A 144,179-nucleotide genomic window follows, 5' to 3' on the forward strand; every position below is an offset into this window, starting at 1 on the left:
CATATCTGTTAGCAAGATTTGCATCCCCAAGACAGGTCAGCTTTGGACATTATTTGATGGAGCATGGAGCCACTAGGCTCAGTCTCAGGGTCTGAGGGTCAGACTCAGAACCTTGGTGAACACACCAGTATAAGGCCAACCTGTGGGGTCTCATCATTCATTCATTCCTTCCTCAGCCATTAATTATTGTGCTGTACACTGAGGACACGCTGAGGATTGTCTTGGAAGACAAGCTTTGTCTTGTGTATGTGGCAGCCCTCCTTGCCACATACATTCCCATTTGAATTTTATGAAGAGTCCACAAAAACCACGTTTGAGTTCTCAAGTTCAATTACGCATGAGAATTGCATATTGACTTTTTAAGAAGCAAAGATGATCCGCAGTTTGGGGATAGGGTCCAGGCATCTGTGTTTTTAAAAGCTCTGCAGGGCACGGTGGCGGGCGCCTGTATTCCCAGCTATTCGGGAGGCTGAGGCAGGAGAATGGCGTGAACCTGGGAGGCAGAGCTTGCAGTGAGCCGAGATCACGCCACTGCACTCCAGCCTGGGCGACAGAGCAAGACTCCGTCTCAAAAAAAAGAAAAAAAAACACTCTGCATGTGATCTAATGAACAGCCAGGGTTGTGAGCAATTCAAAGGATTGTTCATTTGGATCAATTAGACCAAAAGTTCACTTTGCCTGTACTGTCTACACAAATCCAGAGATGATTAGGAGTGGTTTCAATAAAGATCCTGAAGGGGTTGTTTCAACACAATAGAATGCTAAAAGGCGAGCATGGACATAAAAACTGTAACTGGTTACCAAGATGACAAGCCTCTTGTTGGCATAATGTGGCTTTATCTATTTGAAGCACAGCACTGACCATGTCACTTGCGTGCTAAAAAACTGTAATAGACAATCTCTTTTTCTGATAAATATTACAGAGAATCTGATGATACAAAAAAAATCTCAGAAAATAACCACTGTTAACTGTTTCAACTTTTCGACTTCCTTTATGCCCACATAAACATATGAATAAAGACAGAAGACACACTTCACAATTTCAAAACTCAACAGAAAGCTAAAACAATCAAGATGATGTAGCACTGACATGAAGATTGATTACGGGAATAAAATTGAAAGCCCGGAAATAAATCCACCCATCAATAGTCAATTGATTTTCAACAAGGGTGCCAGAACAATTCAATAGGATGAAATTAGAAATCAATAATGTTAAGAAGTTTGGGAAAATCACAAATCTGTGAAAATTTAAAAAGGTAGTCTTCAACAACCAAAGTGTCAAAGAAGAAATCACAGTGGAATTAGAAAACACTTTTAAGATTTTAAAAAAACCCTTGAAAATACAACATACCTCATACCATAAACAAAAATTAATTTAAAATGTATCAAAGACTAGATTGTAAGAGCTAAAACTAAAAAACTCTAAGAAAAACATAGCTGAAAACATTCATGTATGAAATTATTTGTTTATTAGGCAGTAGTTTCTTAGATATGATATTTAAAACGCAAACAACCAAAGAAAAAACAGATAAATTGGATTTCAACAAAACTAAAAACTTTTATGCAGCAAAGAACATTGTCAAGAAAGTGAATGATGACCCAGAAAATGGAACAAAATATTTGCAAATCATATACCTTATAAGAGTCTACTATCCGGAAAATATAAAGAGCTCTTATACCTAAATGATAGGAACACAAATAGCTCAATATTTTTTAATGAGCAAATAATTTGAATAGACATATCTCAAATGAGGTGGAAAAATATTTCACATTCTATTAAAGAAATGAAAATCAAAGTCACAATGAGATACTTCTTTATATCTACCATGATATTATAATTTAAAAGTCACACAATACCAAATGTTGACAAGCATGTGGAAAAATCAGAACCCTCATTTATTGCTGGAAGGAATGTGAAATGATGCAGCCACATTGGAAAGCAGTTTGGCAGTTTCTCAAAGTGTTAATCATATAGCTTACACATGACCAAGCAATTCCACTCCCCAGTAAACTTCCAACAAAATTGAAAACATATTTATATAAAAACATGACATTATTCATAATAAAGGTGAAAATAACTGAAATGTTCATCATCTAATGAATGAATGAACAAATTGTAGTATATGCATACAATGGAATATTTAATCTTTATATTTTCTTCCTTCTGCTTGCTTTGGGTTTGGTTTGCTATTCTTTTTCTAGATTCTTAAGTTGGAAGGTTAAGTTATTGATCTAAGATCTTTCCTTTTGTTTAACATAAGCTATAAGCTTATGTTAACATAACAATAGCTATAAGCTGCCCTCTGCATACTGCTTTCAATATATCCTGTAAGTTTTGGTATGTTGTGTTTCCAGATTTTTCATCTCAAAGTATTTTCTAATTCTATTGTTATTTCCTCTTTGACGCTTTAGTTGTTGAAGAGCGCATTTTTAAATTTTCATAGATGTGTGATTTTTCCCAATGTCTTGTTGTTACTGATTTCTAATTTCATTCCACTGGCTTTGGAGAACATACTTTGTATGATTTCACACTTTTTAAGTTTATTGAAGCTTATGAAATAAAGTTTTATGGCCTAATATGTTGTCTTTTTGAAAGAACATTCCATGTACAGTTGAAAAGAATGTGTGATTAGCTCAATAGCGAACAAGCAGTTCAAAATAAGGAAGATGAAGTGTTCAACAAACTTATGTTAGGTCTAACTGGTTTGGGGTATTCTATTGTCTTCTATTTTCTGAATAGATTTTCTAGCCATTATTGAAATTGTTTTATTAAAGTCTTTAATTGCTATTGTTGAATTACCTATTCATACTTTTGATTCTGTCAGTTTTTGTCTCATCTTTTCAGGCTCTTTTGTTAGTTGCGTATATGTATGTTTATAATTATTATAATTCTTTATTCCTACATTGTCACCTTTTTCATATTAAACAATTATTTTGTATGGTGTCATTTTAGTTCCCTTCTTATACTATATATTTTGTAGTTATTTTCTAAGTGGTTTTCCTGGGGATTACAATTGACATATTAATTTATACATACCTGGATTGTATTAATATCAGCTTAATATAAACATTGATAATATAATATATAATATTTACATAACAGAATTCATTTAACTGTCCTGAATTTAAGGTCAACATATTAAAATACATGATATATTACAACCAAATATAAAACATAACTGAAGAAGACAAGATACAATGCACAAAACTAAATTTTTTTTGAATAAATGTAAAAAGGGTTATTCTTAACTGGAGACTGTCTCTCCCTCTCTCCCTTGAACTTCTCAAAAGATTGTCAATCATTTTATCACACTCACATATTTTAGGATAGAGAAGTACTCAAGCCTTCTTTACTCTTCTCTGTTGTATCCAGTCACAGTTTCTCCACAAAATGTTTGATACCCAGTCCTTTGAGGATATATCTGACTATATCACACTCTACACCTCCTTATTGTAGTCATCTATCTACCAACCTCCTGGTCACTTCTCACCAAAAACAAATTCAGACATTTTCTCTAGCCAAATTCCTGTACTCACCCTGCATGGCATCAGCACCCATGCATGCATCAACTAGGATACTTGGCTGCAAATAACCAGCTCTGATTCAGGGTCAGGAAGTCACCACCAGCACTGCTGGCTGCAGAGCCATGCAATACCTTCCAAATGCACATTGATTCAAGAAAAATCAAAGACCAACACCTTTTCTCCCAACACCCACAGATATAGAGAGACACATGTGGGCCTCTGCTATGGCAGAAAATCCAGTGACACCATCGCTGCCCTTAACACAGAAGGGCAGAAAAAGCAAAAGGGTGACTTCTGCCTCACTTCCAACCTCCAATCCCACCTCTGACAATGAAGCTTAAATCACATTCAGAGCCCCATCTGCAGCAGAGCCTGGTAAATGTGGGGTTCACTTTACTGCCTCCAGGGTAGAGGAACTCTACTGAATACCTGCTCACCATATCTAGCACACCTCTTTTACCCTGCTAAAACCCCATGGATAAGCATATCAAACATTCCAATCAGGCTCCTAAATACCTCTGTTTCACTACCACCAGGTCTTACCTACTTAGCAAATCACGAACCTTGTATTGATCCAACCTCTGTACAACACTCACACTGCCTAACAGAATCACCAGTCTTCTGGATGACCTATCACAAATTCACAATACCTAACCACAACAAAATGTTAACATCATTCGACAATCAGTTAAGTGCATGACAGCTAAAGATAATATAAACTAATAATAGCTATCACATGTTGAGTGCTTCCTATGCGCCATGACTCTTCTAAGCATTCTGCATGTTTTAACTCATCTAATCCTCATAAGCACTCTGTGAGATAGATGTCACTATCCCCATTTACAGATTATGAAGGAAGAGACATAGAAAGACTAAGTCATTTCTCAAGTCCTCACAGCTAGGAAGTATCAGAACCAGGATTTAAATCCAGGTAGTTTGAATCCAGAGCCCACATTTTCATCTTTCTGCTGACTGCCTCTCACATTCTCTCAAATTTCCATCTGCTATGGACTGACTGAATTGCATTATCTTCCCCTCCCAAAATTCATATGTTGGATCCCTAAAGCCCAATGTGATGGTGTTTGGAGATCAGACCTTTGGGAAGTAACTAGGTTAGATGAGATCATGAGGGTGGAGTCTTTGTGATGGGATTAGTGGTCTCTAATAAGATGAATCTCTCTCTCTCTCTCTCTCTCTCTGTCTCCCCCCCCCCCCCACCCCCAGCTCACCCCCATCACTCTCTAGCCACCTTGTGAGCACACGGTAAGAAGGCAGCCATCTGCAAGCCAGAAAGAGAGCCCTCACCAGAATCCAACCATGCTGGCTCCCTGATCTTGGATGTCCAACCTCCAGTATTGTGAAAAAATAAATTTCTGCTGTTTAACCTATTCAGTCTATGGTGTTCTGTCATGGCAGCCAGAGCAGACTAAGACACCAACCTACCTTATCACTCATGGCAAATGACAGAACCTCCCATTTTTCAGAGAAAAATGAACAGTAGAAAGTAATGTCTTCAAGCTCCTACCACCACACTTCCCACTGACCTGCCTTTATATTCATCTGTCTTAACTCTCTCCTGTCCCCACACAAAGCAGTGTGCTCCTGTCATCTAAAGTGAGTGCCTTCTCCTGTGCCTCAAGTCCCTTTTCCTCCCACTGTTTCAGGAACACTGATCTCTGATGCAGTTCCCCTTTCTCTGGTGTGTTCCATGGACCCTGCTCACTCCTTTGCTGCAGACTTTAAACATTCTCAGGACTCTCCCATCTCAGCATCCCCTTAACCTCACCTTGCAATTATCTCCTGTTTCTTCCTCTTCCATGTCACAGCTAGACTTCTACACTTGCTCCAATATGCTGAATCCTCGGACTTCCTCCACCAGCAAGTACTCCTCAGAACTCCACCAGGTGACCAGGAACTGCCCAGCATTTGGCACTGTTGACCCCTTTCTCTTTCTCTTTCTCTTTGTGAGAACTCTCTTCCTTGGTTTCCCTGATATCACTCTCTCCTGGATCCTGTTCTCCACCATTCTCAGGCTCCTTTGCTGCCTCCTCTTTCTGCACCTCCACCCTCCCCTCAAGCGCTGGGTCTTGTCATAAGCCAATTTTCATCTCATATTTTGTGTTCTCACTAGGACATCTACTTCCCTACTTTCAATGTTCATTCCCATGCTGCTAATGCCCACGTCTGTATCTCCACTCCCTACCCTCTGCTTAGCATCAGATGGGGCAAATGGCCCCATCCAGGAACCTGGGTATTATCCTTGGCTCCTTCCTCTCCTGACCCCCTGGGGCAATTGATCAAGGACCTAGAATGTGTCAGATCCATTGCTAAGCACCTCACATGCAATGGTTTCATTTTATTGTCACAATCTTAAGAGAGAGGTAAGAAATAATTAAACTTTGGCTGTTTCTAGCACCTATTGGTGAGGACATTGTAGCAGAGCTCCCTAAGCCATCACACACCATCTCAGCTTCTCTACATTCTGTGGCATCTTCTTCCTCACCTCTGTCCCTAGACCCAGACCTGCTCATGGGCCCTTTGATGTTCTTCACTTGTCCCTTATCACACTATTTTGCAACATGGCAGGTTCTTTGTTTTATTATATGGAACTTGGAGAAAAGAAAGATGTATTATTTGTTACAGGAAATGAAAGCAGAAGCTATCATTGTGTGTGTTATATGGCAATAAACTGGTATTCATCTCAAGGGAAAGGTAAGAATAATTTCAGGTGATTTAACTGGTCCTACAAAAAGATATTAAAAATTATCCTCTTCTCTCACCTGTCCCCACCACCACCTCTATTCCTCATGCAAACAAGACAACCTGCTATTTGCTCAATTTTTAATGCAAACAAAAAAAAACTTGTCTCTTTTGTCTCTTCCCTTCAATCTCCCCAGCTTAGCCTGCAGTTCCACCTGCAGTAGTCAGAGTCCCAGAGATCAGTGGGGAACCAGGCAAATTTATTATTCCTCATCCCCAGCCCCTTTAAAGGACACACATACATGCACCACAGACACATGAATGTGTAAATACACACAAATACACAACCCACACACACCAGCTTCCAGTCATGCCACTATGTGTGAATTATAACTGAGATCATCCCAAACTATGAAGATTACATGTTAAACAAGGATTCTAAGCACCCGAGGACATAGTCACCTACTAGATGAGTTAGGGAGCAGCATTTTCTCCCTAAATTTTTCAAGTACATGTCTGAATGTGGCTCCTTCCCCTTCAGGGTTCCAGAAGTTCAACCTTGCTGGTGGGCAAGAAGCAGGTATTTTTCTTTCCAGGGGACACTGAGATGCACTATAATAGACAGTAATATTATTTTCCAAATAATCCATGGAGGAAGTGCCCCAAACTTGCATGAAAAAGTGGTTCATATTTTCAATTTATACTGAATGGTAAGGGAGACAGATGAGATTAGAGGTGGGTACACAAGTCCATGATCAGTGCTACAAAGCTTAACAGGGCTATATGCCATCACAGCCCTGTCTTCCCCTCTAGTCCATTTTACAGCCCTGGAGAGACTATCCTCCTCTCTGCACACTCCTTCAAGGACCTCAAATGGACCCCTAAATCTTAGAATCCAGACATTTCCTTGTGTTAGAAGTGAGGCCTGGTGGAAAGTGATCAGATCATGGGGGCGGATCCCTCATGAATGGTTTACTACCATCCCCTTGGTGATAAGTGACTTCTCACTCAACTAGTTTGGGACCTTCCCCTTCTCTCTCTCTTGCTCCTGCTCTAGCCATGTAACATGCTGGCTCTCTGTCACCTTCTGCCATGATTGCAAGCTTCCTAAGGCCACAGCAGAAGCAGATGCCAGCACCACTCTTCCCATAAAATTTGCAAAACAATGAGCCAATTAAACAAACTCTTTTCTTTATAAATTATCCAGTCTCAGGTATTCCTTTATATCAACACAAGAATGGCCTAGTACATCTTACTAAGCTCATTTGTTGATTCTACAAGGTTTTCTATGTAGATAAACATGTTATCTACAGATAACAGTAGGATTTTCTCCACTTTCCAATCTGTATAACTTTGTCTCTTTTTCTTGCCTTACTGCACTTAACAGAACTTGAAGTACAATTTTAAATAGAAGTGGTGAGATGGGGTATTTTTATTGTTTCATTCATTTCTACTCCTATCTACTATTTTCTTTCTTCTTCTTTATCTGGGTTTTTACTTTTACTTTTCTCTCTATTCAGAATGTGCAAATTTAAATTTCTAATGAGACATTTCTTCTTATCTAATGTAAACCTTTAATCCTACCAATTTCCCTTTAAGCACTTCTTCAGCTTCATCCCATAATTTTATACATTATATTTTCATTTTCATTTAGTTCAGATATGTTCTAACTTCCTTTCAGACTCCCTCTTTGACCCATTGAATGCTTAGAGATATCTTGTATAATTTCTAAGTGTTTGGAGATGTTTCTGTTATCTTTCTGTTAGAAAGTTGTAGTCTAATTCCATTACAATCAGAGAATATGGCTTACATTATATTTGTCACATTTGTTTTATGACCCAGGATAGGACATATCTTAGTGAACTTCTCATGTGTCATTGAAAAGAATGTGTTTTTTGCTGTTATTTGGTGGAGTGTTTTTTAATATTAATTGTGTCTAGGTTGTTGATGGTGGTATTCAGTTCTATATTCCTGCTGATTTTCCCTCTACCAGTTCAAAGAAGTGTTAAAATCTCTTATTATAATGGTGGGTTTCTCTATTTCTGTTTTAAGTTTTGTCAGGTTTTGCTTCATTTTTTGAACCTCTGTTTTCAGTGCATGCACATTTAAGATTGTTGTCTCTCGTTGGTGAGTTAACTTGTTCATCATTAGGTGATATCCCTCTTTTTCCCTCATTGTGCTATAAAGTGTGCTTTCTCTGATACTAATTAGCCATTTCAGCTTTTTAAGGAAAATTTTGTATTTTTATTAATACAGCATAGTGTATATATTTTGGGGTACATGTGATATTTTGACACATGTATACAATATGCAATGATCAAATCATGTTAACTGGGATATCCATCACCTCAAACATTTGTCTTTCTTTTCTTTTGGAAACATTGAAAGTTTTCTCTTCTATTTTGAAATATACATCAAACTATTTTTAGCTATAATTTCTATATTGCACTATCAACTATTAGAACTTACTCCTTCTGTCTGACTGCATTTTAGTGCCCATTAACCAACTTGTCTTTATTCCCTCATTCCCCTTCCTTTCCCAGCTTCTGGTAACTATCATTCTACTCTCTACCTCAGTGAAATCCACTTTATAACCTCCCATATATGAGTTAGAACATGCAATAATTATCTTTCTGTGCCTGATTTATTTTACTTGATATGATGATCCCAGCTCTATCTGTGTTACTGAAAATGACAGAGTTTCATTCTTTCTTATGGATGAATAATATCCTATTGTGTATATATACCACATTATCTGTTCATCTGTTGACAATCTGTTGACAATTCCATATATTATCTATTGTGAATAGTGCTGCAATAAACTTGAGAGTGCAGATGCCTCTTTGATATATTGATTTCCCTTCTTTTGAATATATACCAGGCAGTGGGATTGTTGGATCTCATGGTAGATCTCATTTAAGCTTTTTGAAAATCTTCCATACTGTTCTCCATAGTGGCTATGCTAATTTACATTCCTATCAACAGTGCACAAGTGTTTCCCTTTCTCCACATCCTTGCCGTCATTTACTGCTTTTGTCTTTTTGTTAATAGCCATTCTAACTGGGGTAAAATAATATCTCACTGTGGTTTTGATTTGTATTTCCCTGATGACTAGTGATGTTGAGTGTTTTTTCATATACTGGTTGGTGATTTGCATGTCTTCTTTTGAGAAATGTCTATTCAGGTTATTATTTATTTTTAATCAGATTATGTGTTTGTTTTACTATTGAGTCATTTGCATTCCTTATATGTTCTGGTTATTAATCTCCTGTCAGGTGGATAGTTTGCAAATGTTTTCTCTCCTTCTGTAGGTTGTCTCTTCACTTAATTGTTTTCTTTGCTGTGAAGAAGCTTTTTATCTTCATAAAATCCCATTTGTCTATTTTTGTTTTAGCGGCTTGAGCTTTTGAGGCCTTACCCAAAAAATCTACGCCCAGACCAATGTCCTGGAGTGTTTCCCTAATGTTTCAATAATTTAATAGTTTCAGTTCTTACACTTAAATCTTTAATACATTCGGAGTTTATTTTTGCATATGGCGAATGATGGGAATCTAGTTTCATTCCTCTATGTATGAATATCCAATTCTTCCAGCACCATTTATTAAGGAGGCCATCATTTCCCAAATATATGTTCTTGGTGCTTTTTTGAAAGTGAGTTGGCTGTAAATGTGTAGATTTATTTCTGGATTATCTGTTCTATTCCATTTGTCTATGTGTATCTCTCTATGTGAGTACTACCCAGTTTTGTTTACTATAGCTTTGTAGTAAATTTTGAAGTCAGATAGTGTGAAGCCTTCAGCTTTGTTCTTTTTGCTCAAGATTGCTATAGCTATTCAAGGTCTCTTGTGGTTCTATGCAAATTTGGGGATTTTTTTTCTTTTTATTTCTCAGTAGTTTTTGGATACAGGTAGTTTTTGGCTACATGGATAAGTTCTTTAGAAGTGAATTCTGAAATTTTAGTGCACCCATCACCTGAGCAGTGTACACTGTATCCAATAAATAATTGTTTATCCCTCACCCACTTCCAAACCATCTCCCCCGAGTCCCCAAAGTCTATTATATCACTCTTGTGATTTTTTGTCCCCTTAGCTTAGTTCCCACTTACAAGTGAAAACATACGATATTTGGTTTTCCATTCCTCAGTTAATTCACTTAGAATAATGGCCTCCAGCTCCATCCAAGTTGTTGCAAAAGACATTATTTTGTTCCTTTTTATGGCTGATTAGTATTCCATGTTTTTTATATATATATATAAAACATGGATATATATGTATATATAAATATATAACATATATATAACATATATATAACCTATATATATAACATGGATATATATATATATATATATAACATGTATATATGTATATATAAATGTGTGTGTGTGTATATATATATAAAAAAAACATTTTCTTTATCTACTCATTGGTTGGTTGATGGGCACTTAGGTTGGTTCCATATCTTTGCAATTGCAAATTGTGCTGCTATAAACGTGTGTGTGCAAGTATCTTTTTCATATAGTGACTGCTTTTCCTCTGGGTAGATACCCAGTAGTGGGACTGCTGGATCGAATGGTAGATCTACTTTTAGTTCTTTAAGGAATCTTTATGTTGTTTTCCATAGTGGTTGCACTAATTTACATTGCCACCAGCAGTTTAAAAGTGTTCCCTTTTCACTACATTCATTCTAACATCTATCATTTTTTGACCTTTTAATTATGGCCATTCTTGCAAGGGTAATGTGGTATCTCATTGTGGTTTTAATTTGCATTTATCTGATGATTAGCGATGTTGAATATTTTTTCATATGTCTGTTGGCTATTCGTATATCTTTTTTTGAGAAATGTATATTCATGTTCTTTCCCAACTTTTTGATGTGATTATTTGTTTTTTTTCTTGCTGATTTGTTTGAGCTTCTCATTGATTCTGGATGCTAGGCCTTTGTTGGATGCATAGTTTGCGAATGTTTTCTCCCATTCTGTGGGTAGCCTGTTTGCTGACTATTTCTGTTGTTGTGCAGAAGTTTTTAGTTTAATTAAGTCCTATTTATTTAATTTTTGGTTTTGTTGCATTTGCTTTTGGATTCTTAGTCATAAATTCTTTGCCTAAGCTAATGTCTAGAAGAGGTTTTCTGATGTTATCTTCTAGAATTTTTTATGGTTTTAGGTTTTAGATTTAAGTCTTTGATCCATCTTGGGTTGGTTTTTGTATAAGGTGAGAGATAGAGATCCAGTTTCATTCTTCTGCATGCGGCTTGCCCATTTTCTCAACAACATTTATTGAATGGTCGTCCTTTCCCCAATTTATGTTTTTGTGTGCTTTGTTGAAGGGAATACAATATTGAAGGGTGTCCTTTCCCCAGTTTATGTTTTTGTTTGCTTTGTTGAAGATCGGTGGGCTGTATTTGGCTTTATTTCTGGGTTCTCTATGCTGTTCCATTGGTCTACGTGCCATTTTTATACAAGTAACATGCTGTTTTGGTAACTATAGCCTTGAATAATTTGAAGTCTGGTAAGGTGTTGCCTCCGTATTTGTTCTTTTTGGTTAGTATTGCTCTGGCTATGCAGGCTCTTTTTTGATTCCATATGAATTTTAGGATTTTTTTTTCTAGTTCTGTGAAAAAATGGTGATAGTATTTTGATGGGAATTGCATTTAATCTCTAGATTGCTTTGGACAGTATGGTCATTTCATAGTATTGATTCTTCCCAAGTATAAGCGTGGGATATGCCTCCATTTGTTTTTGTCATCTGTTATTTCTTTTTTTTTTATTTTTTCTTATTTTTTATTATTATTATACTTTAAATTTTAGGGTACATGTGCACAATGTGCAGGTTAGTTACATATGTATACATGTGCCATGCTGGTGTGCTGCACCCATTAACTCACCATTTAGCATTAGGTATATCTCCCAATGCTATCCCTCCCCCCTCCCCCCACCCCACAACAGTCCCCAGAGTGTGATGTTCCCCTTCCTGTGTCCATGTGTTCTCATTGTTCAATTCCCATCTATGAGTGAGAACACGCAGTGTTTGGTTTTTTGTCCTTGCGATAGTTTACTGAGAATGATGATTTCCAATTTCATCCGTGTCCCTACAAAGGACATGAACTCATCATTTTTTATGGCTGCATAGTATTCCATGGTGTATATGTGCCACATTTTCTTAACCCAGTCTGTCATTGTTGGACATTTGGGTTGATTCCAAGTCTTTGAATAGTGCCATTATTACTTTCAGCAGTGTTTTGTAGTTTTCCTTGTAGAGACCTTTCATCTCCTTGGTTAAGTATATTTCTAGGTGTTTTATTTATTTCTTGTATTTGTTATAAAAGGGACCAAGTTCTTGATTTGATTCTGAGGTTGGTCATTGTTGGTGTATAGCAGTGCTACTGATTTGTGTACATTGATTTTGTAACCTAAGGCTTTACTAAATTTGTTTATCAGATCTAGAGCTTTTTGGACGAGTCTTTAGGGTTTTCTTGGTATCAATCATCTGGCGAACAGCAATAGTTTGACTTTCTCTTTTCCAATTTGGATGCCCGTTATTTCTTTCTCTTCTCTGATTGCTAGGATGAGGATTGTCTTTATATATTTCTGTGAAAAATGTCATTGGTATTTTCATAGAAATTGCATTGTATTTGTAGATCATTTCAAGCACTACAGACATTTTAACAAGATTAATTCTTTCAATTCATGAGCATGTAATATCTTTCCATTTTGTGTGCCCTCTTCAATGGTTTTCATCAGTGTTTTATATTTTTCCTTGTGAAGATCTTTCACGTCTTTGGTTTAATTGATTTCTAGGTATTTTATATTCTTTGTGTCTATTTTAAGTGAGATTTTTAAAATTTATTTTTTAGATTGGGTGCTATTAGCAGGTACAAATTCTACTGATTTTTATATGTTGATTTTATATTTTGCAACTTTACTAAGCTCGTTTATCAATTCTAAGAGTTTTTTCATGGAGTCTTTAGGTTTTTCTTAATATAAGATCATGTTATCTGCAAACAAGGGAGATTCAACTTCTTTCAATTTGGACACCCATTCTTTTATTCACTTGCTTAACTGTTCTGGTTAGAACTTTCAGTCCTATATTGACTAAAAGTGGTGAATATAGGCTTCATTGTCTGCCTCCAGATATTAGTAGAAAGGCTTTCATTTTTTTTTTGTTCAGTTTAATATTAGCTATAGGCTTGTTATATGGCTTTTATTGCATTGTAATATGTTCCTTCTATACCCAATTTGTTGAGGGTTTTTATCATGAAGAGGTGTTGAATTTTATCAAATGATTTTTGGCATCTATTGTAATGATCCTACTTTTTTTGTCCTTCATTCTGTTGATGTAACTTTATCATGTTTATTGATTTGCATATAGTGAAATATCTTTGCATCCCTGGGATATACCCTACTTGACTATGGTGAATGATCTTTCTAATGTGTTGCTGAATTCTGTTTGCTAGTATTTTGTTGTGGATTTTGCATTTATGTTCATCAGAGTTGTTGTCCTATAATTTTCTTTTTTTGTTGTTTCTTTTTCTTGTTTTTATATTGGAGTATTTCTGGCCTTCTAAAATGAGTTTGGTTGTATTCCCTCCTCTTTGATTATTGAAATAGTTTGAGTAGAATTGGTATTAGTTCTTCAAATGTTTTGTGGAATTCAGCAATAAATCCATCAGGTCCTTTGATTTTCTTTGATGGGAGAATTTTTATTACTGCTTCCATCTCATTACCTCTTATTGGTCTATTCTGGTTTTCTGTTTCTTTATGGTTCAATCTTGGTACCCCTTTTGCTACATAACACAGATTCTAATATGTTGTGCTTCTATTTTCATTTTTTTCAATAAATGTTTAAATTTATTTATTTATTCATTGAACCATTGATCTATCAGAGACACGTTGTCTAATTTCCAGGTATTTGTGCAGGTTTCATTTCTCTTGTTATTTCTAGTTTTATTCCATTGAGGTCAGAAAAGATACTTGATATGATTTCTACTTTTTCAAATTTGTTAACACTTGTTTTGTGATCTAAAATATGGTCTATCCTGTAGAATGTTTTATGTGCTGGTGAGAAAAATCTGTATTTTGCAGCAGTTGGATGAAATGTTCTATAAATGCATGTTAGGTCCAATTGGCCTAGAATATAGTTTAATGTTTCTTTGTTGATTTTCTGCCTGGAAGATCTGCATATGGCCATAAATGGGATGTTGAAGCACTCCACTATTATGGAGTCGCAGTCTATTTTTATTTTTCTATTATCTATCTCTTAACAAATTGTTACTATAACAATCACAATTTAGCATTTCTTATAGAAAAGGTCTGATAAATTTCTTTACTTATGGGTGCCAGAAGGGGTTCTGGGAAAGTCTTTGCCTCCTTTATTCCTAAAGGATAACTGTGCTTGGCACAGTATTCTTGGGTTCCTCCCCCCGACCCCCGCCCTTAGCACTCTGAATATATCATCCCATTCTCTTTTGGCTTGTAGGCTTTCTGCTAAGAAGTCCACTGCCAGGTGTATTGGATTTCCCTCATATGTTATTTGCTTTCTTCTCTCACTGCTTTCAGGATCTTCTTTTTCAGTTACAATTTGTCTTGTGGCATTATAATTTGGGTTGAATCTGATTGGAATCTTTGACCTTCCTATACCTGAATATATAGATACATCAATATCTGGATCTATCTATCTAATTATCATCATCATCTATTACTTATCTATATCTAGTTTTTCAAAGTTTGAAAACCCCTCCATTATTACTTCTTTAAATAATAACACTATAATAACACAATAATAATACCACTTTGCCTTTCTCCAGTTCCCTTTTTCACTTGAATAACCTGAGTATTTGCTTTTGATGTTGTCTCATAGATACCATACACTTTGTTTATTCCTTTTAATTCTTTCTTTTTTTCTCCTCTGACTGTGTACTTTCAAATAAACTATCTTCAAGCTCACTGATCATTCTGTTTGATCAATTCTGTGATAATTTCCACTGCATTTTTTGTTTCATTTATTGCGTTTTCAGCTCCAGGGATTATGATTTTTGTTATTATTTTAATCTCTCTATTAAATTTATCTGACAAATTTATGAATTGGTTCTCTGTGTTTTCCTGAAGTTTTCTGAGTTTCCTTAAAACAGCTATTTTGGATTTTTTGTCTTAGAAATCACACATCTCCATTACTTTAGGGTCAATTTCTGGTGTCTTATTTTGTCTCATTGGTGAGGTCGTATTTTTATGAAGTTTCTTGATACTTGTGGAAGTACAACAATGTGTGCACATTAAGATGTTAAGTATTTGTTTTATTACTCACAGTCTGGCTTTTTGTGTGCCTGTCCTTCTTCAGAGGTCCTTCTAGGCATTCTAAACTTTCTGACGGTTGTGTTCCCTGACCGTGTGACCACTGCAGCTGTCTCAGCACTAAGAAGATTTTCTAATCTCAGGCTTTCTGTGAGTCTCATGAGGACTCTGATACAGCTTTCCAGCCCAGGTGGATCTGGAGAAGATCCAAGGAAAGTACTGGGCTGCATGAAAACACTGGCCAGGGACCTTGGGCCAAAAGCTGCCCTGTTGGCCTTGATTGGCATCCCTCTCCCAGCAAGTTCCTGCACAGCTGAGATAGTTCCCCAATTGCAATAGGAGGTGCCAGAGCTGACACTGAGACCCCTCAGGATCCTCTGTAGTACAGAGCCTGGAGAGCCCATCTCATTCATCCAGTCAGATATGCATATTTTAGCAGGTCTGAGAACAGATGAGATAGTTCCCCATCTGTAGCAAGAGGAAACAGAGCTGAGACTGGGCCCCCCTGGGATCTGGTATAGGACAGAGGCTAAGGAGCCCATCGGTAAGGGTTAAACTCCCAGGCTATGAGGTATGGGTGAATCTTCCTCTGGGTCCTTATATAAGCAGTTCTGATGTGGGACCTCAGCTGAAGAAGGCTGCAGCAGGGCAACCAGGCAACTTTCAGGTTCACTGCCAAGACTGGTGTCAGCAAACAGATGAACCTTTCTGCCAAGGCACTGGTGTGCACAATTTCTTCTCAGACCCTTGACAGGTAGTTTTGCTTGCAAACTCAAAGCCAAACAGAGAAGTAATTAACCCCCTTAGGGCACTGGATTATTTCTGAACTTGAACCCAGAAGCAATACTGGCAAGGCAGATCAACCACCTGGATATCTGTCTGCACTCTCAAAATTTCCTTCTTAGATCTTTAGCTCCACTGGGCTTTTACAAACTCCTATCTATGAGCAGAATATCTTCTCTTCTGCCATCTTGGTGACATCACTTTGATCAGTTTCAGCTTTCTTTGAATGAGTGTTTGCATGGCATATCTTTTTTTTTTTTTTCTCCTCTTACTTTTAACCTACTGATATCATTAATTTTAAAGCCAAGCAAGGTGAAGAACTGTGGTTGTGAGTGTCCAGTTGCCAGTCTGCTCCTCCAGCCAAGGTTATTCCCTCCACCACCCTCTGCCCTCTTCCTGTTTCTCCTTCACCTAAATGTCCATGCTGAAAAGCCCTACACAAATTACACTACCCCATTATTCATAAAGGACCTTTATTTTTCTTGACTACTGATTTTCTGAGATCCTCCCTCTCAACCCTCTTTCTTCTCAGTTTATCTCCCATTCTCATTTATGTCTCAGTCAAAATATCACGTTTTATTTTTCTTGCTGTCATAAGGGTCCACTCAGCCCTAGATAGCACCTAGTTGCCCAGCTGTAGCCAGTGTACTGCAATGATAATTACTTCCTTTGGGTTGATGTTTCAGGACTAGACTCAACGGGGAGAAGACATGTGGGTAAGGGACCAGGGATTGAGTATTGGAGGAGTCTCTTCACCACTTCAGCCCTGCTGATGTTCTCAAGACAAGAATGATGACAACAAGTGACATTGATTTTACTCATCAAAGTTGATTACCATTGACAGAGACCAAGACATATTGCTTATCATGTCACAAACATACAGGCCAAAACATATTCAAGAGCTAGAGAAACAAATTCCACCTCTCCATGTAAATAGCTACAAAGTCACATTGCAAATATATGGATTCAGGGAAGGGAAGAATTTGTGGCCATTTTTATAATCTACCATAGGTCCTGAAGAGTTGAATGTAGTCTGGACAAATTAGTAAACAGAATAGAGAGGTGACCCTATTGTGATTGGTGCTAACATTGAACTTGTTATGAAATTTAAATTCAAGATGGTAATGTTTTGTAATGACAGATAACTTAAATCTTATTATATTATCCACCAGAATCACTCTGCACTAACGAGTTAAAAACAGAGCATATCTCAAACTCAGTAATTAAAACCATGAGTTAGATATATTCCTGAGGTTAGAAGGGCAGACGGGTTAGCACTTTGCTTGATGAATTAGATGCAAAGTATGGTGATCAGCTATACATGAATTTTAGGTGGCTTGCTTGTGGCATGGTGAATTGAAAAAAAAAAACTCCTTCATTTCACCCAATGAACAATATTGGTCTTGGCTCCTTACCAAAGATTAGATCAAATACTTGGCCTTTTTATTGAACAATACAACCCATTTAAACACTTTGAATCTTTCTCAGATAAACATTTATGAATAGTTACCGAAAATGATAATCCTATTCACTGAAATCAGTTTCAGAAATAAAAGGATTGAATTACATACCCTAAATTGCTGAATAGAAAAATGAATTCAGAAAGTAAAAATCTAAAAATAAACCAGCATGGTTGAATTGGCTTTTTTCAATTAATATTGATAGCGGGGCTGAAGAGTTACAAATAGCAATAATTATAGAAGTAGGGAAGACAGTACTGAAAAACAATATGGCAATGTAGGAATGCCAGAAATCTACAAATATCTCAGAAGAAGCTATCCTAAATATAAAACTATTGTGCAAAGTTTCTATCCATGGGCAGAGTGCCTACATTTGCAAACAGCAATTTGCCTTTATAAAACAATAAAACTAAATATTGCAACCATTTAAAGGATACAAAACTGAATCCTGTGTTGCACATACACTATGAAATGTAAGTTTTGCTACTGATTTCTTGGTGCAAAAGAAGAGATGTCAACTTTGTAGTCCCCAGTTCAGAAATAATAAATAATAAAGGAAAAATTAAAAATTAATTGTGTCTGCATTCCAATTTGTATTTTTCAAATGTGGATTTAAAATATAACTTCCAATAAATGTTTGTATTGTGTTACATATGTATCCAATAGCTCAGCAAAAATAATCAAATTTTATTAAATTTTGGCAGTTAGTTTTTCTTACACATTACTTTCTTCATTCTACATTGCCTACCTGGCTCCCGTAGGTTTTGAATTTGCACCCCCTGAAATAGGCTGAATCAGATTAAAACTGATGCCAGGAGCACCATTCTACAAAAAGTAATCAAACCAGGGTTAATCAGTAAAATGTAAACTTCCTCCACTCCCATGAAATGGAGCTCATCGTCCAGTTTAATTTTTTAAATACACCTCTCTAAAGCAAACTTCTCTGTTGAATGTTTTTGTGATGTGCAGCTCCAGCTAAAAATGAGTAGTTATAGATAAAATGTGGAAGCCATAAAATGCTTAGCTTAATGTTGTTTACCAGTGGATGCGTGATTTTACTTTAGCACCTAATTTTTAAATTCTTCAATATACAGTCTAATAAATTGCCTGGTTTGAAAAATCTTGAAATCTAAAAGTTATGATTTTAAAACTTTTATTTTGGTGATTCTTTTTCAAGAAATTAACTCAGTTTTGGCTAACAGAAATGAATGTAGTAGAAAATCAGTTTCTACATAAAGTGAATTAATGGAAAAGCAGTATCTCCCTTCCCCTTCTAGGTAAGTGTTCTGTGCCTCCCTAACTTTTGCACAGGCCCCGGCAACAGTGCAAGTTGAGGTCTTCCTAGTATAAATCTGAGGATTTAACAGTTATAAATCGGCCGGGCGCGGTGGCTCACGCCTGTAATTCCAGCACTTTGGGAGGCCGAGGCGGGCGGATCACGAGGTCAGGAGATCGAGATCATCCTGGCTAACACAGGTGAAACCCCGTCTCTACTAAAAATATAAAAAATTAGCCGGGCGTAGTGGCGGGCGCCTGTAGTCCCCACTACTCGGGAGGCTGAGGCAGGAGAACGGCGGGAACCCGGGAGGCGGAGCTTACAGTGAGCGGAGGTCGCGCCACTGCGCTCCAGTCTGGGCGACAGAGCTAGACTCTGTCTCAAAAAAAAAAAAAGTTATAAATCAGTCTAAGAAGCTAATAAGATGTGTTTTATTCTCCTACTTTGGCAAATATACCTTCATAATGACCTAGAAGTCTGGGTTCAAATATAACATTTTAAGATAATGGGAATTTTATACTAGAACAAGGCATGATAAGAAAAGCAGGCTCTGGTCTCCTGTTTCAAGCTTACAGCTTCCTACTTCTCTTCCTGCTCCCAGCTCCATCCCATAGTACAATACATTGGAACGAGCCAGCCTGCACATCCAAGCTTCTGACACATCCCTCAAACAGCACTGCCTTGGCTAACCCTCAGGAAAAACTGACCAAATATGGCTAAATGTTAAGAACTGATAACTCTCAGTGAAGAGCAGGTAAGTATTTATTGTACTATTCTTGCCGTTTTTTGAAAGGTTTAAAATTTTTTGAAATAAAAATATTGGGGAAATGAAAGTTTTCTTGTTAACGTCTCCAAGTAACAAAATGGATTTGCCTTGAGCTACATTGCTTGTAAGTGATGAAGCACAACCATAGCCAGGCCTTAGAGTTCAAATCTGGTGTCCATTTCACACCCTCTACTACATAACTGTGGATCTGTGAATCTGGAATAGAGGGCACTAACAACCTGCGATTCTGTTCTCACTTTGGACAAGTTTTTGAGCAAAAAGATCTGTATGTTCAAGAAGATAGAAGAGTTTCGACTTAGAACAAGAAATATCTCGGAAAAGTCTCTAAAACAAAAGGAGATTATATTTTACCATTGAAGGCTAGAAATATTATTATCTGTAGTCATGAAAAATAAAATGCGGCTTCTAGATGGCACCAGCCTACAAATAAATGTAATTGAGCTTATTCACTGCCTTTTCTTTGAAGTTCAAAGTTGATTACTCCAAGCGGCTGTTCCTCCATCACTAACAAATGCCTATAGAAGTCATTATGTATATAGCCACTGATTCGGGAGAAGAGTCTTTTAATAGCAAGAACAACAAATTTATCCTTCCAGTATTTTCCCCACCCATAAAGCACTGACAAGAACACAGACTCCCTGTCACATAGTTAAAAATGTATGATTCTCCCGTAGTAGTAAAGACCATACTCAGCACTCAGATCTTGGTTTCTAAACATCAATCTCTACTGAAAGGAATTGGGGCTCCTTGAAGAAGTGGCTGATTCTAGAGTTGGGGCAGGAAAATGTAAGATGAGCCAGGAGCATCTCGTAGTGCCAGAGAGTACAGAAATGTTCCAACAAGGAAAAGGATGAGGGTTTGTCAAAGGCACAAAGAAGCTGACCTGAAAGAGCTCCCAATCACCAAAGCTGGATCAATTTGAGCAACAAAATAAATAAAGCATTATATTGTTACCAAAGTTTAAAGTAAATATACAAATCCATAGTTGTATAAATAAATGATTGAATGGATGAATACATGAATAAGTAAATAACAAGGACACAAATCCCCCTACCTCACCTCTCACCCTGACTGTGGGCTGGACTTGCTCCCAAACGAAAGAATATAGAAAAAGACAAACAGCAATTTTACATTGAAGAAACCTGGCAAACACTACCTTAACCAAGTGATCACAATTTACATTACCAGTGATAAGTCATGTTGAGATTCCATACCCCCAATGTGATGAAAAGGACATTCTACCGCTGCGGTATTCTTTGTGAAAACTCATAACCCCAGTTTAATCATGACCAAAACATCAGACAAACCCAGATTGAAAGACGCCGCAAACTACCTAACCAGTACTCCTCAAAACTGTCAAGCTCATGGAAAACAAGGAAACACTGAGAAACTCACAGACGGAAAAGAGACGTCTGTGAGCAAAGATAACTAAATGTAATGTAGTATCTTAGAGGGGATACTAGAAGAGGAAAAAGGTATCAATGGAAAACTGAAGAAACAAGCTGGATAAAGCCTGTAATTAATAGTAACGTAGAGACAGAGCAAAGATAACTAAATGTAATGTAGTATCTTAGAGGGGATACTAGAAGAGGAAAAAGGTATCAACGGAAAAACTGAAAAAAGCTGGATAAAGCCTGTAATTAATAGTAATGTAGCAATCTTGGTTTCTTAGTTTTGATAAATGTACCCCCATGATGTGAAATGATAACTGTAGGGTAAGTTGAAACAGATGAGGGCTTCCTATATGGGAACTCTTTGTATTATCCTTACTATTTTATATAAATCTAGAATTACCCCAAAATGAAAATTTATTTTTTAAACTGTAAAGGTTTAAATGCTTTTCAAAAAAAAATTAGAAAAGTTTCAAATTTTCAGTTTCTTACATTCTCGTTGAAAACAATTATTTTTGTCATTTGTTAACATAAAATCTAAAAGTTCCTGGTTAGTCAAGCAATTGCTTAATAAATCATGGTATATGTACTTCCTGGCTGATGTTTCAAAGTACAAACCACACTTCTGGCACCAATAACTAAAATATTTGTCAGTGACTTAAATACAACAACAAAAATAGTACTCGACTGACATAAACTTAAACGTTTACACAGTAGTTGTAAATAAATATGATTTTTGTGTTTGGACTTCTTGTATAACGTCATAAATGTGAAATTTTATTTTGCTAATTGAAATCTATTCATTCAACAAAACTTATGGTAGAAACAAGAAAACAGGCAATATGATTTCAACTTCCCCTCAATCCTTAGTCAGTCAATAAATATTGGAGTTCTAAACTCATGCTAAATACTATTTTCCAGTGTTATAAGGAATACAAAAATGTTGGTAGGATATTATGTCAGTTATAAAGTGCTTTTTAGTTCATTATACTTGTTACTTCTAGTATTACAGAATAGTTCTCAGCACAGGGACTAAGCTGAGAGTTCTATGTCATTAATGTATTCATACAAACATCAGTATCAACATCCACTTCAGCTGGACATTATTTTTATCTCCTTTTTACCAGTGTGAAAGAGGCTAAGTACTTGACCAGAGTCTCCCAACTAGCAAGAGGTGAAGTCAAGACTTCATCCAGATGTGTGGGATTCTACAGATCAGGTTCTTGACTGCCATTTTATACCCTTGCTCCTCCTGGGACAAATGAAGGCAGCTGAAAGATGACAGCAAGGTCACAAGGCAAGGAGACAAAAGACCCATGTGCTGCCTTGACAGCTCTATGTCTCTATGGTTCCTTGTGTCTATGTCTACTCTGGCCCTTACCACATTGATTTTTTGTAAAGTCTTTAAGAGAGATGCACTTTATTCACCTTTTTGTTCTTCTAAAGGCCATGGACATTGTCTAAAATATAGTTGATGTTCAATACAAACCCTAGTTAGAAAATAAATTATTACAGATATGTAGAAAAACATTATATTAGAAAAATACAGACCACTCTTAATCCATCCTATGTCTATTATCTATTCACAGATATCTCGATGTGATGATGATGGTCACGATAATTGCCTTCCATCTTAGTCCATGCTAATCTCTCAGTCCTAGAATGGTATTCTTTCAGCTTGGATGTTACTTCCTGAGGGAAGCCTCTTGTGCATCCCCAGAACTGGGTCAGATTTCCCTCCTAGTGGACTCTCACAAATTACATACAGTTCACTTGTATGTAATTTCCTGTTGACTTGCTGTCTTCTCCACCAGAATGAAAGCTTTCCAAGTCTTGATTAACACTGTACTTCCAGCACCTGGCACCACACCTGAAGCACCATGGTGTTTCTTTTTTTTGCCATTAACATTTTTTATTTATATATATATACACACTAGATAATAGCACAAAAAGGTTTTAAAGAGTTATACATACCAAAATGTTATACATACCAAAAAACGTCACTATGGATTTTTCCGGTTTTTTCTTAATTTTTTTTAAAGTTCTGGGATACATGAGTGTGCAGGTTTGTTATGGGTAGGGAGAGCATTAGGTGTTTCTTAAAACACCAAACAGCATGTTGCCCAGTGTGAAAGAATCCAAATGACAAAAATCAAAATTTAATAGAATTATTTAAGTACCCCCTCTGACATCCTGGCATGAATCGCTTCTCAAGGCTAAAGCCATCATATTTTCAGAACTCTCTAGCCTCTTGTCTTTCAAGGAAATCACAACTTCTCTCTGCCACCAGATACCAGGCATATGTATTTCAATCAATATGTATTTGCTAAGACATTCCTGTAGCAAATTTTGGATTCTAGGACATTAAGTAAAAATGTTATGGCCTATTATCTAGGAAGAGCATGATGGGGCTATAATTTACTCCTCAGCTTGCCTTCTACTCAGATCAAAACTTGTGGCTTCCCCCGGGCCTGATGAGTCAGGATATTTTCATATATATCAGACAAGGTGAGAGTTGTCTTGTGACTGAGATGTTTCATCAGGTCTACAGACAGCCTGCTGGAGGTGTTCCAGTAGAGGCGTCAGCGGTCAGAGGAGGCCTTTTCTGTGTTGAATGAGAAATTCGTCATCTCTGGGGAGATTCAGGGACATCCTTAGATTATGTGCATTTCAATAGGCCTGCAATCTCACCTCATCTCTGGTAGCAGAGAGAATAGGTTGTGATTTCCTTGAAAGACAGAGCCTAGAGAGTTCTGAAAATAGAGTAGCTTCAGCCTTGAGAAGTGATTCACCCCAGGATGTCACAGCAGTACTTAATTCTATTAAATTTTGATTTTTGTGGTCTGGATTCTCTCACACTGGTCCACATTGCTGTTTGGTGTTTTCAGAAAGATTCCTCTACTTCCCCCTTTCACTTCATTATCTCAATCAGCTTTATGCAGAGAAGAAGCTTACTGCGCTCACTGCTGGTGCTGGTGTAGACAAGTGCTGCTTTGGCAATCTGGGCTGACCTGGCTTGTCTCCTCAGAACTCCTTCTCCAACCCTGGAGCAGGCTTCCATGCTGCTGTGGGCGTCCTTGCTGGCCTTTGGTAAGTGATGGAGAGGAGACCTTTGCTTGCTGCAAAGCTGAGCCTCACCATGAGCAAAAGCCCTCTTTTCTGCTGCTGCAATCATGGATTTTTACTCCCATTTTAGAATAGCAGAAAATGAACAAAAAGAAAGATAACAATTTACTGGTGGAAGGGGAAAATGATAATAATTGATTTCCAAAGATGTATTTCTCATCTACTTTCGCTATGAATTGCCTATGGAAAATCATTTTACCCCCAAATGGACTTATTTTGTTTATGTAAAAAGAAACCTATATGGCTAGGTTCAGTCCCTAAGTCACAGAGCATGAGGACCAGAGGAAAAGATGGACTGAGTTCTTTGTGAAGGATCAAGTCTTGATTGTGAACTCAGGTAGAAAGGATCACCTGCTGAGAATAGTTATTTCCTTCTCTGTATTCTAAGATCAAACCTGTTCTGATGTTTGCAAAGAGCATGAGAAGAGAAGAGATAAGATGGTTTCCCTTTGATTTTTTTCTTCCTGCTTTTGTACCACTTGTCAGGGTTTGTCCAAATGAGGCACGGATTTCCTAGTTGCTCAAGCTAGGGAATTAAAGAACAGTCAGTCTGTTGTACATTAAATATTTATTAAGCGTATTTGTCTAGTTCCCACCTGATCCCCAGACCCCAACTAAGGGAAGACCTATTAGTGTGATTGGCACATGATGGGAACTAAGGAGTGAATGGATGGGTATACTTGACATACCACAGAGGATACGGAGACCTGAAGGACACAGATTCTGCCCTCAAGAGGTGACATTCTCAATAGAACTCAATGTACACATGCAGCAACATCTGACTAGACAATATGAGAAAAATATTACACAAATAGTTACAGGATAATGTGTGAGGATGTCAGTTAATTTGTGCTGAGCCTTGGCTACATCCCACTTTTCTAAGGGCACCCCGTGTATAAATTTATCCAATTCTCTAACATTTGATCAGGTGGAACTTTTATAACTCCCATTTACAAATGAGGAAATGAAGGCACAAAGATGTTGATCTTGTCCCTAAGGTTTATGCAGCTAGTACAGTGGCAGAGTCAGGATTCAAACCCATAATCTAACTTTGGAAACTAGGCTTTTAACTACTACCCCCTACTGTCTGTCTCATTTTGAGTTCCAAATTAGCTATGATAATAAGTGTTCTGAGTCAAGAGAAGAGGAATCAGCAGCAGCCCCATACTAAAAAATTAATGACAGCAGCCATTAATTGAAACCTTACTGATCTAACTAATTACAGTATTACTATGAGGTCACTTTCATGAGCCTCATTTTTCAAATGAGAAAACTGAGACTTGAAAGTTCATGTGGTTTGCCCTGGGTCATACAGCTAAAATTCAAACCAGACTGTCTGAGTCCACAGCCTGAGCGTCTGGCCACTGTTTCCCTGCTTCCCTGGGATGGATGGAACGGAACGTGTTTCTCTTCCTCTTGGTTGGAAGTAGCATATGAGTGTGTGGGCTCTCAGGGTGAATAGTTTGGGACTCCTCGCCTACACTGATGGCTGGCTCTTTACTCTCTTTCAGCTCCAGTCTGTGGACAATCTGGTAAGTCCTTATTTTCTTTGCTCCTTTATGTCTCTAGATATCCTAATAACTATATTTTATCTCAAATACTTACAAGAGTCCCTGTTGTCCATTTCATCCCTTTCCTGAGGGCTGCAGGGATGTAGAGACATCAGCTCGTGTGGTGACCCTGACCCTAAGAATCAGGTTATTTGGGGGTCACTCTCTTAAACCAAAACTGCCATTGTGCTGGCTAAACATGGCACGGCCTGGGATATGTGTCACAGCGTCCACAGGAGGAGGAGCTGCCACCCCACCTGATGTGGGATTCTAGCCAAGCCTGATGGAATGCATAGCATCCCGAGAGGGAAAGGGTAGAAATAAGCCAATACTTCAGAGGGGGAGGCTGGGGTTCCAGCAGCTTTTCCACTAACCTTGTGTAACACATTTATCCCCAACTTCTGCATCCCATGGAGACACACTTCTCTGCTAATAGCTCAAATTATGATGACTCTGAGTCTCCATCTTTCCTACTGGTCAGCAAAAAGTCCCATCCTCTATAGGGAGCTGCCTTACAGGTGTTTTGGCCATTCCTATAGAGCACCCTAGGAGCTGCTGGAGCCAGCAAGGGCCTTGGCCCCCTTGAGGTGCACTGTCTCTTGCAGCTCCTAACTCTGCTGTTCTTCCCCTCCTCGGTGCCATGGACACAGACTATTTCCCACACACCCTTCCTGAGACAACATTATAACTTGGTAGACTTTGCTAATGGTTCTAGAATGGGGAAATGAAATACAAAAAGTGTCTTGAATTAACTACAGCTAGGGATGTGGTTAACCTCAGAGCCCATCAACTCAGTCTCAAACACACGAAGGCCATGAAAAGTTAGGTCCCTTCCTGGCCATAGGGCCACCTGCCCATAGCAGGGGCAGCTTCCTCAGAGCAAAGAAGAGTCTAGTTGCATACATCAAAGGAAATCAACTCTCCTTCCCTCCAGTAGAAGACCTATTGCCTAAGTCCCAATGGTCCCGCATCCAGGTGCTTCCCAGGAATATAGCTGGTAGGGTTTTCTATTCTCTTCAGCAGAAACACAGCCCCATTCCCACTGACAACATAGAGTATTCTGTCCAAACCTTTAAAGACAGAATTTTCTTTTTAAAAAGTGTCTGCAGAGGCTGAGCACAGTGGCTAATGCCTGTAATCTCAGCACTTTGGGAGGCTAAGGTAGGTGGATCACTTGACGTCAGGAGCTCAAGACCAGCCTCGACAACATGGTGAAACCTCATCTCTACTGAAAATACAAAAAATTAGCCAGTTGTGGTGGCACATGCCTATAATCCCAGTTACTCAGGAGGCTGAGGCAGGAGAATCACTTGAACCCAGGAAGAGGAGGTTGCAATGAGCTGAGATCAGGACACTGCAGTCCGGCCTGGGCAAGAGTAAGACTCTATCAGAAAAATAAAATAAAATAAATTCTGCAGAGACACACAGATGTTTCACCTTACCAAACACAACATTTAGCTTCTTCATGTAAAACATGCAGTTGGGTTATTTTACAGTTTTCGTTTTTTCCCCCAAACAGAGAAAGGGCATTTTCTTCACATTTAGATGTAACTAAAAGATCTACTTGGGAAGTTCTTCTGGACAAAGGCAAGAATGTTTAAAGTTTTAAGCTTTAAAAAAGCATTTGCCTGAAAATCCTTAAATGTAGACAGTCCTCATCTGAGTAAAAAAGGTTCCAAGGAGAAAATAATTTATTCTATTAAAAATTGCATAGTAAATAGCAATCCCCAAAATTGAGATTTTATTTTTGAAAGTTAATACAAATGAAAACAATTTGTTTTATTTTCTATTTCACAGAAGTTACATTACCATAGGCAATTTGTAGAGCAAAGCATGAATCTAATACTGACTTTTCAAAATGTGGTAGCTGCCACAGCTCCAGGCATCATGACTTTGTTCAAGGCAGAAAGTGCGGAGAAGTAGGGAGACAGGTGGAGAAGGGAAGTGAAGCTGTCAAAGAGCACCCAGTGTGCATTTCTTCTTTCAAATAAAGGAAGAACATTTTCCCAGAATCCCTATTCACTAGTCCATCCCTAGCATTATTTCTCTGACATCCCTTTATTCAGACCTGGATCATGTAGGTGGGAAAGTTAATACTTCACATTTTCAAACACATTAGTGGGCAGAAGGTTAGAGAGAAGAGCATTGGGACTGACTTTTGAGAGCCAAACAAGTGTTTTCCCTATTATAGATTTCTCCTTCATAATCATTAATAGGTCTTGCTCTGCCATACTCTTTAGTGATTTTATGAGTCATCACAGCAGTGGTTCTACATAACTTTTACCAAGTTTATAAATTACAGCATCTTCAACATGATCTAAAATAGCAATCAATTTTCATTTGTACACCCATTGAAAGATTAGCCTACCAAAGCACTTGTCTTGGAGAAGACTAGATAGTAGTATTATATTAGTAAGAACGTTTGAGTGAATGTTTCTAATAGTGAATAATTTGTGTTGTAGTTAGTTTTGTTGTTAGCCGGCACAAAGTCAGAACTACAAAACTCAGAAAATAAACATTCAGATTAAAAAGAGCCTTGGAAACAGTTTCTTCTTAGAAGATATATAATTAAAAACAAAATCTCCTCCTAGCTCAGAAATCCTCTCCACAACGGTAGTAGAGAAAGTAGAGAAAGTAGGTATTATTGAATAAGCAATAAGCCGGAATATGATGAGCATCACAGACAATCCACTAAGAAGCTGCAAAGCCAGAAAGGAATTCCACCCCCTCATAACAGCCAATTAGATACAGCCCATGCATACATGTTTTCAAGATAAACAATAACTAGGCCTCAAGTAAGAGGACCTGACAGCACCTTTTCTTCTACTAGTTCATCTTAACTTTATCCTGGTAACTGGGGAGACAACCTGTCTTAAGTAACTGAAGGGAAACAAACTTCTGTCTTTACAACAGCAGGTAGTTTAGCACATTGGAGAAAGCTGAGCCCACCAAAGTTAGTCCTTACTCTCCCACAGGAACTGAGAGAGACAGAGGAACTATCTCTCTAGATGTTTGTATTCAAAAAGGTGGTTCCCAGGACTTCTCTGGGTTGTGAGCCAGGCAATAGTCTTTTTATTATTATTATTATACTATAAGTTCTAGGATACATGTGCACAACGTGCAGGTTTGTTACCTATGCATACATGTGCCATGTTGGTTTGCTGCACCCATCAACTTGTCATTTACATTAGGTATTTCTCCTAATGCTATCCGTCCCCCAGCCCTCCAACCCCTGACAGGTCCCAGTGTGTGATGCTCCCTGCCCTGTGTCCCTGTGTTCTCATTGTTCAATTCCCACCTATGAGTGAGAACATGCGGTGTTTGGTTTTCTGTCTTTGTGATAGGTTGCCGAGAATGATGGTTTCCAGCTTCATCCATTTTCCTGCAAAGGACATGAACTCATCCTTTTTTATGGCTGCATAGTATTCCATGGTGTATATGTGCCACATTTTCTTAATCCAGTCTATCATTGATGGACATTTTGGTTGGTTCTAAGTCTTTGCTATTGTGAACAGTGCCACAATAAACCTACGTGTACATGTGTCTTTATAGTAGCATGATTTATAATCCTTTGGGTATATACCCAGTAATGGGATGGCTGGGTCAAATGGTATTTCTAGTTCTAGATCCTTGAGGAATTGTCATACTGTCTTCCACAATGGCTGAACTAATTTACACTCCCACCAACAGTGTGAAAGCCTTTCCATTTCTCCACATCCTCACCAGCATCTGTTGTTTCCTGACTTTTTAATGATCGCCATTGTAACTGGCATGAGATGGTATCTCACTGTGGTTTTGATTTGCATTTCTCTGATGACCAGTGATGGTGAGCATTTTTTCATGTGTCTGTTGGCTACATAAATGTCTTCTTTTGAGATGTGTCTGTTCATAGCCTTTGCCCACTTTTTGATGGGTTTTTTTTTCTTGTAAATTTAAGTTCTTTGTAGATTCTGGATATTAGCCCTTTGTCAGATGGGTAGCTTGCAAAAATTTTCTCCCATTCTGTAGGCTGCCTGTTCACTCTGATGATAGTTTCTTTTGCTGTGCAGAAACTCTTTAGTTTAATTAGATCCCATTTGTCTATTTTGGCTTTCGTTGACATTGCTTTTGGTGTTTTAGTTATGAAGTCTTTGCCCATGCTTATGTCCTGAATGGTATTGCCTAGGTTTTCTTCTAGAGTTTTTATGGTTTTTAGGTCTTCCATTTAAGTCTTTTATCCATCTTGAGTTAATTTTTGTATAAGGTGTAAGGAAGGGATCAAGTTTCATCTTTCTACATATGGCTAGCCAGTTTTCCCAGCACCATTTATTAAATAGGGAATCCTTTCTCCATTTCATGTTTTTGTCAGATTTGTTGAAGATCAGATGGTTGTAGATGTGTGGTGTTATGTCTGAGACCTCTGTTCCATTCCATTGGTCTATATGTCTATTTTGGTACCAGTACCATGCTGTTTTGGTTATTTAACCAATATAAACATTTACATGCATTTGAAAAGGACAGAGAAAGAAATTCTGAAAGAGGAAGAGAAGTCACTTACTTTTGGAAGGGAGAATTAAGCCTCTTATTTTTAATTTGTATTATCCTTGAATTCTTCAGTTTCTATCCACCAATGCTTCAAAGATTTTAGGGCCTACTTTCATGTAGGGTTAGTATTTTGATGTCACAAGAGAGTGCCTTTGAGGTCTGGGAAGTTAGGAGCACCTACCTCCCCGCACTCTTATTGTCTGCAGCTATCTGGATATATTTCTTATGACAGACAGAGCCTGCTTACCTCTCCCATACATATTTCTTGTCAGTAAAAATATAACTTAAACCCCTTTCCATAACTGTCTAATTGACCTCCCAATTTCTATATTCACTCCATCTACAACCCCTATCCCACCACATGCTCATGCTACATGTATGGGAGGGAAAAAATTTCCCTCTATCTATGTTAGGTTTGAAGAAAAGCATGGCACATGTGTACATATGTAACTAACCTGCACATTGTGCACATGTACCCTAAAACTTAAAGTATAATAATAATAAAATAAAAAATAATAATAATAAAAGAGAAAATCAAAATATTTCACCCCAAAATATGGCCACCTGGTATAACTAGTATTTTGAATTAAAGGCCTTTAAAGATCAACAGAAGAAACTTTTCCCTATCCACCTAAAGACCAAACCGACCCACCAGTAAGAACAGTTGTTCTTCCCTTCTCTCTACTGTAGAAAAGAAGACTGAAGGGTGTAACCACACCTGAACAGACCCTACCACAAGAAAATATCTGTCCTTCAGGCTCATTCATCTTCCAAATAGAAACATTTATCCATTAATTCACCATAGTCATTATTTATTGCCCTTCAAAAGAGTTACCTACATTCCCCCTCTCCCCACTCCCCTCTAAAAATGGCTGTGTAAGTATCTGGGCCTGATTGGTATATTTGGGGAATCACTCTGTAATTCTTCCTTGTACATGTTAATAAATTTGTAGGCCATTTCTCCTATGAATCTGCTTTTCAACAGTTGATTTTTCAGCAAACCTTAAGAGGGCAGGAAAAAGTTTTCTCTTGATCCCTACAGGTTAATTTTCTGGGGCCCATAAATTAACTTGATAAAAGATAGGTTAGACCAGGCACGGTGGCTCACGCCTGCAATTCCAGCACTTTGGGAGGCTGAAGCAGGTGGATCACGAGGTCAGGAGATGGAGACCATCCTGGCTAAGAAGATGAAACCCTGTCTCTACTAAAAATACAAAAAATTAGCTGGGTATGGTGGCACTCGCCTGTAGTCCCAGCTGTTCAGGAGGCTGAGGCAGGAGAATCGCTTGAATCTGGGAGGCAGAGGTTGCAGTGAGCCAAGATCGTGCCACTGTACTCCAGCCCGGGTGACAGAGTGAGACTCTGTCTTAAAAAAAAAAAAAAAAAAAAAAAGACAGACTAACAAGTGAAAAAAAGTTTTAATTATGTACATACATAGGGGAATTTACAAAGAAAAAAATGGCTCAAGGAGGCAGCCAGATGATTGAGATTTACACAGGTTGAATATCCCTGATCCAAATATCTGAAATCCAAAATCTGAAAGTTTTTAAGCACTGACATGATGATCAAAAGAAATGCTCATTGGAGCATTTCATATTTCAGATTTTTGGTTTATGCATATGTTCCAAACTCTGAAAAAAAACTCAAACTCTAAAACCCTTCTGTTCCAAAGTGTTTTGAATAAAGTGTACTCAACCTGTATACCATCTTGGATTAAACAAAGGGAAAGGAGTTTTGGGCTTCTGGGTTGGGGAGGCAAGCTCTGGTGGGTGGACTAGGAAAAACATGGTAAACAAGGGTTTTTATGCATATTTAAGTCAATGCCTTCTTTATTGATGAAAGTTGTTAAGAGTCTTCCTCTTCCTGGTATGGGAGAAGGACACACATTTACAAAAGGAAAATTCCTTTATAAGGGAAAACTTCTTTTTTTACTTATAAAGGAAAACTTGTGCCTTGCTTTTAGAACTTTTCCTATTTATGGTGATTCTCAATGGCCTTTAGCTCAAAATAATCCATATGCCAAAGAGACAAACCTGGAGATGGCATTTTCTGGTACCCTTCACACACAAGAACTCATCTTAGAGAGGTCTCTGTAACACCAAGATCCCAGGTGAGAGTCCAGGAGAAATGCAATTTCCAACTATCTACCTGAGGACCTGGTTCACTGAAACAAGTAAGAGGGTTTGTGAGCCTCCCATCATCTATCACTGCTGAGTGGATCCTGCCAGGGCTGCCCTCCCTCTGAAAGGCCGATCTGCCGCTATAGACCACTGAGCAGCCACTGCACCCTGGAGGAGGTGAGCACAGCTCACCTGCAACCTGGGGAGATAGAAGTCATCCGGGGGCATCTTAGGGATCTCCCAAGCCATATCCTCCACTGTAACCCACAAAAGCCACTGCAGCTGGGACTGCAGGCACCTCCACCTCAGACCTATTACTCTTTCCTCCTCAGCAGCTGCACACAAACCTGTGATTTCCGTCCATCCTCCATGGACCACATTCTTCAAAGGAGAGAGAGTGACTCTGACTTGCAATGGATTTCAATTCTATGCAACAGAGAAAACAACATGGTATCGTCGGCACTACTGGGGAGAAAAGTTGACCCTGACCCCAGGAAACACCCTTGAGGTTCGGGAATCTGGACTGTACAGATGCCAGGCCCGGGGCTCCCCACGAAGTAACCCTGTGCGCTTGCTCTTTTCTTCAGGTGAGAAAGAAGGTGAATTAGTTGAAACTTTATAAATGGTATCAGTTTATCTTAGCTCCCTGGAGGTGCCACGAACTGGGGTCTTTCATTCCTCTCTAACCCTCGATCCCAGCTCCTTTAGTTTCACATTTTCCCTCCAATGTCTACAAATGTTTTTCAAACTACTATTGAAACTTGAGTTTAAATGGTTAATATTAATCGACATCCCCACACACTTACACAGTCAAGAAAATGAGTTAGTTTTAGGGAGTACAAAAATGAAGCTGTCTCAGATCCTGCCCTGCAGGGCTTTATAGCCTCATAAGGGAGAAATTACACAAACGTAAATGTGCTGAGGACAAAAGTGCCATCGAAGGAGCTCAGAGGTGGGAAATCTCCAACCTGATGCTTTTTATCCCCATCCGTTGTTATGTGTCCCTTCCTCATTCCTAGTTTTCCCTCTGATTGGCATCAAGCTCCCACAGCTCCTCCTGTCCAGTTTTACCTGATGGATAATGATTCTGGTCACTTCCAAGGGCACAGTCTACAGGAGTAGGCATTCAACACAGTCATCTAAGAAAGAAGAGATATAGCTAACCTCACATTAGAATCATTAGAATCTGAACAGCATGGAATTTCCATAGAGGACCACATCCACTGTCCCTTGAACCTAGACTGTGTCTCTGACAAGAATCCTGCTACAAATCATACTCCAATGTCCAGGAAGAGATCCTCATGTAGTTCTCCAAGTGCCACTTCTTTCATAGCTCCTGCTCTGAGACTCAGTGAGCAGGTTGGTGTTAAGTTCTGCTGTATTCTATCATGTCAGAGATTTTGATCACACCTTCTCTCAGCTTTTATTCTCTGTATTAGACTCCTTATCTTTGGAATCTGACTTTGAATGATAAAATAGTTGAGTCTGGGATTTATTTAAGAATTGTACCTGAAGCATGTTACACTGATTTAGGAGGAGTTTTGTGAGCTTGGATCAGGAGACTACATCCTGTGGAAGAAAGAAGAAAACAATAAAGCCTTTGTAATTCAAGAAAAGAAGGAGGTAGCAGGAATGCTTTGAATGACCATCTCCTCTCTGTGTCTTTTCCAGACTCCTTAATCCTGCAGGCCCCATATTCTGTGTTTGAAGGTGACGCATTGGTTCTGAGATGCCACAGAAGGAGGAAAGAGAAATGGACTGCTGTGAAATATACTTGGAATGGAAACATCCTTTCCATTTCTAATAAAAGCTGGGATCTTCTTATCCCACAAGCAAATTCAAGTAACAATGGCAATTATCGATGCATTGGATATGGAGACAAGAATGATGTATTTAGATCAAATATCAAAATAATTAAAATTCAAGGTGAATCTTTCAGTTCATATAGATTTGCTTAGTAATGACAGGGATAGGAAACTGAGCATGTAAGGAAAGAATTTATGGGTTACTATTGAAACTCTGGATGGATGAGAGGCACAAATCCTTTAAGAGGCAGAGAAAGTGGGGTGATTGGACCTGAATAATCCTGTGGAAGAAAACTGTGATAGAGGGCTTGATAAGTTTGTCTTGCTGTGTGTCTGAAGTTTCCTGGGACTGAGCATCCAAACCTGTCTCTCACAGAGTCCTAAATACTCTCGTGCTCAGAATTTGACTTACCTCTTCTCTCTAGAACTGTTTCCACATCCAGAGCTGAAAGCTACAGACTCTCAGCCTACAGAGGGGAATTCTGTAAACCTGAGCTGTGAAACACAGCTTCCTCTAGAGCGGTTGGACACCCCACTTCACTTCAACTTCTTCAGAGATGACAGGGTCATCCTGTCAGACTGGAGCACGTCCCCGGAACTCCAGCTCCCAACCGTCTGGAGAGAAAACTCAGGATCCTATTGGTGTGATGCTGAAACAGTGATGGGTAACATCCACAAGCACAGTCTCTCACTACAGATCCACGTGCAGCGTGAGTGTTGGAGAGCCAGGCATCTTCCCTGCCTGTCTCTGCCTCTCGGGCTCTGTAGGCATGGGGACTATGTAGCAGAGACAGTTTTTATCATCCTGACAGAGGCACCAGGCTTAGGCCAGGAAGTGAAGTACTATAATAAAAGAAATACATGACTTCTTTTCTACCTCCATTTTCCTAAAAACTCAGTCTTCCTTTGAAATTCTATCACTTCAGAATCACAGCTGACTCATGGAGTTAGGTTTGAGAGCTATGGGAAACAAAACAAAACAAGAAAATAAGGTGCCCTGCTAGGGAGTTGGCAGATTCTAGAATGGCTAAATCTTAAGGATAACTATTTAGAAGACAAGCATCCACCTTTTCCTGGTCAGTAGCAATGAACAATGTGAGTGCCTATGATGTGTACAGCAGAAAAGAAGGAGAGATAGATAGATAGATAGGCCCAATAAATATCACTTAGGTACAAAATTACGACTTTTGAAAACAGATGTGGTCCAGCCTAGTGCCGTGATGGCCGCTATTGCTATTACCTGTCCCTCAAAACAACCCAGACCTCCAGCTAGGATGTCAGACAAACCCAAATGCTTCTTTAAGGTTAGTCCTGTTTTCTTTCCTGGGGCCTTATATATCAGGATGGAAAGCTTATCACATTTAGTGATATTCTCAGTGCTAAATTTGTGGTCTGTTGGCCACAATGCTAGTGCCTGCTAAAGAGTATATCTTGAAGTCACATAAAAAGTAACCCTGCCCAACACCCCAGCTACCTAGCCCTGCCCTCCTTCACACTTGACCCCCACCTGTGGTCTCATTTTCACATAGGGATCCCTGTGTCTGGGGTGCTCCTGGAGACCCAGCCCTCAGGGGGCCAGGCGGTTGAAGGGGAGATGCTGGTCCTTGTCTGCTCTGTGGCTGAAGGCACAGGGGACACCACGTTCTCCTGGCACCGAGAGGACACGCAGGAGAGTCTGGGGAGGAAAACTCAGCGTTCCCTGAGAGCAGAGCTGGAGCTCCCTGCCATCAGACAGAGCCATGCAGGAGGATACTACTGTACAGCAGACAACAGCTACGGCCCCGTCCAGAGTGCGCTGCTGAATGTCACTGTGAGAGGTGAGTTTTAATCTCTATTGACCTTATTTATTCTCAGCAAACTTCCTCAAATTAAGGGTGGGGATAGCTAACATTACCCTGTGACTCTTGCTGTTTCTGTTTCCATTTTGCCATGCTCCACTGTGATAAACAATTTCTTCCATTAGAATATTAATAACTCACTCAGGTCAGAGTAAGGTCCTGTAGTGAGGTAATGCTGGCTGGGAGCCATTTTGCTTTTTGGAGGTGATTTTTTTTGTCTGTGTTTGGATCCATTGTGTATTCATCTCCAAGAAGAGCCTTACCTCATTAGCAGTGTTTCTGGGTGGGGCACAGCTCTGTCACCCTACCGTGTCATCCTACAGTATCAACTACACCTCTCCTTTCAATAAATCATTCACACATACCACACACGTCAGACCTGCAGCCTCAAGTCCACAGAACCAAAAGCACAAGGCATTCCTTTACTTCATTACTATAATAGAATCCTGAGGGATTCTCGGCAGCCAAATTGTATGTGGGTCAGGAAACTCACAAGAAGCATGGAGAGCAGATACAGAGCCCACTTTTGTCCATTGAGGAGAGAAGGCTTACTTTGGGATATCCCAGGTTTAGCTCATATACATGTCTTCCTCCATCGCTGAGAAGCCACACTGGACCAAGCTATTTTCTCACTCAGCTACCTTGGCACTATGGAAGTGGTCTTTACTGGGCTTCAATTCCTCCTCAATCTCAAGTTTAGTTGTATTCCTGGCTCTCTGAAAAAGAAAGAAAGAAGGAAAGAGAAAGAAAGAAAGAAAGAAAGAACGAAAGAAAGAAAGAAAGAAAAAGAAAGAGGGAAAAGAAGGAAAGAAAGGAAAGAGGAGAGGAAAGGAAAGGAAATAAAAAGGAAAGGAAAGGAAAGGAAAGGAAGGAAAGGAAAGGAAAGAAAGAAAGAAGCTAGCTTTTATTAAGTTACTGGAAAGCTAGATTTCCCTGCTTTTCTATACAATAAAACTCCTCAATTCACTCTCCTTACCTCTCTGATTTTTTCTTAAACCCATCACCACCAGACTTGCCTTACTCCACCAAAATTACTAATGATCTCCATATTTCCAAGGCCAGTGGAAAACTGTTCCCATTTGATTTGACCTACCTCCAGCTTTTGATACAATTGATCCCTCCCTCCTTCTTGAAACATTTTCCTGCTCAATTTCTAGGACATAACCTGTTAGTATTCTATCTATTCAGCAGATACTTTTTAAAGTTTTCTTTCCAGATCCTTATAATATTTCCAACTTCTAAATTTTGGGGACTGCTCCCCCAAAACAGCTGCACTGTTTATACAAAGTCAGCTCTGACGGTCAAAGCCATAAACCTGAACAGTTTAGTCAGAGGCTCCAGCAAGGGGTTCCTATGCTATTGGTCCAGATGCGGCTCAACTTTCCCTTCAACTCCCTCGAGGCAAGTCTTATGATCAAGCAGGGCCCACCAGGTTAAGAGACTGAGGTGCTTCCCCAGAACTAAGTACCACAGCAGTCTGCATCTCAGTCTGGGAACATTACTGGGTGTAATTCCCAGCAGAGAAGGACTGAGACTGAGCTAATGTCATTTCAATGACTTTTTTTTTTTAAAACGGGGTCTCTCTCTGTTGTCCAGAGTGGAGTTCAGTGGCATGATCTTGGCTCACTGCAGCCTTGACCTTCTGGGTTCAAGCGATCCTCCCACCTCAGCCTCTCAAATAGCTGGGACTACAGGCATGTGCCACCATGGCCAGCTATTTTTTTTTAATTTATTTTTAATAGAGAAAGGTTCTCACTACGTTGCCCAGTCTGGTCTTGAATTCCAGGGCTCAATGGCATTTCAAGAATCAGATTAGGGGAGAGGAAGAAGGGATTAGCAAAATTGCAAGCTGCCAAGGGCTCCCTCGAAAGACTCCTGAATGCCCTGAAATCCAGAGTAACACTGATGGTGGAGGGTGTTTCTTCTGCAGGAAGGCTCTTATTCTGAAAAGTTTACCTCAGGAAGTTCAAAGATTATAATCTCTGGGGAGATAACAGTGAATCTGTTGGTAAGTATAAATTATTCCTCTTCCTTTTGGGGGTTAAGGTCATTAGAATGGATCAGCTTCTCCTGATCCAGGTAGTGAACTGGCCACTTCACATGTATCATTTCATTTTATTCTCATGACAGCCCTGGAAAGCAGGTGTCAACATCTGTTAAGGAAACAGATGATCTCAAAGATTAAACAGACGTCAAGGATCCAGTGATGTTTGATGGAATAGGGATTCCCTCCTAAATATTTTTTAATCATGGACTTTATGCAAAATCTCTGTGCTTAGAAATAGGAGAATATGTAGCAAAGAGAGAAACTCCGCAGCAGCCTCATGCACTGGGCTAAGGTGGGCTGTCTCAGGCAGCTTGTACTGCCATAACCAAATACCAGGGACTAGGGGGCTTAAACAACAGAAATCTATTTCCTCATAGTTCTGGAGGCTGGAAGTCTGGGATTAGTGCACTAATATAATTTGGATTCTTGTGAGGGCTCTCTTTCTGGCTTACAGAAGGCTACCTGCTTGCTGTGTCCTCACATGGCAGAGAGAGAGAGCAGGGCAACCTTTCTGGTGTTTCTTTTTAGAAGGGCACTAATCCTAGCTTTGGGGCCCCATCCTCATGATTTCATCTAAATCTAATTACCTCTCAAAGGCCCTATCTCCAAATACCATCTCATTGGGGTTAGAGCTTCAGCGTATGAATCTGGGGGAGAAGGGCACAAATCAATCCATAGTATGGACTGAGGTTGTCTGGGGTAGGGCTGTGTGGGAGCAGGCTTAACCTATGGACGTGTCCTCTAAGCTAATCAGAGAGCAGCCTGAATTTCCTGAGAGTCTAGGGCATGGTGTCAGGACCACAAAATATGAACTAGTATTTCCTTAGACGTAACACTTAAGTGGCAGGCACTGTTCAAAGCACTTTACATGTATTAACTCATTTACAACAGTAAATAGGAAACTGAGGCAAAGGGAGATTAAATAATTTTCCCTGCCCACACAGTGAGTAAGTTGAGGAGCTGGGATTCTAATCCAACAACATGGATTTAGCATCTGTGCCTTTCTAACTGAGACAAATTTCAATTACTTTCCCCAAAGTAGCCATTTCTTTTAGGAAATACGGTTACCAGGAAGGTAGAGTAACTTGCTTTCTGCCCTTTGAGTCTAGAATCCTAGGCCTGGGCATGGCTGATTCTGATTTTGCACAGGCGGATGCCCCAGCAGGCAATGGGGAAAGATTCAATACAGGATGTAGTGGCCAAGCCTCTCTGTCCTTAGATTTCTGTCCTGCTCTCCGCCCTACTCTTTCAGCTGTTGTGGCTGGGAAGCTGGGCTGGCTGTCCACTGAATACTGTCTATTGGTGGAACCACTCATAGGTCAAAGGGCAGGTTTGTTGGTATTGTTGAGGAGGGAAGGATAATATCAGAAATGTCACCAGCCACTCCTGGCCAATGGCTCCTCTGTGCCCAAAATCATAGATGAAAATAAACGGAAATCATGGTCAGTGTTGCTGTTGTTCTACTACCTGCATGTTCTCTGTCAATTCTGTGGTCCCTGTGTCTGAGGTCTGAATTTGGTTTACCTGGGGACCAAGAATATGTATGGGAAAGTACCACGCCCCACTCTCCACTCTCTGTCCCTCTCTCATGCTTTTTGCTCTTTAGCTCATCACTACAGGGCATGGTATAAATTTATTTATTTGTTTATTGCTTGTCTCCCCTCCCTGGGTTAGAAACTCAAGAGCAGGGACTTTAATGTCTTGTTCACTCTTGTATCTTCAAGGGTTAGGTCAATGCCCGGCACAGGGCAGCCTCAGTAAATATTTGTTGTATAAATGAGTAAACTGAATGAAACCTCCTTTTCTGTGGATGAAAGGATAGGAGAACGGACCCCATGGAAATATCAAAAGCCCCTAACAATTTATTGATTATGTCTCCTTTTCCATCCGTTTTTTTCTCTCCTGCCCTTCAGAGCACACAGGCACAGGCTTCTATGAGGAAGGAGGCTGATGCCATTCCATCATGGTGTCCCAATGCGGAGCAATCTCAGAGTTACTGTTGGTTCAATTGGTGCCCTAATCAGTGGTGCAGTTTTCATTCTCTCTCAGGCAGTTTGCTGTTCCTAAGTTAGGTGCTGCCAAGCCGCGATCCCACAGTATCTCTCCAGGTGTCTGGGGGCAATTTGCAGGAAAGCCAGAATACAACATTAGGATTTCCCCTAAATTGTTAGTTTCTAAAATGATTCACTGAAGGTAGAGGGAGCTGCTGTTTCCTCTTCCATTCGGGCCCTGGCCCACCCATTGTGAGCTTTTCTGGCCAAAACCTGGCCCAAGATGTCTTTATGAGTCCTAGTTCTTTAGATTCTTCTCTCTTCCAGGGCTCATTACCCAACCAAGCTGAGGAACAGGCAATCCCAAACCCTGAACCTCTCCACTGAGATTCACACAGGTCCTTTCCCCTTAGAGACCCCAGGCAACAGAGATGGCCTTGTCGCCGCGGGAGCCACTGGGGGGCTGCTCAGTGCTCTTCTCCTGGCTGTGGCCCTGCTGTTTCACTGCTGGCGCCGGAGGAAGTCAGGTTTGTGCTCTTTTCTTTGCCACAGTTCCTGCCCTGTCCCTTCCCCTGAACTCAGCATGCAGACAGCCTCAGTGGCCACCAGGCCACCACTCCCAAGTCTCCACTCCCAGTGTTCACACACACTCATGTCCGTCCCTTCCTTAAGGGGCAGTTTTGCAAACGGAAGCCATGAATGAGAGCTGCTCATATCTAGTCTGATTGGCTAAGTCTCAGGCTCAGTGAAGGGGAGGAAGAGTGAAATGTTTAATGTAAAGTTCCAAAAACTTTATCTGAACAGTTTACTTAGGCAGTTTCTTTGGTTCATACAAACTGGCCAGTTAGATACTTCAGCCTATCCTAAATCCACCATAAATAAAGATTCAAAATGAACTAAAGGGCTCTGCAGAAATGACTGAGAATAAGAGCTGGCTAATTTTATCCTTCTGTCCCCTCAGGGGCTTTTCTGGGTCTGAGCTTGAGCCTGCCATCTTGTGCTCCAGCAGCCCCTCTCTCCTCAGGTCAGCCTCCCCTGCCTCTTGGAGATGGTCTGTCCCAGGCACTGTTTGCTGCGTGTTTCCAAAGACTTCTTGCCTCAGCCCACCTCAGGCTGGCTTTAGATGCCAAGAAACCTGGTGTAGAAGACAGGAGCAGAAACTTTCTCAGCTCTAGAATAATTACCCACATCCTTCAACTCTGTCTCTTAATTCAATTCAACTTTCCAGATTCCTGACAGCACCTTCTGTGTGTCCTGCATTGAGCTGGAGGTAGGGAGCTTTGGACGTCTGACCAATTCTCCTTAGTGAGGCTGAGTCAGAGCCAAATGCTCCTCTGGGCATGGCCACAGATGTTCCTCGAAGTTCACCCATAGCTCACTACTCTCCAAGTGACACTTTGGTTATATGTAATATTTCCTGAGGTATTTCAACACAGACTTGAGTCTTAATAAATTCTCAAACAATTGCATGTTTAACTCAGGAGTGTGCAGTCCTGGCCTCAACAAGTTGTATGCTTTGTACAATCTTTTTTTCATCTCATTTTCATGAAAACCCAGGACTGGGCAGGTGTTTGAATTGACTGTCTTGATTACCTTTCTTAGATCGCTCCTGCTATGGGAAGTCATTGAGAAAGGGCTCCCTCTGCTGACAAAAATGCGTCTTTGCTTTATTTTGCAGGAGTTGGTTTCTTGGGAGACGAAACCAGGTGAGACCTGTTTCTGCCAGTTCCTTTTTAGTTTCCCAAGTACACAATATGCAAAACTGTGGGGTTACAAAATTAGGTCAAGTTATACCTCTTTGGCCCTGTGGCTAGATACTTCCATTTTCACACTCCATGAATTGGTCAAAAATGAAGCTTCCTAGAGCTGTGCTTGTCAGCTAATAGTTTCCAATACACGCAAAATAATAGATTTCTTATTTGACCTTAACCTACTCATCTAAATGGATAATACCAAAGGTTATAAAGTACAGAATATTTCTTGTACTATAATTAAGTTAGACAATGTGTTACTATAACTATGCATACAATAACTAGAGTCTAGATTTTCTACAAATGTTCTAGGTTTTCCACAGAACTCTATGTTTCTAATAATCTTCTTTTTGCACCATACACGCATATATACTCATTAAACGTTATGTCCTTAACTTCCATTTGGAAAATACTGTCATCTTCCTCCTTCTGTGTCAGTGTCTCAGTCTTAGGTAAGGAATAGGAGTGTGGATTATGTCTAATTCCTTCTTGGATTGTACAGACATTACAATGTAAAGACATTTTATGTATGTATGTATGTATGTATGTATGTATGTATGTATTTATTTATTTTCACCCAGGCTGGAGTGCAGTGGCACGATCTTAGCTCATGGCAACCTCCGCCTCCCAGGTTCAAGAGAGTCTTGTGCCTCAGCTTCCCAAGTAGCTGGGATTACAGGCATAAGCCACCAAGTCTAGCTAATTTTTGTATTTTTGGTAGAGACCAGGTTTCACCATGTTGGCTGGGCTGGTCTCAAACTCCTGGCTTCAAGTGATCTGCCCACCTCAGCCTCCCAAAGTGCTGGGATTACAGGTGTGAGCCACTGCACCAGGCCAACAGTAAAGTAAAGACATTTCATCACTACTTCCTGATGATGAAGAAGCCATTATGTATATATTTGAGACAGGATCTGGCTCTGTCACCCAGGTTGGAGTGCAATGGCATCATCTCAGTTTACTGCAGTCTCGACCTGCCAGGCTTAAGCAATCCTCCCACCTCCGCCTCCCAAGTATCTAGGACTACAGGTGCATGTCACCATGCCTGGCCAACTTTATTTTATTCTGCGTAGAGACAAGGTCTCACTATGTTGCCCAGGCTGGAAAGCCAGTATTTTTTAACCAACCAAGAGTAATCATTCTAACTATGAGACGATGACTGTTACTATGATGTCAGAGACTCCCTAACCTTGTTTCCAGGCAGCCTGTCCATACCACAGCCCAAGGGTTTCTCTAAAAAGAACAATCTCACTCTATATAGACCTATTGAAACTCTGATTAAACCATTCAAGCTTTCCAGTTCCCTACTGGCTGCTGACTTTCTCCAAATTCTCTTTCTCCTCTGCCACTCTTCCTGGGTATCTCACTCTCCCGCATGTTACAATGTTCCAGGGATTATTATGTGTTTCTGTGTCTCACAGGCTCCCTCCCGCTCCAGACCCAGGAGAGTCCTCCCATTCCATCTGCCCTGCCCAGGTGGAGCTTCAGTCGTTGTATGTCGATGGTGAGGATTCCCCTCTAGGAAGCTGTTCCTGGCCTCAGCCATGGAAAGATAATGCGCTTTCAGCCCTGGGAAATGCCCCTGGACTCCCTAAAGTGTCCCAAATCCAGATATTCCCAGATAATTGTTCCATTATGTATCCGAGAAGAATGGAGATGATGCTTAGGAAGAGGCATCTGTAGCACTTTAATACTAACAGAAACAGCATTGAAAATGTCTTTTCTTTCCAGTACACCCCAAAAAGGGAGATTTGGTATACTCTGAGATCCAGACTATTCGGCTGGGAGAAGAAGGGGAAGGTACGTCTTTGGGAAGAGATTCTGACTGCAAACTATATTCATTCATTCAACAAATATTTACTGAGCACCTCCTATGTGCTAGGTATTATTGTAAGTATGGGAAGTCAATCAGTAAACAAGGCAGACAAAAATCCCTGCAGTGGAGAGCTTAGATTCTAAGGAGGGAAGATAGGCACTGAAATATACACAGTATACTTTTGCTGATGATCAGGATGAAAATTAAGCATCCTTCTGATAGATATTGTGATCATTATAGTGTATGTACTAAGGTCTCCCTTAGGTCTGAATGAATAAATGTTTGTAAAATGTCTACTATGTGGTAAGCATTGTGCTGAGAATATATATACATATACATGTATATATGTGTATATATGTATACATGTATATGTATATATGTATATATGTATATGTGTATATATGTATATGTATATATGTGTATATATGTATATGTACGTATACATATACATAAATATGTATGGCATTTTTAATTAAGTGCTAGAAAATGTGATTTTTGCAGTATTGTATTCCTCTAATTACTGTCAGATTTTAAATTTTATATTGGAGCAAGGTAAGTTATTTGGAATGAGTTGGATCCTTTTGAGGCTTGCTTTTAAGCTTTGTTAGGGTAAGTCTCGAGCAACCTTTAGAGTAGGGTTAATCTAGCCTGATAGTAAAGCAGTGCATTTCTGGGGATTCTATATCAGATAATCCATTAATTACAAGATCTGCATCAGCTTCTGGTATTATTCTGCCTGTTCTTTTCTGGTAGTTCTTACCCTGGCCTAAGATACTTTCATCTTACAAATATGCCTATCAGTATTCAGCCAAAGACTTGAGGAGAACTCTCTGCAGACTTCTGGAGCTTTTGATCTGTTTTCGTCCTGTCTCTCTGGTACTGTCCTGCAAATTCTAGCTGCTTCAGTAAAACAGAACTGTTGGTCTCTGTCACTTCAAGTCAGCAAGGCTTCAAGCCAGAAGGCAGGCTCTTTCTGAACTCCCAAGTCCATGCACAGCTTAGTGGTAAACTGGTGCAATATCTGAAAACCACTGTTTTGTCCTTTTTTCTCATTGTTTAAAATGGGGAGATAAATCCAGTCCCTGTTGGTCCGTTTTGGTCGCAATAAGCTGAATTGTTTCTTGAAGTTCTACTTCACTTCTTTAATCCTATTCAGACCCCATTTTAAGACCCACTAATGAACTGAGATCTGTTGTTAGAAAAATACCTCTCTAGGTAACTGCAACCTATGGTCCACTTTGGCTTTCTGAGGTGGGAGCTCTATATCCCAGTATCAGGGAAATCACTTCAAAATCACTTCAGAAGTTCAAGAGGAATTTCTGAGATCTCCTTCACCAGGCTGGGGGCTATAACCTGCTACTCTCACCTCAGAAAGCTAAAGCAGAGACACATTGGACATAAACTGATCCATCTTTCTAAAGACATCGCTTCGACAAATCTTCTTATTTTTTTCCTCCCCACACTTCCTTGCTTTGGTTGATTAACCTGGGTTCTTAGAGTCAAGGAAACAAGCAATTCTCTCTATTTCTTGTATAAATCTACCCATGGCACCTCACTTGGGAAGTTAAAATCTAGGAATTTCAGTTGTAACCTGATGCTGAAGGTGTTCTATGAAAATGAAGTATTATACATAAGACTCAGAGAAGGACTTTCTCAAGGTCACAAAGCCAGTAAAGGACAAAGCTAAGACCAAGTCTTCTGTCTTGCTATATTTTCTGCATGCACAACCTATTACTATATTTGACCAACATACATCACCTGATCACTTGTTTTGTCTTTCACTTTGTTCCCTGAGCCACCTCCATTAATCAGGATCCCCTTTGAATGGCAGCATTAGAATGGCCACTACCTTTCTTGGGTTGATTGAGTACATCTTATCTTATAAAGCTATCTTGATCATTTTGCTGTTCTTTAAGGTTTACATGAAGCTCCTGAAATCATATGCAAAGTTTTGTGCATATGACCACTATTCTGAGGAGAGTACATAGCTTCCATCATATTATTAAAAATATCTGTAACCCCTAAAGGTTTGGGATAAGAATGTGGTAACAATACTGTAAGAAACAGAGAGAAACCTCAAGTGTCCCAGAGTGTATCTCTTTTTCAGGCTCTCTCTCTCCATAAAATTGCTCTGCTGCTCTGATAATTCTACCTTTTACTCTGAGACTCTTAATTTCTAATATGCATGGTCCACCAAATCATATCTGCTAAACTTACCTCTCACTCTGGCTCCAACTCTAGGAAATCATGGCAATAAAAATCAAGAACTAGAACTTGTTAATGTAGGAGAGAGTTTTTCTCACAGGGCATACATATGGAGCACTCTAATGGGAACTTGCCAAACAATTGGGGGTGGTGAGATGACAGTATTGTAAGTTAAGAGAAGCAAGAACTAAAACTAAGAAAAAAATAATCTCTCAATATCTGGTAGAGGAAGGGTGTGAGGTTTCTTAGTGTGGTATTGATGAAGGACTTTACAGATCAATGGATCTGGAAAAGAACTTGCAGAGGGCTGGGTTAAGAAATGGTAGAACAGAAAGTCAAATGTATTGCAGGACATGTTAGGGGATGAGGTGGAGAAAACATGACAATCAATGGACAGGGCCCAGTGTCTCCTAGACTCTAGGGCATCAGCGAACAGACTGAGTTCTAAGTGCATCCTTATGCCCATAGTCCAGTGATTCTCTTTCTCTCCACAGCTAATACCTCCAGGACACTTCTAGAGGATAAGGTGAGTTTCATTGCCCCACAGTTTTATCTCCACCATTACCTGCAGCCTCACACTCCCTCTCGGTTTCCACTTCTTTCTTCCATTTCAGGATGTCTCAGTTGTCTACTCTGAGGTAAAGACACAACACCCAGATCACTCAGCTGGAAAGATCAGCTCTAAGGATGAAGAAAGTTATGATAATGAAAAGTGACGAGAATGAAAAGTTACGAGAATGTCCTACTCATGTGACTTGTCCCTTATCCAGAGTCCCAGGCCCAGTGCAGTCCTTGCGGCCCCTGGAATGATCAACTCATTCCAGCTTTCTAATTCTTCTCATGCATATGCATTCACTCCCAGGAATACTCATTCATCTACTCTGATGTTGGGATGGAATGGCCTCTGAAATACTTCACTAAAATGACCAGGATCCACAGTTACGAGAAGACCCTGTAGTATTTGCTGTGGGCCTGACCTAATATATTCCCTAGGGTCTGCTTTAGAGAAGGGGGATAAAGAGAGAGAAGGACTGTTTTTGAAAAACAGAAGCACAAATTTTGGTGAATTGGGATTTGCACAGAGATGAAAAAGACTGGGTGACCTGGATCTCTGCTTAATACAGCTACAACAGTTATCTCACTGGAGACTCACTTGCATCAGTTTGTTTAACTGTGAGTGGCTGCACAGGTACTGCGCAAACAATGAAAAGCCTCTTCACTTCTGCCCTCACAGCTTACACTGTCAGGATTCAATTGCAGATAAAAGAACCCATTTGAAATGGTTTACAGAGAGAGGAATTTAAAAGAGGACATCAGAAGAGCTGGAGATGCAAGCTCTAGGCTGCGCTTCCAAAAGCAAATGATAATTATGTTAATGTCATTAGGGACAAAGATTTGCAACATTAGAGAAAAGAGACACAAATGTAAAATTAAAAACTTAAGTAACAACTCTCCAAACCTAAATTTGAATTTAAAATATTAGTATAAACTCATAATAAACTCTGCCTTTAAAAAAAGATGAATATTTCCTACGTCTGTGCACTGAAATAATTACCAACCCCTTAGCAATAAGCACTCCTTGCAGAGAGGTTTTATTCTGTAAATACCATTCCCTTCTCAAAGGAAATAAGGTTGCTTTTCTTGTAGGAACTGTGTCTTTGAGTTCCTAATTAGTTTATGTGAGAATAATTCTTGCAATAAATGAACAAGGAATAAAAGAAATAGGAAGCCACAAATTTGTATGGATGTTTCATGATACGCCTACTGGTTAAATAATTGACAAAAACCAGCAGCCAAATATTAGAGGTCTCCTGATGGAAGTGTACAATACTACCTACAAAGTATCCATGCCCCAAATGTTAAAACTGAATCCATTCAAGTCTTTCTAACTGAATACTTGTTTTATAGAAAATGCAGGGAGAAAAGGAATTTGTTTAAATAACATTATGGGATTGCAACCAGCAAAACACAAACTGAGAAAAAGTTCTACAGGGCAAATGACCTGGCTTCTATAACAAATAAATGGCAAAAAAAAAATTGAAATAAAAAGAAGAAAAGAGAGGGAGGAAGAAAGGGAGAGAGAAGAAAAGAAAAATGAAGAAAAGTAATTAGAATATTTTCAACATAAAGAAAAGACAAATATTTAAGGTGACAGATATCCCAATTACACTGATTTGATCTTTAGAAATTGTATGAATGTAAGAATTTCTCACATGTATCACCCCAAAAAAAAGAGAAAAAGAAAAAGAGAAGACATATAAATTAAATGAGACTTGAGACATATCGACCAAAAGGAATGTGTGGGTCTTGTTTGGATCCTGACTCAAATTCAGAAAAAAAAAAACTACCCATGAAATACTAAGAAAAATTTGTACACTAATATTAAGAAATTGTTGTGTGTTTTGGATATAAGTGATAGTTTATTGTAGTGATGTTTTTATAAAAGCAAAAGGATATTCACTTTTAGAGCTTATGCTGAAGTATTAGATTAAAGCTTATTAACGTAGATTCAGTGTACATGAAATTAGTAGATGAAATGATGTGATTTGGTTTGAAATAACCCAATGAGATGAGGGTGGGTAGGAAGTGGGTAGGTATAGATGTAGCAGGATCAGTCATATGTGCACCATTTCTGGAGCTGAGTGATGGGTACGTTATGGGAAGAAGAGGAGGCTTATACTATTCTTTACTTTTGCATGTTTTAATTTTCCATAATAAAGAGTTAAAACATCTACACCCAGAAGACCACCTCATTATACCACCCCATTATTCTACTCTCATCTGAGGTGCCGCTCACTTCCGTTACAGTGGTGGCTTCGTGTCTCCCTTCTTTTTCCCTTTCGTCCTCACAGCCCATTCTCAGCACTGCGGTCACTGTGCTCAAAACCCTGCAGTGCCTCCCCATCTCTCTTACAGTGAAAGCCAGATGTCCTAAGTGCCCACAAGGCTCCACCTGATCGCTACCATTGCCTCCAGTCTCCTGCCATTCTTCCCCTTAGCACTTCACTGAGGAAGCGCTGCCTTCTGTACTGCTTCTTGCACACACCAGGTAAATGCCTGCTTGAGGCCTTTGCATGGGCTGCTCTCTACTTAGAATGCTCTTCCTCCCTGATACCCACCAAAGCTTTGAGGTCTACCCTGGTGACTCAAGGCTTTGAGTCACATGTAAATTTGGAAACTACTTCCCCCCATCTTCAGCACCTCCAGTCTCCATTACCCTGATTTGCATTGTTTCCATAGCACTTATCACTTTCAAACATACTTTGAAACAAACGTTGCCAATTTACTACGCTTACTGCATATCATCTCTCTAAAAACTAGATTTCTTAAGGGCAACAAACTTTGTTCTCTTTGTTCATTGATATACCCCAAGTACCTAGAACTCTGCCTGATACATAGTAGGTGTTTAATCGATATTTTTGAATGAATGAATCAAATATTTCAGTAAGGAAAATCATTGCCCTCTCCATGATGGAAAGGATCCAATGCAAATAATCCACAACCACAGAATACACAGGCCCCTGAGGATCTGACTCTCCATCAGAGGCTTAGGTTTGGCCTCTATGTATGTCAATTGGGCACTTAGCAGTGGTCAGAGTGGCCTGGGTGAGTACGTGCTTATGTTACTGAATCCTTCCATAAACTCTGCACCTTCCACCAAGGCCACTTCATTAATGAGCCCTTTGAGCAATCGCTGGAGTAACTAGAGAAAGAGGCTGCCTGACGTTCAGCTACAGCAGGTGATCACAGCCTCCTGATTACTGAGATCTTCCTCAGTAAGGCCTTGGGTGAGTATTCTCATAAGACACAAATATTCTCATACTCTGTATCCATTAGAAGAGGTCCAACAATATGATTCTTCCCTAATCTTGCAGTTTTATTCTTTCCAAATTCCTGACCATACAGCTCCAAACACTAGCCACTGCTCATGAATCAGAGTAAAGCCTCACCTCTGGACATCTCATCTTCCAGGCAAAGTGGACCACTGGGAATACCCATCTTTGTCACAATCCTCCAGGGATTCCCGAATGTGGTTGAGGTGCTGCAATTGTCACCCTCAGCTGATGTGAGGGCGTATTTAAACCAGGATAGACTGTTTTTTCCTCCTCTGTCAGTTGGTCATAGGGAACTCACCACCAGGTCATAGTTGCTGGTTGAAAGAGAGAGGTAAAAGAGCAACAGAATATGAGCTATTCATTGTTTATTCAACTTACCATTGCTTTCAGACCATTCTGGAGTGAGACCTCCTGCAAATCACTTCTACTTAATGATGGAATAATCCTCAATATACTATGAATTTTTGCTTTGTGGATCAGACAGCTTCCAGTTCACGGGGAACAGCTCAGGTCTCTGGTGGGCCATGTTCAAGTGTTCAGTGAAAAAGAAAAGTTACTTGAAGAGAACATAGTTTTGCTCCAAAATTTTATGGTTCTCAACTGTGATTCTCCTGTAGAGCCTTGCTATAGCCTTTACACAAAGTCCTGACCAGCCAAGACAGTTTTGGGCTCTTTGGATATACTGGATCCTAAAAGCCAAGGTCAGTGCTGCTTGCCCTGTAGCTTAGAGAAGCTAAAGACCCCTTGCTTGCTCAGGGGCCCATTCAAGGATGATAAGTTTGTGAGTTATCCAGTTATTGAGTCAGAATAGGCAACCAAATGTGACATCTGTTGCTTCCAAGATCCAGAGGCCTATCAAATGTTGGGCTTCTTCCTTAAAAGAATAGAAGCATCAATTTAATTTACTATCCCAACATGTTGCAGACACCCAATTGCACCATAAATCCCCAAAAACGAAGAATTAGATTTAATAGAATTTCTTTAATTATTAATTTTAACAGCAGAAATCTGTATATTTTGCTAAGAATAGTAGGCACAGATAGAGGAATATAATTGTTTGAGGCTAAATGAATTGATACAGATACACTTGGAAGAGACTCTCTACTCAATGGACTAGATCAAGCAGCTGGGAGTGATTCTAATTAATTTTTCTCTTGGTAGATCAAAATCTGTAGGCAACAACGGCCTTGGAAAAATAAAGTTGAGATAATAACAAGTCCTTGGTATAACATAGGGGAAGAATTCAAAGATTTATAGAGATGGGATTGTTGTGGTGGATATATCACGCATGTTCCATTCACATGTACCCTATATCTCTTAAAAGGGTATTTCCACAGAGCATTGAAAAATACATTAGTGATAAAAGTACCAGCACCTTTGAAAAGTATAATAGAAATAGGTCAAGGACAAAGGTGAAGACATTGCCTCACAAGTAGGCTCCCTGATTACGATGGAGTCTCAGAGTAGCAGAGACAAAAGAAGGCATGGCTACAATAATGAGAAAATGGTAATGACAATACTATGACTGAAAAGAACTTTGGGGCCAGGAGCAGTGGCTGACGCCTGTAATCCCAGCACTTTGGGAGGCTGAGGCGGGCGGATCACAAGGTCAGGAGATCACGACCGTCCTGGCTAACACGGTGAAACCCCGTCTCTATTAAAAAATAGAAAAAATTAGCCGGGTGTGGTGGCGGGCGCCTGTAGTCCCAGCTACTGGGGAGGCTGAGGCAGGAGAATGGCGTGAACCTGGGAGGCGGAGCTTGCAGTGAGCCAAGATCGCGCCACTGCACTCCAGCCTGGGTGACAGAGCAAGACTTCTTCTCAAAAAAAAAAAAAAAAAGAAAAGAGCTTTGGGTCATGGGAACAAAATAGGTGAGCAGGCCATATGCATACAAATGAAAGTAAACTGGAAGCCTGCTTGGAATCATAGAAGAGAATCATATTCACCCCATTTTTGTGCCAGTTGCTGTACCAGTCAGGGTTCAGTGGCAGACAACAGAGTTCACCCTAACTAATTTATGAAGAAAGGAATTTGTTTAGGGTATTAGTGGAAAGACTAGAGAGTAAGGCCCTAGGCTGAGCCTCTAGGAACAACTTCCAGAAGCAAACTGCCAAATTGGCCTAACAAGAGGGCAGCCACTGTCACCACAGCTGACTCAAGATCCATGGGGCCTCTGCTGCTACTGCAAAAGTTTTCAAGTCAAAAAGCTGCATAACTGCCACTTGGTACTACAAGATTAGACTGACCAAAGGCCATAGCTCAGAAGAAGCAAAATATCCACTTGCATCATCCAGCTTCCAGAAGAGCCACACAGTTATGACTTCAGTAGATTCAAGCTCACTTCTGAGTCTTGTAGGTGGTCTGTTTAGTGGAAAAGAGGCTATATGCAAAGACCCTTGCTTTACCCTTCTACTTCCTATTGAACAAGAAGTCACAAGAAGTCACTCTAGAAAGAGCTTAAATTGCAATTAAACAGTTACTCTTCAGTATCTACTACCATGTTTCTTTTAGAATGGTGTGTGTGTGTGTGTGTGTGTGTGTGTGTATTATTTTAGTGTAATTACTAAAAACTGCAGACAGAGGGAGTGTATCAAAACAGAATATAGATTTTTAAATTCAAGAGAATTTAGTTCAAGTCCATAATGTCCCACTTATTAGTATAAGCCCTTAGACAAGTTACTTACATTTTCGGGGTTTTATTTCCTTCTGTGCAAAATGAAGATAACACCTACCTTGTACAGCTGCTGTGAGCACATTTCTTCTTCCAAGCTTTTGAACTTGCCATTCTCTCTGGCTGTAACACTCTTCCCCTGGCAGCCACTGTCTGCAACCTCATAACCTTCAGTGCCTGCTCAAATGCTGTCTTTTTTAGGAGGTCTTCTGTTGCCACATGTTTAGAATAGCAACATGCCCCAACCCTTATCAGCCTCCTTCATCCTGCTCTACTTCATGTTTCTCCAATGCACTTTTCACCACCTAATATTCTAATTTTTTTCTCACTTCTTTATCTGATCGTTTCACCTATTATTTACGCTTTATGAAGACAGGAACTTTTATCTGTCTTGTTCACTAATGTATACCCACTGCATCCTACAGAAACCAATATATGGTAAGCACTTAAGTAACATTTGTGAATTATGAAGATTATATAAAGCAATGAGTGTAAGTGCCTGTGCCTTTCTCATATAAGCATCCAATACATGTTAATTATTAGTATTGGTATTTACTACTGATATGTTTCTAGGTCAACAAACATTTATTGAACACTTGGTATACCAAACACAATCTTTGATCAGAAAAATGTGTCTCTCTTGACCAACATACAGGTTAGGGGGAAAAGTGTCTCTCTTTGTGAAATTTCCCCAGTAAAGTACTGGAAGAGATAGATGCATAAAGACATAACTTCCATATAATACGAAAGTAACATTAGAACTAATAGGCACTAAGTCTATGTGTTAGGGAAGATAACACTAGCAGTTTTAACTGATGATCCTAGAAATCTTAGGAGCTCTCTAAAACAAAGCATCCCATCACTTGCTCCCAGGGTGAAGGGCAAGGCTCTGCTGCTCCACATGGTCATTCAGGATCCTAGGCTCCTTACATCTCATGGTACCACCATCTTCAGGGCTTCCAAATTCTCTGCAAAAAGAGGGAGTGTGTGGCAGATGATCCAGGGGACTCTAGAGGCCATTCCTGAAAGTGGCATGGATTCATCCTTCCCACATTTCATCTGCCAGAATTCAATCACAGTTCCTTGCCTATCTCAAGAGGTGGGAAAATAGTCTAGCTATGGCCCAAGAAGCAGAGGATACAGATCTGCTTATCATCCTGGAAAGTAACTGCCATACTCAGCAAAGGGAAATGTTCAGGGAAATTTTACTGGAGGATATAGCACACAGACATTAAGACAGTGACATGTGGAATCATGAAAAGCTGAGTTCAAATTCAGGTAAGAATTAGTAGGCTTAGTTAAGTCACTCAAACTCTCTAACCCATTTTTAATACTTAAATAATGGGAATAACAGTAAAATATAATAAACTTGAACCTATAAACTTATCGTGAGGATTAAATGCGTGAAATCTTTTTTTTTTTTTTTTTTTGAGACAGAGTCTCGCTCTGTCGCCTAGATTGGAGTGCAGTGGTGTGATCTCGGCTCACTTAAATGTGTGAAATCTTAAGCACAGCATAATTGCATAGTAAGCATTTAATAAATGGTACCTCTCAGGAAGAGGAGGAAGTTTGAGAAGGCAAGAGGGAACAGAAAGAAGAGCAAAAGGAGATGGAGGTGGAAAATTAGACACAGAGAGGATGTGCTGGGAAATGAAGAAAATGACTTTAGACTGATAGAAAATGTGCAGAGGCATAAGACAATAACATGTGTTCAAGAAATTACAAGCAATTTCGTATATTTGCAGAATAAAATTCTCTTTACTGGAAAATCATGTCAATCCAGAGAGGGTGAGACCCTAGCAGGCCTTGGTGCCATAATCAGGAGCTTCATCTTGTAACAACTGAAAGCCACTGAAGTGCTTAATCAAGCAACATATCCAAGTTTGTGCTTCAGATAGATTCTCCTGGTGGTTGTGTAAAAAATCACTTTAAGGTAGGAGAGACTGGCTGGTGGCAGGAAGGGTGGTTGGTTGCTGTGACTATCACCTAGGTTAGAAAAAGAGGGCCAGAGCCACAGATGTGCTAGAGCAGAGGGGTGCAAAACTTGTTTTGTAGGAAACAGTAAAAGTAGTGATTGATTGGAGGTGAAGGAGAAAGTCTAGGCTGACTCCCAGGAATTTGGCTTGGACAACCAGGGGAATGATGTGCCGTAAGTGGAGAGAGACTGCAGCATAATCTAAAAGTTCCTTGGTCATATTGCAGTTTCATTCTTTTTCTATTAATGTTGCATTTTATGCCCCGTGATTTAATTTTCCAAATCTGTTCCCAAAACAATTTTTACAAACTTTGAGATTCATATTGGCTTTCTTTCTCCCAGAATATCACTTTGCGTCTTAACTAAAAACAAAAAATTGCCTTTGACAATTTCTTGCCTTTATTCTCGAGTCAAGGTAGAAAGTTTACCTATGTAATCTCTGCGACCAGTGCCATATACTCTATGATTCCCGTGTGCACACCATCAGCCTTCAGTGCACATCAGCTCCATCCCAAATTCTCGCTTGTCACGTTTAATGAAATCTCCAAAGCCGACATGAACTTGAGATAAAATTTAAAAACTGCCCCCACCCAGGCCAGGCGCGGTGGCTCATGCTTATAATCTCAGCACTTTGGGAGGCCAAGGTGGGCGGATCACGAGGTCAGGAGATGGAGACCATTCTGGCTAACATGGTGAAACCCCATCTCTACTAAAAATACAAAAAATTAGCCGGGCATGGTGGCAGGTGCCTGTAGTCCCAGCTACTCAGGAGGCTGGGGCAGGAGAATGGCTTGAACCCGGGAGGCAGAGCTTGCAGTGAGCCCAGATTGTGCCACTGCACTCCAGACTGGGCGACAGAGCCAGACTCCATCTCAAAAAAAAAAAAAAAAAAAAAAAAAAATCCACAGCCCCCACCCAAATGTTAGTTCTAGACTTGCAGAAAGAGGAACCTCAAGATAAATATATCATTTATGTTTATGCAAAAGTGTGTTGGGTCATCGGACTTCCCAGAGCCATGGAAAAATAACACCTCAAATATTTACATAAGCTGGGGGGACAAGGGGAAAGCCTCAAACCAGTTGGCTTCTATTTTCTGGTTTAATAATGAGGGTTTTCATTACAAAAGGAAGGAAGTTCATCTGCATAGGGCCTTCCTTCTCTGAGAACACATCTATTCTATTATCTCTTAAAAAAGCCAAAGTCCTCCCCTGGCAGTTACCCAGGGACTGCAGAAAAGAGAACAGAGTTACATGCAAAACTGGCTACATGATTTGTGGGGCTCAGTGCAAAAAGAAAATGCAAGGCCCTTAGTTCAAAAAGCAACAAAAAAGGTGCCATTAAAGGCACTTTTTCCTTTATTCCATGGTCTCTCCCTTAACTTGTCATGATGCTTTTTATTTGCTATTTAATGTCATTCTAAAAGAAGAAAAAAATGACATTTTAAATTATCAGTGTGAATTTTTGCTGTTCATCTTTATATTTTGCACTATAAAAGCATTTAATTAGTATGCAGGATTATTAAAATTAGACAATGCATACTTCGTAGCTTATACACACAGGCATTTTGTTCTTATCAGAACAGTGGAAATGCTACAAAATTCAAAAAAATACACAATTCTTTTTATTTCTTGATATGTGCACGTTCTAACAACACTTTCTACCTTTGGTTTATTGATGAGAATGGAAGGAGTGAAAGGTAAAACAACTCCAGGTTGCCCTATCTTTCCCTTTCCTTCTGTTATTTTCAGTGAAAGTGATTAGCTAATATAAGGACGTAACATAAGAAAGATACAATAGATGGAGTTCCTTGGCTGTTTGTTTCTTAGAAACACCACTGCCTTCTTTCTATATGAGAAGCAAGATCTGGATCAAATGGAAAGTGATGTCTTCTTAGGGTTGTCGGTCATTGATGTCATACACTTACCTTGTACTTGCTTTGCATCTCACTGAAGTCCCACTCGTTATGGGTGCACTAGAAATTCTGTGATCATGTGATATTGCAAATGTGGACATGCATATTGCAAGAATCTCCTCAGCTCATGCACAGACTCTTATCCAATTAGACTTCATGTACCAAACACAAGTTCAAAGATAGAACTATTACAAGTTTCAAGATGGCAACAACAAAGCATTAACCCAAGCTCAGGGCCCTTCTGAGTGCTGGGCCCTGTGTGACCACACCGGACATATCCAAGGAAGCCAGCTGTGGTTGGATATTTTCATCAAGTCACAAGAGGCTGGTAGGATGGCTCTCCAATAGGGAACTGATCTTCTAGAATTAAACAGGCCCCAAACAAGTTCTTACGCTCTTTTAATAAATTATTTGTAACTATTTCAACCTGTCATTGGAATTTCTGACCATGACTGTGCTGGGCTTAGGAGGCTACTGAGCCTGAAAGCCCTGGACTAAGAACAGCCTTGATGAAATAGTAATTGTGTGAATGGAAAGAAGAACTAAGGCAAGAGTTCAAGGTGGTAGGCTGATACACTTTATAACTGCTATTTATGCAGCTTCTGCTATGTGCTTGTAATATATACTTTACAAACATCTCATTTAATCCTGACAACAACTAGAAGGCAAGTATAACCAATACCTGCTTTATAAATGAAAAAACTGGGATCAGAACCTTGCAAAAATTTTCCCACAGTCACCCAGACAGTGACAGAGCTAAGATTCAGTTTCACGTCTGTCCAATTCCAAAACCTATGCTCGTATTTATTATTTATGTATTTATTTTTGAGATGGGGTCTCACTCTGTCACCCAGGCTGGAGTGCAGTGGCACAATCTCGGCTCACTGCAACTTCCACTTCCTGAGCTCAAGAGATCCTCCCAGCTCAGCCTCCCAAGTAGCTGGAACTAGAGGCACACGCCACCACACCTGGCTAATTTTTTATTTTTTTACTTTTTGTAGGGATGGGGTTTTGCCATATTGCCCAGGCTGATCTTGAACTCCTGAGCTCAAGCAATCCACCCACCTCAACCTCCCAAAGTGCTAGGATTACAGGCATGGGCCAACATGCCCAGCCCAAAACCTATGTTCTTTCCATATAACAAGCTTTCTCCATTGCCAAGGATCAGCATCTGAGTAAATAAGGCCAATGCTGTATTGAGATGGCTGAGTGGGAGAAGAGCCACAAAGAAGAGAAGAGTCTTTGTGCAGAGATTTTAGATGAGAGTGACCTTGGCAGGCCCAGTATGTATCCTAAGATGGGAGGAGATTTGCTTAACAAACCTAATGATGCATCCCTGTTTCAATTATTCTTTTTCCTAAATATAAGCAGGTAGCTATTAATAAGGAAGAAAAAAGTCAATACAAACCAAATAACAGGAAGTATCCATGGGTTGATTTAGGTGTGGGAATGGGCACATATTGGAGAACTAGCAAAGAGTTTGAAGGCTGCAGAGCTTTTGTTCCTAGAACCCTATTCAAGTAAGCAAAGCCACAGCACACAAAAAGAGGATGGCCAGCATTCAGGGACAAAGTCAAGGGGCCAATTTAATCTGACCAAATGTTCCTTTTGAATGTAGTTGCAAAATTAGCAGCAAGAATGCAATGTAACCCAAAAGCATGAGTGGCATGCCCAAGAAGTCTGAGCAGCTGCTTATGGTGGACATCGAGACATTTTCTTTCCTCATCGCTAGCTGTTGCCCTTATTTATCACGCTCAGGTTGGTATAGGTAGTACACTCAGAAAATTGTGAAATATTCCAGTAGATTCTTTTGTCTTCTTCCCCTTTATGAGATAGGATTTCCCTCTGTTGCTCAGGCTGGAGTTCAGTGGTACAATCTCAGCTCCCTGCAGCCTCAACCTCCCAGGCTCAAGCAATCCTTCTGCCTCAGCCTCCCAATTAGCTGGGACTACAGGCAGGCACCACCATGCCTGGCTACTTTTTGTATCTTTTGTAGAGACAGGGTCTCACTATATCGCCCAGGCTCATCTCAAATTCCTGGGCTCAAACGATCCTCCTGACTATACCTCCCAAAGTGCTGGGATTACAGGCATGAACCACTGTGCCTGCCCTCCAATAGATTCTTTCTAAACCTTATTATACTGCTCTAGAAGATTTAAACTGCAAAATACAAATTCACAAAGTAGTGATGTATGCTATTATATGGATGAGCCTCAGAAACATTATACTCAGTGAAAGAAGCCAGATACAAAAGGGAATAAATTATATGAATTCATTTCTCTGTTCAAAATAGGCAACTCTATAGAGAAAGAAAGTCAAATGGTAATCAGTTAGTTGCCTGGGTTGTTGGTGGGAATTGAGAGTGACTGCAAATGGATGCCAGGTTTCTTTCTGAGGTAGTGAAAATGTTCTAAAATTAGATGATGGTGATAAAACGAGTGAATACTATCATTAAATATTGTACATCAATAGAGCTGTTAAATATATAGGCAGTCACCCAGGAATTTTTAATAAGCATGCATTACCACAAGTAAAGACAACTAGTAGAAAGGCTGAAGTGCAGAAAGTGAATAGAACTTTGAAAAAGCAAGAGATTTTGGTGTCATGCAGACAAAAGTTTTAAATATATTGAGTTATCTCCTGTGATTTTTCACAGCAGCCTAGTGAGGTGGGCATTGTGGTCCCCATTTTTAGGACGAAGACACTTAAGCTCAAGTTTAATAATTTGCTCAGGGTCACCTAGCTGGTGAGTGGCAGAGCCCTGAGTTTCTCTGGTAACAGTGCCCGTGCTCTTTCATCTCTCCTTCATGACAGAACATTGCCTATAAGATTTTCCCTCAGGAGAATCCAATATTAACATTTAAGAAATTAAAGCTTCGTTTTGCCCAGATTTGTTTTCACTGCCAACACTTTCTCTTCATCTGTATCAACTCTCTCTCCCCCTTTACCATAGTACACTTTGTGGCCACAGCATCCTGCTTGTCAGCATACAAAATTCTGCTCATCCCTCCAGGAGCTCCTGAGAGGCTCTGCCCACTCTCCAAACTGACTGACAGAGCCCGAGAGCTACTCCAAGCCCACTCAGTGATCACGAGATTACTGTGTTTAATTCCACACTGCCTGTTTAAATACGCCCTCCAAGAACCTTTAGTTTTTATCTTTCTGTGTTGTAAATAGTACAGTGTTTATTTATAAGCTTCAGAACTCTAAGTTTCCATTTCCTGTCACCAAAATAGGCTCCTAATAATTGCTCTTGAGAGGTAACCATTAAACCATGGCCCCTGCTGCTGCTACAGCTGGCTGTAGGAAGATCTTGCATCTAGATTCCTGTTCAGATACCTGTGACTGTTGAATCTCTTTATTGAATTTTTTAGGCTCATGCTCAGACAGCTGTCTACCACTAATTGTGTCTTTTGGCTTACAAGGTGCTTGAAAGTAAAGTATGCAATTTCTTTGAACTTCAGTTTTTCTCATCTATAAAATGAGGATAAAAATACCTGCCTGAAATAATATTTTCTGTGTTTTTTCCCTGTTGATTCAAAGGTTAAATAAGGTAATATTTACAAAGTATCTGGTGTGATGCTGTGTTACAGTAATCATCCAATATATGGCAACTATTATTGAGATAAGGGTAAGGATCTCCTTCAGTTGAGAAAAAGGCATATCTACCACATTTTACTTACTGAAACCAATGACAAATGACCAAAAAACAAAAAACAAAAAAAAAGAAACTCCATCTTCAGTGAAACTTTTGAAAACCCACAATCCTCAACTTACAAACTCTGGAGAGCAGCTTCTAATCACAGTGAAATTGAAATTCAAACCAAACCAAGGGAAGAAATGAGGTGGCAGGAAACGCAGGCTCCAACACACATCTACATGAAAAGCTCCAAGTTTTCCAACAGTAAGGGGCAAAGTCCTGAAGCTCCAAACCAGTAAATCCATACTCAGAAGACAAGGTGTTGGGAGTATGGAGACTGTAGGAGCATCCTCAAGTCCCACAGAACACTCAAAAAAGCAGGGACATCCGGTCAGAATGAGGCACTTTGCAGACGTGAGGAGAGATGGTACACAGTACTGGCTCTGCAGGTGTGAACATTATTCACTGAAGAGAAGCACATGCTAAATCACCACACGGAAAAAATCTGTGAACTACAGCATGTCATGCTAAGCCAGGTGGACCACCTCTTGATTTTCAAGAAAGAAAACATGGCAGAGATGGCGAGGAAATGTTCTGAAGCAAAATACCTAGGTCTGAGCTGTCTGCTGCCTCAGCTCACACCCCAGCTTGTCCCACAAGCTGCCCTTCAGTCAACAGAGAGCTGGGAAAGTGTGGCCCTTGTTGAGAGATAAGCCATAATCAGACTGTCACTAGCATAGGATTCAGGCATGTAGACAGAATGGAAAAGCATAGGCAGTAAAAGAGTATAGGCAGAAGAAGCACAATGCCACCCAGCCACCCGGAAAAAATCAGACAACCTCTTCTCCATGACATCAGAGAAATTTTAAAAATAAAGTCTCTTTTTCATATAATGACACTTTGGGCTTGAAAAAATGTAGCAGAAACAGAAGAATATTGAGGATAAATTAATAAAGCTCAAAAAACAGAAGAGGAAAATCAGCCATATTAGAATCAGAAAACCAAAAATGAATAAAAATTGCTGAAAATATAGTAATGAAAGACGGATTTGATAAAACTAAACAAAAATAGGAAAGAACAAAGGTTTAAATTATGACAGAGGAAATAATTGATATGAGTGACAGATAAAAGATATCCAGTATTCCCATAAGTGGTATTCTGAAGCCAACAGAATAAATGCAAATGAAAAATATTTAAAGATATAATAGAAGAAAGCATCCAGAAAACTGATACAGAACTAACAACATGACATATTTGGATAAAGTTACTATACTTCAGAGATTTTTTAAAAAATAATTTGGTGGACTTTGGGAGGCCAAGGTGGATAGATCACCTAAAGTCGTGAGCTCAAAACCAGCCTGGCCAACATGGCGAATCCCCGTCTCTACTAAAAATACAAAATTAGCTGAGTGTGGTGGCACATGCCTGCAATCCCAGCTACTCGGCAGGCTGAGGCAGGAAAATCACTTGAACCTGGGAGGTAGTGGTTGCAGTGAGCTGAGATGGTGCCACTGAACTCCAGCCTGGGTGACAAAAAGAGACTGCATCTCAAAAAAAAAAAAATTGAAGAATTTGGTGGACAACCAGAAAAAAGACAAGTTATGTGGAGGAGGGGAAAAAGCTGTCTTCAAACTCATAGCTGCGTTCAAAACTAGAAGACAATAGTCTAATGTTTAAAGACCCTCAAGAGAAGAAAGATTAACCCAAGAATTTTAAATCCAGATATATTTCAGGAATAAAGCAAAGACATACTTTCTAACATGCAAGAACTCCATGACTGTGGCACTTTAAGACAAAACATGACTTAAAACCTATGATGAGTATTGAATTCAATTAAATATAACACTAAAATCAGGCAATTATGAGAATTATGGTTATAGAACACAGTGTAAATGTTATAAACCCTGAGAATATAGAAATTATACTATTAATAATAAAATCAGGAGGTGGAGGATAAGAAAACATATGGGACAAAGTAATAGCAGGTCAATTCCTTTCTTTTTTCATAGGAAATAAGTAGATATTGTCAAATCAAGAAAGATAGCTATAAGAATATTACAGTTACAAGGTTAACCACTGGGTAACTAGGAACAAACTATATTTCCTTCAAAACATGAGCACTGCTTTACCCTCTTTAAAAATACAAAGGATTGAAAGAAAATAAAACATTTAAAAGAAAAAGTTTGATAACATGAATTAGATAACAGAGTTAAGACCAACCACCTTTGTCTTATGAATGTGGAAATATGATAATTTTATCAAAAAAATAGATTTATAATCTAAAAACAAAACCCAAGCATATATTATATGCAAGAAATAATTCTGAAACAAAGTAGCCTGAGACATGATAAAATGGTGACAAAAGCGTACAGCCATGCAAACAAATAAGAAGAAGAATCATGACATCAATATCAAACAAGTCTAATTCAGCTAAAATAATAAAGTATTAAATCAGACCAACCATTGTGGAAGTCAGTGTGGCGATTCCTCAGGGATCTAGAACTAGAAATACCATTTGACCCAGCAATCCCATTACTGGATATATACCCAAAGGATTATAAATCATGCTGCTATAAAGACACATGCACACGTATGTTTACTGCGGCACTATTCACAATAGCAAAGACTTGGAACCAACCCAAATGTCCAACAATGATAGACTGGATTAAGAAAATGTGGCACATATACACCATGGAATACTATGCAGCCATAAAAAATGATGAGTTCATGTCCTTTGTAGGGACGTGGATGAAGCTGGAAACCATCATTCTCAGCAAACTATCGCAAGGACAAAAATCCAAACACCGCATGTTCTCACTCATAGGTGGGAATTGAACAATGAGAACACATGGACACAGGAAGGGGAACATCACACACTGGGGCCTGTTGTTGGGTGGGGGGAGGAGGGAAGGATAGCATTTGGAGATATACGTAATGTTAAATGATGAGTTAATGGGTGCAGCACACCAACATGGCACATGTATACATATGTAACTAACATGCATGTTGTGCACATGTACCCTAAAACTTAAAGTATAAAAAAAAAGAAAATTTAAACAGATAAATTATCACAGTAGAATTTTAAACAGTTTCCAAGGAACAATCCTATTTAAGAAATCTATCAGTATAAGATAGTTTCAAAGATAAATCTTTCTAACTTTCAAAGAATGAATAATTGCAATTTACTTAAATGGTCCTGAGGCACACAAAAATTAAAACTAGAAGGATTTTTTTTTTTTTTTTTGAGATGGAGTCTCGCTCTCCCACCCAAGCTGGAGTGCAGTGGCACGATCTCGGCTTACTGCAACCTTCACCTCCTGGGTTCAAGCGATTCTCCTGCCTCAGCCTCTCGAGTAGCTGGGACTACAGACATGTGCCACCACGCCCAGCTAAGTTTTTGTATTTTTAGTAGAGATGGGGTTTCATCGTGTTAGCCAGGATGATCTTGATCTCCTAACCTCGTGATCCATCTGCCTCGGCCTCCCAAAGTGCTGAGATTACAGATGTGAGCCACCATGCCCGGCAGGACCTTTTTCTTAATATAATAACAATTATGTATCTCAAGCCAAAAGTTAGATTTGCATTTAATGAAGAGCACCAAAATAGTTTCCAGTAAGGCTGGAAAAAATGGTAATTTAGAATTGTTCTGGTAGTGTGTTTTAGTGAGAAGAAGACAGTTTGAAACAACCCTAAAAATTGAGTGACTCAACACATAATAGCTTATTTTAACTCAAGTTACATGTCCAACATGAATTGGCAACAGATCCAGAGGCTTCTGGATTTTGTACCCGCACTGTCTGAATCACATAGGCTGTTTGGTGCCAATTTTATTTTAACTCAAGTTACATGTCCAACATGAATTGGCAACAGATCCAGAGGCTTCATCATTTTGTACCTGCACTGTCTGAATCACATAGGCTGTTTGGTGCCAATAGCAAGAGAGGTGATACAGGGGCATTTCATGCCTGCTCTTGTGTACGTCAGCCTGGAAATAACTTATACTACTTCCTCTCACAGCCTATAGGACACATCTAGTCACATGGTCCTCTACTATATGAGAGCTGAACAATGTGGTGCATACGGGTATTCTGTGAGTAGTAAATGTCTTTATTTCAAGAGAAATAAAACTATACAATTATAAAAATTGCAAAGAACGAGATAAAATTAAAGCATGCAAAAGCTATGCTATAAAAGAAATCAAGAGTTGATATAGAGTTGAGATAGATTAAAATTAGAAAAGATGTGGATTTGAATACCATGATTCACAAGTTTGACCTAATAAGAAAAATAAATTTTAAAACAAACATTACTAGAGATAACTGGATTATCACTTAATGATAAAAAAGAACATTCCTAAGCATGATGGAATAAGCTCATCTCAGTTATCTATTGCTGCATTAAAAAAAAAAAGCCAAAACCTTGTGACTTAAAACAACAATGGTTCAATAAATGGACCATGCTCAACTAGATACTCAGATTAGCTGAACGTCATTGATAACATTACAGCAAACACAGCATCAGATTCGGGTTTTTAAGTATAGCGTCCAATCAACTGAATCAAGTCCAAATGTAGATGAGACTCTCCCACTGTGGCTTTCAGGCAAGAAACAGAGATAAAGAGAGATATATAATAATGGCAAGTGTGTCAAATTATCAGGAAGAGGTAACAATTCTAGATGTGTAAGCGCTTCATAAAATAACTTCAAAATATAAAACAAAAAAAGACAGAAATAAAAAGGAAGTTGACAAATTCACCATGATAATGGAAAACCCTAACATAATTCTCTTGGTAACTTATAGAATATTAGAAAAAATAGGAAGACCATAGAATATTTGAATAACACAATATAGAATATAGAATATAGAATTATGTAATTGACAGAAATGAAATGCTGCACCAATATTTGCAAATATACATTGTTTTAAAGAAAACATGGAAAATTTACAAAACGTGACTATATACTAGCCCATAAAGCACATTTCAACATATTTCAAAAGACTGAAATCATAAAATATATTCTCAGACCACAGTGGAATTAAACTAGAGATTAATATCAACAAAAATGAAAATCTCTATTAGGAAAAGAAACAATACACTTCAAAACAACTCATTGGCCAGAAGGAACACCCTAATGGAAATTAATAATATTTTTAACAAAAAGATCATAGAGATATGACATATCAAAACTTACACATTGCAGCCACACTTAGACAAAACTGTATAGCATATTGGAAAATAAAAGATTAATAAATCAAAGACCTAAGTATCCCTGTAAGAAGTTTTCAAAAAGCAAGTTAACTTTTGAAAGGTAAAATGAAGTAAATATTAAAGAAAAGAGGAGAAATTAATGAAATAGAAAATGAACATACAATACAGAAAAATCAACAAAGCCAAAAGGTTCTTTGAAAAGGCTAATTCAATTGATGATTCCCTCTAGAGACTGATCAAGAATAAAAAAAAAATAGAATGGCAAAGAGAAGAGAGTTATCAATATTATGAGTGAAAAAATAAAAAACATTACTACAGATCTCAAATACATTAAAAAATAACTGAGGACATTGTAAATAATGTTGTGACAATAGACTTGGAAATATTGATAAGCAAATTCCTAAAAATATACAACATATCAAAACTGGCACAAGAAGAAATAAAGTATCTGAATAATCTCATATCAATTTTAAAAATCAAATCTGTAATTTGCCCTCCTCCAGAGAAAGTTCCAAGCCTAAGTATCTTTACCAGTAAAATCTTCCAAACATTTAAGGAAGAAATAACATCAATCTTAAACAAACTTCACAAAAATAGAAAAAGAAGGAGCTTGCTTATGAGACCAATATAATTTTGTTACTAAAATTCATCAAGAAAGAAAATTGGTCCATCTTTCTCATGAAAACAAATGCTAAAAAGCACAGCAAATTTATAAGTCAAATTCAAGAATATATAAAAAAGATAACACATCATGGCCAAGTTGGCATGCACATTGACTTTACATTTATAGTCATCCATGTAATTCACCATATTAACAATAAAAGTAAATAATCATATGATCATATTAATAGAGGCAATAAAGGTATTTACTGAAACAGCATCCATTATTTAGGAAAAAAGGAAAATTTCTTAGCAAATTAGAAATATAAGGAAAGATATTTAATCTGATACATAGTATTTACCAAAAAAATTACAGAAAATATTATATTTAATATTGAAATGTTAAGAGCTTTTTCTGTGAGACTAAGACAGGACACCTGATATTACCTCTTCTCTTTAGTATCATGTTTGAGTTCCTAGTCAGTGCAATAAGTGAGAGAAAAGGAAGTTTAAGTATTAAAAATAATGAATAAAACTATCATTACATGATTGTGTTTGCATGAAATCTAAAATAACCTAAACTATTAAAATTAATAAGTAAATTCAGCAATGTTACTAGATATTAAAAGGTCAGTAAGGCTGGGCATGGTGGCTCACGCTTGTAATCCTAGCACTTTCGGAGGCCAAGGCGGGCAGATCTCTTGAGGTCAGGAGTTTGAGACCAGCCTGGCCAACATGGTGAAACCTCATCTCTACTAAAAATGCAAAAATTAGCTGGGCATGGTGGCAGACACCTATAATCCCAGCTACCTGGGAGGCTAAGGCAGGAGAATCACTTGAACCTGGGAGGTGGAGGTTGTAATGAGCCAAGATCGTGCCAGTGCACTCCAGCCTGGGGGACAAGAGTGAAACTCTGTCTCAAAAAAATAAAAATAAAAATAATGGCCAGTAAAACAAAAAAGTATTATATTTCTATATACCAATATACATTTAGAAAAAAAATCTAACGTTGTCACTTACAATATCATCAAAAACATATCAATAACCTAAGGATAAACCTACCGAAAGATATACTTTCCACAGGCAAAGCTATAGAAAATTACTGAAGGAATGTCAAGTTAACCTAAATAAATGAGGGGATATTGTATGTTTATGGATTGTGAGACTAAATCTTTTCTAATTTATACAAATTAACTTATAAATCCAATGCAATCCCAGTTATTAAAAGTCTACTAGGCTTTTGGGGAGAGAGGGGACAGGAATTGATGAGGTGATTTTTAAATGTATAGAAAAATACAAAAAGCCAAAAATAGCCATAACAATTTTGAAGAAAAACAGCATTTTATGACTTAAACTATCAGTTACTAAGAGTTATTATAAAGCAACAATAATTAGAAGAGTGTGGTATTGGCATGAGGATAGACAAAATAGATTAACGGACAAGAAAGGAGTTTCCAAAAATAGACCTACATGGCTTTTTGTTTTATAACAAAGGTGAAATTGCACTGTACTGTGGAAAAAATCAACTTTCAATAAATAGGGCTGGGTAAATTATCTGTATTTAAGTTAAAAGTGAATATAAACACTCAAACTCTACACAAAAATCAATTGCAATGCCATTATAAATATAAAATAAATGGTAAAAAATAAAGTTTCTGGAAGATAACCTGGGGGAGTATCTTTATGATCTTGGAGTAGACTTTCTTAGAAGGGATGCAAAAATCTCTAACCACAAAGGAGAAGATTGATAAACTAGACTATGTCAATGGTTAGACATATGTTAACAATGGTTAACCATATGTTAGAATGGTTGTTCATCAAAAGGCATTGTCAATGAGCAAAGAAGCAAGCCACAGATTGAAGGAAGACATTTGCAATACATATATCCAACAAACAGTTTATATTCAGAGTTTAAAATAACTACAAAACAGGAAGAGAAAGACTGAAAGTTAAGAGAAAAATGAGGAAATATTTGAACAGAGATTGCACATAAAAAGGATATCTACATCACCAATTAGACTATGAAAAAATGCTCATTCTCAAATTCACCAGAGACATACAAATTAAAACCATATTGAGATAATTCTAGCAGAATGGCCAGAGTTTACTAGATGACAATACCAATATCAGCAACAATTTTAGAACAATGATAACTCTCATACATTGGTTGGTGGGTGTGGTGTGAATTGGCACAACCACTTTGGAAAATAATTTGGTAATACTTCCTAAACTGAATATATGCATACCTTATGAGCCAGGAATTCCACTCCCAGGTATGTACCCAATAGAATTATGTGTGCACATGCCCCAATAAATGTATACAAGAATGTTCATAGCAGCACTATTTGTTTTAGCACCAAAAGTAGGTAAAGATTCTGTGTTCCCTTTGAAGTTCTCCTCTGAAGTTCTCCGCTTAATCTCTATTCACCCCTGTAACCCCTGTATGATTTTCTTGCCTCAGGGTGCAGTGGGTCAGATGTGACATAGTATACCTAAGGTGATGTGCATTTGTAGATATAAAATTAAATGCCCTCTTAGGAAGACCAAGGTATGGGCCCAGAGAGAAAGGGTGGGAAAATATTTGAAAGAAAGAAACTGGCACTCCTCGTGGCAGCTAATATCTTAGGAACCTCTGTTGACAAGTACCAGGATGGAAACTTGACTTTTAGAAAATCATAAGCGCTATACATTCACCTGGGTAATTTTTTTAAAAAAATCAAACAGTACAGAAATACATAAAATAAATTGTCTTCTTCCCACCTATTGCTCCTCAAACATAATCAATATTTTTGTGTGTACTTTCCAGGAAAAAAAAGAAAGTATACTTAAAAGAGTTGATGTACACATATATCCTATTTTTTATATTTACCCAATGGGATAATACTACAAAACCAATCTATATCTCACTTTTATTCTCTTCACATCAAACAAGGTGGTCTTCCCTTCTTGGCATGTTCAGATTTACCTTACTCTTTAATGATTGCTTGTCATCGTACAGATGAATCAGAATATTCTTAAACAGTCCCCATATCGTGGTTTTTTGTTTTGTTTCCAGTGTTTTGGCAATAATGAATGCTACAATAAACGTTCTTATAGAACTCTCTTCAGATACTTCCTTCAGGGTAATTTCCCAACAGCAAAAATGTAGGGTCAAGGGTATTTGATTTTCTAAAACTTTAACTTTTTTTTTTTCTTTGATCATCGGGTAGGAAACTGTGATTAGTAGCTGAAGACGGGTACTCCCACTTCCTTTTTTCAATTCACTAATGCATTCTGCTCTTTTTGAGAGTGCAGCTTCTCAGATGTGCTCCTTGGAGCTGGTGTGCAGTGTCCTGACTGTAAGATCAAGTCCAAACCTGTTTTGGACTTGAGAAAACTTCTCTTTTGATCTCAGCCCTTGGTGGTCCAGGTCTTCATGCTGCTGTGGGTGATATTACTGGTCCTGGGTGAGTAAAAGGGCTCACCATGGGCCCTGGGTGGGGTCAGGACAGCTTCTCTCTCCACCGCAGGCCTGGTCCTTTCTTGGGGCTCAGCCCCCACTGAGAGAATCTTTCCTACATTAGGAGACTGTATTTTTGAACTTTACTCTGTAGCTCAGGGCTTTCTCTTGAGGCTGAAGAAAATGGCCACAGCTGGAAGGAATTTACAATCTTACAGAATAGGAAACCACAGTAACCACGACAATTAAAATTTCATTTATTTTTTTCTTAGAAAGTACTTCATAAAGTCCAGAAAATGTTTCATGTTTGTTTGTTCATATTGTCTTATTCATAGAACAGCCCACTTTCCTCTCTGCAGAGGAGATGTATTTATTCCTTGTATGACAAGGCCAGATCCTGGTCCCAAGCATGAGAGGGCAAGGTTTCTAATGGGAAAGACAGCTCTTTCTCTTGCACACAATTGCAAACCACTGCAGCAATTGGCTGTTTAAGAACATAGGATGGAGGAGGTCGCAGAGGCATAGGTGGACAAAGCAAGGATAAATCTAAAGCACATGACTTTCTCTTTGTCCCTGTGGGTGTGCATAAGTCTCTATCAACTCATATGTGCGAACTGGTTGATTTTTACTAAAGTTTAAATATTAGAATTAAATATGTTTATTTATTTGTTCAGCAAATGTGTTTAGTAATATCTATGCACAGGTGCTGAACAATTAGAGTCCATAGGAGACACTATGTCTATGTTCTGGAAACAACATGACATAGAAGGGCTCCCAGCAAGGCCAATGTACTTTCAAGCAGCTATGCAACAAGATCCCAGTTAAATAATTGTCCAGGCAAAGTTACCAATGAATGCTGTAGGCAGATACTAAACTGTATTCAAAATAGCTAGTAAAGACTTCTTGAAACTTAGAGGTGAGTAGGAGCTAGAGGAGCAGAAATGGAGCAGTCATGATATAAGAAAAGAGGACCTCACAGTTGGAAGGTGCATGGACTATAATTCCTGAAGTAGGAACACATCTCAATGTGGCCCCATACAATGTGGGTAATGGCCAGGTCCTGAGCATGAGACGGCAAAGTTTATAACATGGGCTCTGGGGTCAAACAGCATCTAGGTTCAAAACTTCATCTTGCCACCTACTGGCTACCTGATTCCTGGTCTACAAAATAGGGTTGATCCTAGTGCTTACCTCACAGGGTTATTGACATGGTTATATGAAATAACCTGTGTAAATGCAGACCATATAGAAACCACTCACAAAAATATTAGCTTCATTTAAAACAATGCAAAGATGAAGGAAGCCAAAATATTCAGGTGAATGGTGAATAATTTGTTGTTCTCAGTAAAACACTTAAGTTTGGATAAGTCTCCAATAGCCTCATGTGGACAGGGATGATGTGTCTCTCACACACTCCTGGATTTCTATTGCCTTGCTCTAGAGTATGATTGGCATTCCAAAAATCTGTTGAATAAATAAATCAACCCATATGCAGAATACCTACTCAATTGATAAACCTGCCAGTTTCGTGTCCTCCTCTCTCTTCATTACCCATTTCTCAAATCTCTATCCTTCTACCCCTATATTATTAACCTAGTTCTTTAATTAATTTATTACACAACAAAAATATATTTAGTGAATATTAAAGGAATATCTTTTATATGCTAGTCACTGTTATAGGTCCTGGAGGATATATGGTGAACATAAGAAAAGTCCTAGGTCTCATAGAGCTTGCATTATAGAGAAGGGAAAATAAAAAAGCAGATAATGAAGATAATTTGGATAAATACTCTGACAAAAATTACACATTAGCATCTCTTGGGCTGAGCATCAGGTCTAAATAATCTGTGCATCAGTTGATTGTTTAAAAATTAGGCATGATGATAACGAGCCCTTGGATTCAATGATCTCATGAAGAGTATAGCCTGGAGTCTGGTGCCCAAGGCAGGCTTAATTCATGTCCATTTCCTTGCCCTGCCTTTTAATCAGTCTCCCTGCTTCATATTGTCCCATTAAATTCTGTCCACTGACGGAGTGCTCCATCAAAGTTTGAAATTCTAACCTTGTCAATCTCCTCCTTGAAACCATTCCATGACTCCTTATGACTTTTATAATAAAATTAGAACCACTTACTCAGGCTCTGCATGCTTCTCTGGTCTTATTTCCCCCAACACTCCCAGTTCCTGAGCACCAATGTCATTTCTCCACTTCTGTGCCCTTTCTACCTTGAAAGGTAGAAATCGCCTCTTACCACACACAAATGCTAACATCCACCTGCAGACTCACGTTCTCACTCACAGTTTTGTGAAGTATCATCTCCTTTAGGTACCTTCAAGGATCCACCCATCCTGTTCAACACATGTACACACAAACACACACTCTACACACACACACATATATCCTACACACTGGGCTAGTGGCCCTTCAGCCCCCAACATACCCCATGTGTATTTCTGTTATTGCACTTATACCCTGTGTTATATTATTTTAAATCGTGTTTCTGTTTTTCCACTAGTCAACTCCTTGATGGCAGATACCATTTTTAAAATTCATTGTAGAAGTCCAAATACCATGCCATATATATATGCATATATATGTATATTTATGTGTATATATATACATTTGATGAATAATTTAGAGTTTTTAAATGAATTTTTTAAAGGGTAAAAAAGGGAATTATCTTCTTAAAACAAAATAATCATGGTTCTGTGCTCATCTCTGGCTCTTATTTTTTGCAGCTCCTGTCAGTGGACAGTTTGGTGAGTTCTCCTGTCTTTGGCTCTTCAGCATCTCTGGTTAAGAGTGTCCCTTCCTAATAAATAGAAAATATTTGTGATGGCTGCCTGAGATCTCCAATATCTCCTGTTTTCTTTCTTTTTTTTTCTTATTATACTTTAAGTTTTAGGGTACATGTGCACAACGTGCAGGTTTGTTACATATGTATACATGTGCCATGTTGGCATGCTGCACCCATTAACTCATCATTTAACATTAGGTATATCTCCTAATGCTATCCCTCCCCCCTCCCCCCACCCCACAACAGGCCTCAGTGTATGATGTTCCCCTTCCTGTGTCCATGTGTTCTCATTGCTCAATTGCCACTTACGAGTGAGAGCATGCGGTGTTTGTTTTTTTGTCCTTGCGATAGTTTGCTGAGAATGATGGTTTCCAGCTTCATCCATGTCCCTACAAAGGACATGAACTCATCATTTTTTATGGCTGCATAGTATTCCATGGTATATATGTGCCTCATTTCCTTGATCCAGTCTATCATTGTTGGACATTTGGGTTGGTTCCAAGTCTTTGCTATTGTGAATAGTGCCGCAATAAACATACGTGTGCACGTGTCTTTATGGCAGCATGATTTGCAGTCCATTGGGTATATACCCGGTAATGGGATGGCTGGGTCAAATGGTGTTTCTAGTTCTAGATCCCTGAGGAATCGCCACACTGACTTCCACAATGGTTGAACTAGTTTACAGTCCCACCAACAGTATAAAAGTGTTCCTATTTCTCCACATCCTCTCCAGCACCTGTTGTTTCCTGACTTTTTAATGATCGCCATTCTAACTGGTGTGAGATGGTATCTCATTGTGGTTTTGATTTGCATTTCTCTGATGGCCAGTGATGATGAGCATTTTTTCATGTTTTTTGGCTGCATAAATGTCTTCTTTTGAGAAGTGTCTGTTCACATCCTTCGCCCACTTTTTGATGGGGTTGTTTGATTTTTTCTTGTAAATTTGTTTGAGTTCATTGTAGATTCTGGATATTAGCCCTTTGTCAAATGAGTAGATTGCAAAAATTTTCTCCCATTCTGTAGGTTTCCTGTTCACTCTGATGGTAGTTTCTTTTGCTGTGCAGAAGCTCTTTGGTTTAATTAGATCCCATTTGTCAATTTTGGCTTTTGTTGCCATTGCTTTTGGTGTTTTAGACATGAAGTCCTTGCCCATGCCTGTGTCCTGAATGGTATTGCCTAGGTTTTCTTAAAGACTTAAATGTTAGACCTAAAACAATATCTCCTGTTTTCTTGCTGAGGTCAGCAGGGATTTGAAAGTGATGCCTGGTTTTTTGGCATTGCCCAAGGGCCAGGATAGCTCCATGGTCACCCTCTGACCCTCCCTGGGGGAAGGGGTGAATGCCCAAGCAGCTCCTGGCTTTTGCTAAGCCCTGCATTTACTGTTATGCCAACAGACCCCATTTAGCCAGGCAGGACATCTTCAACTCCATGGCAAGTGTACTGGACTCAGGATAGGATCCTCTCCAATCAGCAAGCCAGAAAAATACCCTGAAAATATCCCACTGTGCTGATGCCAGCAGGAATGCTGCATTCTCTACACTTTGGAGTAAAATCCTCCAGGACATCCAACAACTGGGTCCTTACAAAAAAGAAAGGCACAGAAAGGGGAGATGGGGAGAAGACAAGTTATCTGCCTCCCACATTTAATTAGTTCTGGCTCTTACTGCCATTCCTTTGGCTCTGAGTGGATAATTGAGAACCCATGAATAGCAAGAACCCTCTACAACCCCTCTCCTTGTCCAAATCAGTGGCCCCAGCTGTAACTTTGTCCTGGTCACCTCTGGATGTCAGTGAGTGACTTGTCCCTTCCTTGCTCTGCCACAATTAGCTATGATGGGATTCTCCTGGGCACTTGAATCATCATCTACAAAATGAAGATATTAGGTAAGTTGAGCTCTCAAGGTTTTCTCAGGGACAAATCCTAAGATAATATGATTTATTCTCTTAGGGAAAGTGCAAAATTGTGATTTTAACATAACCTTTGTAGTTTCTTATGAGTGTATGAACATGATGAAATGGCAGCGCAGCATTGATTTTCTCTGGGACCCACTTCCATGTAAGGCTACCTAACTGTGATATTTGATGGCGAATCCTGCTGGTGTCACCCTCCGGAAATCATTTTGCTCATTGCCATCCCCTGGGCAATTTCTCCCTTGGGTGAGGTGAGGGCCACTGGCTGACAGGGAGCTTTGAGCTATCAGTGACCCTCCCAGGGGACCACTTTCAGATCCTCCAAACCCAGGTACTTCAGGCTATGCAGCAGGAGGCCCTGAGGCTGGCTCTGCAGGCGCCTTCACCTCAGACTCCTTTTCTCTTTCCTCTTCAGCAAGGACACCCAGGCCCATTATTTCCCTCCAGCCTCCATGGACCACAGTCTTCCAAGGAGAGAGAGTGACCCTGACTTGCAAGGGATTTCACTTCTACTTACCACAGAAAACAAAATGGTACCATCGGTACCTTGGGAAAGAAATACTAAGAGAAACCCCAGACAATACCCTTGAGGTTCAGAAATCTGGAGAGTACAGATGCCAGGCCCAGGGCTCCCCTCTCAGTAGCCCTGTGCACTTGGATTTTTCTTCAGGTGAGAGAGCGTGAAAGACGCACCAACTTTAGAAATCAATTCAGCCCATGTTTCTCTCTAGCTGTTGTTACTGTTTACCTCAGACCCTTCATGAGTGGACAATTTTATTTTACACTGTGGTAAGACAGGGAGAGAGTAAAAAGCTCAGAATACAACCAGACAGGGAATGGGGTTAGCTGCTTAATTTTAAACAATTAAAATGAATAGAATTTTTACTTGAGTGGATTAATGTCTCTAAACCTGTGGTTCTTAAAGTTTGATTTGAGTCAGAAAGCCTGGGCAGTTTATCAACCATACATATACTCAGGACCTACCAATGCTTATTCAATCAAAATCTATAGAAGTGGGGTCCAGCAATTTGTATTTTTTACAAGCTTCTCCGGTACCAGAAAGTCTGAGGACTAATTTATTTGAATGGTTCCTGAATCTGTGTATAGCTTTTTGATTTGGTTTGATTTGGTTTTGTTTTTTGAGATGGAGTCTTGCTCTGTCACCCAGGCTGGAGTGCAGTAGTGTTATCTCGGCTCACTGCAACTTCTGTCTCCCGGGTTCAAGCAATTCTCCCACCTCGGTATCCCTAGTAAGTAGGACTACAAGAGCCTGCCATCACACCTGGCTAATTTTTGTATTCTTAGTAGATATGGGATTTCCTCATGCTGCCCAGGCTAATGTTGAACTCCTGGGCTCAAGTGATCTGCTCACCTAGGCCTTTCAAAGTGCTGGGATTACAGGTGTGAGCCACTGCACCTGGCCTCTATGTATAGTTTTAAGTCACATTATTTACTTGGAATAATAAGTGGCAGGAGAATTGTTCATACTTATGGGTAGATAATGCATAGGTAGATAAATATACAGAGAAAGAAAGATAAATGAAGAGACATTTCCTTTCTTGTCCTAAAGCCACCTGTTTTGAAGTTGAAGTTATATCATTTTTTAACGTAGTGGGAGCACTGTACTAGCAAGAAATAAATAAAAATGCTTATACTCTTTGACTTAACAATCCCTCTCTTAAGAATTTGCCTACTGAAACAACCAAAGATGTCCATCCCTGAAAATGGCAGACCTTAACATGGTTTAAAAAAAGAATACTCGGCCAGGCGCAGTGGCTCACGCCTGTGATCCCAGCACTTTGGCAGGCCGAGGCAGGCGGATCACGAGGTCAGGAGATCGAGACCATCCTGGCTAACACGGTGAAATCCTGTCTCTACTAAAAATACAAAAAATTAGCCGGGCTTGGTGGCGGGCACCTGTAGTTCCAGCTACTCGGGAGGCTGAGGCAGGAGAATGGTGTGAACCGGGGAGGTGGAGCTTGCAGTGAGCCGAGATAGCACCACTGCAGTCCTGCCTGGGCGAAAGAGTGAGACTCCGTCTCAAAAAAAAAAAAAAAAAAACTCGTTAAAGAAATTGCATTACTGCCAGTGAAGGAAAACTTTGTGAACATTAAAAATCAGGTTCAATAATGATACTAATGACATAGGAAAGTGTTCATAGCATAGTAAGTGAAAGGAAAGTTATCAAATCTACAAATATTATTATTATTCCATAAAAGAAATATGCATGAGCTCTCAAGTACTTGAAAGTGGAAGAGAAAACTGGAAAAACATTTGCCAAAATATGGGTGGTGAGATGGTAGGTGATTTTACCTACATTTCTGCTTTTCAACTTTTCTCAAGGTGTATGTGTTCATTTTTAAATCAGAAAAAAAGAAATGATAATTATTTTAAGAGTTCTTTTTCCCAACCCATTTTTTTTTAAATAAAATCTACTTGGAAAAACAATGAAAAGAAAGGGGAAACAATAGGATGAACCAAATAACTCTATTGTGTTTCTCATAGCTTCACTGATCCTGCAAGCTCCACTTTCTGTGTTTGAAGGAGACTCTGTGGTTCTGAGGTGCCGGGCAAAGGCGAAAGTAACACTAAATAATACTATTTACAAGAATGATAATGTCCTGGCGTTCCTTAATAAAAGAACTGACTTCCATATTCCTCATGCAAGTCTCAAGGACAATGGTGCATATCGCTGTACTGGATATAAGGAAAGTTGTTGCCCTGTTTCTTCCAACACAGTCAAAATCCAAGTCCAAGGTAAAGTGTTCACTATTTTGTGAAGTGAGTTGGTCAGAAGGGTCATAGAGATAGAACAGGAGGAAAAGGGTGGACTGGAATACCACTAAACCACAGGACACATTCCTGCAAGGAGCAGAGGAAGTATAGTAGTGCTTTGGGCTGAAGGAAGCTAGGGATCAATGGCATTCCTTTCTTTGCCTGCTTTTGGATGTGCTGCTGCTTGAACTGTGTTTTTCTCCAAAGCAGTTCCAGCCTCATTGCTCTGGGACTGTTGCGATTCTTCTCTCTAGAGCCATTTACACGTCCAGTGCTGAGAGCCAGCTCCTTCCAGCCCATCAGCGGGAGCCCAGTGACCCTGACCTGTAAGACCCGGCTCTCTCTAGAGAGGTCAGATGTCCCTCTCCGGTTCTGCTTCTTCAGAGATGACCAGACCCTGGGATCAGGCTGGAGTCTCTCCCCGAAGTTCCAGATTACTGCCATGTGGAGTAAAGATTCAGGATTCTACTGGTGTCAGGCAGCAACAATGCCTTACAGCATCATATCTGACAGCCCGAGATCCTGGATACAGGTGCAGAGTAAGTGTTGGTGGAACCTGAGATTTGCTGCAGAGAGGGCTGGAAAAGTGGGAGAGGGCTGCATATCAGCTTGGGTCACCAGTCTTTGTAGAGAAAACTCATACCTGTGAGAATGGGAGTTGTGCAGGCAAAGAGACCTCTACTCTTGTGAACATCTTAGAAGAGCTTAGACCCAGGAAAATCCAAGAAAAGAAAGGTCTATTTTTTTTCTTTCAATGCCATTAAATACAATTCTTTCTTTTCTCTCACAGGGTTCTCTTCCCTGACATCATTTTTTTTTCTTCTAGGCCCATAGGGATAAGCCATGGGCTGGGGCATAGCTCTCTGACTCTGGGGTACAGAGGTATCTGTTGTCCCAATTAACATTACTTATGACAATAACCAATGTGAAAATTTCTGTAGGATACAAAGACAGGTTGCAACATCATAGTTACTCCAAATATGTAACTCTGGAGGTTTACCATTCCCTAGTTATAAGTATAAATATGCACCCCAGATTACATCACCTCCCTTACTAGTATACAGCACCATCCTTCCTTCAAAGCTATTGTGGTAGTTACAGCGATGAGGGAAAAACAGCTTCTGTAGAGCCCTGTGTCACCCCTCCACTCATGGCAAACTCTGGGCTCACTTCTAAGGAGACAATGTGATCATCACCAGACTAGGAGTCAGGGCACCAACTCTGGCCCTGGCTGGCCCTGAAAACAGCCTACACAGGCAGGTCTCCTAGTCTCTCCCTGACTCAGTTTTCTCACCTGTAAATAAAGAAGCTCAGTCTGGGCCAAGGGAGAGAGTAGGAGCAGAAGAAAAAGCTCTAGAAGACTATGCTAATCTTTAAGGAAAAACTAGCAATGGCAAATAAATCCCTGAGGCCAATGCAAGTGAAGGAGAAATGAACAGGAATAGGAAAGAAGACTCAGAATAATTGGGCACTTCAGGTGCAACATTCCATAGTCATAGGGCAGAGGGAAGGAGCAAGAAGCAGGTGCAGGTAAGGGTGTGTGGTTCTGATGGCAGCAAGGTAAGGGTGGAGACTGGAGACTGGGCATTTGCATTGGCCATGCCTTGTAATCTACAGTAAGAGGCAAAAGCAATTCTTGACTAACTTTTTCTCTTGCTCAGTCCCCGCATCTCATCCTGTCCTCACTCTCAGCCCTGAAAAGGCTCTGAATTTTGAGGGAACCAAGGTGACACTTCACTGTGAAACCCAGGAAGATTCTCTGCGCACTTTGTACAGGTTTTATCATGAGGGTGTCCCCCTGAGGCACAAGTCAGTCCGCTGTGAAAGGGGAGCATCCATCAGCTTCTCACTGACTACAGAGCATTCAGGGAACTACTACTGCACAGCTGACAATGGCTTTGGTGCCAAGCCCAGTAAGGCTGTGAGCCTCTCAGTCACTGGTAAGCCCTGCGTTCCTGCCAATCACCCACCCCTGGCCAAGAGTCCTGTCTCACCCTGCCCTTCGGAAGTCAACATATACCTTCCCGTATCCTCGGTTTCTTTCTTGGGAAAACCTAATGTCCTCCTCCACTCTCCGGCTCACTGAACCAGCTGTCTACCTCTCAAGTCTCATTGCATTGCAGTCTAGGTGCCTTCTTACCCCTGCCTGATGGTGCAGTGGCTTTCTATCCCCTGGTTCCCAATTTCTGAGAAGCCAAGTGCTTTTCTTATGCTTTCCACTTGTCCTGTGGCTCCCCAGATGACTGATTTTCATTCACTATATTATTCTCAGTAGACACAGATTCAATTTCCAGGAGCACAGAGGTATCTCCTGTTCTGTTAATATCAGACATTAATCAATAAACCAAAGGCAAAGACATGTAAGACACAAAGACAAGTCGCTGGATCATAGATAACCCAGCATGTCCTTCTTGCTCAAGCCTTTTTTAGAGTTGACGGGCAATAGGTAAGAAAGGCACGGGCAATGGTGGGCTGGGGGTAGGCCAGGAGATAGCTTCACCTCTACTTGCTTGGCTTAATGCCCTCAGAGCTATTCAGGTAGCTGCCAAATAGTTATGACATCAAAAAGGTTTCCTTTGAGCTTTGGATCTCAGTTTTGAACCATCCATGCATGGCTGAATGCCAGGTCCAGTGTTGAAGGAGACAATGTGATTTGGATCTATACTGGTGACAGAGAGTCCAGTCTTGGTTGGGCCTGGAAGCAGCATCAGTTTCCTCTCCTGTAAAACAATAATACCAGCTTGGAAGACAAGCAAGAATCCAGTCCCTCCCACATGGATGTGTGAGATTATAAAGGAGAGGACCAGGGAACCCAGGGGGAGACATCAAATGACGTAGAAAGAGAACAGTGTCCCTGACATTCAGAGGCCCAAGGAAAGTGGAGACAGTGACATCATGATCAAACATGCTCAGAGATGTTTAAAGTCCTATTCAATGACTCACTTCTTCACCTAATAAATGCTGATTGCATATATTCCATGGACCAGACTGTACTGACATCTAAGGATGCATCCAAGACTACACTAACCTGGCCTTGCCCACACAGTTCGTAGGGGCTAATAGCAAATGCAGACAAGTAATAGAGAAAACATCAACCTGAGGATAGAAGCACCTGGTGGCTGCAGGAGCAGATGGAAAGGCATGCCAATCTGAGTTGGGAAGTGAGAAAAAATTTCTTGGAAGAACTCATGTGTGGGTTGAGACCTGAGGATGAGTGGGAACATTTCAGTAGAAGAGGATTGTGGTGAGGGAGGGAAGGCATGTTCCAGGAACTGGAGGGGCAGTCAGTTCTTGACGACTGCAGCACAGACTGAACAGTGGAGAAAGGTAGGATAAGGTTGGAGAGGAAGGTATGTTTAGACCATATTTAGAAGCAGAGTAAGGGCTTGGGCCATATTTTCAGGGCAATCTGGGCTCCATGCATGCTTTAAATCTTAGGGAAAACCACTCCAGCAGCACAGTAAGAAACAAGTCATAGAGCAGCCAGTTTAGGGGGCAGCCAGGAGTGAAGGAGAGGGTTCATCAAGAGAGTGTCCAGTTGGACCAAACCCCCAGGCCAGTCCCAGTAGAGGAGATGGGACTTGAGAAGGAAGGACTCTGGTTGAGGCAAGAGGCACTGTAAGAGTGTGCCCCACTGTCACCAAGGGCAGAATGTGTTCTAAGCAGAAGGGAGGGAGCTGGTTTGGATAAGGCAAAGCTAAGAGATGATGAAAGATAAAAACTGAGTCACATCCAGTGAATTTAGCCACAAAGTACTCTTTGGCAGAAGACAGACTAGAATCAGAATACCTAGGTTTGACTGCTGCCTCTTCACTTACTAACTGTGTGACTCAACCACTTGGGTCCTCAGCATCTTCATCTGTGAAAGAGGGGCAACAATTGTACCCACCTCAATGAATTACTTTGATGATTAAATTAGTGTTTCTCTATATATCAATATTTACAAATTACATCCAACAAATACACAAACACCAGAACTTAGTTAAAGACACTATAGTGTCATTATAACAAATATCTATTTTATTATTTTTATCTTTGTCATCATAATTATATTCAGAAACATGAAAATCCACTTTAGTAGATTGTTGGGGATAAAAACCAAGTTGTAATGGACAAAACATGCATATGAGATATGAGATAAAGAAGTAGAGATGTTAACGGTAGGTCACTTCTTCCAGAAGACTGACTACAGAAAGGTGGAGAAACCAACTGTGAGGAACTGCAAATGCAAATAGGGTTGTTTTTCTATTGTCTGATGGTTTTTTTTTTTTTTTAACATGGAGAGGGTTAAACACATGCAAATGGTGTTTGCAAGAAGCCAGTAGAGGTAAAAACATTTTATCTAGGACAGAGGCAGGTGAGCACAGGATGAAAAGACAGAAGAAAATCCCCCCAGGCAGGCCAAGGAGGGCTCTTCCATAGCCTCAGGGCCCAGGTCGGAGTGAGGAGCTGGTACAGGTAAGGGTGTGGTTCCGCTGGTAGAAAGATAAGGGAATTCTCCTTTGAGAGCAACATCTCTGCACAAGAGAGGCAGGTCCTACAACAAGGGGAGCTGGGAGAGAAGAAAAGACAAGAGGTCTGGTGAAAAAGAAAGAGACAGGGAATGACTAGCATGGAGGACAGGAGAGCTGGTAAGAGTAGCCTGGGAAATGGCTGGGTCACCCTGCAGGTGGGTGGAGCCTGTGGACTGGAGACTGAACAACTGCATTGGTGAAACATTGAATCTGTGAACCAAAAACTCTCTAAGACAGGTCTGAATCAATTTGGATAGTATATTTTGCCATGGCTAAGGACATGTTCCCCAGATTCAGCTCCCTGCCTTCTCCAAAGATGATTTTGAGGGTTTCAATATTTAAAGGTGAAAGGGAAGATATTGGAGAAAAAGGAAGAAATTTTTTAAAAAGTATGTGTAAATAACAGACAAACAGTTGCATTCTTTTGAGTATTTGATCAACCTTTAGCAGAATACACAATTTACATGTAAGAGAGAAGCAGAGGAATAGTCACTTCTGTCTTCCTTTAGCCCAGTGAGTCTGCATTTTTCAATCAGGGAAACAATCAGATATGCATTTGTCTCCTGTAAGCAGCAATGACTTAAAGTTCTGTCTTTTGTCCTGCACTTGTGACAATCAGCTATCAATTTACACTGTTAGGGTAAAACAGAACCATTTAAAACAGAACCATTTGAGGGTAAAGATCTTGGGGCCCACAAAAAAATATTTCAGTGGACAAATTTTGAGGGAGGTATGTAGCTTTTAAAAAAGTCTTTGAAATTATCTTATTAAGGAATAAAATAAAAGGCTGGTTTGCCTGAAATAGTTCCCAGCTTGACTTTTCCCTTTGGCTTAGTGATTTGGGGTTCCCAAGATTTATTTTCCTTTTATGAAATCTAAAGCAAGAGGCAGAAACAAATCTTGACTAATTTTTTCTCTCTCTTAGTCCCAGTGTCTCATCCTGTCCTCAACTTCAGCTCTGCTGAGGACCTGATTTTTGAGGGAGCCAAGGTGACACTTCACTGTGAAGCCCAGAAAGGTTCACTCCCCATCCTGTACCAGTTTCATCATGAGGATGCTGCCCTGGAGAGTATGTCGGCCAACTCTGCAGGAGGAGTGGCCATCAGCTTCTCTCTGACCGCAGAGCATTCAGGGAACTACTACTGCACAGCTGACAATGGCTTTGGCCCCCAGCGCAGTGAGGCAGTGAGCCTCTCCGTCACTGGTAAGCCCTGGGTTCCCGCCAATCACCCACCCCTGGCCAAGAGTCCTCTCTTACCCAGCCCTTCAGAAGTCAGCATGTACCTTCCAGTATCCTACTTTTTTTGTGGAACAACCTAATATCCTCCTCCACTCTCTAGCTCACTGAACCAGCTGTCTGCCCCTTGAGCCTCATCCCATTGCAGTCTGGGTGCCTTCCCACCCCTGCCTAATGATGCAGCAGCTTTCTTTTCCCTGCTCCTCAAATTCTGAGCAGCCAATTGCTTTGCTCATGTTTTCCACTTGTCCTGTAGATCTGCCAGATGCCTGATTTTTGTTTACTAAATTATTCTTAGTAGATATAGACTCAGACTCAGTTCTCAGGAGCACAGAAATGTCCCCTGTCCAGTTAACATCAGACATCAATGAATAACCAGACACAAAGTCATGTAAGACACAAAGACAAGTCGCTGGATCACAGTTAACCCAACATGTCTCCCTTGCTCAAGCCTTTTTTAGGGTTGATTGGGCAGTAGGTAAGAAACGCACAGACAGCGGTGGGCTGAGGGCAAGCCAGAAGACAGCTTAACCTCTGCTTGCTTGGCTTAATGCCCTCACGGCTACTCAGGTAGCTGTCAATAGTTATGACATCAAAAAGGTTTTCTTTGAGCTTGGATCTCAGTTTTGAACCATCCATGTATGGCTAAATGGCCAGGTTCTATGTTGAAGGAGACAGTGTAATTTGGGCCTGTACTGGAGACAGAGAGTCCAGTCTTGGTTGGTCCTGGAAGTGGCCTCAGTTTCCTCTCCTGTAAAACAATAATACCAGCTTGGAAGACAAGCAAGAATCCAGTCCCTCCCACATGGATGTGTGTGATTATAAAGGAGAGGACCAGGGAACCCAGGGGGAGACATCAAATGACGTAGAAAGAGAACAGTGTCCCTGACATTCAGAGGCCCAAGGAAAGTGAGACAGGGACATCATGATCAAACACACTCAGAGATGTTTAAAGTCCTGTTCAATGACCCACTTCTTCACCTAATAAATGCTGATTGCATATATACACTTAGATGTAGTGACATCTAGGGATGCATCTAAGACTACACTAACCTGGCCCTGCCCACACAGTTCATAGGGGCTAATAGCAAATGCAGACAAGTAATAGAGAAAACATCAACCTAAGTTTAGAAGCACCTGGTGGCTGCAGGAGCAGATGAAAGGCATGCCAATCTGAGTTAGGAAGTGAGAAAACAATTCTTGGAATTTGAGATGATATTGGGAGAAATTCACCCCCAATATTTCACGTAGGTTCTTTTCTATTTTCCCTAAGTGTCAGCCGGTCTGAGAAATAAAGGGAAAGAGTACAAAAGAGAACAATTTTAAAGCTGGGTATCTGGGGGAGACATCACATGTCGGCAGGTTCCGTGATGCCCCCGAGCCATAAAACCAGCAAGTTTTTATTAGTGATTTTCAAAAGGGGAGGGAGTGTACTAACAGGGTGTGACTCACAGAGATCACATGCTTCACAAGGTAATAAAATATCACAAGGCAAATGGAGGCAGGGTGAGATCACAGGACCACAGGACCAGGGTGAAATTAAAATTGCTAATGAAGCTTCAGGCATGCATTGTCATTGATAACATCTTATCAGGAGACAGGGTTTGAGAGCAGACAACCAATCTGACCAAAATTTATTAGGCAGGAATTTCCTCATCCTAATAAGCCTGGGAGCACTACGGGAGACCAGAGCTTATTTCATCCCTCAGCTACAATCATAAAAGACAGCCATCCCCAAAGCGGCCATTTCGGAGGCCTCCCCTTAGGGACACATTCTCTTTCTCAGGGATGTTCCTTGCTGAGAAAAAGAATTCAGTGATATTTCTCCTATTTGCTTTTGAAAGAAGAAAAATATGACTCTGTTCTGCCCAGCTCACAGGCAGCCAGAGTTTAAGGTTATCTGCCTTGTTCCCTGAACATTGCTGTTATCCTGTTCTTTTTCCAAGGTGCCCAGATTTCATATTGTTTAAACAATTTGTGCAGTTAACACAATTATGACAGGGTCCTGAGGCGACATTCATCCTCAGCTTACAAAAATGATGGGATTAAGAGATTAAAGACAGGCATAGGAAATCACAAGGGTATTGATTGGGGAAGTGATAAGTGTCCATGAAATCTTCACAATCTATGTTCAGAGATTGCAGTAAAGACAGGTGTAAGAAATTATAAAAGTATTAATTTGGGGAACTAATAAATGTCCATGAAATCTTCACAATTTATGTTCTTCTGCCATGGCTTCAGCTGGTCCCTCCATTCGGGGTCCCTGACTTCCCGCAACAAGATGAGACCTGATGGAGAAAAGGGTTGTGGTGAGGGAGGGAGGACACTTTCCAGGAACTGGAGAGTGGTCAGTTCTTAATGACTGAAGCATAGACAGAACAGTGGAGAACCGCAGGATAAGGTTGGGGAAGACAACATAGTTAGAACCTACTTAGAAGCAGAGTAAGGGCTTGGGCCATATTCTGCAGGGCAATCTGGGCTCTATGAAGGTTTTAAATGTTGGGGAAAACCACTCCAGCAGTACAGTGAGGCTCAGGTCATAGAGCAACCTGTTTGAGGAGTGAAGGAGGGGGCCCAACAAGGGAATGTCCAGTTGGACAGAATCCCCAGTCTAGTCCCAGTAGAGGAAATGGGACATGAGAAGGAAGTACTCCAGCTGAGGGAAAAGGCACTCACTATGAGAGTGTGCCCCACTGTCACCAAGGGTAGAACATGTTCTAAGCAGATGATAGTGAGCCAGTTTGGATAAGGCAAAGCTAAGAGATGATGAAAGATAAAAACTGAGTCATGGCCAGGAGAGGTGGCTCATGCCTGTAATTCTAGCACTTTGGGAGGCTGAGGCAGGTGGATCACCTGAGGTCAGGAGTTTGAGGCCAGCCTGGCCAACATAGTGAAATCCTGTGTCTACTAAAAATACAAAAATTAGCCAGGTGTGGTGGCAGTCGCCTGTAATGCCAGCTACTCGGGAGGCTGAGGTAGGAGAATTGCTTGAATTCGGGAGGCAAAGTTTGTAGTGAGCTGAGATCATGCCACTGAATTCCAGCCTGGGTGACACAGTGAGACTCCATCTCAAAAAAAAAAAAAAAAACTGAGTCACATCCAGTGAATTTAGCCACAAAGTACCTTTTGGCAGAAGAACACAGACTAGAACCAGAATACCTGGGCTTGACTGCTGCCTCTTCACTTACTAGCTGTGTGACTCAACCACTCAGGGCCTCAGTATTTTCATCTGTGACATAGGGACAACAATAATACCTACTCATTGAATTGTTTTGATGATTAACTTAGTGTCTTTATACATATAGATATTCACAAATTACATCTGACAAATACATACACACCAGAACTTAAAGGCACTATAATATCATTATAACAAATATCTTTTTTATATTTATCATTATCATCATTACTACATTCATAAACATGAAAAATCAGCTTTAGTAGATTATTGGGGGTAAAAACTGAGTTGTAATGGACAGAATATGCACATGAGATATGAGATAAAGAAGTAGAGATGATAAATGTAGGTCACTTCTTCCAGAATTCTGTCCACAGAAAAGTGGAGGAACCAACTGTGAGGAACTTCAAATACAAATAAAGTTGTTTTTGAATTGTCTGATAGTTTTTCTCATATGGAGATAGTTAAACACACCAAAATGTTCCAAACTAAGAAGAAGCCAAAATAGGTAAGGACTTTATGTCTAAAACAGAGGCAGATGTGCACAAGGTCAAGAGACATAGGAAAATCCCCCTTGGGCAGGCCAGGCATGGCTCTTCCATGGTTGCAGGAAGGAGTGAAGAGCGGTGCAAGTGAGTCTGGTGGTGGCAAAACAAGGAATTCCTTCCTTGAAGGCATCATCTCCTCTGCAAAAGGGAGGCAGGTCACACTACAAGGGGAGCCATGAGAGAAGAAGAGACTGCTGGTCTGCTGGAAAAATGAACAGATAGGGAAAGACCAGCATGGAGGGCTGGTCAGAGAAACCTGAGAAGTTGCTTGGCTGTCCTCCAGGTAGGTGAAGCCTGGAGATCCTGTACTGGAGACCAGGCATCTGCACTGGCCAAGTGTTGAAATCTACAGTAAGAGGCAAAAGCAACTCTTGACTCAATTTTTCTCTTCCTCAGTCCCTGTGTCTTGTCCTGTTCTCACCCTCCTCTCTGCTGAGGCCCTGACTTTTGAAGGAGCCACTGTGACACTTCACTGTGAGGTCCAGAGAGGTTCCCCACGAATCCTATACCAGTTTTATCATGAGGACATGCCCCTGGGGAGCAGCTCAACACCCTCTGTGGGAAGAGTGTCCTTCAGCTTCTCTCTGACTGAAGGACATTCAGGGAATTACTACTGCACAGCTGAAAATGGCTTTGGTCCCCAACGCAGTGAGGTGGTGAGCCTTTTTGTCACTGGTAAGTGCTGGGTTCTTACCAGTCACCCACCCCTGGCCAAGTTCTCTCTCACCCATTCCTTTAAAAATCTGTTTGCACTGTCCAGTTTCCTCCCCTAATCAACTTAATCCCCTTCTTGGCTTCCTCCTCAACTAACTAGCTGGGGTTCTCAGTACTCATAAGTCCTGGCTCAGCCAGACCCCTAAAACAGCTCACTAGATTCCCCAGCTTTTACCAAATGAATTTATTTATTGTATTTTCTCCTCATTCCTTGTATGTTCTAACAGTACGCCAATTTTTCTTGATGCACGGAGCGTGCCCTACTTCTCTACTGACATTTACATATTAACTTAGCTACAAGCACAGTCTTATAGATAAATATTGGTCAAGACCTTAAATTCTCCAAAGGATTTCCAATCTTATGGTAGATTTGGAGAAAGCTGCTGGTGAACAAACGGGGAAATGGCTCCCTAGGAACCAACTCCTCAAACTTCTGGAGTTTTTATGATCCCTTGTTTTCTAACCCACTAAAATCAGTATCATTTTATTGCATTATTTTAAAAAACTATTGTTGAAGTATGACATACATTCAAGAAACGTGTGCAAATTGTATGTGTATGATTTGGTGTCTTTTTAGGAGCTAAGTTGCTTCTGTTTTTACTTGAATCTTTGTTTATTAGAAACTGGGGGAAAGTTTACTTTCTTTTCAGAGAAGCAAAATGGTATGATAGAAAAATCTTGAGCCTGATGTGTCAGACATGCCCCTAGCATAACTTGTTGAGTAATAAAGAGGTTATTTTTAAAATGTGAATGTTCTGAGACTACTCCAAAGTCAGAGCCAAATCTATCTAGGAAGCTTCTAGACTTCACTCATTCTGTATCCCATTACTATGTTTTTATCCATGTTTTACTTTCTTCTCATATTCAGCAGCATCTTAAGCCTCTTTATTTTCTGTTTCTTGACTGTCACCTTTAATGCCAGTAGAATGTAAGCTTCATGAGAACAGAACTGCATCCATCTTGGTCTTCACAACATCCCTGTGCCTACTCAGTGTTTGGCACAGAGTAGGTCCCCAGTCAACATTTGTAATTTAGTGGACAGATGATATGACAAGATGATAAGAGGGGATTTTAAAAAATCATCTAGCAAAGCCCAAGAGGAAAAAAAACAAAGTTATTTTAGAAATGAAATACCAATTTGAAGCAGTAAGAATAGAATGGATACCTTTGAAAACCGTTAATTGAATGAAGAACCAATTTGAGAAAACAATACAGAATGCAAAGTAGAAAGATACAGAAATAAAGGCAAAAATTATAATATGGAAATCAGACAATGGAGCCCCCCCATTATCCAGTTATGTGGATAATTAAAATGGAGACCCTCAGAAAATTGAACCGAAGAGTAAAATGAAACTCAAAAATGTAGTAGAAGTTGTTGGGAAGTAAAGAAAACTTGAATATGTAGATCAGAACATATATGTTGATGAAGTTATTGACCTTTGAGGTTAAAAATATATGTATGTGTTTATGATCATTGGGAAAAATCAGTCATCTCAGAAAGAAAAACATCAAGTTAGTTTTAGATTTTGCAGGGCACTCAATATCAAAAAGAGAGGAGGTCCAGACTTGGACCTGCGAGGGAAGAATAATAACTGAAAATTTTATATCAACTCAAAAAGGCATTGTCAAAAATACAGGGATTCAGGAAACTGAGAATGCACTAAGCCTTCTGGAAAAATCACCTAATGACAAAATCTAGCCCAATAAGATGTAAATGAATATAAAGGACTCATAATGAGGAAACTGCATTATGACTGGCTCTCAACCCTGGCTGCACATTAGACTCGTCAAAGACCTTTGTAAAAGACACATTACTAAGCCCCTCTCCAGACTAATTCAATTCAGAATCTCACAGATGGGGCCACAGAATCAGTATTTTTTGACACAACCTCAAGTGAGAATATTGTGTAGACAAGACTGGAAACCACTGATTTAGATATAGAAACAAAGGCTAATCAACTGTGAGAATTATGGTCACAGAATAGAAAGTAACTATTATGAACACTGAAAATGTAAAAAAAAAGTAACAAAGAAAAATCAGTTAGAGGAAGGAGAGGAAGTAAAGGAACAATCATTTTCTCATGATTATTATTATTTCAGAGTAAATTGTGAATTATTTCACAATTCAAAAAGAATGGACTGTTTTAAAAAATTAGTGACAGATTTCAAAATGTCCATTTTGTAAATCGTTTCTGAATACTTTGTCAACAGTTACTCATCATTAATGGCTTATACTTCACTAAAATTCCATGGAAAACCAACTAGTAGCCTGTAGGGTCACATAGGAGAGAACCAGTGAATTCTTCGGGTGGCGCAACCATAGATGTTAGGACTGACAAAAAAAATAAATAATAAAAATAAACCTGTGCATTGATATGATCACAAATGATCAGGGAAAGAGGAAACAAACTCTCATAAACTGTTATTACAAGTGTAAATTGGTTCAACCTTTTCGTCTTAATTGACACATTGTAATTGTATATATTTATGGAAGTACAGTTTGATATTTTGATACACATACATGGTATATAATGATCAAATTAGGATATTTAATGTACCCATCATCTCATGCATTTATCATTTCTTTGGAATAAAAACATTCAAAAGCCTCTCTTCTAGCTTTTTTGTAATATATAATAACTGACCATTAACCGTCATCACCCTACTGTCCAATAGAACAGAATTTATTCCTCCTGTCGAATTATAACTTTATACCCATTGACCAACTTCTCCCTATCCTCCTCTTCCCTCTCCCCTCCCCAATCTCTGATAACCACAGTTCTATTCTCTGCTTCTATAGTATCAACTTTGGTTTTTTTTATATTCAAAATATGAGTGAAATCATGCAGTATTAGTCTGTGCCTGGCTAATTTCATTAAATATAACACCCTCCAGGTCTTTTCATATTGCTGCAAATCACAGGATTTCATTATTTTTTATGGCTGAATACTATTCCGTTGTGTATGTATTCCACATTTTATTTATCTATTCATCTGCTGGAGGACACTTAGATTGCTTCTATATCTTGGCTATTGTGAACAGGGCTGCAATAAACTTGAGAGTGCAGATATCTCTTCAACATAGCGACTTTATTTCCTTTGAATATCCACCCAGCAGTGAAATTGCTGGATAATATGGTAGCTCTATTTTTATTTTATTGAGAAACTTCCATGCTGTTTCTTTTAGTGGCTGTACTAATTTACAATGCCACCAGCAATGTAAGGGTTCCTTCCTCTCCACAACCTAACCAACACTTGTTTTCTTCTGACTTTTTGATAACAGTCATTCTAACTGGAGTGAGGTTATACTTCATTGGTGTTTTAATTGTATTTCCCCAATAATTAGTGATATTGACCATTTTTTTATGTACCTGTTGTCCATTTTCATGTCTTCTTTAGAGAAATGTCTGTTAAAGTCTTTTGCCCATTTTTTAATCAGCTTGTTTGGTTTTTTCCTGTTAACTTCTTTATATATTCTGGATATTAACACCTTGTCAGACATATACTTTGCAAATATTTTCTCCCATTCTATAAGTTATCTTTTTACTCTGTTAATTGTTTCCTTTGATGTGCAAATTCTTTTCAGCTTGATGTAATCCCACTTGTCTAATATTTGCTTTTTTTGCCTGTACTTTTGTATTTTAAAAGGTCCAGTCTTTTAGAAGAACAATTTGACATTATAACTTATTACTTAAAATGTTTGTATACTTCATCCCAGAAATTCCATGTCTAAGAATTTATCCTAAGAAATGCATGTGTAAATATACAAAAATATGTCTACAGAATTACTTAACGCAGCATTACTTGACATTTAAGAAACAACAACATCTCAAACATCCATTAATGGGAAAATGCTTAAATGTATTATAGCATAGCTATACAATGGAATACTTTGTCATTGTCAAGAATAATCAGGTAGGCCGGGCACGGTGGCTCTCGCCTGCAATCCCAGCACTTTGGGAGGCCAAGGCGGGCAGATCACCTGAGGTTGGGAGTTCAAGACCAGCCTGACCAACATGGAGAAACCCTGTCTCTACTGAAAATACAAAATTAGCCAGGTATTGTCGTGCATGCCTGTAATCCCAGCTATTCGGGAGGCTGAGGCAGGAGACTTGCTTCAACCCAGATGGCGGAGGTTTTGCTGAGCCGAGATCATGCCATTGCACTCCAGCCTGGGCAACAAGAGTGAAACTCTGACTCAAAAATAAAATAAAATAAAATCAGGTAATATATTTCCAAAATTATCAAGTTGTAAATGTAAAAGTTGTACTTTATTGTGTGTAAATTATGCTTTAATAAAGATGAGTTTCAAAAGTTAGTGATGTAGATTTTTAAGTAATACCACAGAAAGATGCCCATAATATATAGCTAAGGAGAAAAAGCAGGTTGTAGACCAGTATGTTATTGTGATCCCATGCACGTGTGTGCTTTCAATGTATTTATTTATGTGTCTATGAGTGTACTTATACATAGAAAAGATCTAGAAAGTATCACCAAATACTCAACAGAAGTAATTTCTGAAAAAATAAAGAAAATGGTAAAACTTTTTTTTACTTAGATAATTCTGTAAAGTTTGATTTTATTAAATGAATAGCTGGGTTTTTCATTTTTAAAAAAAATTCAGTAGTTTTGGTGACCAGGTGGTGTTTGGTTACATGAGTAAGTTCTTTAGTAGTAATTTCCGAGATTTTGGTGCACTCATTATCAGAGCAGTGTACACTGAACCCAGTGTGTAGTACTTTATCCGTCATCCCATTCTCACTCTTCCACTGAATCCCCAGAATCTATTAGATTATTCCTAGGCCTTTGCATCCTCATAGCTTAGCTCCCACTGATAAGTGAGAACATACAATGTTTGGTTTTCCATTCCTGAGTTACTTAGAATAATGGTCTCCAACTCCATCTAGGTTGCTGTGAATGCCATTATTTTGTTCCTTTTTATGGCTGAGTAGTATTCCACAGTGTACACACACACACACACACACACACACACACACATACACACATGCATATATATCACATTTTCTTTATCCACCCCTTAATTGATGGGCATTTGGGCTGGTTCCATAGTTTTGCAATCATGAGTTGTGCTGCTATAAACACATTTGTGCAAGTGTCTTTTTCATATAACAACTTCTTTTCCTCTGGGTAGATAACCAGTAGTGGGATTGCTGGATGAAATGGTAGTTCTACTTTTAGTTCTTTAAGGAATCTCCATACTGTTTTCATAGTGGTTGTAATAGTTTACATTCCCACCAGCAGTGTAAAACTGTTCCCTTTACACCACATTCATGCCAACGTCTATTATTTTTTGTTTTTTTAATTATGACCATTCTTGCAGGAGTAAGGTGGTATCGCATTGCGGATTTGATTTGAATTTCCTTGATAGTGATATTGAGCATGTTTACGTGTTTGCTGGCAATTTGTGTATCTTCTTTTGAAAATATTCTATTCATGCCCTTTGCCCAGTTTTTGATGTGATTGTTTTTTCCTGATGATTTGTTTGAGTTCTTTGTTGATTCTGGATACTGGTCCCATGTCAGATGCATAGTCTGTGAATACTTTCTCCCACTCTGTGGGTTGTCTGTTTACTCTGCTGATTGTTTCTTTTGCTGTGCAGAAGCTTTTAAGTTTAATTCAGACCCATCTATTTATTATTGTTTTTGTTGCATTTGCTTTGGGTTCCTGGTCGTGAATTCTGCCTAAGCCAATGTCCAGAAGAGTTTTTTTAAGTATATTCCAGGGTTTATGTGGTTTTGGGTCTCAGATTTATGTCTTTGATCCATCTTGAGTTGATTTTTGTGTAAGGTGAGAGATGAGGATCCAGTTTCATTCTTCTACACGTGGCTTGCCAATGATCCCAGCACCATTTGTTGCATAGGGTGTTCTTTCCTCACTTTATGCTTTTGTTTCCTTTATCAAAGATCAGTTGGCTGTAAGTATTTGGCTTTATTTCTGTGTTCTCTCCTTCCATTGGTCTACCTGTCTGTTTTTATACCAGTACCATGCTGTTCTGGTAACTATAGCCTTGTAATATAGTTCAAAGTCAGGTAATGTGATGCCTCCAGATTTGTTCTTTTTGCTTAGTCTTGCTTTGGCTATGTAGGCTCTTTTTTTTGTTCCATATGAATATTAGGATTTTTTTTTTCTGGTTCTGTGAAGAATTATGGTGGTATTTTGATGGGAATTGCATTGAATTTATAGATTGCTTTTGGTAGATGGCCATTTTCACAATATTGATTCTACCCATCCATGAGAATGGGATGTGTTTCCATTTGATTGTGTCATCTGCGATTTCTTACACCAGTGTTTTGTAGTTTTTCTTATAGATATCTTTCACTTACTTGTGAAGGTGTATTTCTAAGTATTTTATTTTTTGTAGGTGTCGTAAACAAGTTTGAATTTTTTATTTGATTCTCAGCTTGGTCACTGTTGGTGTATAGTAGTGTTACTGATTTGTGTACATTGATTTTGTATCCTGAAACTTTACTGAATTCGTTTATCAGATCTAGGAGCTTTTTGGATGAGTCTTTAGGGTTTCCTAGGTATACAGTCATGTCATCAGTGAACAGCAACAGTTTGACTTCTTCCTCTTTACCAATTTGGATGTCCTTTATTTCTTTATCTTGTCTGATTGTTCTAGCTAGGACAAAGAGCTGTTTTTAATTTTAAAAATACATGTGTCCCTAACTCATTTTCTCTCTCAGTTCCAGTGTCTCGCCCCATCCTCACCCTCAGGGTTCCCAGGGCCCAGGCTGTGGTGGGGGACCAGCTGGAGCTTCACTGTGAGGCCCCGAGAGGCTCTCCCCCAATCCTGTACTGGTTTTATCATGAGGATGTCACCCTGGGGAGCATCTCAGCCCCCTCTGGAGGAGAAGCTTCTTTCAACCTCTCTCTGACTGCAGAACATTCTGGAAACTACTCATGTGAGGCCAACAATGGCCTAGTGGCCCAGCACAGTGACACAGTATCACTCAGTGTTGTAGGTAAGTTGACCTAACCAGCAGCATAAATATAAAAAGACCATCTCCCCTAACTTTACCAGTAGCCAAGATCAAAGGTACAGTTTCTAGAGTCATTTGCTGTGTGACACCCTGTCAGGCTCGGTGCCTACACAGCCTCCATCTCTGAGTTTTGTATCCTACAGGTTCAGGAACTTGCACCTTCCCTTCCCTTGCTGTACTTTTTCTGCTAGCAGCAGTCCAGCCACCGTGACCAAAATTCCCCTAACATAGGAGTAAAGGCTTTCAAAATACAAACTGTATTCTGGCCAACTGTGATAGTAAGAAAGAAAGTTATAAAGTTCTGTGTGCTTCACCTTGGAAGAGATTTAGTTGTGGTTTTCTCTGTCTGCCAATCAATAAAAAGGCCAACACGATTCTCTTATTGGCTCACAGATTTCTCTCTAGCCTCTCCTGCCCCTGTCCCAGAGTGGGTTGGGTTCCCACCCAAGACCCTTGTTAGAAGACATAATTCTTCTGCCTCCTTACCTGCTCCTGTTCCATTCAGCAACATCAAGATCCTCCATGCATCCTTATCACAGGCAGACTCCTAGTTATGCCCACTCTCAGTGAAGGCTTTGGCACGGTACTTTCAGTCTTTCTCCATACTCCACAATCTGCCATCATTTCATGACTCTCATGGTCACATGTATAACCCCCTTAACACCATGGCCTGTCTCTCCACACCAGTCAGTCACTCCCACATACATACACTACTTCATCTCCAAAAGGACAATTTTAAGCCCTTATTATCTGACAACCACCCCCGGCCTTCTGCTTGCGTCAGCTCCTCCTATCACTATTGTTCTCAGACCTCAACCGAACTCGCAGGTCATTAATACCTCCACTAATTCCCTACTCCACTAGACAATAACCCCCTCCACTCCCACCACCAAATTGAGTGTCTAGCTCTGTATCCACCCAGTAACTCATCTGTCCTTTTCCTAAAATATAGAGGAGAGGACTTCCCTCTCTATAGGTGAACATCTCCATCTGGTCTCCAGATTTCATCATTTTGTGCATTCTCAGAAGCTATGCAACTGATTATCCCTTTCTCTTCTGTGGCCCCCAACATCTCTGTCTCTGTAGGATCCTTTGCACTGGCATGTAACATGGTATATCTCTCCCATATCCAAGGAAAACCCTCTCTTGGTCCCACTTATACCTCCATACACTACCCCTTCGTGGCTAAACTTCCAAAAACAGTCAGTTACCCAGGCTGTCTCCATGTCCTCATTATCCACTAGTCTCTAATCTACTAGGTTTTTCCAACCTCTCCACCAAAATGTTTCTCACAAAGGTCACCGATGACCTTCAAGGCTTTAAATCCAATGGCCATTTTTCAATCCTCATCTTCCTTGACATCTCAGATATATTCCATGTTGTTTACCATTTCTTCCTTCTTGAAACCCTCCCTTCAGTGAATCTATCTTCTCTGGCTCTCTTCTCTCCTTGGCCACTTCTTCTCCGTCTTCTTTACTGGCTCCTCCTTTTATAGAAAACCTTTAAGCATTGGAATGTTCCAGAACTTTGACTTATGCCCTCTTCTCTTATCTAAATCCTTTCTCTGGATGATCCTGGGTATGTCATGTATAAATGGCTTTGTCATCTATCAATAATGATTCCTAAACTTCTATCTCTAAAAGGGACCTCCCACTTGAGCATCTGCACATGACATATCTTCACTCAAATATCTCAAAAGCACATCAATCTGAGCATCTCTAAAACTGAACTGCTGACATTCCCTTCCTCTTTCAAAGGTTCCTACCTCTGTGAAACACATCTCTTCTCAACAGATACACAAAGCAGGAACAGAGGAGTCTTCCTCAACATTTCTCTTCTTCACCCCTCACAGCTAGTTAATCATTAAGTCCTGTTGATTTGACTTCCTAAATATTTCTTGGGTCTCTATCTCTACCACCTCTATCTAGACAAGTCCACCATCATTTTGATTACTGCAGTGCCACTCATCTATCCCTCAATTCCACTTCCATTCCACCACAGTCCATTTCATGCACAGAAGTCAAAATGGTCTTTTAAAAGGGACAAATCTGATCATCTCACAGCCCTGCATAGGTAGACTTATAGACTTCCCATTGCTCTGTGAAGAAGGATCAAAATCCTTTCATGGCTTATGAAGTCCAGCCTAGATCTCCAGTCTCCTATTTCATGGTAGTTTGCAGACTCTTCTCAGTGTGATGCTACTTTATTTCAATAATTCAAATGTGCCAGTCTTATTCCCAACTCAGGGCCTTTGCACATACTGTTTGCCTGCCTGGTGTACTCTCCACCTCCATCATCAAACGGTTAATTTCAAAGTTAATTTCAAAGGTCATTTTGTGAGGAAGCTTTCCTTGACTAACACGTACATTTCATAGTACCCTGTCCTTTATCAATTATCAAAGTTTTAATTGTAATTTACTGTATTTTTATTTAATTGCTGCCTCTCATCCTTCTAGATTGTAGGCTCTATGAGAGCAGCAACTATGTCTTTCTCATCACTGATTCCCTAGCATGTCATGCCATTCTTGGGACTTATTAAATGCTCAATTAATTTTTATTTTTGTTCAATTTTTTAAAAAATTTTTGTTCAATTAATTTTTGATGGATAAATGAATGTAAAAATGAGCAAATAACAACAATACTCATTCTCTTGTGGGCCCTATTTCTGATGCAGCTCAGATGCAATTACGTCCCTGGTGATGTAAGCAGCAAGTCTCTCCTGTTATTCATTTTCTGTTGAACTGATTTCTCCTCTCTCCAACTGTCTTTTTACCTCTAAGACACCTGAGTTTCAGTTTAATCTTTGTTTTCACATTCTTTGAACACATTTGAGTTTGTATATTCCAGTATTCCAAGCTGTTTATAGCACTACACAAATGTTATTCTTTCTGGAGATCTGAAAATGTTGCTGAGTTTTGAGTAATGTCACAAGGGCATTAAAAACTGAGAAAAACATTTTTCCATTTGAAATGTCTTTAGCATGAAGGAATATATTTTAGCAGAAGCAGCTGATACATAATGTTTTTCCTCCCTCAGTTCCAGTATCTCGTCCCATCCTCACCTTCAGGGCTCCCAGGGCCCAGGCTGTGGTGGGGGACCTGCTGGAGCTTCACTGTGAGGCCCTGAGAGGCTCCCCCCCAATCCTGTACTGGTTCTATCATGAAGATGCCACCCTGGGTAAGATCTCAGCCCCCTTTGGAGGAGGAGCCTCCTTCAACCTCTCTCTGACTACAGAACATTCTGGAATCTACTCCTGTGAGGCGGACAATGGTCTGGAAGTCCAGCGCAGTGAGATAGTGACACTGAAAGTTGCAGGTGAGTGGGCCCTGCCCACCAGCAGCACATCTGAGAACTGACTGTGCCTGCTCTCCCCGCAGCTGAAAATGGAGCCACAGAGCTCCTCAGGGCTGTTTGCTTGTGTGGCATCCCAGCACACTTACTGCCTGCAGAACCTCCCTGTGAAAGTCTCGGATCCTTTGTGGTATGGTTCCAGGAATCTCATGTTTCCCAGCAGTCTTCTTGAATGTGATCAAAGCACCTCACTAAAAATGCAAATAAGACTTTTTTAGAACATAAACTATATTCTGAACTGAAATTATCACATGAAAGTGAAACCAAAGAATTCTGAGTATATGTTTCTCTGCCCTAGAAAAGGTTAGGCTGTTTCTTGTCAAGATTCTTCTCTCATTGACTTCTAACAAGCCTCTACTCTTGAGTTACTTTCATTACTGGGGATGTAAATGTTCCTTACATTTCCACATTAAAAATCCTATGTTAGCATAAGCTATGTGTACAGCCCTTCAGGAGACACACTTGATGATCTTTAAAGCAAGGGACACAGGTGACCAGGGTGGAGAATGGGGAGCAGGATGACATGGAATGGAAATGGACATCCATCACCCAAATTCCTCTATTCTCGAAGCTGTTCTTTGATCTCTTTCAATTAAGTGTAATAACCCAAGGAAAGCTGCTTCTAGTGAGCTTTGAATCTTTTTGGTGATGACCTCCTACAAGCCAAACTTTGAAACCTCTGTTTAGAGAGACCTGGTGTTTAGCAAAAGTATGCTAAGGGGTGTTGAGATGAATCTTCTAGACTTGGCTCGGAAGATAACTAGCTGTATGACATTGGCCAAGCACCTTTTCCCATTCTGACCTCAATTTCCACACCCATAAATTGGGAAAATCAGACTAGATGAAAATCATGATCATCCCTTGTCCTAGAATTCTATGATTTTGGTAGACAGGGAATATGGATTATGCAGACTTACAGGTTCCTAGAAGGAGATGTGCAAAAGTCAAAGCAGGTTGTACCTGCCCCTGGAATATATCCTGGAGAAACAGCAGACCATACAGTGGTATGCAATCAACATTCCAGTCACGTAAAGCAAAATATACACTGATGCTCTTATTCCCTTTGGCAAGGTGCCTGGGTATCATAAGGAATAGACAGAGTCACATAAGCAGGTTGATCTGGGCATGCTAACCCAGGATCCAGCATCTCACAAAGTAGCCAGTGCAACCATCTCATTGTTATCCAGGAGGTGATGACTTCAGATTTGGGTTTTCCCATTCAGTCAGCTCATTCTTCTTCCCCAACCAGCAGCACCAACCTCAACCAATTTTCCTGAGATTTGCAGGGGCTATCCCCACACAGTTTACACTCCTATCCCTTAGGGCCAGCACACAGGCATGTACCATGGACCGAGGGCTGCTCCATCTTTCCTCACAGTACAGCAAGCCAACACATCATACCTCCCACGTTCTATACTTATGATTTCGTGATTTTCTTCTCATCCTCACTCCCTTGTTTCTATAATTCTCTGTCGCAAATGCATGTTATTTCTGCTGCTGCTGTTATCACAGCTAAAGGGTTTCTTGCCCAGCCTGAATGAATTGTGTCTGAATCCTGAAACTAGGACCCAGGTCATAGAGACCAGGAACTGCCAGAAAAGGAAATATTATTTCTTATTATCATCATGACCAATGTCATCATCATCAACACTCACTGAGCCTTCACCAGGTTCCAGGCTCTGTGCTAAATGTTTAATATGCAATATCTCATTTAATTACTAAGATAAACCTGTGAGGATAAATTTTAAGCCATTGTATCCCCTATTTTCAGAAAAGAAACTGAGGTTTAGAGAAGTGAAGTAACTAGCTTGCAGACACACAGCTAGCCAGGGTAAAGCCAGGTTGAAGCATGGTCCTCTCTAACTCTTCACATTAGTCTGATACATGATGACATCTTCTCATCCATTGTGGCCACTTTTTAACACAACATTTTAGTTTTTAGTAATTTGTTATTCTGAAAGAACACATAAATATTTGTGATTAAAAAAATCAAATAATGCAAAAGGGCCAATATTGAAAAGTAAAGGTCTCTTTCTACCTGCTCATATCACTTCTTACGCACATATTCTCCAGACATAACCACTGTTAATTGTTTCATTTGTATGCTTCTAGGAATATTCTACAAACCTAAAGGTATATAATTTTTAGAAAGCTAGAATAATATTACACATATAGTTATACCAGTTGCATTTTTTAACTTAAAAATACATCCTGACTTTTGTTTAAGAAATGCATCTTGGATATCATTTATATTTCATTACCCAATCCAGTAGGTTGTCTCTAATTTTTAGCTCTTATAAAAATGGTACAATAGAAATTCTTGTAGAAATATATTGGCGTATTTTATGTCAGTATCCCTAAAGGAGATGGCCCTAGAAGTAGGACTTGAACTCCTGGGCTCAAGTGATCCTCCTGCCTCACACTCCCAAATTGCTGGGATTACAGGTGTGAGCCACTATACCTGGCCCACTAGAAGCAGATTTGTTGGGTCAGAGTTTATGTGCACTTTAAATTTTGTAGATATTGCCAAGTTGCCATTCAAGGAAGTATGTTAAATTTGTATTACCACCAAGGGCATATGTAGGTGCCTGTTTATCTACAAGCTAATCAGTATGATCAGGTTAAGCTTTGCCAACCTGAAAAATAGAAAAAAGAATAGTATTGTATGGTTGTCTTTGTGTTTCGTTAATTAGTAATGAAGACGAGAATCTTTTTATATATTTATTGTCTATTTGAAGTTTTCAGTGATTTATACACTTTTTACAGTCTTCTATTGGATATTTTTGTACACTGAAAACTATTAGTAGGTCAAAGTAATTAGCTTTATCATCTATATTTTAATTTACTTTCCAAGATTGAGATATGACTTTTTACATTTGTTTATGATACCTTTTGTTTCTTACAAATATGTTAGAAGCAGAAACTGCTGTTGACTTTTTTTCTCTTTCAGTTCCGGTATCTCGCCCCATCCTCACCCTCAGGGCTCCCGGGGCCCATGCTGCGGTGGGGGACCTGCTGGAGCTTCACTGTGAGGCCCTGAGAGGCTCTCCCCTGATCCTGTACCGGTTTTATCATGAGGATGTCACCTTAGGAAATAGCTCGGCCCCCTCTGGAGGAGCGTCCTTCAACCTCTCTCTGACTGCAGAACACTCTGGAAACTACTCCTGTGAGGCTGACAATGGCCTCGGGGCCCAGCGCAGTGAGACAGTGACACTTTATATCACAGGTAAGTTTCCCGTGCCCGGGCCACAGATGCGGACAAAATGTTTCCTCCGTGGACCCTCTGATAACCCACACAGTGCTTGATCAGGAAGGCACTCCTCAGGGAGAAGTAACACAGCTGGCAGCTCTCTAAACTGCTATATTTCCTGAAGTGCTTCTGAAGCGATGGCGTTGGGGCTGAGAGTGCGGGTTGGCGGGCGGGGGGCAAGAGCGCCACTGACTTTAGAGGTCCTCACCTGGCTGCCTCCTCTCTCACTGGCCACCGGCAACCCTGACCCTGGACACTTGCCTCAGGCGCAGAGATGGCTTCCTCACAAAGATGGGAGCCATCTTCTGTGCCACACCAGCCCCTGCTTAGCTGCCGGGGACCTGTTCACCTAGGTTCACCCTCAGGCCCAGGCAGCAGCTTCCGGGAGCGGGCAGTTCCAGACCACAGCCTCTCCTCTGGCTCACACACAGGGTCTCCCCCTCAGGGCTGACCGCGAACAGAAGTGGCCCTTTTGCCACAGGCGTCACCGGGGGCCTGCTCAGCATAGCAGGCTTTGCTGCTGGGGCACTGCTGCTCTACTGCTGGCTCTCGAGAAAAGCAGGTGGGTGACTCTGGGCACACCTTGGCTTGAGTTCATGCCCTTCCCAGCAACGCTCCCTTGGGCCTCATGCTGCCTTTGTGACGATCCCAGGCTCGCAAGAGCTCATCCGCTCTGTCCCTCAATCCTTTTCCTTTCCCGCTGGGTCCTCCAGAATTGCTTTTACCAAATGCACAGTTTCCAAAACAGACCTATAAGGTGGGGGACGTCTTGATGAGATGTAGTTTATCCAACATCATAAACTACAGAGTGTCTTCCTCTGGACCCTTACAAGACCCCCCCAACGAATGGGAAGAGGAGGAGAAAAACTCAGAGAAATAGAAATGAAAATAGAAACCAGATAGGATTCGGTAATTTTCCGATTTTTTAAATGTACACTATTTTTATAATTGATCAAGTCTGTTTTCCTGCCTGCAGCTACCAATCATTATCTTTAAAATCTCCAGGTTAAAGGATTACGGATTGTGGACTCCCGTTTCACATCATAGCAAACCCCTCTGGCAGGGTCAGTAGTTTTTGCCCAATCTGCTACCTCTCTGGGACATAACAAAGAAGGATTCAACCTTCAGTGACAGCAACTCCTGGCAGTTTCTAAGTGAGCCTTGCCTGAGCTGTGCCCCACTGAGGGTCTCATCTTCCTGAATCCAATGCTCCTCTGCTTTCCTTTACAGGGAGAAAGCCTGCCTCTGACCCCGCCAGGTAAGAGCTGAGCTGCATTCCTCTGTGATTCCTGAGCTGATTCCTGTGTGAAGTATCACCCTGTGTGAAATGTCCACAGGGTGGAAAAATGGAATTGAATCTGATGATTACCAAGAGCACAGTTTCTGCCAGGTGCTGCTGAGCTGGGGTGTGGCCACTACCTGTTGTACCTCCCTGGGGATAACTCAAGGCAATTCCCAGGACCTTTGCACCCACCCCCTTAGCTGTATAGGCTGTTATCTCATCAAGTATTAATTGCCTTTTCATTTATTAACCCACATCCTTGGACCATTGTTGGCTTGGTTGTCTGAATGACCACTATGACCACCAAGTCTTTCCATATCTTGAGATGACCTTAGCTCAGTCAACCTAGAAATCTCTGGAGATGCTAATCTCATCAATACCTCTTGTGATAACAACTGAGAAGATGGAGCCGCACAACTTGGCCACCCAGAGAAGTCACTCTGCCAGCAGGAGGTAGTCCCTGTGAAGAAGGGGCCACCATCTTGTATCCCTAAGGCTGACTGTAGGAGCCACACAAAGACTCATAGCTATCCCTGGGCAAGCCCACGATAGCAGCATCCAAACCATGTAGAGCACCTCGGAGCCTTCTGGTCACTGATCTCTCTGAGCATGCAGGCTTCGGAGCCAGCTTTGAGCCTTGGCTCATCCCCTTTCTGGTTACATGATCTTCATAAGTCAGTTCTTGGAGCCTCCGTTTGTTTCAGCTGCAAAACAAGGATGAAATAGAACTAACATCGTATTGCTGTAAGCAGCAGCACCATGCCTGTTGCATACTAGATGACCATAAAGCCTGGAAACATATATAATACGATTATGATTCATAATAGAATGCCCATGGGAAATTTGTTACGTACTTGTTCATGTTTCCAGGCCTGGCAGCCACCCTGCAGTAAGAAGTCACTCACTGGGAGTGATCATTATAGCTACTTTGTCTGGATTCCTAAGAAACATTCACGTTTCTCTGTCTCACAGGAGCCCTTCAGACTCAGACTCCCAAGAGCCCACCTATCACAATGTACCAGGCTGGGAAGAGCTGCAACCAGTGTACAGTAACGGTGAGGCCTGAGGATCCTGCATTTGGCAGAAGCCAGAGGGCTGGTGTGGGAAAGTGGTGGGGCAGGAGATGGGGAGGGACTATGCCGAGGCTTAGAGGGCTCTAGTCCTTCCAGAAAAGAGACTCTGGCTGGGGGAGGAGGAAGTATCTCTAACGAGAGGCAAGAACCTCAGCATCCTCTGAAACTTCAACTTCTTTCTAAGCAAATCCCAGAGGAGAAAATGTGGTTTACTCAGAAGTCCGGATCATCCAAGAGAAAAAGAAACATGCAGGTAAGACCCAAGGATGTCTCTGTTCTGGCCCACCCTCAACTTAGACAGTATAGCTCAGTTTCTACCCACTCAGCAGATCTGAGCCTGACAGGCATAGAGCCGCCCCTCCCACAGGGTCATGGGTCTTCTTTATTTGTGCCTACACTGCTTCAGGTGAATCCAAGCCTCCCCTGCACTCTCCTTTCCCTATTCTCTGCAGAGAGCCCCAGTATAACCCGAATAACAAAACTATCTTTTTGGGCATTCGCTTAACCTCTCAGAGCTTCAGTATCCCTATCCATAAACTGTGACTACTTCCCTACTGTCTTAGTCAGTTCTGGCTCCTGTAACAGAGTACCATAAACTAGGTGACTTAAAGAACTAATATCTATTTCTCACAATTCTGGAGGCTGGAAGTCCAAGATCAAGGTGCCAGCATGGTCAGGTTCTTAGTGAGGGCCCTATTCCCATTTTCCAGACAGATGACTCCTTGCTGTATCCCCCACACAGCAGAGAGAGAGGGAGAGATCATCTCTCATGTCTGATCATGATAATCATCATGACATAATTGTCACCCAAAGGCTCCACCTCCAAATGCCATCACATTGAGGATTAGGTTTTAACCCATACATTTGGAGAGCAACACAAATATTTAGTCCATAGCACCTACCTACCTGTACCAGTTTCTGATTGCTGCTGTGACAAATTACCATAAATCTGGGGGGATGAAGCAGTACAAATTTATCATCTTACAGCTCTGTGGGTCAGAAGTCTGACACCGGTCTCACTGGGCTAAAATCATGGTATTGGCAGGGCTGTGTTCCTCCCTGGAGGCCCATCCACTTTCCTGCGCCTGTGTCCCCTTCCTTTCCCAAAGCCAGGAAAGTCACATTCCTCTAACCATTCTTCCACAGACAGGCCTCCTTCTGACCTCACCTGAGAAAAGTCCTTGGGTTTTAGGGAGTCATATGAGTATATTGGGCCCATCTGGATAACCCAGAATAATCTCCCTATCTCAGGGTCTGTAATCCTAATCACATCTGAAAGGTCCTCTTTTCCATTTAGGGTAATATAGTCACAGGTTGCAGCAATTAGGGCGTGACATCTTTGGGGGCGCATTATTACAGCTACCATGCTGTTTCATGGGGTAACTGTGGGGACTAAATGAGAAAATAGGTGTGGAAATGCTGTTGAAACTGCAGAGGGTTGAGCAGCTGTGACGATGACTACATGCTGGAGGTCTGGCTGTGTCATCAACCCTCACTCACAGTCGGTGGTTTGAAATAAGGGAATCCCAGCCCGGCTGCCTCCTTACTCGGAGCAGGAAAGAGGAACAAAGTGCTTCGGGGCAGGCTTTTCTTTCTACCTCTGCTTCATAAAAAGTGCTGCGTGATTTTAGCCAGTGTGCTTCCCTCTCTGGTTTTCCAATTTTTCTTATATAAAGTCAAGTGAATTGTGTTTGTGCCTCATTCTTGGTTCTATAGCACCCCTCTGAGACATATGAACTCATTCACTCTTACAAGCCCCTTTGAGGTACGTGCTGTTGCTACTCCCATTTTACAGATGAGGAAACCAAGGCATAGACAACTTAAATGACTTGCCTGAAATCTTACAGTCAATCACCAAACAGTCTTCTCCAGAGTCCAAACTCTGGACCAAACTCTGCTTCTTCATGCAATTCCAGGGAGTCCTGATGCTCATTCCAAGCCAAAAGGGCAGAGCCTTGTCTGGAGAATGTCATATTTCTCTCCAGTTTGATGATAATATAACAATAATAATTTATAATATCTATCATGTGCTGAATAGTTCCTATTATGTGCTGGGTGTAGTTCTGTAAGTGCAATAAATAAATACACTCTATTTGTATGGATAGCTCTTAGAACTATACCTGTAGCACTTATATAGAACTATGGCATGCATACATACGATAATAGAGAGAGAGAAAATGTATTGAATATAGCAATCAAGACTGTACCCGACACATAGAAACTGCTCAACACATGACAGATGATAGAAATAATATATGCACAGACACACAGATACATGTGCTCACACGTATGTGTAAACTCATATACCTTCACCACAACCTTACAGGCAGAGGATATTTTTATTCCCATCATATAGATGAGGCAACTGAGGCAAGAGACGTTGAGTGACTTTCCCCATCCACAGAGGTGACAAGACAGGCGGCAGGCTCAGTTTCAGGTGGCCTAGACCCTAATGGAGTGTGCTCTCTAAAACTTTTCCTGCCACACCTTCCCAGAACAATAATACCAATTATGCTCAAATAACTAACTAGATAAAAGACAAATGTCTTTCTCTTGAGAGCCTCTAGGCAGCTCAGAGTGGGCCACAAAGTGTGAAGGGGAGTTGAAGAGAGGGTCTGTCCGTGCTGAGAGGCTGAGGGAGTTAGGAATGGAGCGAGACTGGGTGAGCACCAACTAAGAGGAATGACTGACTCACCACACAGAGGGACAGCGGGCCTCCAGGAGGCTCAGGGCTGGCCTTACAGCGCAGGCGCAAGGGAAAAGCCCCACGCCAGTCTTCCACAACTGAACACTTTCCTCTTTCCACAGTGGCCTCTGACCCCAGGCATCTCAGGAACAAGGTGAGTCTCCCCTTCTGCATGCCCTCCCCCACCCCCAGGCCCACCCTGGTCCTCACGCATGTGCTCTTGCTTCCTAGGGTTCCCCTATCATCTACTCTGAAGTTAAGGTGGCGTCAACCCCGGTCTCCGGATCCCTGTTCTTGGCTTCCTCAGCTCCTCACAGATGAGTCCACACGTCTCTGCAACTGCTGTTTCAGCCTCTGCACCCCAAAGTTCCCCTTGGGGGAGAAGCAGCATTGAAGTGGGAAGATTTAGGCTGCCCCAGACCATATCTACTGGCCTTTGTTTCACATGTCCTCATTCTCAGTCTGACCAGAATGCAGGGCCCTGCTGGACTCTCACCTATTTCCCAGTTACAACCCTGACTGGCAGGTTGTTTAATCCAGTGGCAGGGTGCTCCCACCCCAGGGCCCAGCACATCTCCTGGATTCCTTAGTGGGCTTCAGCTGTGGTTGCTATTCTGAGTACTGCTCCCATCACACCCCCACAGAGGGGTTCTTACCACACAAAGGGAGAGTGGGCCTTCAGGAGATGCCGGGCTGGCCTAACAGCTCAGGTGCTCCTAAACTCCAACACAGAGTTCCTGCTTTGGGTGGATGCATTTCTCAATTGTCATCAGCCTGGTGCGGCTACTGCAGTGTGCTGCCAAATGGGACAGCACACAGCCTGTGCACATGGGACATGTAATGGATCTCCCCACGGGCTGCATTTCACACTCCTCCACCTGTCTCAAACTCTGAAGTCGGCACTTGACACCAAGGTAACTTCTCTCCTACTCATGTGTCAGTGTCTACCTGCCCAAGTAAGTGGCTTTCATACACCAGGTCCCAAGTACTTCCCATCCTAACAGAAGTAACCCAGCAAGTCAAGGCCAGGAGGACCAGGAGTGCAGACAGAACACATACTGGAACACAGGAGGTGCTCAATTACTATTTGACTGACTGTCCGAGTGAATGAATGAATGAATGAATGAATGAATGAATGAATGAGGAAGAAAACTGTGGGTAATCAAACTGGCATAAAATCCAGTGCACTTCCTAGGAAATCCAGGAGGTATTCTGGCTTCCCTGAGTAAGAAACAATGGAAGAGAAGGAGCTTGGGTGATGCAACTGTTCAGCAAGAGGAAGGGCTTCTCACACTTTCATGTGCTTGTGGATCACCTGAGGATCCTGTGAAAATACAGATACTGATTCGGTGGGTCTGCGTAGAGCCTGAGACTGCCATTCTAACATGTTCCCAGGGGATGCTGATGCTGCTGGTCCTGGGACCGCACTGCATGCATTTGAGGCCCTGTAGGTCTCAGCAGAGGCCCATGGAGAGGCAGTGTGTGGCTCTGGCTGCCCAGGGCCCAACTCGATTCACACAGATCATGCTGCTCCCTGGCCAGCCCTTGGCCACAGCACCACCAGCTGCTGTTGCTGAGAGAGCTTCTTCTCTGTGACATGTTGGCTTTCATCAGCCACCCTGGGAAGGAGAAAGTAGCTGCCACTATCTTTGTTTCCCCACCTCAGGGCTCACACTTTCCCAAGAAAAGGGTAAATGTATACGTGAGCCCTCTCCATTCAGAGTTGTTCTCCCATCTCTGAGCAATGGGATGTTCTATTCCACTTTTATGATATCCATCACATATTATCTTGATCTTTGATCCCAGTGGATTGTACAGTGATCACTTTTAAGCCCCATGGCCCTGAAATAAAATCCTTCCAAGGGCATTGGAAGCTCACTCCACCTGCCACATGGCTTTTCATGCTTCCAAGTGTCAGGGCCTTGCCCAGATAGACAGGGCTGGCTCTGCTGCCCCAACCTTTCAAGGAGGAAACCAGACACCTGAGACAGGAGCCTGTATGCAGCCCAGTGCAGCCTTGCAGAGCACAAGGCTGGAGGCATTTGTCATCACTACAGATATGCAACTAAAATAGAAGTGGAGCAAGAGAAATGCATTCCCACCGAGGCCGCTTTTTTAGGCCTAGTTGAAAGTCAAGAAGGAGAGCAGTAAGCATAGGCTCAGGATTAAAAAAAAAAATCTGCTCACAGTCTGTTCTGGAGGTCACATCACCAACAAAGCTCACGCCCTATGCAGTTCTGAGAAGGCGGAGGCACCAGGCTCAAAAGAGGAAATTTAGAATTTCTCATTGGGAGAGTCAGGTACCCCCCATCCCAGAATGATAACCGCACAGTGGCAGAACAAACTCCACCCTAACGTGGGTGGACCCTGTCCAGTCTGTTGAAGGCCTGAATATAACAAAAGGGCTGATTCTTCCTCAAGTAAGGGGGAACTCCTCCTGCTTTGGGCTGGGACATAAGTTTTTCTGCTTCCAGACGCAAACTGAAAAATGGCTCTTCTTGGGTCTTGAGCTTGCTGGACTGAAAGAAACTACACTATTGGATCTCCTGGATCTCCAGCCTGCTGACTGCAGATCTTGAAACATGTCAGCCTCTACAGTCACAAGAGCTAATTCATTCTAATAAACCAATCTCTCTGTATGTGTGCATGTGTATGTGTGTGTATAAATGTATATGTGTTTGTGTACACAGATGAGGTGTATATCTGTGTGGTTACCCCATGGATACATGTGAGTACACACAAAAAAATCACACACACACAAGCACACACATCCTGTTGTTTCGGTTTCTCTAGAGAACACTGACAAACACAATGATTAACAAGGGTGTGGAACCAAATGGGCGGGCTAAGCATCTGCTCTCAAGACTGGACTTCCGTGAGAGGGAAGGCTTCTGTCTTTAGAACAGATACATTTTTCTAGTTTGCAGCCTTGTGCTGGTCCTGAGTGAAGAGGAAGGAGAAAGTGAACAAATTCCCCATGCTTTAGCCTGGGATAGGACAGACCCAGTGAAATGGGTCTATCTATAATTTAGAATGGGCAAACAAAGAGCAAACCTCAGCCTCGAATATAGTGTGGCCTGGAGTGGACTCAAGTTCTTGAGGGACAAAATCTCAACTGCCCAACAGTGGTCTCAGGAGGCTCCACAGAGGCAGAATGTTTCTTTGAGGGGACAGCCCCACATACTAGGAGAGCAGTATGGCTCTTGTGACTGTAGAGGCTGACATATCCTAAGATCTGCAGTCAGCAAGTTGGAGAGCCAATAGTATAGTTTCTTTCAGTCCAAATGCCAGCAAGCTCAAGACCCAAGAAGAGCCATTTTTCAGTTTGAGTCTGAAGGCTAAAAAACTTATGTCCCAGCCCAAGGCAGGAAGAGTTCCCCCTTACTAGAAGAACAATCAGCCCTTTTGTTTTATTCAGGCCTTCAACAGACTGGATGTTCCCCACCCACATTAGGGAGGGCAATCTGCTCTATTTAGTCTAATTATTCACATGTTCATCTCACCCAGAGAGACCCTCACAAAACACTCAGAATCATGTTTGACCAAATGTCTGGACACTCTGTGGCCCAGTCAAGTTGACACATAAACTTAAGGTGGTCTCTCGGCTCCACACATTTTTTGGGGTTGTTTCTCAGTTGGTTCAGATCTCTGAGCTGTTACTTTCAGGGTCTCCTCAAAGAGAAGAGAGGCTCAGCTTCCCTCACGTTTGTGGTTAAAAGAAATATTCTAAGATTATGCCCACTTCCTCTTTTTGTTTTGTCTTTTGTCACTTCTCAAAGTCCACCTGTCTCTTTGACATCTAGCTGATCTGTTTCATGTCTCCTAATTTTACCTCAACTAGACAATAGTCTTTCCCCTCTTCCAATCTCCTCTGATTAATACTGCCCACTCAACAGAGAGCTTGCCATAAGAATAACTACTACTTATTAAGGAATTAATGTGTCATACCTTATGCTAAGCTTTTTGCATAAATTATCTTATTTAGGGTGCATAGCAGGCCTATGCAATACGTATCCATTACTGTCCCTTTCCTGGAACCAAGCTGAGTTCGGCTGCGTTTTCTCAAGGCCCAATAATGAGAAGCAGACAAACTAGCAAAGAAGGGAATTTATTGCTGTAACTAGATACAGTGAGAAGGCCAGAGATAATTCCATCAGTCCAACTCAAAGTGTTACAATTTTCTTAGTGCTTATATAAGTTGGGGTTATGTGCCTCTGTGCAGTATAGCATTCACCTAAGTCTATTGGTAACTAATTTTGTTTCAACTAGAAGGTCAGAGGCAAAAAAAAAGAAAACTTGCTAAGTCCAATTAAAAGGCCTCCAATACCTTCAAGGCCTGTCTACTGTGGTAGTGGAGTGATTATTTCTCTCTTATCTCCTTTACGGTTTGGTCCGGAGAGCTGTCTTAGACTCTCCAATGAATCTATTCAAACAGCTGCCTCTGTTACCTTGACTCATCTCAGATTTCATTGACCAGAGACAGGTCCTGGCACTAGGAATCTATGACTGTCTCTATTATTTTGGCTTGCTCCAGGTTAGGGAGAAGCCCATGCAAGGCTCCTACTGACCGTATGTTTCATTTCCAGTTTTGATGTCTGGGCACCAATTTCCCTAGGTTTAACTATTTGCTCAATGTTAAGGCAGTGCTGTGGAAATTTGTCTGTGTAGCTGGGGTGCTATGCAGGCCTGTCTGAGTGACTGTCATGCAGGCCTGTCTGTGTGACTATCAGGGAGAATTGGCCTGCCACATCCCTATTTTACAGATGAGGTAACTGAGACTTAAAGAAATTAGTTTAGACTAAGACCACACAATAGTAAGTCAGAGCTAGAAATGTGCATCCCCGGAGTCCACGCTTAGTCACTTCACCAAATGTCCTCAGTGAGTATCGTGGGCCACAGAGTCCTATTTGGGGAGAGGCATTTGTGAAGCAGGAAAAGAGCACATGAGATTTAGAGCCGGAAGGCCTGGCTCCTGTACAGGCCACTACCCATTGCTGTTTAACTTCTCTGAGCTCTGGTTACCTTGTCTATAAAACTGGAAAAGAAATAACAGCTGCTTGACTGAATTACGTATGGAAGGAGGTAAGGTTTGAGAACGCCATGCAGGTGTTCACGGAAGCAGGTGGGGAGGTGCCTGTGTTTGTTACAAAGTTTGCATTGCTTTCTATTTGCCTTTCTTGGTCCCTTCCCCATCATTACAGTGGAGCACCTGCTGAATTGCAAAAACATACTTCAGGGCCGGGCGCAGTGGCTCACGCCTGTAATCCCAGCACTTTGGGAGGCCGAGGCGGGTGGATCACGAGGTCAGGATATCAAGACCATCCTGGCTAACACAGTGAAACCCCATCTCTACTAAAAATATAAAAAATTAGCCGGGCGTGGTGGCGGGTGCCTGTAGTCCCAGATACTCGGGAGGCTGAGACAGGAGAATGGCATGAACCCAGAGGCGGAGCTTGCAGTGAGCTGAGACTGCACCACTGCACTCCAGTCTGGGTGACAGAGCAAGACTCCATCTCAAAAAAAGAAAAAAAGCATACTTCCGAAGAAAATGATGGAAAATAATCTGGTCTTCTTTTTAATGTGAGGGGAATGGGATAATTAGATGGGAGGGGTGGGAATGCATAAACTCAGCATTTCAGGGATTACATAAATTCATAAAATCTTTCTGATTTGAATGTTCTGTAATCATTTTCCAGAGAAATAAAAGCAAAGGGGTGATGTCCCCAGAGACACTGTTCCAGGTCGCTTATTGACAAAAGAACATGTTTGCTTATAAGAAGGCTTTGAATAAATACAAATTTCATGGGTGGGGCCGAGCATATCCTGCAGCTCTATGTTTCTTGGCATCAGGCAGTTTAAGAGATTAAGGACTCTGATGAAAAGAGATAAAATGAGAGTGTTCAGGCTGCTGGGTACCTCAGGGACGTGTCCTCCACACCTGGCCCCAGCCTCCTTTCCCATCTCTCCCCCATTGCTCTCGTCCATCTTATGTGTTTGTCCCATACCTCTGAACACCACGTCCACCTGTGTCTCCTAGTGGGGCACCACAGAGCAAACCCGATGGATAGATCTGGTCCAGAGGCGTCCTTGTGGCCATGTTGGTGGATGGAGGAGAGTTGGGGGAAGACATGGGAGAGTAAGGCTGAGAGGCAGGTGCCCCTCACTTGCCTTCCTTCCATCTGACCAGGCTGCGCTCTCTGTCAAGGTCACTGTCACCTGGCCTCACCGAAAATAGAATGAGCTCTGTGTGGGAAGGGAAGGAGGAGGAGCTGCTGTGGCCATAACCGTGGGGTAACAGGGGTGTAGGGAGGGTGAGGGAATGGCTCAGGAGGACCCTCCCCAGCTGGCCCAGGGACTCCAGGCTTCAGGCTCTGGGGTGTGGGAGTGGTCAGGGAGGGGTGAGTTGTTTACTTTTCGAGTCTTATTACTAGAGATGGCCTTGAGGGCATCCACTTCTTGTACTTTTCTCATGCTTGGGCACCTCCACAGCATCCCTGCTGAGACATCAGCCAGCCTATGCTGGAATGCCTCTGGGGCCAGGGAGCTCAGCACCTCACCTGGCCTGAAATCACCGAAGGTTAGAGCTGGAAGGGGCCCTTGAGACCATCAGGCCCTGCTCATGCTCATGTTTCCTGTCACCCTTCTTGCACTCTGAAAGTGACCTCCCTGTCACTCTTACCCTTAAGGAGAGTCTGCTCCCTGTACTTACGAGCCAAACTGCCTCCTTCTTGTGTCACCTTCAATAGCTAAACCATGGGGCAAGGCAGTGTGGGAGCTCCTCCACTCTCCTCACTATCATTCGCAAACTCCTTCACTGAGTATGTGTTCTTATTTAGTATGAATTCATATTCAGTGCCTACAACTGAGAATTGTTGAGAAGTCATCAAGAAGACCCACCTTGCCCTACGCACATCCTCAATTTTGCCTACAACTGAGAATTCTTATTCATATGTATTCATATTCTGTACCTACAACTGATCCAGGTGCTTGCTGTACTAAGTACTTGGAATACATTGGTAAACAAGGCAGATTAAAAAAATTCTGCCCTCAAGGAGCTGACATTCTAGCAGAGGAAACAGACAGTGAACGCTAAACATGATAAGTATGTAACTTATGTCATGATTTAGAAGGTGGCATGTGCCATGAAAAAGAAGAAATAGAGCCAAATAGGAGGATTAGGATGCCCAGAGGAGGCTGCAACAATAAAGAGTGGTCGAGGAAGGCCTCACGGAGATGGTGATCTGAACAAAGGCATGAAATGTTCCATGGCCATTTGGACAGCATATGGGAGTCAGAGGGAGGAGTGCCCCAAGAAGACGGCATAAAATAGGATCACACCCAACAAGTTTGGGGCTAGACAGCAGAGAACCACGTGGAGGCAGGGAGGCCAGTTAGGAGACCACTACACCATCCAGGTGAGAGATTATGACAGTTGAGATGGGGTGAAGGTGGTGGGGTCAGAAGTGATGGAATACTGGGCATATCTTGAAGCTAAAGTATCCAGAATTTTCTGATGGATGAAATGAAGATTGAAGAGAAAGAGAAGAATCAACATGATTCCAAAATATTTGGCCTGAGACTCTAGAAGGATGGCAGCTCCATCCTGAGGTAGAGAACACTGTAAGTGGAACAAGTTAGAGGAGAGGATCAGAACTTTTGTTTTGAGCAATGGACATGCAGGTGGAGATGTCAAGGAGACAGTCAGCGACGGAAGGCTGGATTCAGGAGGGAGCTCTGGAGACGTACATGTCAGTCATTGGCATTGAAGATGGCATGAGGGCATTGAGGATGTACATAGTGACGAGGTGGGACTTCTTGACTACTTCAGAAATATGTCTTGTCTGCCAATTCAGGATGGCCAAATGAGCACACACCCCATTGCTCCTCTCCCTTGCAAAATCCACCAAAATATTAGATTTATCATTTATTGGTCATTGTCCTAACAGTACTACATATATTGTCTCACTCCATCTCAAAATAACTTATAAGAGAGCTGTATTGTGCCCGTTTTACAGATGAAGATGCCACAGTGCTGAGATCCAGTTATCCAAGACCACAGAATTAATATGAAGCAGTTTCAAACTCAGGAGGCCCACTCTTAACCACCATGTTATACTGATGTAGCACAGGAGTGCCAGAAAAAAATCCAAGCTGACAGCTACAAAGCAGCCCCAAAAAACAATGCATCCAAAAAGTCAGAGGACTCGGTGAAGACTGTGCCACTTCCACCAGAGCAAGTCACTTCCACTCCAGAAATTATAGAAATAAGAACACAGAATAAAGATTCTAAGCAGGTCTAAGTCAATTCTAAACAATCAGATGAGATATGTTATTCTTCAATAAAAATTACAGCAAATAGAATGACAATTAGAAATCCAGGGAAAACAAGGCAGTCTAAGAAAGTTGTGGTTCAAATTTGAAGCAACTGAAGTGTGGGTAACTGGATAATTAACGGAGTGGAGAAAAGAGACCTTTATTCATAGAACATTCTCCTTTGAGTGCCCAAGGTTTAATTACACAGTATTTTATTTCCTTTTCTGTGGGCCTAATCACAGTACTTGGTTCTGCAGTGAACTGTGTTTACATAATCATAATGCCTTAAATACTGTTTAAGGGTTTTCAATTTTTAGAATCAACTTCAAGCACAGAACACTTAATTATGGCTACTTCAGTATTCAAATTCTGTAAACATGTGCAACAGAAAAGTAATATTATGGCTTACAGAAATCTGGAGGTGGAAAACAGAGGAAAGTCTACATGCACTAACTGTGTGTATGTGTGTGTGTGTGTAGTGGAGAATCAATATAGACTTTTTCTAAAAATAATACATCAAAAAATTGAGATTTGGCTGGGTGCAGTGACTCACAGCTGTAATCCCAGCACTTTGGGAGACCAAGGCCGGTGAATCATTTGAGCCAGGAGTTTGAGACCAGCTTGGTCAACAAGGTACAACCCTGTCACTAATAAAAATACAAAAATTAACCAGGCATGGTGGCACACACCTGTAATCCCAGCTACTCAGGAGGCTGAGGCAGGAGAATTGCTTGAACCCGGGGGGTGGATGTTGCAGTGAGCTGAAATTTCTCCACTGCACTCCAGCCTAGGCGAGAGAGTGAGACTCCATCTCAAGAAAATAAAAAAAAAAGAAAAGAAAAAGAAAGAAACTGAAATTTAGGTACTTTTTTAAAGCATAAAGCTAGCCATTAGAAAAACCTAGTCATACTACAGATTGAAACCAGGAAGTAAAGGGGACAGGAAGACAGGAAAGCCCTATAATGCCCTAAATTCTTGATCTTTCCTACAATGTAGTTAATAGACACCATCTAGTATAGTTTGGATGTGTATTCTTGCCCAAATCTCATTTTAAAATGTAATCCCCAGTGTTGGAGGTGGGGCCCAGTGGGAGGTGATTGGATCTCTGGGGCAGATTTCTCATGAATGGTTTAGCACCATCCGCCTTGGTAATGTCCTCACAATAGTGAGTTACTGTGAGATCTGGTTGTTTACAAGTGTGTGGCACCTCCCCCTACACTCTCCCTCTCTCTCTTGCTCCCACTATGGCCATGTGATGCACCTGCTCCCACTTTGCCTTCGGTCATGATGGTAAGTTTCCGGAAGCCTCCCAGAAGCTGAGCAGATGCCAGCGTCATGCCTCCTGTGCAGCCTGCAGAACCGTGAGCTATTAAACCTCTTTTCTTTATAAATTATCCAGTCTCAAACATGTCTTCATAGCAAGAGAGAATGGACTAACACACTATGTAAAGTGGATAAATCAAGGATTTCCACGTTTTATCATGTTATTTATATTTGTGTGCTGACCAGATAATTAAAAACAGAAAACTCTAATCACAGGAGTAAACGCGAGCTATAGGGAGAAGAAACTTTACTTTTTATTGTATGTCTGTACCAGCTGTTTGAATTTTTAAACATGAGCACGTATCCTTTTGCCACATATGTGCCTATTTAATGTGAAGCTGCATCAGAGCCTTCTTGTTGCACGTTGAACTCAAGTACAGCCACAGTTCTAACAAATGTCCAATAGGTGTCACTAGGTTCCTGGGCTGTGCGGGGCTCTGAGCAGAGTAGCCAGGAGAGCTGACTGCTCTGTCTCTTTGGGACCCTGACAGGGAATGGGGCAAAGGGAGGCAGCAGCTGGAGGCCAGTGGCTTGCCAGCAGCAGAGCTGGCATTCAGCACACAGCTGCAGTTCTCAGGGCATGGGCAGCCCCATATGGCACCACCACGGGGAAAATGTCCTGATGGAGGAGGTTCACAGAAATCTGGGCTGGGCCAGCCTGCATTAGGAGGGCAGAGACTGTGAGAAAGCAAAGGAAGCCAGTCGTGAGAAAACAGAAACTGAAGCAGAGAGCAGTACTTGCATCAAGCGAGAGTGCCTGAGCCCACCTTCCCTAGATCCACCACATGCCAACTTTGTGACTGCAGCAAGCTGCTCAGACCAGGAGAGCTGAGCACCTGGGAGTGGAATAATAGCAGTACCCATCCCGAGCAGTTCTGAAGACTAAAATATTCATAAACATTTTAGAAACTGCTTCTCAGTTTGGCAATTTCCTATAAAGTTAAGCATACACTTGCTGTACAACCCAGAAATTCCCCCCTAGGTTTTACCCAAATGAAATGAAAGCTGAGATTTACAGAAGAACCTATACATGTATATTTTCAGCAGTTTTGTTTATAGTCACCCAAAACTGGAAACAACCCAAAAACCCCTTAATAGGGAAATGGATAAACAAATTGGACAAATTCCATACAATGGAATCCTATTCAGCAACTAAAAAAATGAACAAACTCCAGAAACACACAATAACATGTGTTGCAGGACTTTATCTTCGTTCAGCTAAAAATGGGGTTCTTTGTCCCATGGTCACGAAAATTCAGGCTCACAGACAATTTTAATGGTGAGTAAGACAGGTTTTTATTGGGTAAAGAGGAAGAAAAGGAGCAAACAGGAACTCTTGGAATGCCAGAGTCCCTGCTAGAGCGCTTCCCGCCTGCCCTTGGAATCCCAGGTTCCCCACAGGAAGAGGAGGGGGCCCGACTCCTCCCCACAAAGGGCGTGAACTTCTGTGGCTCTACCCCAGTGCACAGGCTGGTTAGAGTTTTTCTGTGGAGCCCCCTCCCACCCGGCTGTCTCATCCCCCTTTCTAAAGAAATACATCTAACTACTGTTAGATTAAGGATAAGGATGAAGACCCAGCTTAACTGCTTCCTGCTGACAAGGGAAGCTGTTTTGGGGAAACAACAGTCTGAGCTCCCTCAAAGGTCTATTTAAGGTTTCCCAGCAGAAGGGGACATTGTCAGAGGCTCCAGTTGCATGACTATTTGGAGTTTGATGGCTTGAAGGCAAGAAGAGACAAACTATGTTATTAGAAAACATGTATCAATATGAAACAAGGGGAGGGTTAAGGACAGCTCAAAAATTGTGAGGCCTTTTACCAGTTTGCACAGGAAGAGGGAGGCCAAAAGCCCAATTGGTTAAAATACTTTACCCTTTTGCCAGCATGTTGGGCTTCTGGGTTCCCTTCCCCTGAGCCCAATCCTAAGCCAACCAGTTTAAGGTTTGGAAAATTAACTCTTTCCAGTTTGTAGGATGCATCTGAAGGGAGTGTCTTGTAGTACAGAGACACAATTACCTATTAGCGAAGAGAGGACAGAGAAGGAGAAAGGAAAAAAAGAGGCACCTGTTAAAGGAGTCCCAGAGGTTCAGGATGCATTTGGAAGGGGTACAGACTAAAGATGAATGGCTACCCATCCAGAAAAAGGGGAGCAGACATCCCTGGCTCCCTTCTCTTCCTAGCAGATACCCGGGGCATGTGACGGAGAGAAGGAAAATTCTCCTCTTTCCTCTTCCATCCTTGTATCCCCAAGTCCTGGCGACCTAGGCAGGTCCAGCATGAGTGCAAAAGAGGTTTGCACCCATGAAGCAGGGGGCCCTTCAGGGTGGGAATCATCCACTCTTACCAATGTATGCCGTATCTCCCCTGCTGTTGGTAGTCTTGGAGTTCCCTAGATCTCATTTATGCCATGGACATTAATGTGGCCTTTATCCATGAAATAGCAAGCTCGGGGTTGGCTTAATCAGCAGGAATTAGCCACGCTCACCTGCGCTGTGCCTTTTAACCTTTGTAGTTGCCTGCCTCTGGATCTGTTAGATCCAGTTCTCTTTCTTTCTTTCTTTCTTTTTTTTTTTTTTTTTTTGTTAGACAGAGTCTTGCTCTCTCACCCAGGCTGGAGTGCAGTGGCAAGATCTCGGCTCACTCTCAAGCTCTGCCTCCCAGGTTCATGCCATTCTCCTGCCTCAGCCTCCCGAGTAGCTGGGACTACAGGCGCCTGCTACCAAGCCTGGCTAATTTTTTGTATTTTTTAGCAGAGATGGGGTTTCACCGTGTTAGCCGGGATGGTCTCGATCTCCTGACCTCGTGATCCACCCACTTCGGCCTCCCAAACTGCTGGGATTATGGGCACGAGCCACCACGCCCGGCCCAGTTCTCTTTCTTATAGCATTGACCTGAAGCTTGGAATTGAGTTTGGGACAAAAATGTTTCTCAGGGGGTTGCATGGACTCCTTATCATAAGCCAAATGCTAAGGTGAAACTGTGGAACTGAGTCTTCCTCCAACAAGGGAAAGAAAAGGATGTCTTGTGACACACCCAGATAACTGGTGCCTACAGTTATGCTTGCTAGGATTTGGGTGCATGGTCCTTGGCTTTGGTTAGCTCCCTTGGTGTTACTTTCCTAGAAAAGAAACCTTCACGTGATGGGCATCCTATTTATTCCCATCACCTGGCGGGATTTGCAGGATAATTGCTCAGAACTAGAATATCGATCCAGATTTCTACATTACCCATACATCTTGTTCTTTCTGAGCTGCAGCTGGAGATTGCTGGTTGGTTCATAGGAACAAGCAGGGTTATCCTAAAATATAGGCGAAAACTTACAAACAACTAGTGCATTTAGAATTTAATGACAAATATATGATAAGCTTTGAAACATAATTTCTCTGCCTCTAGTTAGTCCTCATGTTTGTTAAAAAACAAATCATCATAGGACTGAGGGTTTACAAAATAGACTTTAGTTTTATACTTGGCCTGATTATTTCCATAAAGTGCAACAAGAATAATTATTTCTACATAGGCCTTTTGGATTGGCCTTGATGGAATTCTGTTCCACAAGCCATCTCAGATAAGACCTTTTAAAGTTGAACCAACCCAGCTATGGGTTTGTATCCTGAAATACCTGTGAGTTGAGTGGTCCTCTCCTTTTAAGGTCCCAAGATAAACTTGGAGCTCCTAGACCTGTTAGAAAGTCACATTCTTTACTGACCACAGGTCAGGAAACTTGTACAGAGACTGTGTAGGGGAGGATGTGAGGCCACACTTCCATGAGGCTTTTATTGGCTCTGTAAGTCAAGATTGACTCCTTAAAGGGAAGTATGCCCTTCCAGTCAAACCCTTGGTAGAATAACCATTTTTTCTAATTGGGTCCTGTTGCAAAAGAAAAATGGATACTTTGTGCACTGATGAAAAAAACTATATTGCCATAAGAATACTCACAGATAGTTTCCAAAGTCTAGAGGAACCAGGCAGAGAGAAACAAACATGTATATACCTGAGGACTAAGCTCTGATTCTTTATCTTGCCCAAATTCCTACCCAAAGGGTCTAATGAGTCATGCCCTACAAACCATAAATTCTCATCAGATGGGCTTTATTTTAACCCTGTATATCATGACTTACTTTCCAATCTGACTCTGGCATAACAAGGAAGAAAATTGAAATGTTTAACCCCAAAGTATATTTTCTTGCCATACCTTGAAATTGACCTGCAGAGTCTCTTATGGGAAAAATCCACATTCTATAGAAAATCCCCTTTCCCATTTGTTTTCCTTGCTTCCCAGACCCAGGAGATAATCAACTAACAGCCAGGCACCATTTTAAGTCCAATAAGAAACATTTTACAACCTGCTATCTCTAAAGTCTGCTATCTGAGAGTTTCCTCTGCACAATAAAACTTGGTCTCCACAATCCTTTACCTTAACCTGAACATTCCTTTTCATTAATCCCAGGTCAACCAATTGTCAACCAGAAAATATTTAAATTTACCTATAGCCTGGAAGCCCGTGCTTTGAGTTGTCCTGCCTTTCTGAACCAAACCAATGTATTTCTTAAATGTATTTCATTGATGTCTCATGCCTCCCTAAAATATATAAAACCAGGCTGTACCCCAACCACCTTAGGCACATGTTCTTAGGACCTCCTGAGGGCTGTGTTACAGGCCATAGTTACTCATATTTGGCTCAGAATAAATCTCTTAAAATATTTTACAGAGTTTGACTCTTTTCATCGACACACGTTACTTAATTACTAAAGGCTATAAATATTTCAAAATAAGTTTCCTTGACTCTGAAAAACAAAACAAGGACCAGCAATATTCTAAGCAAAAGTCAAAAAGGTTGCTTCAGCTTTCCAAGTTCAGTCCATTTAGTTAACTCTTGTTTTGCTTGACATTCATGAACATTTCAGCTCTTCATGAATCCTGTACGTTTTCCTTTATTCCAGTATTATAATCTCTAAAGTTATCAGAAGCCTGTATTTGAGAGTACCTGTTAAAATTCTATAGTTCATTATAAACCATCTTTTAAAGGATTAAAACAAAACAACAATTATCTGTGAATAGCAAAATGTCCAGGGCAGTTACAGTTAGAAACATAATTGACAAAGAGGTTTGGTTATCTCCATGACTCACAATAACTTAATATAAAAAACCTTAATTATGATTGATAGCATATACTCAGAATTCAGAAATTAGAATTTTAGAAATTCCACACAATTTTGGAACATATATTAGCATTATTCTCCAAGATATAACCTAAAGAAAATTGAACATCATTTTGGCAACCCCAGGTACCTAAACATGTCAAATAATCCCATTTACCTGTCTTTTCTGGACACTTCAGGGGCCCTCTGAAGCATCTGAAAAGCTAGGTTTCAAGAAAGACAATTTTGAAACTTAAGTTTGATTTTGGGAAGGCTGTTAAATGTGTTTAAAGCACTTGAATAAAGTTCTAGATTACCATAAACTTTTTGCCAAATTGATGACTTTGAAATTTAAAGAAGCAGAAACCTTTTATAACCCCTTTGAATTTAATTAATACATTCACACAGAGAACCTCTTCTGCAAGATTAATTTCCACAGTTCTTCCACCACTTCTTTGAACTTTCAGCTTTTCATATCTAACTCAAAACAATCCTTTAATCCTAGGCAAAAGTTTACATTTCCATGCCTTCTTATAACATTTTACTAAAAAACAAATTTTAGTGTTCTTACACACCTTGCATGTAAATCTATTTCTAGTAGTTTCAATTAATTCCTAGACATTTTTAACTTTAAGGTAAAACTTGGTAAATTGCTTTAATTGTGTGCTAACTGCAGCCAAGGTTTGCCTTCTAAATTAAGGGCATGGTTAGTTCCATATGTCCCTAGGCCCTACCAATTGTAAAGCAGGAAAGACAGACAGTTCTCAAAATCCAAAGAGCAGTTTGTAACCTCAAAACACTTACCAAACCTTGCACCTGACCTGCATAATTTAGTTCACCTATTTACATTTTAATGACACTAGCATTTTACCAATAATCTTTAAGGCTGCTTTTATTTCTCAAAGATTAAAGTCACGTGAACCGAAAGGTACCGCAACATTTAACTTCCCTTAAAACAAAGCACTTGTCTTTCTTTAGGACAAATTAATTAGAGCTCTTTTTATAGACATTACACACAATACACAGACAGGCAGAAGAAAACCCAGTCTCCATGAGATTCTTTTTCACAACCAAAACTTTATGGAGAGTACAAACAGTGATAGTGATAGTTGGGGGACTTAGCCTAGTAAACGTCTTCTAAAACAAAACAAAACAAAAAACTTGCTTAAAAGTTAACTGTTGAGAGGGTAGAGAAGAGGGAAAAAGAGAGAATAGTTTAAAAATCTTAGGAGGAACCTCTTATTCTTAGGCAAGTGGTTTCCCCACAAAGAGAAAAGCTTAATTGCTGTCCAGTGGAGCTGAACCCCTTGGACAGAGAAGGGGGAAGTCTCCAGTGGCTTGTGGTAGAAAATGCCAGCCAACTGGCTGTGCAGGACCCTTGGGCCATGCATCCCAGCCCCGGCAGGGAGGGGAGAGCAGCGGGGAGCTGCTGCTCGCCAGTAGGTCCTGAAAAAGGAAGGGAAATGCCATGAAAAGCCCCAGGAGCTAAGGGGGTTGGGGGCGTGTTTTCCCCCACCCTCAGAAGTCCAAGGATGAAAAGGCTTAGGAGCAACATTGAGAGGTTTCGAGTCCCCATTTCACTCACTGCTTTTGTGGCCCAATGTTGTGCGCCAAAAATGTTGCAGAACTTTTCCTTAGTTCAGCTAAAACAGGGTTCTTTGTCCCATGGCCATGAAAATTCGGGCTTGCAGACAATTTAAATGGTGAGTAAGACAGGGTTGTATTGGGTAAAAAGAAAGAAAAAGGGCAAAGAAGAAATCTTGGAAGGCCAGAGTCCCTGCTGGAGCATTTCCTTCCCACCCTTCACATCCCAGGTTCCACAAAGGAAGAGGAGGGGCCTGACTTCTCCCCCCTGGAAGGAGCACAAATTTCTGTGGCTCCACCCTAGTGTGCAGGCTGGTTGGAGTTTTTCTGAGGAGCCCCCTCCCACCTGGCTGTCTCACATGGATGACTCTCAAATGCATTATGCCAAGCAAAAGAAGCTGTTCTCAAAAAAAACTGCAAACTGCATGATTACATTTTGACAACACTCTTACAAGACAAAACTATGGGGACAGCAAACACATCAGTGGCTGCCAGAGATCATGGCAGGAAAAGAGGTTCACAACCAAGGGACATAAGAGAAGGAGTTGTCATCAGAGGTAACTCTGACTTCCTGGTTGTCACTGCCGCCTCCTTCATCGGGTGTGACTCATCTCAGCTCCCCAAGGCTGAAAGTGCCATCCTGGGAAGCAGTGGGTTTCTCCTTCTCTGGAATTAACCAAGCAGAGGCTGGAGGAACTCTTAGCAGTGAAGTGACAGAAGTCCTGAAAGCTTTTGCCACTGACAGACAATAAATACATATTTCACCATTGACCCTATGACATGTGATAACTCTAGTTGTTTCTTTTTTTTCTCCCCTCTCATCCTATCCCCTCTCACCCCCCTCTCTGTTATTTTCTTTCTATGGGTGGGGCCCAGCAATCTGTGGTTCAGCAGGCCTTCTAGGTGATTCTGATGCAGCCTAGAGTTTGAGAGTCATTGCCCTAGAGAAAAGAACAGATGTGCTCCAAATTGCAAACAGATAGGGAAAGAATTGCACCTTTGTGATGATGAAGGAGTCAAAGGTGGCCTTGTACTTAATGTGTCACAATATGTGCAATTGGAGACATAGGAGTTTGAGCCATAGATTTACAGCGCAAACTCAATGATAACATAGGCGTAGCACACACAAACACCCTCACAAGAGTGAAGCCCTTCAACTATGATGACTTCAGGAAAAATCCGCAGAGGCCAGGAAGAAGAGCGATGGCAACATAAAGTTGTTTCAAACAGATGTGATAAAATCAGCAAGGTCATGGGCAAAATGCAGTTAAGAGGTTATGAGATATCCATTCCAAGTATGATTGTGACCAAAGTCCTGTTTACAAACAGGAGATTTATGGCGATCCTGAGATAAGAAGAACCTGTGTTCAAAGGAGATATTTGAAAACAACAACTGTCATGGTTCTACAGACCTGAGAATGGGGTTAACAAGACAATTCTCATTAAATGAAGGAGGCAGCCTAATAAATTAAGGGGATCATGATGCCTCTGGATTCCAGGCTTTCCAGAATTGGGAAAGATCAGATGCAAATGATTTCTGCATTTTGATTCTCAGCTATGATTCCCCTGGGCCTGAGCTGTTTGTGGCAGGTGCTCTCTCCCTGGGCATGTTGTGCTGGGGAACCTGACCATCCTCTTCATGTTTGATTTCCTGCCCATGTGTGACCTGCCTAAACTTGACAAGAGTTTCCTTGGAATCAAGTGACACTGCATCCTTTTTGCCTGAGAGTATGCTGACATTTGGGCCAATCTGGGGAACCTCTGGCAACACTGCAGAGCACAATTGAATGAAATTCCAGGCATTCCATTTGAAGGCAGGGATGGTCTGTCTGGAGACACAGGTGGGTCTAATATCCTGCAAAGATTGGAAGGGCTTTGTGTGGCCTAGGAATGATGACAGGTTTGTGGGTCATAACTGTGACCACCATCTAGAGACACACTCTAAGAACAGAAGTTGAGTGTGCAGGCTCTGCAGACAGATGCCCAATTCTGTCACTTTCTAGCTGGGTTTGCCTGGACAACTTATGAAAACTAGTTTCACATCTTTCTAAAATGGAAATATGAATATATTAATGGTACCTACTGTTAAAGGACAAATAGTTTCCTATGACTGCTGTGCTGTAAAAGACCAATTACACTAAGTCAGCAGGGTTTGCAGCAGAGAAAGAGTTTAATGATCACAGGGCACTGAGTGAAGAGATAGAAGAAGATCCTCAAATCCATCTCCCTGAGAAGTTCTGGGCTGGGGTTTCTAAGGATATCGTGGAGGGTGAGAGGCCAGAAAATTGGTGGTGTTGATTGGTCAGGGTAAGGGGGGAGAAATAATCAGCATTTGGAAACTGCATATTTTGGTGAGTCAGCAGCTCCTGGGATCATTCAGACCCACTGAGTCAGTAGTTTCATCACTATGCAAGACCTGAGGGAATATCTCAAAGGGAAAACATAACATTTCAAGTTGTTATTTGTAGAACAGTTGATAGTAACTATAATCTTATAAGAGGATCTACATGATTCTGAGGCCATAGGCACCAACAACTGTGGGGAAGCAGTTAGAGAGCAGCAGACCTCATGATTGGTGCTGAAGGTGGTGCAAGCTCAGTTTATTTTCACTTCTCCCCTCTTCTTCTCCCTGTCCCCAATTCCAGTATGCAGAAAGACAATTACAAGAGTTCAGAGGTCTTGGTGCCTCTATGATGCTGCAAGCAACTTTTTCAGGATGGCCTTGAGCTTGGGTGGGAAAGCAGACATGGTAATGGGAATGGGTCAGGTACAGGCTGCTGAGGACAGAGCACTGTAAAGACCATGATGACCTTTAGAATTCTGTAATCAGTGGATTTGACCATTCATAAATTGCCTGAAGTTCTGTAGCACGTAGCAATTCATAAATTTACAAATATAAAAAAATTGAATTGTGTGTTCTATGAGGTTGGTGTGATGTAGATGGCTTAGCTAGTGAATGAGCCTAGCAGACTGCCAAGTGATCCTAAAATCATGGCTTAGTGGCTCTCGTGCTGTACATTGCTGAACCACTCTAATTGTTAGAAATGTCTTCCTGAAAACTTTCTCACTCTAAAAGTCATCATTAGTTTCTACATTCTGTTCCTAGCATACGAAGTGTCATTCCCTCCTCCAGAAAGTTGCTTCAAATAGCTGATGAGTCAGTGTGGAACAGGCCAATGTGGGAGACACCAGGGACTGGTAGGCCCTCATTTCAACACCTCATCAAAGGGATCCAGAGGCTTATCTAAGGGAGAACCTGTTTTTCTTTGAAATCGTCCACCATTCAATGAAGTTGCAGTTCTTGCTTGAACCACTAGGTGTCACTGACACTATGCGTGGCCGACACTAGCATGAGGGCTGAGAATGAGTCCCCTGTTAAAAGTGAAACATCATGCCCTTTGAACCCCAATTTTGACTTAAATTGTTTTATTATCACATTACTCAAAGGCATACAAACACAAAATCTACGCACCTTATGCTCATCTCAAAACAATAAAATTAAAAGTGTAGAAATAGAAACAAAGCAATAAAATTCAAGTTAATATAATGTGCTAGGTAATGTTATTAAGGAACTAATTGGGTAATTTGGACTTTTTAACATTACTAATGTGCATTCACTTTTTTTGGTCTACTGATCGTGGACTTAAGTCTATTTACTGTACACATGATGGACCATCATTTGAGTAATTTTTAAAACTCCTACTTAAAAATTAGCTATTTTAAAAATCATCAACCCATCCTTTTCATGTGCCAATGCATTGAATAATACAACTCCAATAATTCAATTCACTTATACCCCATTTTCCACAATCCCTTGCTGTATTGATTCATTGTAATGCTAATTACCTTTGAAATATTTCCCTAAAGGAGTTATATATAAACACAAACTATTGCAGTAGCTATTAGTATTTTCTTTGTGTCCTTCAGTGAATGAGAGCTAGCCAGACCTTGGGGAGCAGAAACTACCAGGTCTGCTCCATCCTTCCTGACACCACCACCAGGTGCAACTTGGGTCAGGCGGTGCAGCTGCTTCACCCCTGCCTAGAGGCCCCTGTGGTCTTAAGGCCCCAACACACCTGCCTCCACCAGCTTTGTCATCAGAGGCAACATACCCCAGAACCATCAGCTACTGACACTGGATCTCAACTATGAGGCCAAATACATGGGTTACCCTCCCTGCCCTACTCAGCTCAGCTCAGCCATCGCAGGTCTGGGCCTTCAGGTGCAAGCTCTGAAAGGAGTCTTAAGCAGAATAGCATCATATCCTGGGAGAACAACTGGGAAGCTGGGAATCCATGTGTGGGTTCCATCCCTCCCTAGCTTCTGCAAATTAACATATAAGGAGAAGAGTCCCATGAATTCACTCAAGCTACCAGCTCTTTCCCACAGTGGTGCTGCACACACCAAGAAATGTGAGGATGTGACCAGGCAATCTGTTAGAAAAATTTCCAAATATTCCATTGTAATTACAGATCTCTCTAATATCTACAGTGGGAGCTGATCTGCATTGAGTAAGCATCTCAAGAGTGAAGAATGACTCAATTCCAAGTGAACCAAATCTCAACCCTATAACAGCCAAGATACCCTGCTCTGCCTTTTGTTTCAGGAAACAAACTTTGTAGTTTCTGCAAAGCTCTTCATCCTTACCCCAGAAGGGTTTGCAATGAGCATGCTGTTTCCTTCCTTCCTTCCTTCTTTCCTTTCTCTCTCTGTCTCTTTCTTTCTTTCTTTCTTTCTTTCTTTCTGACAGAGCCTCGCTCTATCACCCAGGCTGGAATGCAGTGACATGATCTTGGCTCACTACAACTTTGGCCTCCTGGATTCAAGTGATTCTCCTGCCTCAGCCTCCTGAGTAGCTGGGATTACAGATGTGCACCACCATACCTGGTTAATTTTTGGCTGGAAAACACTGCATAAGCCCTGGACATTGACCTGAAGTGCAAATGTTTCCAACAAATTCAGAGAAAGACCGCAGAAACTAAGCTTTCAGAATACAGCTACCCACAGTTCAGCCTCTAAACCCATCTGTGTCTACACAGTAGCTAAGCAGAGAACATCAACATCAACATGTGTCTCTCTCAACTTAAGTTCCAGGGGGAAGATGCAAACAGAAAGGGGAGACATGGTTTGACTCATGATATCATCAGAAAAATGACAGACTAGGCCAGACTGTCCCCCATTCCCACGTAAGAAGAAAAACAGTACGTGAATCTAATATGCAGTTGTAGAAAAGTTAAAATTTTTCTCTAAGAAACACAAGGAAACTTTGTTAATGTACTTTAAATTGATGAATTGTACTGGATGTAAACTGGACCTCAATACAAGCCATCAGCCCCTGAATCACACTTGCTTCCTCCTATCTCAGACCTTCTCACACACCACTCCCTCTGCCTGGAATGTCACATCCATTTCCTTCCACTTCCCAGCTCCTTCACACTACATCTGATCTGCACTGTTTTGCTTCTCAAGCATTTATCATTTGTAATTGAAGATTATGTGTGTCAGTTGTTTTTAACATGTGGTTCTCTCTGCATACATACGCTCCATGAAGGGCTGTTTTCTCATCATCAGATGAGCCCATCTGGGAATGTGGAGTGAAACTATCACCTTTTACCCCATCCTGGAATTGTGAAAAATAGAAGATTTCTAAGAAGACTCTGAGCAAATCCTTTTCTGGCACCTGTGGTCAGTCCCTACCAGGGTCCCCACCTTAAGCCTTCAAGACCTTTAGGTTCAAACTATTTTTTTAAAGGTAGAGAATGTAACAATACAATAAAACATAGACATAGTTTTTTAAAAGGAAATGGAAAGATAATCCACAGATGGGAGAAAATATTTGCATTTGTATATGTGATAAGGTATTTTTATCCAGAATATATGAAAAACTCTCACAACTGAATAATAAAAAGACAAACAACCTAATTTACAAATAGGCAAATGATCTAATAGGCATTTCCCCAGAGAAGATACACAAATGGCCAATACACACATGAAAAGATGCTTGACAGCATTAGTCATCAGGAAAACGCAAACCAAAACCTTGAGATACCACTTCACATCCATCAGGATAGCTGGAATCAAAAAGTTCATAACAACAAGTGCTGGCAAAGATGTGGAGAAATTGAAGCCCTCATACACTGATGGCGAAGTGCAGCTGTGTTAGAAAGCAGTCTGTCAGTTTCTCATATGATTGAACATAGAATTTTACCATATAATCCAGCAGTTCTACTTCTAGGCATGTACCCAAGAGAAATGAAAACACATGTTCCCACAGAAACTTGCACATGAGTGTTTATTAAAGCATTGTTCATAATAGCCAAATGGTGCAAACAAACAATGGATGAGTGAATACATAAATAAAATATTGTATATCCATACAGTGGGATATTAGTACTGATCTATAACACAACACTGATGAACCTTGAAATATTGTGCTGAATTAAAGCAGCCAGTCACAAAAGACCACATCTATTTGATTCCACTCCTATGAAAGTCCAGAATAGGAAACACTATAGAGAGAGAAATTAGATTAGTGGTTACCCAGGGCTGAGGAAAGATAGGGAATAGGAGAAAATGGGTGGATGGCTGAAGGATACAAACTTTTTCAGAGGTACTGAAAATGTCCTAAAATGGACTCTTTTGATGGCAGCACAAATTTGTGAATATATTAAAAAGTATTGAAATGTACACTTTAAATGGGGAAATATATGGTATGTAAATTATGTCCAATCAAAGCTGTTTTCTTTTTAAAGATTGAATTGGAAGTATAGAACAAGTGATATGGGGCCAGACTGACCTGAGTTTGAATTTTTGCTCCAGTATTTACCAGCCTTGGGTCTTAAGTTCCTTTGATCCTCTAAGCCTTGCTTTTCTCATCTATAAAGTGAATACATTGATTGTACCCACCACAAAGAGTTGTTTTGGGAATTGAGATAATGCGTATCAAGTGCTTAGCCTCATTGCCTTGTACATAGTAGGCACTAAATGACTGTTAACTGAATGAAATATGCCAGGGAGCACACAGCCAGATGTAAACACATAGAGCAGATGCCCAGGTTCCCCAGAATTATTCAGAAGCCTGCAAATAAATTTGTTAGAAGAGCAGATTTTGTCCTTTGGTGGGGACAGCTTTCCAAAAGGGATAAAACCTATTTCAAAGCCCCAAGGATAGGGACACCCAGGCCAATCAATTAGTAGTAGACATTTTTTCTGGGTAGGAGTGGGGATGTTCTTTGCATGGTTAGATTCTGATAAATGGGCCCTCCTGCATCTGCCCACCCTACAGGGACTGGGGACAGTGGCCTTCCCTCCTTTCCTCTGCACATTCCCTGACCAGAAGGTCCGGGGAAAGAAGGGGTGGGCAGAGAGCAGAGTGGCTACATGGGTGTGATGGGCAGACTCAGATCTCCCTACAGGTCATGAGGACACTCAGGGCAGATCTCAGTAGGTGGAAGTGTTCAGCCCCGGGGAAAGCCGTCTCTGCACAGGAGAAATTCTTCCATCTCCCGTGTAGGGAGGTTTTGAGGACTTTGGCGACAGCAACCAACATCATTTGTGGGGTATGAAGGTCTCTGAAGGCCAGTGGGGGAGAAAACATCCACTCCTTGATGGAGCTGGCACCGAGTGAGGGTCCTGGCAGGAACAGGGCTGCACTCTCTAACCAAATCCCAGACAGGAATGACGGCTTCTGCCTCATTATTAGCCTTGTCTTATCTCTGATTGTTATTTTCGTTGGTGAGGCTTTTGGGATCATGCCACACACTTAACTCTATCCCAGAGACTGTGACCCTGGGCACACATTTATACAGTTCCCTATGGTTTTCTAATGTTCATTTGAAATAACTGCCTTTTTCATAACCTGTTCTTTCTAGTCCTTTGGAAACAAATACATAATCTATTCAGCTTATCCATTTGCTTAGGTTTAATGACATTTCTTTCTGATGAGTGAAGAATCCACTGAGGGTGTGGAGGGAAGTGTTATAAATATACACCTTTAAAATTTTCTTTCCTTGTGAATGGGTTTCAGTGGTTCATACTTTAAAATGCAGAAATAAGCTGACTAAAAGAATTAGTGTGTATCTATCCTCAGGGGTTTCCTATCCTCAAGGACATTTTTTTTTGAGACAGAGTCTCCCTCTGTTGCCCCAGCTGGAGTGCAGTGGTGCTATCAGTGCTTACTGTAGCCTCGACCTCCCTGGCTCAAGCAATCCTCTCACCTCAGTCTGCCAAGTAACTAGGACCACAGGTGTGCACCACCACGCCCAGATAATTTTTAGATTTTTTTTTTTTTTTTTTTTTTTTGGTAGAGACGAGGTCTCATTGTGTTGCCTACGCTAGTTTCAAACTTCTGGGCTCAAGCCATACTCCCTCTTCTGCCTTCCAAAGTGCTGGGATTACAGGTGTGAGCCACCGATCCGGTCCAATAGTTTCGTTTTGAAGAAAAAAAATTTGAAAATGCGGAGCCACGAGGGGGCGCCCTGGACTCTGACCTGGTGGTAAAGTCAGCACCTTCAGAATGGAGGAAGGAGCTCCTAGATGCGGGGTTCAGAATGAAATAGGAGCATTGGCTGAGCATCTGCCGGGGAACTGACTGGGAACGCACAGAGTCTCACTAACTCAACGCAGACACTCCCTGAAGTGGGTGCTTGTGCCCCATTGTGATGTGCTCACAGGCTCAGGCAAGTTCAGCAATCTCTCCCGGGTCACTCAGATAATAAGTGGAAAATGAGATTCAGACCCAGTTCTGTGCAGTTCTAAAGCCCGGGCTTTCCCAGACCAGCCGACTAAGGGTCGGGCCCATCTAGGGAGGGCTCATACTTGGAAGGTGCTGGTCAGCACGGAAGCGAGGCTGGTGGGCACGTGTCCTCGGGGCAGGGTCACAGGCATCTGCCCACCAGGGAGGTGTTTCCAGCCGGGGTCACGGGGTCTCGGGGTTTTCCTGAATGTGGGAGAAACAGCCCCTCACCCTGACCATCTCAGAGTCTGTGTCCAGCAAGAGCCCTTGTTATTTGGAAGATACTCCCTTATTAATAGGGAGTATCTTGGTTTGCTGACTTGGTACCCATCCCCGGACAGGAGTATCTTTTCTATTCCAAATGAGTAACTTGCTTTCTGCTTTATGGATCATTGTCCACATAATTTTATAACCACGAATGTGTCACCAGGAGTCTGTTACTAAATAGTATAAGAATTTAGGGTTTTTAAACCTAAGATACTGAGGATAAAAACTGTAGACTTTGAGGTTCTTCCCATAAGGGGTGAAAAGTTTAGGGGGAAATTAGGTTCTATATCTGAAAAATAAAGTCGAAAAGATGTGGCCAGGAGAACTACTGAGGGGGTCAAGAACCAGGAAGGTGATGTTTATCAGGATGGGGAGAGGGGGCTGGAAGAGGGTCAGGAGCAAGAGAAAGGCAATAAACACTTACCCAGCGTTAATCTAATGAGATGACAATTCTTGTCTCTATTTCACACATCAGGAAACTGATGCTTACAGAAGTTACATAACTTGATTAGGATCAAACAGCTAATATTTGGCAAGGCTGGGACCTGAACCTGGTTTTCCAGATGCCAGTGCCCAGTCACTTTCCATAATGCCAAATGGCCTCTCAGAATCCCAACACCTTTTCTTTAAATGCTTTCCCTTTCTTCCTCAAATCCAGAAACTATTGGTCTTTGGGGCAATTCTGACCATAGCCACTAAGTGACGATATTGTCCAACTATGGCTCAGCCCTGTCTCTCCTAGGATGAATGGGGAAAGGGAGGGAGTAGAAGATGCCCTATTGTTTGTGTGTTGTGCTGTTCGTAGAGCTTTTATTTTATTTTATTTTATTTTTTTTGGGAGACGGAGTCTTGCTCTGTTGCCCAGGCTGAAGTGCAGTGGCGCGATCTTGGCTCACTGCAAGCTCCACTTCCTGGGTTCACGCCATTCTCCTACCTCAGCCTCCAGAGTAGCTGGGACTACAGGCTCCCGCCACCACGCCCGCTAATTTTTTGTATTTTTTAGTAGAGACGGGGTTTCACCGTGTTAGCCAGGATGATCTCGATCTCCTGACCTCGTGATCCACCCGCCTCGGCCTCCCAAAGTGCTGGGATTACAGGCATGAGTCACTGCGCCCGGCCGAGTGGGGCTTTCTTCTATTTAGGCCTCCCAGCAACCCTGCAGAGGAATTATTATGCCATTTTCCAGATGAGGCCATTGAGGATCTGCTGGATGACAGAGCTGAGCGGTAGAAGCAGGAATGGAATCAGTGTCCTGCTGGTTCCCAAGTCCTGCCTCCAAGCATCCTGGGTTCCCAAATATAAAATCATTTTGTGCCCTCAAATTTTAGTCTGGTGGGGAGGTTGATCAGGGAACGCCTTTAAGCCTGGGCTTGGACGGCCTAGTGAAGAAGAAGAGGGGGTGAGAAGTAACCATGCCTTTCCTTTGGTTACTGGAGGGAAGCATTAAGTTTTAATGTGGAAGTTAAATACAGTTAAAATTACTCTGGTGTTGGGACAACTGGATTTCCACATGCAGAAGAGTGAAAATGGATCCTTATCTCACACTATGTGCAAAAATCAACTCAAAATCAATTAAAGACTTAAATATAAGACCTGAAATTATAAATCTACTAGAAGAAAACAAAAGCAAAAAGAAATAAATAGGATTACATTAAACTAAAAGCCTCCTGTGCAGCCAAGGAAACAACAGAATGAAGAAACAATCTATGGAATGCGAGAAAATATTTGCAAACCATGCAGGGATTGCTATCCAAAATATATAAGGAACTCAAACAACCCAATAATAAGAAAACAAAGAATCTGATTAAAAAATAGGCAAAGGATCTGAATAGACATTTTTCGGAAAACATACAAATGGCCTATGGGTATATGAAAAAATGCTCGAAGTCACTAATCACCAGGGAAATGCAAATCAACACCAGTGAGCTATCACCCCACACCTCTTAGAATGGCTATTATCAAAAAGATGAAAGATAGCAAGTGTTGGTGAGGATGTGGAAGAACAGAACCCAAGTACACTCTTGGTGGGGGTGGAAATTAGTACAGTCATTAGGGAAAACAGCATGGAGGGTCCTCAAAAAATTAAAAACAGAACTACCATATGATCCAGCAATCCCACTTCTGGGTATATATCCAAAGGAAGTGAAATTAGTATGTTGAAGAGATAACTGCACTTCCGTGTTTATTACAGCACTATTCCCAATAGCTGTGATATGGAATCAACCTAAGTGTGCATAAAATGATGAACGGATAAAGAAAATGTAGTATCTATACACTGTGGAATACTATTTAGCCATTAGAAAGAAGAAAATTCTGTCATTTATGACAACATGGATGAACTTGGAGGAAATTATGTTAAGTGAAATAAGCCAGCATAGAAAGAAAAATACCTCATGACTTCACTTACATATGAAATCTAAAAAGTTGAAGTCATAGAAGTAGGAAGTAGAATGGTGATTACCAGAGGCAAGGGGAGTGGGAGGAGATGTTGGGCCAAGGATACAAAATTTCATTTAGAGAAGAATAATAAGTCCAAGAGATCTATTTTAAAACATGGTGACTATGGCTAATAGTAACACACTGTATTCTTGGAAATTTACAGGAAATTAGATTTTAAGTGTTCTTATCACACACACACACACACAAACATAAGTATGTGATGTAATGTATATGTTAATTAGCTACATATAGCCATCTACAATGTACATGTATTAAAAACATGTCATATACAATAAATATACATGGTTTTGTCAATTAAATAAAAATAACATTTTAAAAATAGAAAAATAAATACAATTACTCTTGGGAATCCCTTAGAGTTCCTCCTGCTTTAGAAGAGACTGCATTTTCTTCCTGATGAAATGGTTAGCTGGTGTTTAGGGGCCATGCTATGGGAAAAATGTGTCCTTCACATTTAAACGTTAGATCCACCCACGGACAGTGTGTGCTGGAGCCAGCTGGAAACCACTTGTGAGCTGGTTTTGTGCATCTCTTCCCAAATCTATATTCACAGTCATGATGTTGGTAGCTTGAAATCAGCCACACAGTAATTGGCAAATGCTTGAAACCAGGGCTCTTCGCTCCTTGACAGCTGGCCTTTAAACAGATACGAGCACACCATGGGCACCCAGAAAGGTGGGTGGGAACAGAGAGATGGACCAAGGGAACCATGGATTTACAAATCCCAACTCATATTCACTCCAAGGCTTTAGGTATTTGAACGAAGTCGATTCTATTGTGGTAGAATTGCTGCACAATTTAAACTGTTATTTTCTCTCTCATTTTTCTTTGCTGAGGGTAAAAAACTGCATTTGAGAAGTTCAACCTGCACCTAAGGTGCCTTCCCTGGCAAGCAAGATGGCTGATGCTGGAGTGTGTCTTGGGGCCCAGCCCTGAGCTGGAGCCCTGCTGGCTCCTAAGGAGGTGGACACCACACAGCCAGGGTGGGCTGCACTGTCAGCTATGGAACAACAGCTCACACCTGACTGCTCAGGGCCGCCTGATAACATTTAAGGGAGAGGAGCTCTCCTTCATTTTACCACAGAACATGTGGCTTGGGCCCCTTGTGGGCTGAGGTGTCTGTCAGAAGGGGAGGTGCTGGGCGAGGCTGTGCTCTCTGTAAAGCCACCTAGAGGCTCAGTGACAGCAGCAGATGGTGACTGGACAGGAAGGGAAGTCTCCTCCAGTGCCAGGCTCAGGTGTGCTCAATAAATATGTGCTGCATGACAATCAGTCCAGGCTGCCTCCTGTAGCTTAGGTGGAAGCTGCTTGTCTTGTTCCTGTGTGTTCCTGACAACCCCAGGATGTTCACAGGCAGGGTTGGGACTGGGGTGGGGCAGCACAACCCCACTCTCAGGTGCCCACCCTGCACCAGGGTGAACCTCAGTGTTATGGACTTAATTGTTCCCCACAGAATGCAGCTGGGGATGGAAGTGCTAAGCACCAGGACCTTTGGATGTGATTGTATTTGGGATGGGGCCTTTAAAGACATGAGGAAGGTAAGCTGAGGTCAAATGGGTGAGCTCTAATCCAATACACCTGGTGTCCTTATAAGAACAGGAGATTGGAATTTTAAGCAGGTACACATGAAGACCCGGTTAAGACACGGGGGGAAGACAGAGGCGTCCAAGAAACCCAATCTGCCGGCACCTTAGCCTTGTTCTTCTAGCCTCCAGAACTGTGAGAAAATCAACATATGTTGTTTAAGCTTCCCGGGCTGTGGTCTTTGCTGTGGCAGCCTGAGCTGAGCTGACTAATATACTGAGAGTGAGGGCCTCCCCACCTCACCTCTTCATGGGGCCTGCTCCTGCATCAGCAGGGGGCGGGCAGAGCCAGGGCACCTGGTTACATCACAGATGATTGACAACTTGCTATGAGTACTGGGGGAGCCCAGAGCCCCTAATTAATCTGGGGCAGGTCAGAGCCAGCTCCCCCGGGCCATGTGAGCTGCATGTGGAAGGGGCAGCAGACATTTGACAGGGGATGGCAGGGAAGGGTCTTACTCAGGGACCAGGTGCAGGTGGGCAGACTGGAGGCTGCCCATAAATGGGGAGTTGTTTTCCCAATGAACAGCTCCTGCTGGGCTCCCCCTCCCCTCTGTGCCACACTGGGAAGGGTGTAAAGGTCTGTGGGCACATTGTGAGGGCTGCAGGTAGAATCTCCCAAGACCACATGTATCCCTCGGTGGGTGGAGCACCTAAGTCCTGAGTCTTTGGTGGGTTGAAAGTTGTTTTGGATGATGTGGTCTGTTACAAGACAGATGCTGGGAAATGAGGAACCAGGAACTGAGAGTTAACTCTCATGATAAAGGAAAGCTTCTATCTGGTGATAAAGAAAGAGCCTGTCTGCTGTGGTTGGGTGTGAATGTCACCAACACACTGAGGCAGGGCAGGAGCCCTGGGTGGGAGCTGGGCCCCAGCACAGGCCTGAGCCTTGTCTCCCAGGCTGTGAAAACAGCTGAAGTTTCTCAAGCCAGCACCTGTGCAGGGCTGGGCGGGGCGCGAGGCAGTGCAGGCCTGTTTGTGACTCACAGACTGCAAAGGGCGGTGGCTGCAGTGGGTCCAGGGCTGCCTTGGGGCCCAGAGGCTCTGGAGATGCAGCCACAGGCCTTGGCGCCTCTTCCTGGGGGTGGTGTGAGGGAGGTGAGATGCCGCCTGGGACAGGCCTGGCCTCCCTCTCCCTTGGTGTGGCTCCTCAAGGTCTGAAGCCATCCTAGTGTGGGAGACTCACTTCACTGAGAGGGGACTTGAATTTGGAAAGACCATTGGTTTGGGAGGCCAGGGACCTGGTCCTAGGCCTGGCTCTGCCAGTTACTGACGTTCTGCACCTTGGGTTTACCAGTGCATCTCTTTGGAACCTCAGTTTCCTCATCTGTCAAATGAGAAGGTGATCATGATACCCATGAGCCCCTCACAGGTGACGTGCCCCAGTGTGTCCATGGGTCAGACTCCTCCCAGCCTCACCCCATGGAACTTAGTTCAGGGCAGTAACCCATCTCATTGCCATGGGCATAGGGGCCCCGTTCAGTCACCTGAGCGCAGGACCTTCCATCACCCACCTTTGAGATCCCTTCCCCACAAGAATAGTCTCAGGCTGCCCAGCCTCACAAAGTGGAGAAAGTCTCCAATTGTCTCATACAAAACAGTGAGGCTTTCTCTTTTGATATTATATCAAATAAATACAATATACTAGCAGATAATATTACAAATATTTTTTAAACCTTACAAGAAAAAGATATAAAAAGTATAACGAAGTGTGATTCATCCATGGGTTCCTCTGTGAGTCTCCTGAGATCATGCCCATATGGAACATTTTATCTCCGCTCAGTCATTATTGTTGAGTTGAGATGAAGGTCACCCGATGGAATGTTCCCATCCCCCCTGCTGTTCAGCCTCATCCTGATCCCTTGTGGTGGTTGGTGTATGTAAGGTGCAGCTATGAGCCCCAGCCACAGAGGAGAGTCACCACCTCCTTGAGAATGAGGTCTGTTCCAAGGTCCTGGAGCCCTTCTCTGCAGGGGTCAGAGCTGTCCCGGCTCTTCTGGTCAACCTCAGGCCATGGGCTTGGAAATGTCATGTTAGGATTGGAGATTGGAGACAGAGAGCATGGGGTGGGGGAGGAAAGAGGCTCCCCAAGTGGACTCAGTGTGACCCCATGGCTGGAGCCCACGACAGATGCAGGCCCTGGGTGTACTCCTAACAGGGGACATTCTTCAGTGTTTGTTTGTTAATGATGAACAGTTCCTGCCTTTGGGTCACTTCCCCACTAATTTCCACCTCTTCTGACCTCTCATGCTGTGTTACCAACTATTGGTGGTCTCAAAGGCACTTCACACTCAGCTCCCTTAAATTAAGCCTCCCCTTTCTCCCTAGATTCTCTAAAGGCCCAACACCCTCCCATCTTGATAGAGTCTCTAAAGGCCCAGCACCCTCCCATCTTGATAAGTGGATGTCCTTCTTGCCTTTACCCTCGTAACCAATCCTCTGCCAGGTGATTCTGCTGCAGCAACATCTCTTTCTCTATCCCCTCACCTCTGCCTCCGTCACTGCCCTCACTTAGTTCCTCATCTCTTGCCTGGATTGTTACAGCATCTCCTTTCTGGCCCTATGGCTCAAGTATTTCCCAAAAAGCCAGGCTGCACTGATCAAGCCACCTAAAGCATCCTCTGATCCTGCCTCACCCCTGTTCAAACAATGTCAGCGATTTCCACTTATTGACAGCCTTGCTACTCAAAGTGTGGTCCTCAGATCAGTGGCATCGGTGTCATCCAGGACCTTGTAATAAATGCGGAATCTCAGCCCCACTCCAGACTGAGGAAATCAGAATGCGCTTTTTTAGAAAATTGCCAAGTGAATTATATACATGTTCAAGTTTGACAAGTGCTGCCTTAGAAGCAAAAGAAGAAGTTTGATTTCTTCTTTTTAAATCTATACATATGTAATCAGAGATATTAAATATATTACATACATATTACACATTATATATATCATATATGATATATGTATATATGATATATATGATATATATCATTATATATAATACATATATAATATATACATAATATAATACATAATATATAATACATATAATACAATACATAATACATTATATAATACACATATAATATATATAAAACACATTATATATACATATAAATATATATGTGCAAATATATACATATAAATACATATATACACACATATATATCATATATGATATATGTATATATGATATATGTGTATATATATATCAAAGTCGTACATGTATGTGGTTTATAAAAACGTACTGAAAATTCCCGGTCCCTTGTTGGTCCCAGTTTCTCTCACCAGAGGCAAGCATTTCTGTTATTATTTCTGCCTTTAGTTTTTCTATGGGCATTTCTCTGTTTCTAGGTAATGCTTTTCAGGCTATTTCAGGAGTTTTCAATTTGAAATATCATCCAGTGCCCTCCTGCTATTCCAGGAGGCACTTAGCTCAATCTCATTAACCCCACACCCCTTCTACTCAGCTCTGGAAGTGGAATTGTTCCTGACTCTGCCAGTTTTTCTCACCTGTCTGGTGATCTTTCGTCATCCTCTTATATCTAAATAGAGCCAGGTTGTTCTGTCAGGCTCCACTTTAGGGGGCAGGGCAGGGAGCTGGCGATTATGCTGGGGATCCCCTAAATGTCAGAATGAAGAGTTGATTCTAAATCCTGGCTATTGTGAATAGCGCTGCCATAAACATGGGAATTGCAGATATCTCTCAACATACTGATTTCATTTCGTCTGGATATGTACCCAGAAGTGGGATTGTTGGATCATATGGTAGTTCTGCTTTTCATTTTTCTGAAGAATCTCCATACTGTTCTCCATAGTGGCTGTACTAATTGACATTTCCACCAACAGTGTACAAGAGATGGATGCCCCAATTACACAAATGTAATTATTACACATTGTATGCCTGTATCAAAACATCCCATGTACCTCATAAATATATACACCTATTGTGTACCCATAATAATTAAGAAGAAGAAAATTTAAACAATGAAGGAGGCTTTCCTGAGTCTCCATTACCCACACCAGTTGCCTGAGTTCTCTCCAGACTGTGTCTTCAGGGATTTTTCCTTTTTGTGTTTGAAGAGCCCTCCGTTGTTGGTGTCTGAGGAGGAAATGCCTGGCTTCTGGAAAGTCAGTGTCTGGAGCTGGTGGTGGGTGGGGGTTGACTACATCATACATGGACCTCCCACAAAGCTCCCTGTCTCAGCTCCACTTCTCACCCAATCCTGCATCCCACCTGGCCTCTATGAGCTCAGAATCTCTGCAGGTTCCTCTGGGCAGACAGCTCCAATCCCTGTTGTGCCCCTATTTGTGCCCCTATTCTAAGTCACTGATTCTCAAACTTAGCTGTGCATTGGGCACACTGGGCTCCCCTGGGTCCTTAAAGGAAAACTGTTCCCTGGGCACCACCCCAGAGATTCTGATGTGGTTGGTCCAGAGTCTGGCACTGTCTTTCCAAGCCACCTCTTCCATCTCTCTCTGAGATTCCAGGCCTCTCTGGTCTGCTCATTAGCTGCCAACCAGTCTCGCCTTCATGTTGTTATTTAAAAACTAAAACAACATAAATGTACTATATTATTTTTAAGAAGCTTAGGGAATGATGGGAGGCACATGCATGTACCTGGTTCATGAACATCTTGAACAAGAAGTCCAAAGCCTAATTTCAATTGTGATTTACATGCCCAACTTAACTTTACATGTCCATTTACATGTCCAACTTAATCTCCAACTACTCTTTGTCTGCACTCTATAATTTAAAAATACAAACAAACCTGCAAACAAACTCCAAGACCACTCCCTTCTACCCACCTGCACAATTTTTCCTACAATCATGAAGTTACTCATGCTGCTCCTGTGGTAATGTCTAAGCACAGAGATGAGCTACGGCTGAGTTTGGATCAGCACTCAGGGATTCCAGGGCCCGGGTCAGCCTCTGCTTCCTCTTAACCTCTGCTCTGAGATGGCTCTCACAGGTCTTTTTTTACATTTTAGTTTAAGTTACTGGATCTAGGTGCAGAACGTGCAGGTTTGTTACACAGGTATGCATGTGCCATGGTGGTTTGCTGCACCTAGGAACCCATCCTCTAGGTTTTAAGCCCGGCATCCATTAGCTATTTGTCCTGATGCTCTCCCGCCCCTCACCCCAGACCCCCCGATGGGCCCTGGTGTGTGTTGTTCCCCTCCCTGTGTCCATGTGTTTTCATTGTTCAACTCCCCACTCATGAGTGAGAACAGGCATTGTTTGGTTTTCTGTTCCTGGGCTCTCACAGTTCTGAGCACCACATTCTCACTCAGCCACATTGAGAAGCAGAAGCCAGTGGGCAGTGTGGGGCCAGATTTTCTCCCCACCCTTATCTATGGTTTGAATTGTCCCACAAATTTCATGTGTTGAAACGTAATCCCCAGTGTGGCAGTATTGACAGAGACCTCATGAATGGATTAATCCATTCTTGGATCAATTGATTAATAAGTGTTAAATTAAGTTTAGCCTAAAGCTGCCTCCTTACATATTTTAGGTTCAGCCTAAAGGTTTCTCCATACATGGTGAAATGTGACCTAGCTGGATGGGTAAACAAACTATAACCTACTCTCTTACCAATAGCAGAGTTTCACCCAATCACAGACAGTCAGTTGCTCAAACTATGTTTAAACAAGCAGGCATTAAGCTGCTTATTTGAACAGAATAGGTTACAGCTTAAACAATCCAGCTGTTTCTGTACTTCACTTCCATTCCCTGCCTATCACTTTCCTTTTTTGGTCCATAAATCTTATCTGACCATCTGGTAGCCCCAGAGTAGCTCTGAACTTATTCTGGTTCCGGGGGGCTACCTAATTCTCAATGGTTCTTTCCTCAGTTAAATTCTGTTAAATGTAATTTTTAAAAGTTTTCTTTTATGATAGGTTAATGGATTAATGAATGATCATGGGAGTGGATCTGATGGCTTTATAAGAGGAAGAGAGGCCTGAGCAAGTACGCTAGCACGCTCACACTCACGCCTCCTAGACTAAGGCTCCCCTTCCTTCCTAGGGTATCTAAAGCCCCAGCACCCTCCCAGCTTCATAGCTGGAAGCCCTTGCTGTCTTTACCCTCATAGAAAATCCTTCGCCAAGTGATGCTGCTGCAGCAAGATTCACCATGTGATAGCCTGCGCCACCTCAGGACACAATACATGATCCCCACCAGCAAGAAGGCTCTCACTCGATGTGCCCCTTCGACCTTGGGCTTCCAAGCCTCCCTAACTGTAAGAAAATAAATTTCTCTTCTCTATAAATTACCTAGTTTCAGGTATTCTGTTAAGAGCAATATCCTGACAAGAAGGAGGGTGTCTTAGTCCATTTTCTGTTGCTTTTAACACTGTGGACTGATGAGGGAGATCAAATATATGGGTAAGTGGTGTCCCCAAGGAAGAGATCAAAGGTATGGAGAGGAGAAAATACAGTAATCAATACCATCAAGTTCTTCCCCCAATGCCATTCCCCTTCTTACTGATAGAACCCTTACTGATTCAGGTGTCAAGAAGAGATACCTGGTATCAGGGATGAGGTGGGCATGTGACACTAGTCTGGCTAATGATATGTAAGAAAAAGTTTACTCAGGACTGCTTTGAGCACTTGCAAATGCCAGCACCACTCTAGTGCTGTCAGCGTATTAACTCATTGTCTTGTTCAACAACTCTATGCTGGAAGGCATTCTAGTTACTCCTATTTTCATAGATAAAAGCACTGAGGCACTGGGAGGCTAAGTCCCTGTTCAAGAGCCTGCACGGCCAGAAAGTCGAGTTAGGATTGTAACACAGACAGCTTGGCCCCAAAGCCAAATTTCTTATTATTAAGCTGTAAGGTTCACATCAATTTGCCCAAAGGTCAATTCATCTAAAACCAATTTGTTGAAAAAGACAGTTTACCAGAGAATCCATTTTGTGAAAGAGCAAATCACTGAATGACCAATTTGCTGAATTTGCTAAATTTATACAATATTTATTTCTATCAATTATTCATAAAGTTTAGAATAATTTAAGTCAGATACATTCTAAGACCTTTGAGAAGAAAAGATTCTGGCTTCAGACTTCTTCCCTGGAAGTCATTTGCCCCACCTTCTCACTGTCAGTCTCCTCTCTGCCCCTCAATTGCCCACTTTCAGGAATCAGCAACTCTAGCTTCTTATGAACTGACTTGTCTTTCTTTCTCTTAGCAGGGAGTTGGGTAGAGAATAATCAAACATTGCTTAAGGTGCTCTTAGGAAAAAACAATGAAAACTTGTCAACTAAAATGACACAGAAATCCTTAAAAGCTGTGTAAACCATTCTATACAATATGAGTTAGTTTAAGCTTTATTCATAATTAAAAGAAAGAAGTTTCTGATAGATGCATGGCTTTGATCATTTGATGACTTGATCATTCACTGAATTGGCACCTGGCGAATTGGCTCACTTCTGTCCCACAGTGCATCTAAAACAGGCATGTCAATCCCAAAAGTCCCTGCTCCATAGCTGTCCAAGACATATCTGACTTTCAAGCAGACATATGGGATTCTACTGTTTTGGTAACAACTTGCAATAGTTCATTATCAGTAACTCAGTAAATACTCACTATAGTAGCAAACACCCAGCGAAAAATTTTTGTTCTATGATTCTAATAATAAGTAGATAATATGAATTGGGTGGAGATTTCAATAATGCTGAAAGGTTAATTCTTTCCAGGTAAAGAAAACAATTTTACAGATCTATCAGTTGTCATCTGGCAGCCTTTTGGTTAAGAATAAGGTTAACTATCTTGAACTAGTAAACAAAGACTTCAAATTAGTCAAGTGTTATACAACAAATATATGTGAATTACCATTCTCTGTATTAAAGGTTTTTTTTAAGGTTATAGAACCTGATGTGAAGCCTGTTTTTTCTCTTAATCCCAATATCAATTATTTAGTTTCAGCAAAATGAAAACACCCATCACATTACACTATGTTTGTAGGTTTGAGTGTTAGTTTAGATAACCATTGCTTCCTCGGTTTACTGTTTTGTTTTTATTTATATTATATATATTTTTTGGTTCATAATATAAAAGCTATAAGCACAGGACATTTATGTATACTTTTATGCTTGTATATCTTTAAGTGACATTGGAATAAAAATAAATCAACACAGTAATAAAAATCTTTTCTTTAAAAGAACATTTTTAATTATATAATTTTTATTGAATTATTATAAGGATAAAATAAATTCTTATTAAGCATAACACAAATGCCAAATTGACAAAGTAAAGCATAAAAATTACAGAATTTTATTTAAAAATAATGATGTAAAAATCACAAATAAAATATTATCCAGCAATAGCCCATTATAAGAATAATATATTAACTGAGGCTTATCCCAATAATGCAAGAAAGGTTTGGTAACAGGAAATCTATTAATGTATTATAAATATATAAAAAAGAGAAAAACCATATGATATATTCACAAATGCAGAAAAGGAAATAACATTTGACATTTCATTTTTGATAAAACGTTTGATAAAATAAGAATAGGTACATACTTTTTTAACATGATAAAATATATATGCCTTAACCCAAAAACAATATCATGGTTAGTGGGGAGGCACTAGAAATATTTATATTAAAGTTAGGAACAAAACAAAGGTATATTTTATCATCATTATTATTTAGCATGGTTTTGGAGATACTAGTCAATGCAATTAGAGAAGAGAAAGAAATGAGGAATAAAAACCAGAAAGAAAGAAGCAAAAGTTATAATTATTTTTTATAATACGGTTATTTACTCAGAAATTCAAGTGGATAAAATGAAAAATGATTACAAATGGTAGACATTAGTGTGTTGTTTAATATAAATTATTTGTGTATTACTTATCAGTTAGAAGATATATTGGGAATAAGACCATATGCACAACAGCAATAAACTTGATACAAGATTATAATTTCAATAGGTCATGCCTTTTGACTTGTGTACTGTATCCATATGTTATGTAATAAAAGTAAGAGCACTGTGAATTACTTGAATTTTGAGAAATCTCGAGATGGTACATTTCCTGTGCTTAGAATTAAGCCTGGTAGGTGGTGGAGCTTGAGAAAGGTTTTCTTCCCTTTCCACTACTCACCTCCACACTGCAGCTGACCCTTAATCTTGTATCTGCAGGCCCCGTGCTTTCCCATAGTCAAGGGACAGACCTCTCTATTCTTGGGTAGTGTGTTGGG

The 144,179-nt window shown here is 41.0% G+C and overlaps 2 protein-coding genes across 2 annotated transcripts; both read left to right on the plus strand.

Moving 5' to 3' along the window:
* The first annotated feature begins 24,126 nt into the window (after nucleotides 1–24,126).
* Nucleotides 24,127–48,484, plus strand: FCRL4 (Fc receptor like 4). Its single transcript, XM_009242697.3, has 12 exons — nucleotides 24,127–24,298; nucleotides 25,846–25,866; nucleotides 32,861–33,115; nucleotides 34,200–34,454; nucleotides 34,759–35,043; nucleotides 35,863–36,150; nucleotides 40,623–40,736; nucleotides 41,888–41,915; nucleotides 43,379–43,461; nucleotides 43,689–43,757; nucleotides 46,473–46,504; nucleotides 46,593–48,484. Exons 1-12 carry the CDS (start codon nucleotides 24,268–24,270, stop codon nucleotides 46,692–46,694), a joined length of 1,563 nt encoding a protein of 520 aa, XP_009240972.3. The 5' UTR covers nucleotides 24,127–24,267; the 3' UTR covers nucleotides 46,695–48,484.
* Nucleotides 48,485–53,604: 5,120 nt separating this feature from the next.
* On the plus strand, nucleotides 53,605–108,219 carry FCRL5 (Fc receptor like 5). Its single transcript, XM_054548634.2, has 17 exons — nucleotides 53,605–53,650; nucleotides 72,000–72,020; nucleotides 74,286–74,639; nucleotides 76,475–76,726; nucleotides 76,999–77,283; nucleotides 78,406–78,684; nucleotides 82,184–82,462; nucleotides 86,618–86,896; nucleotides 93,642–93,920; nucleotides 96,975–97,253; nucleotides 100,240–100,515; nucleotides 100,985–101,101; nucleotides 101,770–101,797; nucleotides 102,794–102,876; nucleotides 103,079–103,147; nucleotides 105,703–105,734; nucleotides 105,812–108,219. The coding sequence occupies exons 1-17, from the start codon at nucleotides 53,605–53,607 to the stop codon at nucleotides 105,899–105,901; spliced, it is 3,048 nt and encodes a 1,015-aa protein (XP_054404609.1). The 3' UTR covers nucleotides 105,902–108,219.
* Nucleotides 108,220–144,179: the final 35,960 nt, after the last annotated feature.

This window comes from Pongo abelii, chromosome 1 (assembly GCF_028885655.2).
Source record: "Pongo abelii isolate AG06213 chromosome 1, NHGRI_mPonAbe1-v2.0_pri, whole genome shotgun sequence".
Taxonomy (NCBI): domain Eukaryota; kingdom Metazoa; phylum Chordata; class Mammalia; order Primates; family Hominidae; genus Pongo; species Pongo abelii.

Coding starts and splice junctions, on each gene's coding strand:
- FCRL4 (XM_009242697.3), top strand. CDS start 24,268: ATGCTGCTGTGGGCGTCCTTGCTGGCCTTTG. Junction 33,116..34,199: donor GCGCTTGCTCTTTTCTTCAG/GTGAGAAAGAAG, acceptor TGTCTTTTCCAG/ACTCCTTAATCCTGCAGGCC. Junction 41,916..43,378: donor TTCTTGGGAGACGAAACCAG/GTGAGACCTGTT, acceptor TGTGTCTCACAG/GCTCCCTCCCGCTCCAGACC.
- FCRL5 (XM_054548634.2), top strand. CDS start 53,605: ATGGCCCAAGAAGCAGAGGATACAGATCTGCTTATCATCCTGGAAA. Junction 53,651..71,999: donor TCTGCTTATCATCCTGGAAA/GTAACTGCCATA, acceptor TATTTTTTGCAG/CTCCTGTCAGTGGACAGTTT. Junction 101,798..102,793: donor CCTGCCTCTGACCCCGCCAG/GTAAGAGCTGAG, acceptor TCTGTCTCACAG/GAGCCCTTCAGACTCAGACT.